Genomic DNA, 133870 nt, shown 5'->3' with positions numbered 1-133870 from the left:
AACATTAATAGACCGTGATTGTAAAAAATTATTCCAAACTTAATTTAATGGTGCAATAAAACCATACGTCTGCATCATCAATTTTCCGACGCGTTTCGTGTAAACCACTCATCAAGGACAGATGCTGGGAAATATCTATAAAGTATAATAATATAGTATTAATGTACAAATATCCAAATATAAACAAGGGAAGGGGCAGGTAAACCTACCCTCTGTACTTACATAGAACCAATACAGGGAAACATGAGACCTATGGAGCCAGGGCCGCAATAGTAGTCCATGCCGGGAGCTGAGGTAGTGGAGGCGTGCCGTGGCGGGGGGCATCCTCAGGAGCCCCCCCACACATATATAACATGATTGGCCAAATTGCCTGGTAGAGAAGGAACTGTCAGAATGGGCTGTCAAGGAGGATCTAAAGTAAAAAGATATATAATCAGTGTATCCCAATATGTTGCTAGGTATATGAAAAGATATATACATTAGGCAGCCAGTAGAATGACACAAGGAGGACAGGAGCAGTACACATTTAAGAATAAGATATGTTAAATAGAAAAATGTGAAAAATCAAGGAGAAAAAAAACAAAACATTTTTTTAAAAGAAATTAGCCGAGTGACCAAGCCCAGTGATGAACAAGGGGGGGAGGACTGGCTAGCGTGGTAATTGGTGAAGTGCGCCTGCAATCACTTACATGTGTCTCCAAAAGGATAAGGCGAGATAGTGGAGGCGTGCCGTGGCGGGGGGCATCCACAGGAGCCCCCCCCCCACACACATGGAACACGATTGGCCAAATTGCCTGGTGGAGAAGGTACTGTGTCGGAACTGGCTGCCAAGGAGGATCTAAAGTAAAAAGATACATAATCAGTGTATCCCAATATGTTGCTAGGTATATGAAAAGATATATATATATATATATATATATACACACAGTGCCTTGCGAAAGTATTCGGCCCCCTTGAATTTTTCAACCTTTTGCCACATTTCAGGCTTCAAACATAAAGATATAAAATTTTAATTTTTTGTGAAGAATCACCAACAAGTGGGACACAATTGTGAAGTGGAACGAAATCTATTGGATAATTTAAACTTTTTTAGCAAATAAAAAACTGAAAAGTGGTGCGTGCAAAATTATTCGGCCCCTTTACTTTCAGTGCAGCAAACTCACTCCAGAAGTTCAGCGAGGATCTCAACAATGTTGTCCTAAATAACTGATGGTGATAAATAGAATCCACCTGTGTGTAATCAAGTCTCTATATAAATGCACCTGCTCTGTGATAGTCTCAGGGTTCTGTTGAAAGCGCAGAGAGCATCATGAAGACCAAGTAACACACCAGGCAGGTCCGTAATACTGCTGTGGAGAAGTTTAAAGCCGGATTTGGATACAAAAAGATTTCCCAAGCTTTAAACATCCCAAGGAGCACTGTGCAAGCGACCATTTTGAAATGGAAAGAGTATCAGACCACTGCAAATCTACCAAGACCTGGCCGTCCCTCTAAACTTTCAGCTCAGACAAGGAGAAGACTGATCAGAGATGCAGCCAAGAGGCCCATGATCACTCTGGATGAACTGCAGAGAACTACAGCTGAGGTGGGAGAGTCTGTCCATAGGACAACAATCAGTCGTACACTGCACAAATCTGGCCTTTATGGAAGAGTGGCAAGAAGAAAGCCATTTCTCAAAGATATCCATAAAAAGTCTCGTCTAAAGTTTGCCACAAGCCACCTGGGAGACACACCAAACATGTGGAAGAAGGTGCTCTGGTCAGATGAAACCAAAATCGAACTTTTTGCCCACAATGCAAAACGATATGTTTGGCGTAAAAGCAACACAGCTCATCACCCTCAACACACCATCCCCACTGTCAAACATGGTGGTGGCAGCATCATGGTTTGGGCCTGCTTTTCTTCAACAGGGACAGGGAAGATGGTTAAAATTGAGGGGAAGATGGATGCAGCCAAATACAGGATCATTCTGGATGAAAACCTGTTGGAGTCTGCAAAAGACCTGAAATTGGGACGGAGATTTATCTTCCAACAAGACAATGATCCCAAACATACAGCAAAATCTACAAAGGAATGGTTCACAAATAAACGTATCCAGGTGTTAGAATGGCCAAGTCAAAGTCCAGACCTCAATCCAATCGAGAATCTGTGGAAAGAGCTGAAAACTGCTGTTCACAAACCCTCTCCATCCAACCTCACTGAGCTCGAGCTGTTTAGCAAGGAAGAATGGGCAAGAATTTCAGTCTCTCGATGTGCAAAACTGATAGAGACATACCCCAAGCGACTTGCAGCTGTAATCTCAGCAAAAGGTGGCTCTACAAAGTATTAACACAATGTTTTGCACGCCCCACTTTTAATTTTTTTATTAGTTAAAAATCCAATAGATTTCATTCCACTTCACAATTGTGTCCCACTTGTTGGTGATTCTTCACAAAAAATAAAAATGTTATATCTTTATGTTTGAAGCCTGAAATGTGGCAAAAGGTTGAAAAGTTCAAGGGGGGCGAATACTTTCGCAAGGCACTGTATATATTAGGCAGCCAGTAGAATGACACAAGGAGGACAGGAGCAGGTCACATCTAAACATAGGGTATATTAAACAGAAAGATTAAAAAAGTCAAGGAGAAAAAAACAAAAAATTAAGAAATTAGCCCAGTTACCAACCCCAGTAATGAACAAGGGGGGACGACTACTACTATTGCGGCCCTGGCTCCATAGGTCTCATGTTTCCCTGTATTGGTTCTATGTAAGTACAGAGGGTGGGTTTACCTGCCCCTTCCCTTGTTTAAATTTGGATATATGTAGATTAATACTATCTTATTATACTTTATAGATATTTCCCAGCATCTGCCCCTGATGAGTGGTTTACACGAAACGCGTCAGAAATTGATGATGCAGACGTATGGTTTTATCGCACCATTAAATTTGGAATAATTTTTTACAATCATGCGCTATTAATGTTCTGTTCTACATATATTATCCTTTGTTATCATGCTGCTATGTTCTGTGTGTATATATATGAAATTACCGTGTGTATTTATTTTATTGTCTGTGACCACTATGAGGCATCGGGCTGACATTTAAATTATGTACCTTTTGATGTCCTGTGTGGGCGCACATATTTAGGTGATGCAAGCATTTAGGGAACAGCATTTATTACAATGTTCTTCCTCTATGTGGTTGTGCAAATGGCAATGTTTTATGCATTTTGATGGTTTCAATAAATATTCAACTTAGAAACTCACACGCTGTCCATTACCTCATTTAAAGTCCAGATTTTCCTGTTCTTTATACAATGAATTCAGGGATGGAGACACATATACCCTGTGCCTCACTCAAAGTCCCAAATCTTTCTATTTTTTTTTTGTATAGATTATAAGGGGTCTCGATCGTGTCCACGATTAAGAATGCCTACCCGATTCCATTGGATTACAGATTTATTTGACTGCCTCAAGGGAGCAACGGTTTTCACAAAGCTTGACTTGAGAGGGGCATACAATCTTGTGCGCATTAAGGAGGGCGATGAGTGGAAAACTGCGTTTAATACCAGAACAGGCCATTATGAGTACCTGGTAATGCCTTTTACCTGGTACCTGGTAATGCCCTCAAGGGAGCAACGGTTTTCACAAAGCTTGACTTGAGAGGGGCATACAATCTTGTGCGCATTAAGGAGGGCGATGAGTGGAAAACTGCGTTTAATACCAGAACAGGCCATTATGAGTACCTGGTAATGCCTTTTGGCCTTTGTAACGCCCTGGCAGTTTTCCAGGAATTTATTAACGATGTTCTCCGAGATTTGTTGCAGTTATGTGTGGTGGTTTATCTCGATGATATCCTCATATTTTCCAAGTCCCTGGAGAGCCACCACACAGATGTCTGTCGTGTGCTTCAGAAACAGAAAAGAGAACAATCTCTATTGCAAACTGGAGAAGTGCGAGTTCAATAATGAACAGGTTACATTCCTGGGCTATGTCATTTCCACTGCTGGTTTTTCAATGGACCCAGAGAAACTTTTGGCAGTCCTACAGTGGCCTCAACCTGTGGGTTTATGTCCTCTGCAGCGTTTCCTGGTCTTTGTCAACTACTATCAGAAGTTTATTCGTAACTTCTCGTCTCTGGTCAAGCCCCTGACTGATATGACCAGAAAGGACGGTAATCCACAGAGTTGGTCTCCGGAGTCCATTAAGGCCTTTGAGACTCTCAAGGCTGCCTTTGTTTCTGCTCCTTTGTTGGCACATCCTGATCCTACGTTGCCTTTCATCCTAGAAATTGATGCTTCTGAGACTGGAGTTTGCGCCCTTCTGTCTCAACGTCCTAACTCTGAGAGCACCATGCATGTGGTTACTTTTCCAAGAAATTGTCACCTGCTGAGTGCAATTATGAGATTGGTGACAGAGAGCTGTTGGCGATCATTTTAGCCGGTTCCGGTGATTCCTCCTGATCATATCTTGGCTATGTAAGGGCTTACCTAGATTGGAGTCCATGTTGCAGAGATGTAGGCTCACCCTTGCAAATAAACACAGCCCACAGTAACAAACAGATAAGCTACCTGGGCTGTGAATCTGTGCACGGGGGCTTGACAGGAATTTGCCAAAGGATTGTCCAGGTAAAGCCGTAGTCAGGGATTCCAGAAGACAGAATAAACGATATACAAGCCAGGGTCGGTAGCCGGGGTCAGTCTAGGAACACAGGAACCTTTGGCAACAAGAGACAATGAACTGACAAAGCCCTCAGAGTGAGGCAGTGTTTTATACCCTAGCTGATTAGGTAACCTGCCACAGCTGATCCAAGAGTGACAGGTACAAACAGAATTGCCCACAGTACTTATGCAAAACTAGACATGGCTGGAAAGCAGGCAGAATAGAACTGAGGTGTGGCTCAGAGGAAAGGTAACGGGAACAACTACTGGCAGTCATGAGTTCAATACCACCCAGAGCCACTTGAGGCGTGACTACACCTGGCTGTCCAAAATACACGGTAGGGACCGTGACAGTTCCCTCCCCTTAGGAATGCCCTCAGAGCATGGAACATCCTATTTCCTTTGGGCTTTCTTAGTTTTAGAAGTTCCAGTTGGGTAGACTTTCATCGCTCGCAAGGCTCTTTCGAAAGTCTTCAGGTCCTGCTTACGGACTATGGTGCCATTTGAGGCATACGTACAGTCAGGAGATAGCGGGATCACCGGCACAGGAACTTCAAGAGGGATCACCGGCACAGGAACTTCAAGCGGGGACACCGGCACTTCAACTGGGGAAACAGGCACCAACACTTCGAGCTGGATAGCAGGCAGAGATTCAGGGACAGCAGGAAGGATCCTAGAAGTACCCACTTGGAGAACCTTTGACCGAGGTGGGCGAATTGGACAGAGAGATATAAGATGCCCTCTCCCCCCACAGTAAAAACAAAGACCACAGTCTCTCCTCCGCTCTCTTTCACCTTGGGATAGCTTGGGCCGGATGGCCCCTATCTCCATGGGTTCTACGTCTCCCAGGGAAGGTGTGCGTGTGACCTTAGGAGCATCTAGGCTTTGTGGGGTAAGGACTTCAGCTTCATGACTTGGAACATACTGTGATGGCATGGAGTCGTATCTGTACCGGGTACTCCTGTCCTTGGATGCCCGCAGGCCACGTGAGCAAAGAGTAGACTTGGGAACTCTGGTCTTAGAAACACGAATGTAAGAGTCCAGAGCAAACATGAATGCCTCCCAGCTATCCAAGACTGGACTCCTTTCCTGTAAAAGCTGATGAGCCCATGTTTTGCATTGTCCAGTGAGCAGGTTGATGGAAGCACGAATCTTAATAAAGTCAGTGGCATAGGTCCTAGGCTTAAGGGCAAACAACAGCTCACAATCCATCTTAAAACAAAAGAAGGATGCACGATTACCATCAAACTTCTCAGGCATCAAAACAAACGGTTCTGGACATGCAGGTTCCAGGGTTGGGTGTACTGTGCCTCTAAACAAACGGACTTCTTGCTGCAGCTCAGCAATGGTCTGGCCCAAGCTGGAGACTTGTAGAGCAAGGGAGGTGAGCATCCTGTACATCTCTGCGGACTCCCTGTTGGTCAGTTCATTATGTAGGGGCTTACCTAGATTGGAGTCCATGTTGCAGAGATGTAGGCTCACCCTTGCAAATAAACACAGCCCACAGTAACAAACAGATAAGATACCTGGGCTGTGAATCTGTGCACGGGGGCTTGACAGGAATTTGCCAAAGGATTGTCCAGGTAAAGCCGTAGTCAGGGATTCCAGAAGACAGAATAAACGATATACAAGCCAGGGTCGGTAGCCGGGGTCAGTCTAGGAACACAGGAACACAGGAACACAGGAACACAGGAACACAGGAACACAGGAACACAGGAACACAGGAACCTTTGGCAACAAGAGACAATGAACTGACAAAGCCCTCAGAGTGAGGCAGTGTTTTATACCCTAGCTGATTAGGTAACCTGCCACAGCTGATCCAAGAGTGACAGGTACAAACAGAATTGCCCACAGTACTTATGCAAAACTAGACATGGCTGGAAAGCAGGCAGAATAGAACTGAGGTGTGGCTCAGAGGAAAGGTAACGGGAACAACTACTGGCAGTCATGAGTTCAATACCACCCAGAGCCACTTGAGGCGTGACTACACCTGGCTGTCCAAAATACACGGTAGGGACCGTGACAGGCTACAGTTCACACCAGTTTTATTTCTCCTTTGGGTGACAAAATTCTTGCTGCTCAGGTCCATGCTCCTCCTGCAAAACCTTGTGACCGCTGCTTTATCCCAGAGAGTCTCCGTACTGCCATGCTCCAGACTTACCATTCTCCCAAGGCAGCTGGCCATCCTGGGAAGAATCAACTCATTTGGGCCATTTCCCAACAATTCTGGTGGCTTAGTCTACGGGCTGATGTTACTGCCTTCGTAGCTGCCTGTTTCGTGTGTGCTCAGAGTAAGACTCCACGACACCTTCCTGTGGGCCTCCTACAACCCATACCCAATGGAGAGAGGCCCTGGACCCACCTGTCAATGGATTTCATTGTGGAGTTGCCCAACTCCCAAGGCAACACTGTTATCCTTATGGTGGTTGACCGGTTCTCAAAGATGTGTCATTGTATTCCACTTAAGAAGTTGCCTAGCTCTAAGGAACTGGCTTCCATTTTTGTTCGGGAGATCTTTCGCTTACATGGCCTACCCAAGGTGATTGTCTCGGACAGGGGCAGTCAGTTTGTCTCCCGGTTCTGGCGAGCTTTTTGTGCACAGTTGGGAATCCAGCTTGCTTTCTCTTCTGCGTATCACCCACAGTCTAATGGGGCCGCAGAGAGAGCCAATCAGTCCTTGGAGCAATTCCTACATTGCTATATTTCTAACCACCATAACAACTGGTCAGACTTATTACCTTGGGCAAAGTTTGCTCACAACAGTGCCCTGAATTCTGCCTCCCGATTGTTCCCATTTATGGCGAATTATGGTTTCCAACCTTCCATGTTGCAAGACTCGTTTGTTCCGCAGAGTATTCCTGCGTTAGAGGAGCATCTCCGTGGCCTTTGTTCCACTTGGGTACAAGTCCAGGAGGTTTTGCGTCATGCTAATGATAGGTACAGACTCCATGCTGACCGCAGATGCCTGCCTGCGTCTTCCTACCAGGTTGGGGACAGGGTTTGGCTGTCATCTCGCAACCTCCGGCTTCGTGTTCACTCACTGAAGTTTGCACCTCGGTTTATTGGGCCTTTCCGTATCCTTCGCATGATTAACCCAGTGGCTTATGCGTTGGACCTTCCTCCTAGTATGCGCATCTCAAATGTGTTTCATGTCTCCTTATTGAAACCATTGGTCTGCAACCGATTTACCACCTCGGTGCCACGTTCTCACCCTATTCAGGTTGAGAACCATGAGGAGTATGAGGTACAATCCATTGTTGTCTCCCGTAGGTTCCGTGGCCGCATACAGTACCTGGTGCATTGGAAAGGGTACGGTCCGGAGGAACGCTCCTGGGTTTCATCCTCAGACGTACATGCCCCTGTCCTCCTCCCTGAGTTCCGTAGACGTTTTCCCCTCAAGCCCAGTGGCCCTCCGAGGGAGAGGGGTCATTGAGGAGGCGGTACTGTCAGGGCTGGCTTAGCCCTTCCTTCTCTGGGCTGGCTGCTCAGCTGTCGGCTAATTGCCAGCTCTCATCTCTCTCCTAGCTGTTCCTAATCTTGCTCGTCTGACCTGTCTACTTAAAGCTGTCCAGCTCACTTCATCTCTGCCTTCGCCTTGGTCACATCACAAGAAACCACCTGCGTTAAGACTGGCTTGCTGACATCCCTTCTGGCTCCTTATCCTGCTTGCTGTTGCTCCACTTGGATCCCTCACTTCTGGCCTGGCTGATTACTCGATCTGGTTATTTTACTCTGGACTGGCTGACTACTCGATCTGGTTACTGGACTCTATGCTTTGACTATGCTTACTCTATTTAACTTTTTATTTTTTCTTAATAAACGAGTGTGATTTAATTGTACTTCTGTCTCGGTCTGATTCATGGTTTATGACATGGCATCAAGTATGGCTGCTGTGGAAGGCCTCACCAAAGGAGCATTGGTAGTAGACTCCTCGGTAGCCATGCCCGTGGCCCAGTCTACGCGGTAGGCCTTCAGCGGCGTAATAGACTGCTCCACTTTCAAGAAGAATTCCCCACAGCCAGGACAGCGAACAAACGGCCGAGGATTTACAATCAGTCCTTCACATTTTGCACAGAGCATCCCCAGTGCCTTGACGTCACCCGATGCATACAGCATGAAACACCCTTGAGGGGCCAGGCGAATTGCTGTATCAGTCAGCAGGGCTCCAGGGAGTCTCACACCCATAGGAACTCCCACAGATGGCATTCAGGGTCCCATGGTGGGCGACATTCCCTGGACTCGAAACATCTCTTGGTTTTTCGTTTTCTCTTTCTCTATCCAGAAAACACAACTGCTTCTTCCTCTCCCGTGCCACACTCACATGGTGCCTCGTGCAGGGAAATTAAACAGGTCGAGACTCCTCCCACTGGATCCTCTGGCTACGCAACTCACTGGCTTTTTCCAGGCTCCTCCCATGCTTACACGCAGACAGTGGATGTCTATAATTTTTCACAAAATGGCGCAGTCCAAAAGGTAACCCTCTAGCCTTATATTTACCACGTGTACAGTTCTTTCATTGCGAGGGGTAACTGCAAATCCCGGACTACGAGACCCCACATGTAGCACTGACTCCCGAGGGAGCGGCTGAATTTATTGGGCTTACCGTTCCCTTCTTCATCTCATATGCATCTAGGGGTTTCCCAAACTAGATGGCCCAAAAACTGCAGAGACTCACGACAGATCCACTTAAAGGGATTTTTATTTGCGAAAGGTAGTTAACAACACAGTCTATCAACATAGGATCAGAGGGTTTAGGTGAAAAGTCCAGGTACTCTTAATATTAAATTCAGTATAAAACAGTCTCTCACTTTGAATAAATCCAGAGATCGCCATTCACAACTGGATCCTCACCCTAATTGGATAGTCCTTCTCTCACCAGGCCTAGCAGCCAACAGGGTATTTGAGTCAGGAATAAGTCTCTGCCACAGACTTTGCTATAGAACACGTGAGGGAAACTTGAAAGCTTGTAGAACACTCGTGTGGTACCAGTATCTTGCAGCCAGTCCGGCGATACCGCACGAGATAGGATTCACTTGGGTCCTTCAACTTGTCCAGGTTCTTGTTGAGAAGCCAACCCTTGCGTGGCCTTCTCCCGAAGAGTCCTCCCCTGGATAACTTCACAGTTGCTGGGCCTCTCCACTAACCGAGACGGCACTAGACCACATCCGAATCCTCCTTTCAGTTTCCTTGCTTTGGGCTAGCCAGCCCCGAGATGTAAAGTCAGGTGGATCCACACCCCAGGCCATGGATGTCCTGGGGGCTAGTCAGGAGGACCAGGACCATGCAGTCAGAACATACTTCTGGACCAGAACCCCGAAACACGTGACATCCACACCTTAAGTACCCCCTCCCAAAAAGCACAGCAAGAACGACACTCCCACTGGGCTGGTTCCAAAGAGAGTAACCTTAATGCACCCAACTAGAATGTGTTTCATGCCTGCCAAAAGTGTCAGTGCCCCCCCAATGGCCAGGCAGAACACCCTGCAGTCCAGTCAGACTGATGCTGAGGTCAAAATTTTGAAAAATTAGACCCAAACTAAACTGCGGTTTTGAGGGTAACATTAAATTGCAAAACATATATAGCGTGTGCTCTTTAGGAGCCGGCGCTACAGTTGCATTGGCATTAGGTGTAAACCGAGTCTGAAGGTTTTTTTTACCTTCATGCATTCTACACATGAAGCTAAGAATCCTAAAGTGTGCAGGTCCCCTAAGACTTAGACCTTGAAGATTCTGAGGCCACATAGAAAAAGGTATTATGGTCAGATGAGACTAAAATTGAATTATTTGGCCTCAACACCAAACAATATGTCTGGCGGAAATCCAAAACAGTTCACCATCCAAATACCACCATTCTTACAGTAAAGCATAGAGGGGGTAAAATCCTGTTATGGGGTGATTCTCTGCAGCATAGACTGGGGCACTTGTCAGGATGGAAGGAAAAATGGATAGGGCAAAATACCATCAAATTCCTGAGGAAAATCTGCTGCCCTCTGCCAGAAAGTTGTCAATGGGAAGAAGGTTTATTTCCCAACATGACAATGACCCAGATCACACAGTGGTTGAAGGAGAAAAATGTGAGTGTTTTTAGATGGCCTAGTCAGAGTCCAGACCTAAACCCCATTGAAAATTTGTGGAATGACGAAGACTGCAGTCCACAAATGATCACCATCAAATTTAACTGAACTTGAACAGTTCTGCAAAGAAGACTGGGCAAATATTGCAAAGTCTGGATATGCAATGTTAGTAAAGACATATCCCAACCGACTAAAGGCTGTAATTAAAGCAAAACGTGGTTCAACAAAATACTGACAACAAGGGGGTGATCCTTTTTCCAACACATTGATTCTATTTTTTTTATTTCTTTTATTTTTCTCTGACATGATGCTATATCTTTCACTTGGATGTTATAAGTTGAACTAGTTAGTAAATACATCTGGATGAAACAAAAACTGTGTCCGTCTTCATTTCAGGCTGCAAAGCAATAAAATGTGATTATTTTAAAGGGGGGGGTTCTTTTCTATACCCACTGTAAATCCTTTGTAATAATAATATGGATGTACACCAGTATGGAAATAATGCAAACTTCATATGAGAAGAGATTAATAATAGTACAAACAGGTATGATCAGCAAAGGGCCCATTTGGAGTCCTGGTGGAATTGTGCACATATACCTGGATATACATTCACCGGCCACTTTATTAGGTACACCTGTTCAATTGCTTGGTAACACAGCTTGCTAATCAGCCAATCACATGGCAGCAACTCAATGCATTTAGGCATCTAGACGTGGTGAAGACTACTTGCTGAAGCAAGTTCAAACAGAGCACCAGAATGGGGAAGGGGGGGGGGGGGTGTTTAGGTGACTTGGTGCCAGACTGGTTTATTTAAAAAATCTGCTGATCTACTGGGATTTTACAGCACAACCATCTCTAGGGTTTACAGAGAATGGTCAGAAGAGAAAATATCCAGTGAGTAGATGCTGTGTGGACAAAAATATCAGAGTAGAATGGGCAAACTGGTGTGAGATGATAGAAAGGCAACAATAACTCAAAACACCATTCCTAAACATCATGAAAGCATTGATCCATCCTGCCTTGTATTAATGGTTCAAGTTGGTGGTGGTGTAATGGTGTGGGGGATATTTTCTAGTACCAATTGAGCATCATTTAAACCCCACGGCCTACCTGAGTATTGTTGCTGACCATATCCATCCCTTTATGCCTACAGTGTACCCATATCCTGATGGCTACTTCCAGCAGGGCAATGCACCATGTGACAAAGATCAAATCATCTCACCACTGGTTTCTTGAAAATGAAAATGAGGTCACGGTACTCCAATGGTCTCCACAGTCGCCAGATCTCAATCCAATAAAGCACCTTTGGGATGTGGTGGAACAGGAGATTTGCATAATGGATGTGCAGCCGACAAATCTGCAGCAACTGTGTGACTCTATCATGTCAATATGGACCAAAATCTGAGGAATGTTTCCCACACTTTATGGGGAAAGTTGGTGTTGCGCTATTCCTACTATGTTGTAGGAGAGGGGCTATTACACCTTCTGCTCTATCTAATAAAAATAACCCTCAAATAGTATATAGGGCAAATATAATATTTGAGTCTGCAATAAACTCTTGAGGATTCTATCTGATTAAAAATTAATTTTAATGCGGATATTTATAAAGGAAATATCATAAAATAAGGTGACAGAAAAATAAGGATAATAAAATCCACTATGAGAATCTGTAAACACACCTACAGAGGTACTAACCCCCAGTATAGTTGGGTGTATACGAATTCCCAAAGGGTGTATTAGTTGTTAGGGTTAATCCTGTGTCTAGGGGGTCCTTTCAACCTCTCAGACCTTAGATCCAATGTATTGTATAAATTCAGAGTACTCTGGAATCAATTCTCAAAGGACAAATAAATTCACACACACACCATGGCGTCCTTCGAGAACTAATTGTATTGAGATTTTACAAAGCAAATGATATAGTGTATTTTACGTCATACAGAATAAGACATGCGCAGTAGACATCAAGACGATTACAGCTGGTCAAGACAAATCGCTATTGTTCTTTGTTCTAAACTAGCTGAATTAATATAAGAAAAGATACATAATTTCTTTTGTAGCAAAAAGATGCTGAGAAACAGTGTGAAGGTTATAGATAAGTGTGTGAGAACACACGGGTTAGAAGAATCTCATGTTGAGACAGTTATCTGAGAAGTTAAAGGGGTGTTAAAACTGTACATATTGTGAAATGGAAGTTTGTGAATATTAAGATGGCTGACAGAAACAAGATGGATGCTTAGCATAACCTTTCAACCCCCTCTTTAAGTCATGAAATGACTTCTACAGATCCGCAGCCTCCTGAAATCTACGGTTCTTGCTACGTTTGTTATATTCTTTTACATAAAGCTGCAGATATTGTGTATATGCGTGAGAAGGTTGGTCTGGTGTAGTACACTTGCTAATACAAAGTAGAATAAGCTTGAAAATCAAGTAGCCTATCAATCCTAACAATAGTACTATGATAATCATAATCACTATGTCCTTTAACCATGAAAACATTCCACCTAAACCCAAACTAGAAAAGGGGTTCCATCCATAATTACCTATGTCCCTTGCTTGTTTCATTAATTCATTTACCTGTGTTCGGTGTTGATTAATAACATCATAGTAGTCTGGGATTTCCAGGCTGGTATTGTGAAACCATGTACAACATTCATAATCTTGGGTCATTTCACATAAACCTGTCAGAGCTGCACTCATGCTTTCAATAGCTAATTTGTGTAACTCTAGTTGTCTTCTAATTGCTTTGAGCTTGACATTGAGTAGTCCTATATCTTGGGAGTTTTTTTCCATAACATCATTTATTAAACTAGTGTAGTTATTTAATTTGTCCATCATGGTTATGCCCCATCCTGTCCAGGATGGAAACCATGTCCATGATTTATCTGAAGTAGAAAACATAGGTGGGGCTTCTCTCTTGTATTTATAAGTTAACCTATGTACTGGACTTGAAGTAACTTGTATGTGATGTTCCTGATTCTGGCCTAGGGCTGACATGACTGGTACCAACTGTGCTAAATAACACCATCCTTTCACTCCTGCGGGGATCCATGGGTAACAAATTTTAGCACAGCATACGTATGTATTGTTTCCCAATGAAAAACTTCTTAGAGAACTACGTTGAGGCTCAGTTCCAGCCTCAAATGCAGCACTAACAAGTTTACTCACAAGTATCCCAGAGGTTGTGTTCCTGTATGTAGTAAGTTCACTAATGGTGTTGTTAAGGGATTGATTTTTGTAACTACACATATGACCTATGATAATGTTACTGGTGTGGAAGGGAATACCCTTTGAAATGTTAAATACAGACTTGGAACACATACCTATTCCGTTGGATGTATTGCCTAACTGAACACACCACTCGGGTTCATGTGTCCTTCCTAAAGTGTAAAACATAATACTCTGATTGCGGTACCCTTCCGAGACATTCTTAATACTTAAGACTAGAGTATTTTCCAATAATGACTTGAGGTTCAGAGGGACAGCTAAGAGTGGGATTTTAGCAGTTTCTGGGTGCAACTTACTACAAATCCAGCATTTTTCATATCCTGACTTTCTAGCGTAAGCATATTTAAATTTTAACAGTAACATTTTTCCAGAAAAACTTGTTTCTTTGATCAATTCATTAGAGACATCTCTTTTACTGCGATTTCTGAGGTGAAAGTCAGTATGGTTGGTGTGTATTTCGCTTTTACCACATATGAGTTTCAAGGCACCTAAGTCTTCAGGATGAAAAATACAGTTAGTTATTATCCACACTGGGACAAAGATCAGAAGTAGAAACATCACCAGAAGGCAAAAGGCCTTCCCAGAAGTCTGTGGTGAAATGAGTGACATCACTGTCCTTTATGTCTGTGCTTGTCTTTTGAGGACTTAAAATACCTGCTTCACCTCTTTTCAGCCTTTCTTGAATTCCTGGGCTTAGATCAACCTTCTTTACTCTGCTGGCATGGATCCAAGTAGGACTTTTCTCTGTAAGGATGGCGGTCCTGGTGACGGCTACCACTTTGGTCACTGGTCCGAATGGAACCTCTTGCGGCTTTCGACCTTTCTGAAGCCTCTGGACCACAACTTGATCACCGACCTGGAACGGGTGGGTTGGTATCTGTGAAGAAGAAGGAGAGGTGCGAGCAACTCTTCTTTCGACAATATCAAGAGTTTCAATCAGTTTTTTTACATATTCCTCCTGTATTTGTTCCAAATCACCTTTCTCTACCATCAAGGGATGATTAGCCCACGGTGTGGGGAATGGCCTACCCATGAGTACCTCAAAGGGGGAATAACCCGTCACACTGTGAGGGGTCATTCTGATTTCAGCTAATACAGCTGGGAGAACTTTTTTCCACTTGCCAAAATTCCCACCCGTAGCTTTCCTTATCCTGTCTTTAATTGTTCTATTCATTCTTTCTACAATTCCTGAACTCTGTGGATGGTAGGGGAGGTGAAATTTCCAGTCTATTTTTAGTACTTTTACAAGATCTTGGCATATTTTAGCTGTGAAAGCTGGGCCATTGTCTGAATTTATTTGCAATGGACACCCCCATCTAGGAATAATTTCCTGTGTGAGGATCTTCACTACAGTTTGTGCGTTTTCATTGTTGGTGACAAAAATTTCGGGCCAGCGTGACATTATGTCCACGATAACCAAAAGATATTGTTGTTTCTTTCCTTCTTTGGGCATATGTGTAAAGTCTATCTGTAAATGGGTAAACGGTGTTGTTGGGTACTCAAGATGTTCATGCTTTGATTTCTTTGGGTTTGTTGGATTGTTCCTAATGCAAGTGACACATCTCCTTACAAAAGCTTTGACTAGATTAGGTAATCCTGCAATGAAAAAATCTGCATCTAGAAGTTCACATGTGGCATGCCATCCCTTGTGACCCAGTCCATGGTATTGTGCAATGAACAGGGGGGCGCTAGCAACAGGAATACACGGCTTCCCCTCTTTGAAGATTAATCCTGTTTTAGGATCCTTTTGTATCATCCCATCACAGTTCCATTGCGCAATATCATCAGGGGTGGCAAAAGCCTGTAGTTCCGTGAGCCAATGTGTCTCTTTCAGGGAACATGGCTGAGGTGTCAGCATGGGCATTTGAATGTTTGCCTTTTGTGTAGATGCAGCTTCTTTAGCTATTCTATCAGCTAGTGCATTACCTTTGGCTATATCAGTCATTTGGCCTGTATGTGCCTTACAGTGCATGATAGCTAGTTTTGAAGGCAACTGAATTGCATCTAGTAATGCTGTGACTAGGTCAGAGTGTGAGATGCTCTTTCCATCTGCTGCCACATATCCTCTGCGAAGCCATATCACACCATGGTCCCAAACCACACCATGAGCATACCTGGAATCAGTGTAAATGTTTACCTCTTTTCCTGCAAACAGCTGGCATGCACGGGTTAATGCTATCAATTCAGCAGCTTGTGCAGACTGATAGGGTATTGGATTGGCCTCGAGGACAGTATCAGGCAGTTGGACAACAGCATATCCTGCATGATAGACATTATCACTCGGTCTGCTGCAAGAGCCATCAACAAAAACTGTTTGTGCAGTAGGAATTGGTACTGAAAGCATATCTGCTCTAGGTGAAGTGTCCTGATGTATTGATTGTGTACAGTCATGAGGTGGTGGTAAGTCATCCTGTTCTCCTTTAAGACCTAATAAGGCATTCAAAATTGGAGCTGGGCCAGAGTTTATGTTTGAACTTTTTATTTTCAGGTTTGGATTGGACAGGAGGATGACTTCATACCCACTCAATCTTTGTGCTGACATATGCTGAGTATGTAAAGTTTTGAGGAGTGTGGTAACGCTGTGTGAGGTGTATAAAGTAGTGTTATGGCCCAAGGTAAATGGTGCTGCCAACTCTGCGACCATAGAACAAGAAGCCAACGCTTTGAGGCAAGCAGGCATGCCTTGCACCTGTACTGGAACCACCTTTGAAAAAAAAGCTACAGGGCGCAGTCTCCCACCATGTTCCTGGGCCAGTACTCCTGCCATGGTTCTGCAATTTTCCCTAGCAAACAAGTGAAACATTTTGCTAAAATCAGGGAGGCCGAGGCTCGGGCTGGTAACCATTGCACTTTTCAACATGGTAAAAGCATTTAACATTTCATCAGACCATTTTACAATATCAGACATTTCAGAGAGGGTTGCTTGTCTCAATATATTGTCATAGAAAGAGCAGTCAGGTATCCATTGGCGGCAGTAACCAATCATTCCAAGAAAGGTTAGCAGGTCTTTCTTGGTAAGTGGGCGGGGCAGACCCACTATAGCAACAATTCTTTTGTGACTGACTTTCCTAACTCCCGGAGACAGCACAAACCCTAGGTACTCAACCTCCTGTTTACACCATTGTAATTTTTTCTTAGACACTTTGTGACCACACGTATGTAACCATTTCAATAAGGATAGGCTATCAGCTCGGCAGTCCTCCTCTGAAGAACTACAAATCAAAAGATCATCAACATATTGCAACAGTACAGAACCATGAGGGGCAGTCCAAGGCCTGAGGGTGGCTTGGAGTACTATAGAATAGACCACAGGTGAGTCTATATATCCCTGGGGCATTCTACACCAGGTAAACTGGCGATTGTGTTGGTCAATCGACACAGTAAAAGCAAAGAGTGGCCTTGTCTCCTTGTCTACAAGGACAGAGAAAAAAGCATTCTTTAAATCAATCACAGTAAAACATTTGGCTGTTGCTGGAATGGAGGACAGCAGAGATGGAACATCAGGTACAATGGGTGCTATTGGGACTATGAGGTCATTTATGGCCCTCAAGTCCTGTACAAATCTGAAGGAGCCATCCGGCTTCTTTACAGGGTTAACAGGTGTGTTGTATGGAGAAATAATTTCCTCCAGGATTCCATCCTGCAGAAACTTTTTCACCATTGGCACTATGCCATCCATCTTTTCTTTAGAGAGTGGATACTGTTTGTGATAGATAGGAAATGCACCTTCTTTGAGAGTGGCCTTGTATGGTGTGCATGAAATAAGTCCTACATCCAGATCTGATGTAGACCAGACCTGGGGGTCTATATCCTCAAAATCTTCTTCACTATTTTGTTGTGACAGCATAACCTGGTTTGCATGCTACTATAGTGATTTTATCTGAGGAAATGTCTAGACCTCCTTCTGAGTTGGTTCTAATTGTGATTCCTAGTGGCCCAAACAAGTCTCTTCCCAACAAATTTACAGGACACCTTGGTATTATCCTGAAAGAATGTGTGCATATGGTGTACCCTTCATCATCTTCTATTGGTAGGGGTGGAGTCCTATATGTTTTTGTCAGTATCCCATTAATTCCCAAAGAGGGTTCCGCTGGTTCCCATTTGCCTCTGAAATGATCTTCACAAACAGTACTCCTAGTGGCCCCGCTATCAACAAGATAGGGGAGGAGTCTCCCATTTATTGAAATAGCAACCATTGGACTGTCAGTGAAATCATCTGAGACAAAAGGAAAAGCTGGGACACTACCCTCCGGGCAACATCATTGTTGTTGATTTCCCCATTTGATTGGAAATGTTGGACCTTGTTGGATGGATGCCTGTGGTTGTTGTGTCTGGTTAGGGACAGAGCTGGAATCGGGAGTCTGAGAAGGGGTGGGGTGAGGACACTGACTCACCCAGTGCTCTTCAGCACCGCAATTGAAACATCCATTGTTTCTAGAGCGACTCATCCCTCTTCCATTTCTGCCTCTAAATCTGCCTCTAAAATTTCCTCTGCCTCTAAAGTTCCCCTTCGTATTCCCTTGGAAATGTTGTGTGGAGACATCTTTCTGTGAAAGAGCTTTGCCAAAGTCAGTTCTAGAAAGTGTTGACCATTCAGTAATCATTTGTTTGACTGGGACCACTAAATGGGGTTTGAGATTACTCAGGAAAGTCTGGATCAATAATGGATCCAAAGTTGTCACAATTAGTGATGGACGAACGTTTCGCCCGGCGGTCGTTTCGCGGCGAATTTCCGACTTTCGCCGTCCGCGGGTTCGAACGCCTTTTTCCGTCGTTCGCCCCGGCGGACTTACGTGTTTAATGTATACAAGAACTTTAACCTTTCGTGACACGTTTATCATGTGTTACAGGACAACCAATTGAGACATGACAGCTCATGGACACTTGGACATTCCCCCTAACCTATAAATACACCCGATCCGGTGGCCATTTTACATTCTTTCTTCTGTCACTGTAGGGAAAGGATCCTGTGTGGAGTAGGGACAGAGAAAACGCTAGCTATTTGGTACACAAAAGTTCTTTTCAGGACTGGTATAGGTGTTAGGTCAGCAGCCTGAGTTTCTTTTGTCAGTTTAGATAAAGGGACAGAGCGCTGTATGCTGCTATTTTAGGGACAGCTCAGCCAGATTAGTCTTTCTTCATCATCATCATCATCATCATCATTAGCTGTTACTATCAGGTCCACAAAAGAGCTGTTCCAGCTAATCGTTCCAGCCTACTCTTTTTTGCCAATTTGTATAGGGACAGGCAGGAAGCAGTGTGTCAGGCAGTGAGGATAATTTTAAAGACTTGCTGTTACTATTAGTTCCACAAAGGTTCTTTTCAGGACTGGTATCAGTGGTACGGTAATAGGCTTGTACACGTATAATATTCTTTCTTCCAAATATAGAAAGAATATTATACTTGACTGCTGCCCTTCTGCTGCAGTCTGCTAATCATTCACAACTCACTTGTTCCACAAAGCTCTTTATCAGGACTGGTAACTTGGTCTGTCTAGGGTGCTACGGTACATAGGCTTGGGTGCGGTACAGTCTGCTGTTCTGTAAGGACCGCTATCGGTCCACAATACATAGGGTTGCCGTGCACTACTGCTGACCGCTGCCCTATACTGCAGCAGTCCTTCAGCGGTATAGGGACTGACGCACAGTCTGCTAAACACTAATACACAACCTGCTTGGTCCACAAAAGTTCTTATAAGGACTGGTAACTTGGTATAGGGTGCTACGGTACATAGGCCTGAGTGCGTTACAGTCTGCTGTTCTGTAAGGACCGCTATCGGTCCACAATACATAGGGTTGACGTGCACTACTGCTGACCGCTGCCCTATACTGCAGCAGTCCTTCAGCGGTATAGGGACTGACGCACAGTCTGCTAAACACTAACACACAACCTGCTTGGTCCACAAAAGTTCTTATAAGGACTGGTAACTTGGTATAGGGTGCTACGGTACATAGGCCTGAGTGCAGTACAGTCTGCTGTTCTGTAAGGACTGCTATCGGTCCACAATACATAGGGTTGCCGTGCACTACTGCTGACCGCTGCCCTATACTGCAGCAGTCCTTCAGCGGTATAGGGACTGACGCACAGTCTGCTAAACACTAATACACAACCTGCTTGGTCCACAAAAGTTCTTATAAGGACTGGTAACTTGGTATAGGGTGCTACGGTACATAGGCCTGAGTGCAGTACAGTCTGCTGTTCTGTAAGGACCGCTATCGGTCCACAATACATAGGGTTGCCGTGCACTACTGCTGACCGCTGCCCTATACTGCAGCAGTCCTTCATTGGTATAGGGACTGACGTACAGTCTGCTAATCACTAACACACAACCTGCTCGGTCCACAAAAGTTCTTATAAGGACTGGTAACTTGGTATAGGGTGCTACGGTACATAGGCCTGAGTGCGTTACAGTCTGCTGTTCTGTAAGGACCGCTATCGGTCCACAATACATAGGGTTGCCGTGCACTACTGCTGACCGCTGCCCTATACTGCAGCAGTCCTTCAGCGGTATAGGGACTGACGCACAGTCTGCTAAACACTAATACACAACCTGCTTGGTCCACAAAAGTTCTTATAAGGACTGGTAACTTGGTATAGGGTGCTACGGTACATAGGCCTGAGTGCAGTACAGTCTGCTGTTCTGTAAGGACCGCTATCGGTCCACAATACATAGGGTTGCCGTGCACTACTGCTGACCGCTGCCCTATACTGCAGCAGTCCTTCATTGGTATAGGGACTGACGTACAGTCTGCTAATCACTAACACACAACCTGCTTGGTCCACAAAAGTTCTTATAAGGACTGGTAACTTGGTATAGGGTGCTACGGTACATAGGCCTGAGTGCGTTACAGTCTGCTGTTCTGTAAGGACCGCTATCGGTCCACAATACATAGGGTTGCCGTGCACTACTGCTGACCGCTGCCCTATACTGCAGCAGTCCTTCAGCGGTATAGGGACTGACGCACAGTCTGCTAAACACTAACACACAACCTGCTTGGTCCACAAAAGTTTTTATAAGGACTGGTAACTTGGTATAGGGTGCTACGGTACATAGGCCTGAGTGCAGTACAGTCTGCTGTTCTGTAAGGACCGCTATCGGTCCACAATACATAGGGTTGACGTGCACTACTGCTGACCGCTGCCCTATACTGCAGCAGTCCTTCAGCGGTATAGGGACTAAGAGTTTTGTCACAGGGTGATTTAAAAAATGACAGGCAGAGGAAGAGGCAGGCCCTTCCGCAGGGGTGGTAGGGGTAGGGCAGGAGCAACAGCCTTGAGCCAAAGTGGGAAGTTGCAGAAGGTGCGTTCAATTACTTTAAAGGACGCACCAGACTTGGTTGAGTGGCTCACTCAGCCTTATTCTTCTGCACCCTCCTCATCCTCTCGATCTGCACCCTCTTCTTCACTCTCTGCTATGTGCACCCCCAAAGACACTACCACCAACAACACCACCACCACCACATACCTTCCGCTTGAGTGCAAATGGGGGCCTTCATGCTCCAGTGTTTTAATAGGGACCCCCGTATAAAAAGCATGAGGGTCAAGGACCAGTACTGGGTGGCAACGTACTTAGATCCCCGGTACAAACACAAAATGGCGGAAATGTTACCGCCGTCGCAGAGGGCTGTCAGAATGCAGCACTTCCAGGCCTTGCTTCGAGAAATGCTGCATTCTGCTTTTGCGTGCGCTGGCAGAGGAGCAATTCCCACTCCCAGAGAAGGATTTGCGGGTACCAATCCAACAGCGCCTGCAAGAAGAGGCCGGTTTGAAGATGTGTTGGTGACTTCGGATATGAGGTCATTCTTTCAGCCGACCCATCGACAGGTGTCATCCGGATCCAGCATCAGGGAACGCCTAGACCGTCAGGTGTCCGACTACATTGGGTTAACGGCCGATGTGGACGCTCTGAGGAGTGATGAACCCCTAGACTACTGGGTGGGCAGGCTTGACCTCTGGCCAGAGCTTGCCCAATTTGCAATCGAACTGTTGGCTTGCCCCTCATCCAGTGTCCTGTCCGAAAGGACGTTCAGCGCAGCAGGGGGGATTGTGACCGATAAGCGTACTCGCCTAGCTCACGACAGTGTTAACTACCTCACATTTCTAAAAATGAATGAGGCATGGATCTCGGAGGAATTCAACACATGTGATCAGTAGACCATGTATATGTCTATAAACAATTTTTGGAATCAAGCACACAGACCTTCTTAATTCATTTGGCTCACTTCCCTGACCCAAAAAAGCACACCGTACTATATGCCCCTACCCTCCTCTTTGAAGAGGTTGAGCGGTGTCATATTTCTACTGGGGCTGCTTATTATGAGGGGTTCCCACCATCCCTGTGCTGTGCTGACTTCCTCCTGGGTGTTCTTATTATGAGGGGCTCCCACCATCCCTGTGCTGTGCTGACTTCCTCCTGGGGGTTCTTATTATGAGGGGATCACACCATCCCTGTGCTGTGCTGACTTCCTCCTGGGGCTGCTTACGGTGCTGCTGTCAGCGCTGTATGTCACGGAGCTGCTGTCAGCGCTGTATGTCACGGAGCTGCTGTCAGCGCTGTATGTCACGGAGCTGCTGTCAGCGCTGTATGTCACGGAGCTGCTGTCAGCGCTGTATGTCACGGAGCTGCTGTCAGCGCTGTATGTCACGGAGCTGCTGTCAGCGCTGTATGTCACGGAGCTGCTGTCAGCGCTGTATGTCACGGAGCTGCTGTCAGCGCTGTATGTCACGGTGCTGCTGTCAGCGCTGTATGTCACGGAGCTGCTGTCAGCGCTGTATGTCACGGAGCTGCTGTCAGTGCTGTATGTCACGGAGCTGCTGTCAGCGCTGTATGTCACGGAGCTGCTGTCAGCGCTGTATGTCACGGAGCTGCTGTCAGCGCTGTATGTCACGGTGCTGCTGTCAGCGCTGTATGTCACGGAGCTGCTGTCAGCGCTGTATGTCACGGAGCTGCTGTCAGTGCTGTATGTCACGGAGCTGCTGTCAGCGCTGTATGTCACGGAGCTGCTGTCAGCGCTGTATGTCACGGAGCTGCTGTCAGCGCTGTATGTCACGGTGCTGCTGTCAGCGCTGTATGTCACGGAGCTGCTGTCAGCGCTGTATGTCACGGAGCTGCTGTCAGCGCTGTATGTCACGGAGCTGCTGTCAGCGCTGTATGTCACGGAGCTGCTGTCAGCGCTGTATGTCACGGAGCTGCTGTCAGCGCTGTATGTCACGGTGCTGATGTCAGTGCTCTGTATTACGGTGCTGCTGTCAGTGCTCTGTATCTCCTGCACCCTCTTGTTTGCCTACCCTGGTCCCTGACCTTCCCTCTCCTCCATTGCCTTCATTAGCTCCATAGTCCTGAATTGTCAGAACAATTTCCCAAATAAAAAAAAAATGCTTGTAGTTATCGATCCCAAATTCACCTCATACATGTATTATGCTATTGTCCAGGTGGTGGGACTACGTGCTACCCCCTAATAATTACCCCGTGGCCGCAAATTCGACCTAAAGGTTTGCGAAATTCGCCTCCCATTGAAGTCAATGGAGCCCGCGGCGAACGGTCGTTTTCGCGAACGTTTGTGTCCGTTCGCGTTTCGCGTTCGCGAAACGTCCCGTCGGAAGTTCGTCCATCACTAGTCACAATACCCAAACTGGCTTTCTGTCCATCCTGCCATATGAACCACTTAAGAGTTAACTAGGCATTGCTCCGTTTCATTTAGTGTTCCTATGAAAACAAAACAATTTGCTTGCTTGACTGCCACCTAGCGGTGCAGACAATCAGACAACGGTGTGAATCAGACAATTAGACAATACCTCAACCTAGATTCCTTTAACAAAAAGAAATCAGTACTGTCCGTGATACTTTTTTTTTTATACTAATACAGCTACAATCACTTCAAGACTGTAACAGAATACATTTGGAACAAGTTCAAGAGTATTTCAGATACAATAAACACACAATCTTGCTCATGGACCTGCTGTTTTGTTTCAGACAAATTTAAACCACAGATGAATTTCACTTTGCAATGTACATGGATCTGTGTACCTTTCACAAAATAGCTTTACCCAACTTGTAACTTTTTAACCTCCAGGAATACTACTCACCAAGTATGCCTTTTGGTTCTGGAAACAAAATAGCAGTCCACATATACACACTCAGCGCAATTCATTCAGCGTGATACTTTTAAAGCAAAGCAGTTATACAATCATACACAAAGTTTACACAATACATTGATCGTCAGTCACCAGTTCTGTGCCGAACAGAACGAAAACTCTAGAGTACTCTGTAAATTTTCCTAGGTCCCCAAAACCTATTCTTTTAAGGTCACCAAAACCTTTTCTTTTAAGGTCACCAAAACCTTTACAAGTGTCCCCAAAACACTATATGACCTCCAAGGTCATGACCGGTCAACTTATGTATACTTATGAGAGGTTCTATAACCCAACAGCAATCTCTGTGGGATGGAAGCCAAGTCACACACCTGACACCTGGACTGCGGCAAGTCAATTTCACTCAATAAGAATAGAATTCACTTACCGAGCCGTTAGTAGCTTTCCAAGTCTATTAAGGGTTAACATCCATCCCGAGACGAGCTCCCAGTTCTGTTAGGGTTAGCCCCCAGTTCTGTTAGGGTTAATCCTGTGTCTAGGGGGGTCCTTTCAACCTCTCAGACCTTAGATCCAATGTATTGTATAAATTCAGAGTACTCTGGAATCAATTCTCAAAGGACAAATAAATTCACACACACACCATGGCGTCCTTCGAGAACTAATTGTATTGAGATTTTACAAAGCAAATGATATAGTGTATTTTACGTCATACAGAATAAGACATGCGCAGTAGACATCAAGACGATTACAGCTGGTCAAGACAAATCGCTATTGTTCTTTGTTCTAAACTAGCTGAATTAATATAAGAAAAGATACATAATTTCTTTTGTAGCAAAAAGATGCTGAGAAACAGTGTGAAGGTTATAGATAAGTGTGTGAGAACACACGGGTTAGAAGAATCTCATGTTGAGACAGTTATCTGAGAAGTTAAAGGGGTGTTAAAACTGTACATATTGTGAAATGGAAGTTTGTGAATATTAAGATGGCTGACAGAAACAAGATGGATGCTTAGCATAACCTTTCATTAGTATTAAATATTAAATATTATCACATTATTACAGATCTTCTGTTGACTGACAGCTGATCACGTGGTAAGTGGCCGGGATCAACCCCTTACTCCGATCTGTGATCACCTGAGTCTCATTGACTCAGTGATCACAGTGCGCGCCGCGCGTGGGGAGTGTGCAAAGGGGAGGACGTCTATCAACGGTCTCCCGGCAAAGTAGATCCGTGCTATAACTATCATTCGGCTATATCGCGGGTCTGAAGGGGTTCATTTAACTGACAATTGCGCAGTCGTGCAACTCTGTACCCAGGTAAGATTAATGTCCTTTTTCCTCACAAATAGTGCTTTCTTTTGGTGGCAATTGATCACCTCTATGGTTTTTATTTTTTGTGCTATAAACAGTGATCAGTGCTAAAAATATATTGTGTGCCTGACCAGTCTTTTAGTGTACTGTGGGAGGTGCTTTTACTAGGTAAAAGCATAGATCCATAACCCTGCTTAGCAGGCACACAGGATCCATGCCTTTCCTACTGACAGAATGGCGATCTGCCTTGTTTACATAGGCAGACCGCCATTCTGCCTCTGTGCTGGATGACCGGCGGGTGCTGGCAGACATTGAGTCTGCGCTACACATAGATCAGCTTCCGCTGTATATTATTGCATTCCCCAGACCTGGAAGTGTCGGATCACGTACTAGGTACGTGATCTGGCCGAGCAATGCCACTGTGCCTCCATATAAGTATGTTATACGGGCGGAAAGTGGTTAATAGAGACTTTTCTAAATAAAAGAAAAAAACACTAAACATTTGGTTGTATTTTGCGGTTATAATTTCTTTTGAGGGTCAATTGTTTTGTTTTTTTTCTATGTTGGTAGATCCTTTTTTTTTGTAGTTTTGTAGTGCAAGAACAGTGTGTACCTAAACCACTTCCCATTATATCATTCACGTTCAACATATCCCCTTTACATAGTAAAGATAAAAGTAGGGATGAGCTCGGTGTATCCCTGTATCTACCATTTATTGCTGGTGTTCTCTAATACAGGCATTTGCAGGAGTTAAAGTGGGTGTTGTGTGCCTCCAGCAAAGTATACACCTGAAGATACCCCTTATTGCTGGTGTTGTCTGTTGCATATCTTGCATATTAGCCTTTAAAATTGGCACTTTTAATTTTGAACGTTTCGAGTCCCATAGACTTTAATAGGATTCTAAAGTTCGTATGAATTTTAGGTCCGTTCGAAGGTTCTGGTGCGAACCAAACCGGGGGGTGTTCGGCTCATCCCTAGATAAAAGACTGGTAAGGACTATTCTCCATTAATAAAACTGTACTTTCTCTGGTTAAGTTTATGCTGCTTTATCAACTGCAGTTCATTAAAGTGTTACTAAACCCACAACAGTAAAATCAGTCTGTATATGCAGTAAAGCATGCTTGTTATGCTCACTGGGGGACCTAAGGAGTTAATCCTCTGCATTGTGTATAAAGGCTGTGTGATCATGTCTTCTCTGATCTTACTCTTCTTTAACTGACTCCTCCAACCCATCTCTTGATAGAACAGAGCATTAGGAGGCAGGCTGCACATGCTCAGTTTGGTGTGTATTGCTAGAGAGTTTTCTTTTTCTTGGGCGAGTGCAAGTGATCAGCACAGGACCAATCAGCGCCAGAGGGTCAGGGGAGAATGAAAGCTCCTCTTACAAGCTTAAGCAAACACTTATACAAGTCACAAGACTGCTATAACTGCTGATGAAAAAAGATATTTAGCAGTTTATATTTACTAAAATGAGTGCATGTCCATGTTCTGTGTATTGTGGGAGACTAGAATATAGTGAATGCAGGGCCCTGGGTTTAGTAACACTTTAACTCTTGTAATAACACACATACTCATGCTTTGTTTCTCTAGAGCAGTTTGTCCTAGTCTTTCTGTTAAAACTGTCCTGCGACTATCCCATTTTACATATCTCATTTCATCATCTGTGGTTTCTTAAACCTTGTAGTTAAACAACTGCTGGGGGCGTGGCCAGATGCATGCGTGAGTGGGCGTTCTGGTGAGAGCCCCAGCTCCCTTACCTGCTTATCCTGCTGAATCCTGCCGTTATCTGGGGAATCCTGATTAGCAAACTTCTACAGGTGGGTCAGGGATTCTCCCTCGTGCCATCTATGCTGGTCCTGGGGAAGAAAACAGCTTCCTCTTAAAGACCCTGATGGCTCACTCAGAAGATGGAGAGAATCGGATCCGCCGAAATAATGGGTAGTGGGGCTCCCGGAGGAAACCAAGGGCTCACATCCTGAAACAGCTGCCTCTGCCCTGTGTCTCTAGTAAATTTTGACCTAGTCTTACCCATAAAAACTTTCCCGCTGCTAACCAATTTTACACTGTTTTTCCATCTGCAGTCTCTTAATTCTTGATTGAAAAAAATTGTCTGTACCCTAGATACAGACAAGGACTATGTTTTTTCCATGCTGCCCTCAAGGCCGCATTAAAGGGACCTTCTTCATGCTGAATGATATTTGAGAAAAAAAAAGCATTGGCACATGTCCCCCATGGCAATGCCTAGTTTCCTGTGACTTTCTTTGACAATTACTCACCTGTTTGCCTCCCATAGACACCAAAGGGACTCACCACTAGTATTTTGATATTATAGATTGCACATAATGTTGCAAAACGTTAAGGAATTGGAATAATGTTTATTTACTGCAAGGTTACTATAAGACCCCTTTCACACTGGGGTGTTTTTCAGGCGCTTTAGCGCTAAAAAAAGTGCCTGTAAAGCGCCTAAAAGAAGCCTCATCTGCAATCCCAATGTGAAAGCCCGAGTGCTTTAAGAGCCCTTTCACACTGGCAGTGCCCAAAAAAGGCTGGTAAAGCGCTGCTTAAACTAGCTTTTATCCCCCTCTAGTGGCCAAATAAAGGGTTAAAAGCGCCCACAAAGCGCCGCTGCCAAGGCGCGTTGCAGGCACTTCCCATTGATTTCAATGGGAAGTGGCGCTTTAGGAGCGGTGTATTGACCACTCCTAAAACACTGCAAAGAAGCTGCTTGCAGGACTTTTTTTGATGCCCTGCCAGCGCAGCGCCTCAGTGTGAAAGCACTCGGGCTTTCACATTGGGATTGCAGATGAGGCTTCTTTCAGGCGCTTTACAGTGTGAAAGGGGTCTGAAAGGTGTAATTTTCAGTCCAAGAACTGTTGATCAGTAAAATGTTTTAAGCCATAAAAGCATAATGACCCACAATCCTGCCATGTGTAAGGTTGTTCCATTTTATATATCTAGGCTACTTTGAAGCTTTGTAGTGATTCCTCATTCAAATGTAGCTCAGTGGTGATCAGGTGCAGCCCGTCCACTAAGGGTGCAACGGTGCCACCTCCCATAGTTACATAGTAGGTGAGGTTAAAAAATGACAAAAGTCCATAAAATCCAACCTATGTGTGTGATAATTTGTCAGTATTATATTGTATATCCCTGTTTGTTGTGGTTGTTTAGGTGCTTATCTAATAGTTGAATCTTGAAACTATCAATGCTCTCCACTGAGACCACCACCTGTGGAAGGGTATTCCACATCCTTGCCACTCTTACAGTAAAGAACCCTCTACGTAGTTTAAGGTTAGACCTCTTTTCTTCTAATTTTAATGAGTGGTCACAAGTCTTGTTAAACTCCCTTCTGCGAAAAAGTTTTATCCCTATTGTGGGGTCACCAGTATGGTATTTGTAAATTGAAATCATATCCCCTCTCAATCGTCTCTTCTCCAGAGAGAATAAGTTCAGTGCGCATAACCTTTCCTTATAACTAATATCTATTTATTAGCTTTGTTGACCTTCTTTGTACTCGCTCCATTTCCAGTACATCCTTCCTGAGGACAGGTGCCCAGAACTGCACAACATACTCCTGGGGCGGCTGGACCAGAGTCTTGTAGAGCGGGAGAATTATCATTTTATCTCTGGAGTTGATCCCCTTTTTAATGCATGCCAATATTCTGTTTGCTTTGTTAGAAGCAGCTTGGCATTGCATGCCATTGCTGAGCCTATCATCTACTAGGATCCCCAGGTCCTTTTCCATCTCCACATTCCATTTCCTACTCCCCTTTCCATCGCCACTGCCACTCCCTATTCATGTATCCGCCCCCTTTCAGGTGGCCAGGCGCATGAATTACAGCGGTGGGGTGTTTTTTTTAAAGCACCTGATTAGAGGCAGAGGCTCTAATAGGCTTCAAAATAGGGTGGGCTCGTGGCGCAGAGCATTGCGCTCAGAGCCCACCCAGGTGTGTTAGAAAAGCAAATAAATATTCACTTTTATAACACTGAATCACCCCTCCGCCAATCAGGAAGTGCGGGTCTGATACTCGTTTCCCGATTGGCTGAAAGGACAGGTGATTTTATTGGACGCCTAGGAGGAGGGAGATGCACGGCAGAAGCCCAGCCGTGACTCACAGGAGGAGGAAGAAATAAAGCTGCCAAACGGGGGGGGGGGATTGCCGTTTGCTGCCCCCCAAAAGAAAAAACACCAGCTGCCAATGGTGGTGATGTGTGCTGAACCAAAACTGTACTGCTGTCACGAAGCAGGGGTCAGGGCTGAGACCCATATACATTCCACTATACACTGTGAGGACAACAATCTGTGTACAAAACCATGTTCATGAAACTGTAGACAAACATTCAAGAAATACTAAGGAAATAGGAAAACTTTATTGTACTACATAAAAAGGTAAAAATTATGAAGCAGTAGCTGAAAAAGCATAATATATTTCCAAAATGCTGATAAGCCATCTGCACATTGTAAAATATGGATAAATCAGATATTATATTTAGAGATGAGAGCTCGTCCAACATGTCGGGATATCCACTCAAAGTAGTGTGCAACCTTTGAGTATACTCCAGGGAAACCTGCCACTCCACAGTTCTCACCCCAACTTACAACTCCCCAAACATAGGCCACATTATTAGCATCATAGCAAACTAGGGGACCTCCTGAGTCACCTTTGCAGGCATCTATGGATCCATCATGTGTCCCTAAAACAAAAAGAAGGAATAACCATCATGGACATTACAATTAAGATAGCAGCAAAAAAATTCCTCGTCTCTGAACATAATAAAATTATTTATTCCTCAAACAAAGTGGGGGGGGGACTGTGAATTAAAAAAAAAAAAACATTCATCTAATGTATCCTAAGATTCAGGAGCAGGATAACAATACTTTAAAAGCAAAAAAAGTTTAAAGTTAAAGTTAAAAGTTTTTTTAAGAAAAACAGTCAGGAAAAAAAAAGACATAACCTGACTTTGGTGACCACCATTTGCATTGTAGGTGCTTGGCTTTCATGCTAACCCCCTGGTTTGACTAGAGGCATGGAGCACGATAAAGCATATCCAAACCAAAACTTTGATATTTTTGCAGCACACCTAGTCCTTATATGTAGAATCTGCATGTATGTATGGATAGCATGGGTTGTTACTGACACGTGGTGACCTTTAGGGTCCTTTCACACGGGCGTTCAGTTTTTTAGTTCAGTTTAGTCACGGATACGGATGTCAATTTTTATATTTCATCCGTTTAAAAAAGAAAAAAAAAAGTGACTGAACTTAGAAACGGAATGCTTCTGTTTTTGGGTGAAAAACAGATGTCAGCGGATCGGATGTAAGCGGATGTCGTTCGCCAACATCCGTTTTTCATCCGTTCCGTTTTTAAATGGAAGAAAAACAGGGTTTCCTTCCGTCTCAAAAAAATGGAACTTAACCACTTGACCACTGGGCACTTAAACCCCCTTCCTAACCAGACCAATTCTCAGCTTTCCGTGCTCTCACACTTTGAATGACAATTACTCAGTCATGCAACACTGTACCTATATGAAATGTTTGTCCTTTTTTCACACAAATAGAGCTTTCTTTTGGTGGTATTTAATCACCGCTGGGTTTTTTATTTTTTGTACTATAAATAAAAAAAGACTGAAAATTCAGTAAAAAAAAAAATTCTTTGTTTCTGTTAAAATTTATTGCAGAGTATTGGCAGAGTATTGGCAGAGTATTGGCAGAGTATTGGCAAAGTATTGGCAGAATATTGCAGAGTATTGGCACAGTATTGCAGAGTATTGGCCGAGTATTCCAGATATTTTTCAGAGTATTGAAGATTATTGGCAGAGTATTGGCAGAATATTGCAGTACTGTAGAGTATGGGCACTGAGCAGCACAGTGGGCATTACAGATCCAGCCCACAGCGCTGCTGCAACTGATCTCTCACCCTCTCCCCTCGCACTGTACAGATTGGTACAGAGAGGGGAAGGATTTGTTTACAAGTGATCACTCCGTCATTTGACGGAGCGATCACGTTATAAATGGCCGCTACCAGAGGCCATTTACCATGATACAGTGTCACAGATTTTTCCAGGAGCGCGCAACAGGAAGCACGCGGGAGCGTCCTCCCAGAATAAGCCGACTGCGCTGTAGCCATTTTTCGGCTATGGCCCAGTCGGCAAGTGGTTAACGGAGGCGGATGTCAGCGGATGATCATCCGCTAACGTGCACTAGCCCATAGACATACTTGTATGTCTGTCTGTTTTTCATCCGCCAATGGATGAAGGAAAAACAGACATATGGAATGCCCGTGTGAAAGGACCCTTAGAAATATATTTACCTAGAAAAATTGTGAAGTGTTCAATACTTATTTTACCTGCTGTATGTTGTATTGCTTAGTGTATGCTGACACTATTGTAAAAATGTATAAAATTCCTACCTGCACATTCCATTCCAGGAAGAAATCGTTCTTTGTAGATTGAAGTACAGTTATTCATCAACTTAATATGTCCCCACTTTAGATGAAATACTTTAGTAAAACCTACAAACAAAAAGAAAGTAAATCAAATTCCTTATCACCATAGCCACCAGGGGCAGCAGCTAGCTGTCCAGTCATTGTCATACTTATAGTTAATAGTGCATCTCCATGTGTAACGCAAAGTTACAGACTGTCACACTGCCTGCCAGTTGTTTTTAAACAAGGCTCTCATTCCTGCTGCCCCTGCATGCCCTGCTTATTGTCATTGGTGGAATAGTGTACTGTATACTTCACCTACTCAGCGCTTATAGAGCTACAAGTAAACTGCCAGCAGAACAGGACAACAATTTGCTCTACACTCCTAAAGGTCAACTTTAGGTATACCAATTCAGAGTGGGCAATTGGTTGCTTTTAGACTCTCCTCTGCAATTCTGGCTTTTTTTTTTTTTAGCTATGCCTTAAGCTGGCCATACACCATACAATTTTCTTATTCAATTTTCTTTAGATTTACCTTCAGCTATGTAGTACAAGAACCTGCCTGATTGCATACAAATTGAAAGTGTTTAGGTTTTACGCGCCTATTATATGATTTTGGTAAATCTAATGCCGCATGCAGACGATCATACTATCCGGCGGAAAAGTCCGGCGGACACAATCCGCCCGTTTGTGGGCTCCGGCGGACTTTTTTTTACCCAAAAGTCCGGCGGACTTAGAAAGTAGTTTTGACTCAAAAACTGTCCGCCGGAGTCGCAGTCCGGCGGACAATACGGTCGTGTGTGTGCTTTTGAAATTAACTGACTTTCCTGCACGGAGAAAAGTCCGTTCATTTTGAACGTGGCTCCAGGTAGCCGGGACTAGCGAAGGAAGTCAATGTCGCCGCCGAGATTGACACGTCGCTGGCCCCGTCACCTGGTATGGACTTAAAGGGGAAGCCCTACGTTGAAAAAACGTCATGGGGGTCCCCCCCCATGGTCCATATCAGACCCTTATCCGAGCACGCTACCCGGCCGGTCAGGAAAGGAGGTGGGGACGAACGAGCGCCCCCCCCCCCTCCTGAGCCGTACCAGGCCGCGTGCCCTCAACATGGGGGGTGCTTTGGGGAAGGAGGGCCGCCCCAAAGCACCTTGTCCCCATATTGATGAGGACAAGGGCCTCTTCCCGACAACCCTGGCTGTTGGTTGTCGGGGTCTGCGGGAGGGGGGCTTATCAGAATCCGGGAGCCCCCTTTAATAAGGGAACCCCAGATCCCGGCCCCTCCACCCTATTTGAATGAGTATGGGGTACAACATACAAGGGTTTAAAATAATTTATTGCACAGCTCCGGGGGTCTTCTTCCTTCTTGGGGGGGTCTTCTCGCCGGACTTCTCCGCTATCTTCTGCTCTTTTACTATCTCTTTTACTAGCAGAGGAGCCTGGCTTTCTTCTTCATCTACGCCACCCTGGCCGCAATGACAGGGACGCGGCGTGCGGAAACTTATATAGGGACATCGCCGGGTAATGTCCCCACCCATTATGATGTCACAGTCCCAGAGGATGCTGGGACTGTGACATAATAATGGGCGGGGACATCACCCGGTGACCCGCCCATTGTCCCTATATAAGTCGCCGCGCAACACGTCCCTGTCATTACGGCCAGAGACAGCGACGAGCCAACATCTCAAGGAAGAAGAACAGAAGGCGGCGAAGAGAGCGGCGACAGAAGACCGGGCAACCACCAGTAAAAGAGCTGGAAGAAGGAGCGGAGGCCCAGCAAGAAGAACCGAAGAAGGGCACAAGACCCCCGAAGTCAGAAGAAGACCTCTGGGCGGCGGTGATGAAGAAGAAAGCCAGGCTCCTCCGCTAGTAAAAGAGCTAGTAAAAGAGCAGAAGATAGCGGAGGAGTCCAGCGAGAAGACCCCCCACCCACCGCCGCACGGCCCCCCTTCCCCAAAGCACCCCCCCATGTTGAGGGCACGCGGCCTGGTATGGCTCAGGAGGGGGGGGGGGGGGCGCTCGTTCATCCCCACCTCCTTTCCTGACCGGCCAGGTAGCGTGCTTGGATAAGGGTCTGATATGGACCTTGGGGGGGACCCCCACGCCATTTTTTCAGCGTAGGGCTTCCCCTTTAAGTCCATACCAGGTGACGGGGCCAGCGACGTGTCAATCTTGCCGCGGAAGGCAGCAACATTGACTTCCTTCGCTAGTCCCGGCTACCTGGAGCCGCGTTCAAAATGAACGGACTTTCCTCCGTGTGTGGGCAAGTCCGTTCATTTCAAAATTATGACGGAAAAGTCCGGTGTGTGGACAGGTCCACTCGTTTGGAAATTTGGCGGACTTTCCGACGGTTTGTCCGCCAGACTAATGCCACGTACAAATGATCGGAATTCCGGCCAGAAAAAGACTGATGAGAGCTTTTCATCGGAAAATGCGACCGTGTGTATGCTCCATCGGAATTTAGCTGTCCGAATTTCCGCCAGCCAAAAATTGATAGCATGTTCTCAATTTTCCCGACGGAAAAAATTTCTATCAGTAATTCCGATCGTGTCTATGCAATTCCGACACACCAAAAATCACGCATGCTCAGATTCAACTACGAGACAGAAGCTATTGGCTACTGGCTATTGAACTTCCTTTTTCTAGTCACGTCGAACGTGTTGTACGTCACCGCGTTATAAATGATTGGAATTTGATGTGACCATGTGTAGGCAAGACAGCTTGAGCCGAATTCCGTCGGAATTCCGTCGGGAAAACCATCAGAGCTTTTTTCGATGATAATTCGGATCGTGTGTACGTGGCATAAGTCCGCCGGATAGTCTGATTGTGTGTACGCGGCATAAAGGAAAGTTGTACAAGAAAATTGTATAATGTATGGCCAGCCTTATCTAGTTAACCACTAGGTATCCACAGTCTGTAGATTACAGTTTCCAGGTATGAAATACAGTTTTTAAAAGGAGGCAAGTGCATTTCTTTTAAATACTGACATTTTTAAATATACATTTTGCTAGCAAAGGTATTAATTAAAACAGTGTATCAAATAAAAGCTTTATATAATATATTCGTAAAGTCATAACAAAGTCTCAGTTTTTTTTCTTTAAAAATAACAAACCTGTTATACTTACCTGCTCTGTGCAAAACCACTGTGCAGATCCTCCTCTTTTTGGGTCCCTCTTTGGCATTTCTGGCCCCTCCCTCCTGCCAAGTGCCCCCCACAGCAAGCAGTTTGCTATGGGGTCACCCAAGCCCAGCCGCTGCTGTGTGTGTCTATTCAGACATGGAGCCTTGGTTTGGCCCTGCCCCCTCTCTCTCCTCATTCATTGGCTCACTGACTTTGATTTACAGCAGAGGGAGCCAATGGTGCCGCACTGCCGTCTCAACCAATGAGGAGGGAGAGTCCTGGGCAGCGGAGACACTTCTGCAACATCACTGGATCGAGATGGGCTCAGGTAAGTATTGGGGGGGGATGCTGCACACAGAATGTTTTTTTTTTATCTTAATGCATATAATGCATTAAAAGTGAAGCATGCTTTTTTTTTTTTTTTTCTTTAGAGTCAAACTTGCCTAGGTGGATGCAGCATCGGTCCAATGCTGCATCTGTCCCTGGGCACCTCTAACACTGAGAACTGAGCGATCATATAATGCCAATCACTCGGTTCACACAGCTCCATCAGCAGAGACCTGGTCATTGTCAGTCACAGCTCTCTGCTCTGCCACCTCCATGCTCACTGGAGCACTGAGCTGTGGATCGGGTGGGAGCGGCTGGCACAGCCTCTCAGCAGATCACTGAGAGGCTGAGCCGGGTGTCCGCCCAGGGATCTGGCAGATCCCAACTCCATGGTCGTGATGACTCCGAGCCTGGACCAACTTTTGTGATGTCAGCTGACAGCGGACTTCAGCCCACTCTCTGCTGAAAACGGGTCACAGGAGTGCAAAACAAACTGCACTCCTGTGATCCATAGGAGAAGTGCAGCCAAACGAGCTTTGGCTGTACTTCTCCTTTAAGATAAAAAAACATTATGACTTTACAACAACTTTAAAACACAATATAAACATTATTTAGGTAGGTAAATATGTCATTGCTTCCCGGTGGCTTAAGCCTAGTTTCAGATTGATGCAAAGCGAGTTAAATCCGTTTTGCAGTGCGATTTCATCAATGCGAGTTGATGTGGTTCAGAGGGGATTTCAATACGTTTTTTCATGCGATTTGGATGCAGCAGCGATTTGTTCTCTCTCTCTTTTCCAGGGAAGGGAAAAAGCAACACAGACTTGTAGAAAATATACTGGAATCTTTGGTCAGATAAGTGTTTTGCATGCAGTTACCATTCAAGTCTATAGCGGTAAAAATCACACTGCACCTCTCCAAACTCGCACTGGACCCTTTTCAAAAATGAATCAGACTGCATGTATGTGAATGGCCTCCACAGAAAGTCATGTTATTTTACTTGTTACGCGATTCCTTACATTCTGGAACTCATCGGAAATCGCATAAGTGGGAACCAGGGCTAAAGGTTGCTGCTATGCTGTGCCCCCATACATTCTTGCTGGACTGGGCTGCCTCACTGGCCAATTACAATGTGCAAAAGGTAGAAAGAGCATGCTTTGGTACTAGCATGAAGTGTTGTAGGTTTGCTTGTCAGAATGGCCCAGTGTTTGGCTATGACAGTAGGGTTTGGGATGCTGTCACAGTCAAGGCTCATTCACACAGAGTGGTGTTGGCTCTGATCAGCTGGGGATTCATGAGCTCAGCACTATGTACTGCATGTCACTTTTTTTTACATTCGGTGTTCTGTCAAAATAGCCAATTCATCGAGATCTCCAATCACGTCACTTCCGGTTACTGTAAACTACTGTAAACTATCAGTAATTGGGGATTTTTTTTTTTTTTATATAAATTCTTTATTTTTACAGAAATCATGTTACAGTTATCAGAAACATATATCTGAGATTTTCTGTTTTGACACAACACCAGCAAGTGTGTATGCTCCAGTACACAAAGATTTAGCATTTTTGTCAGAGCAGCGTGCAAGGAGAAAAAAGTTGTCGCCGTCTCAGAGGCGGCCATTTTGTTGGTTTGCATCGGAGCGGACTAACAATGTCCACTTATAGCGCCATGTACCGGAGTGTACACAGTTTCCCGTATTGTGTCAAAACAGCAATTCATCAAAATCTTCAATTACTGACGGTTTACAGTAATCGGAAGTGATGTAATTGGAGATCTCAATGACTTGGCTATTTTGACAGAACGCCGGTCCTACCTGCTTTTGGACAAATTCACTTTTCAAAACTGATCTATCTATAATATAATTATAGTATTAGAAGATGACCTAAAATTCAATTGCTGTATAGTCACAAATGATCTGACATTGTTCTCACATCTATTTTTATATTACTATGTACACTGAAAAAATAAAAAATAATATGAACTCCATATACCTGTTTCTCTGCCCCATCCTGAAACTACGCAAGTGTCCCCTGCCTTGAACAGATGAGTTGACCAAGGAACACATGCAGGCACTAGATTGTTGTCCACTTGCATGCAAGCTGCCTCCTTGTAAATGTTGACAACCTCCAGCAGAGCAATATCATTTTCATAGGTTCCAGAGTTATAGTTCTCATGCACTTTCACAGTTTTCACAGGGAAAGAATCCACATTCTCAGATACAGACAGACGATCTAGGAGCTCAATGATTACACGATACTTGTGCGGCTGGTCTGCCCTAAAAATGTAGGTGTTATAGGAAGAATATTAGCATTATTCAAATACAATTACGATTAATCAGTAAGGCAAACAGCAATGTGCAAAGTGTAGTACAGTAACCTATATCAGCGCATGAGAATATGGAGCTGAAATTGAGCTTTTGGAATTATAGTGGAAGATCTCACTGTTGGTGTCAGGTCAGACTGCAGGGTGGTGTTTTTGTGTGTGTGTGTGTAGGGGGCTAAAATAATCTGGAATTGGACTTTTAGAAAAATAAACAACTGTAAGATAAGGTTCTACCTGACTGAATATAATTTGGCTAATTTGTTTAGTTGGACCCTCACACTACATGGTGGATCTGGTGTTTATTTTATTTTTTTGGGGGGGGCAGCAAACAACCACCCATCCCCCCCCATCCCGCTGTTTGCCGGTCGGTCCGGAACATACCCCATCACGGCAGGTGTCAGGCAGCGTGGTGCAGTGGCTCGGCTCCGAGTCCTCTCCTCCATGACAGCTTCCAGCTACTCCTCTCCTCCTCCTAGGCCTCCAATAGGATTACCTGTCCTTTCAGCCAATCAGGTGACCGGTGTCAAAACCCGCTTCTTGATTGGCTAGGAAGATGATCAGTGTTGCAACAGCGAATATTGATTCTCTGTTGTAACACATCTCGGTGGGCTCAGAGCACACTCTCTGCATCAGGAGCCCACCTTATATTGAAGCCTATTAGAGCTTCTGGCTCTAACCGGTGCTTAAAAAAAAAACAGCCCCTCTGCATTGGAATTCATGCGCTGGTGTCCTGAAAGGGGCCGCCCCTGGTTGTGGACATGACAAATTGCTAAATTTATGTATAACAAGCATTTCCAACAAAATACTTGTTATCTACCTTGGGAGATGACAACTTAGTTGTATGATTTAATTTCCTAAAAAATACAGAATATTTGTTCATAATATTTCACATTACCTTTTATGCCAGGTTCACACTATTGCGGATAGTTGCAGGTGCAGGAATCGTACCTGTTACCGCACCCGCAACCACCCAGAGCCAACACATGCTGGGCTGCCATTTATTCTTAATGCCACCCTTGCGCATCTAAATTCCCAGGCCACTGGGTTTTGGAAGTGGTGCAGGAATCCTTTTCCTGCATGAAACACAAGCCCAGCAGCCTATTCAAATGAGCCTATGCAAATGCAGTTCACAGAGCCACAATAGTGTGAACCAGGCCTTAACAGCAACTGGTCATTTGCTTAGCGAGGTTGGGAAAATAAGCAAGTCTGCCCAGAATCACATGTGCAATAATATTTATAATTTATAATTCTTATAGTAATAATAATAACGATAATAATGTTTTTTGTTAGAGGATAATGTCAGAACCAACCAGGAGACCTGTTCTGTATCATTTCATAAAAAGGACACCTACTGTGTTTGGGGTGCCTTTCAGAATGAATGGCACCCAAACGTGCCTTGCGCATTTTACTGAGATTTTACCACTACTTGGAATTGCGTGCAAATTTACGGTGATTCTGCACGTGATTGCAAATCGGCAAGTATGAATAGGGCCTTAAGGATAAGATACAGTAATAAAATAAGGTGTCTCTTGCTATGTAACACAGTTACTTCAATAATCTAGAGAACATGTTTATACCTGACACAATGGGCAGCTGTGAGTACCCAACAGCCACCAATGTAAATTCCACCACAGTTAACCTTGGTACCATCTTTAATTGCAACTTGCCAGGGAAACTGATTCTAAAAAAAAAAAAAAAAAAATTAAGCATGAAAGAACATTTCTGGATAATTCAGTTTTACGGAAAAACAGTAAAACAAAATGACTACACCATTAACAATATAACAAATTCCATTTAAAAAGCCTTTGCAGCAGAAAGTGGAAACCTACAGCTCTACTAACAGATAATATTAGAAAAAATAGCCTGAAAAAAGAAAACTATTGCAACCAAAATTATCAAAAATGCTGCTATATGTTAAGTTTTTTTTTATACTTGAACCACTTGCTGACCAGCCATTGCAGATATACTGTGGCAGGGTGGCCCTATTGTATGAATCGCTGTCCCGGTATGGCACTTCGTGTAATAGCTATAGCAGGTGCGCACCCGCAGTGCATCGCCGGAGCCGATGCGCATGGCCAGCAGCCACGATGTCCGCTGGCCACCCGTGATTGCTCCACAGAGAGCCAGAATGGGGATCTGCCAGTGTAAACAAAGCAGATAGCAAATATCAAAAATATTTATCAGAATACATATTGACCTAAATTGATGAATACATTTGTTTTTTTATATATTTTTTTGGATATGTGTTATAGCAAAAAGTAAAAAATAAAAACAGCAGAGGTGATAAAATACCAATAAAAGAAAACTCGATTTACGGGAAAGAAAGGAAATCATTTATTTGGGTACAGCCTCACACGACTGCACAATTGTCGGTTAAAGTAACGCAGTGCTGTATCATAAAAAAAGGCCTGGTGATTAAGGGAGTAAATCCTTCCGGGGGTTAAGTGGTTAAGTTCAAGCCATAGCTGCTGCTAAGAAATCTGGCCACCATTTGGAGCAGCTACATGACACAAGGACAAGGCTTGGCAATTCCACATTCTAAACAAGTAGAAGAAATGTGTCCACGCTTTGTTAAATACTGATTGTAAGATGTATCTGCCTTGCGATTACCAATTAATGTTCCAAAGAGAATGTTTTTTGGCCATACATTTTAAATATGTGTAGAAACTCCTGGATGTGCATGGTAGTGTTTGTGGTCATTTCACACAGACAAAAGTTTTAAAAGTGCTTCCACTTAATCAATGTCTGAATGTATTGCTATTTCTTAACCCATACAATTCCACTTTACCAAAAAATGGACGTCAAACTTTAAACGTTTTAAATGATTGCCTACTTACTAATTTAGATATAAATTATACAAAAAAGTCCCTGGCTACCACTTATTTCTTCTTTGTATAATTTATAATTATAATATATAATTAAATAGTTATTGGGTGCAGGGACCTGCCCTAATTATTGGGATTTCCTTATTTATAAAATGTAGGGGCTCTTTGTTCCACATACTTTATAATTGATGTAACAGTTTAGATATAGTTATGTTTCTTCAACTACTCTACACCCTCTGGCTTGAAAAAATGTGAATGATCTGGACATCTGTAACCCAAGGTGAACATCTGTTAATGTGCTAATAAAACCGAGTTTAGAAAGACTATATTCCCTGAAACACGTTTCTTATATTCCCATCTTTTAAATCCCACCTATTTGGTATAGCGATGAGTCATATGCCGCGTACACATAGTCAAAATTTCCGACAACATATGTTTGATGTGAGCTTGTTGGCGGAAAATCCGACCGTGTGTATGCTCCATCTGAGATTTGCTGTTGGAATTTCTGACAACAAATGTTTTACAGCTGGTTCTCAAATTTTCTGACAACAAAACTTGCTGTTGGAAATTCCGAGCGTGTGTACATAATTCCGACGCACAAAATTCCACACATGCTCGGAATCAAGCAGGAGAGCCGCACTGGCTATTGATCTTAATTTTTCTTGGCTCATCATACGTCTTGTACGTCACCGCGTTCTTGGCGTTCGGAATTTCCGACAACATTTGTGTGACTATGTGTATGCAAGACAAGTTTGAGTCAATATCCGTCGGAAAATTCACGGTTTTGTTGTCGGAATGTTGAATCGACTGTACACGGCAATAGAGTTTGCCGCAACTCCAAAAATGTATTGGTTAGCAGCAGACTCTGTCCAAAATTATGTTCTGCTTTTGTCGATCTGTGACATCTGGCTATAGATCTTAGTAGCCACCCAAAGAGTTGGGCAGTTTTTTTCTGACTTTAGACTGTATTTTCCGTTAACACCATTTTCTACTTGAAAACAACTATTGGATTTGCATTGCGTATACACATGAGCGAACCATCAAAACTTTATTTTAGTTACCTCTTTTGCTTTTGTCCCTCCAACGATTCTCTTGAATCTCTTTATGTCAGGTTGTTTTTTAGGAATACCACAAGACACGCTGCTAATACTTTCTTTTATAAGCTTTATCTCTATGGATGAAAAAAATGAATAATGCATATTTTAATAATGCACGTTACAAATAGCAGAATAAAGTGAAGTTTCTGGAGTGGCCATCTCAGTCTCCCGACATCATTGAGCTACTCTGGGGAGATCTCAAACATGCAGTTCATGCAAGAGAGCCCAAGAATTTACAGAAACTGGAGGCTTTTTGCCAAGAGGAATGGGCAGCTTTACCATCTGAGAAGATAAAGAGCCTCTTCCACAAATACCACAAAAGACTTCAAGCTGTTATTAATGTTAAAGGGGGCAATGCATGGTATTAAGAACTGGGGTATGTAAACTTTTTTGATCAGGGTCATTTGGGTACTTTCTGTTTTCATTATGATTTAAAAAGAGTAAACACAGTTGATTGATAATAAATGGCTTCAGCCAAACACTAACCATGAGTGAAAGAAAAGTTTTTGTGTTCATATTCTCTGAAAAATGGCCAAGAAATCATAATTTCTGCCAGGATATATAAACGTATGGGCACAACTGTATGTATAGATATATCTACATACTGTACATATAAACTCTTATACATCATATACAATTCACTCACCTGCTTCAATGTCAAAATTTACTGCATTAGCAAGACCTGCACAGAAAAAAGAATCAGTTACAATAAGACAAGGATATGAGAAAAAAGAACCCTTCTTTTTGCTTTTCTGCCATTTAGGCCTCTTGCAGGTACCATAATATAATATTCCCTGTGTGCTGCAGTCTATTTGCACATTGCATGTGGCTCCCAATTCCTTTTTTCTACAATTTCAGGTTAATTTTTTTTTTTTTAAACAAGAGAGTTTTTATTAGGAAAAAGTTTACAAAAAGGCAGGCCTAAAATAAAGGCAATAAATAGTAACAATAGAACGAATACAGAGCTGGACAATATTATACTGTATATTTAGATTATGCATACATATGTTTATCCATCTTGTATACAATACAATAGTAATGCTCAACTGCAGGTTCATTTAGCAAAGCATACTTGTTCCCTTCTTCCTATGCCAGAGCCGCATTTACCTACCTGTTTTCTTGGGCTGTGGAACTTGTGGCTCTGAAAACCAGTAAACAATAAAATATGTAAAACAGTTGTTCTCACCTGTAACCTTTCTCTAATCCTTAAGTATATGTAAACCAAATAACTAAAATGTCATATAATGCTAATGGACATTCAAAAGGTATATCAATATTTTTAAATCTGAAGCTTTCATTTAAATAATATCTGCTGAAAATTAGCATTACTTCCGTAAACAATTTTAACAAGAGGAAAGCACTAAAATACATTTTTTAGGTCCACAATTTTAGTTGCAATGGTTTTTAATAATCTATCTGATCTTTCAAGTGATATCAGAATAATGCCAGCTACAGATAGCAACTGCATTTATTGCAATGTTTCTACATTTTTTTTTATTATCACAAGTAAGATTACACTAAACCACCAGTTGTACATATTGCATTATATAATAAAAAATACAGCCAAGTACATATCATTTTTGATGAAAAGTATGTATAATTACCATCATCATTGTTATTGTTATTGTTTTCTGATTGTTCCCCTAATATGAAGAAAAAAAGTCAGAAAAAATATTGCACATAACAGTATAGTAACAATAGAACGAATACAGAGCTGGACAATATTATACTTTATATTATACTGTATATTTAGATTATGCATACATATGTTGATCCATCTTGTATACAATACAATAGTAATGCTCAACTGCAGGTTCATTTAGCAAAGCATACTTGTTCCCTTCTTCCTATGCCAGAGCTGCATTTACCTACCTGTTTTCTTGGGCTGTGGAACTTGTGTCTCTGAAAACCAGTAAAAAATAAAATATGTAAAACAGTTGTTCTCACCTGTAACCTTTCTCTAATCCTTAAGTATATGTAAACCAAATAACTAAAATGTCATATAATGCTAATGAACATTCAAAAGGTATATCAATATTTTTAAATCTGAAGCTTTCATTTAAATAATATCTGCTGAAAATTAGCATTACTTCCGTAAACAATTTTAACAAGAGGAAAGCACTAAAATACATTTTTTAGGCCCACAATTTTAGTTGCAATGGTTTTTAATAACCTATCTGATCTTTCAAGTGATATCAGAATAATGCCAGCTACAGATAGCAACTGCATTTATTGCAATGTGTCTAATTTTTTTTTATTATGACAAGTAAGATTACACTAAACCACCAGTTGTACATATTGCATTATATAAAAAAAAATACAGCCAAGTACATATCATTTTTGATGAAAAGTAAGTATAATTACCATCATCATTGTTATTGTCATTGTTTTCTGATCTTTCCCCTAAGATGAAGAAAAAAAAGTCAGAAAAAATATTGCACATAACATTACCTTTAGGATAATCTAGGATAATCTTGGTACCTAGCACACAGAAAAAAAACATTGCTTTATATTCAAAGTATGATGTAAGGCCCACATTGGAAACACAGGCTGTAATTTTAGCTTCTGAAAAATGAAAAGAAAATAGAGCAGTTACCAATCGAGCTAACCAATCGAGTAAAGGACTTGAGCAGGTGGCCTTTTATAAGGCCAAGGGAGCACTGCTCACATTGGGCTCAGGAGCCGAACAACACATCAGAACATGATATATTTCTATTCAGGATTGAACTTGGAGGGACCACTGCTTGTTGTTGTGTATAATTAACTCTTTAAGCAGATGGGTTGGGTTTGATAAACCCTGTAAGCAAGTAAGACTTTGACAGCCTCTCAAATAAACACCAGCTAAAAGCCAGGGACTCAGCTGGTCGATGTTGGTAACAGTTTCATTCTACTTTATTTGCATTACAGTTTGTAAACCTTCCCCTGAATTTGTTAAATGCTGTATTTAGTATGGAGCAACTGTTTTCTTAACAATATCAACATTATGATAAAACTCAACCTAATTTTTCTTTGTGGCAAAATTAAGATATTATTTTCTATTGGGTTGGTGGTTCTATTGTTACAGTCAAGACTCTACTTTGTACTGAATGTTCTGGTTCCTTTTGCAGATCGGAAATGTATTTTCTATATAGAATCCACAAGAAGGAAAACATCATCAGCATGATGTCACCTAAATGCTAATATATTCCCCATGGGTATAAAAGAAAATTACATGTCTGCAAGAGAGAAAGCTAAGTGATAAGTTCAGGTCAAAGCAGACTTGGTTATCACAGTAGAATCAGAGATAGGAAAAAATCACCCCACTGGGGTTATGTGCAGCAAAGGGCTAGGGTGAGATGAAATTGGCATTACTTTTTATGAGGCAATTGTTTAATTTCATATAAAATGATAATAAAAGATGTAAGACTAAAAGCTAACCTCTGACTTTCCTATGCATTTGATAGAATTCTAAAATTATATAGAAGTACTTACAGCATAGCTAAAATCTTACATTGTAAAGTTAAATAATAGGGAATTGGATATCCTTGGCACTTTCTGGTAAACAGTTGCTTAGGTTTTCTTGATGCACTTTGGAAGATTGATGCAATCAGACTTTCTGTCCCTAATCTATGCAGTGAATCCTAATGCATGGCCTGATTACATCAAGCTCCCAAGAAACCTCTGGATGAACTTACCGTAGTAACTTTTTTCTGCTGCTAGATGTCATCAGTTTCATAACCTCTGAGGCCAGGTCCTCCTGGGCCCAACCTAGCCTAACTGGTCAGTGAGAGAAGCAGTACAATGATGAGCTCCTTTCGCTGTCAGTCTGCTTTCTCTTCCTATCAACATGCTTTTTGCCTGCACTCCCACACTCTATTTGTAGGGACTGCAAGAATCTGATACCAAGTCAAATTCATATGCTTACACTGCATTCATGTGATAAACACATTCAGTGATGTATTAATGCAGGGGTCTCCAAACTTTCTAAACAAAGGGCCAGTTTACTATCCTTCAGACTTTAAGGGGACTAGACTGTGGCCAGTGGGAGTAGAAAATGCCCCAGTTCCAGTGGGAGTAAACAATGTGTCATCATTAGTTTAAGTGGGGGTAATAGTGCCCCTTTGTGGATAACAGTTTGAAGAATAGCACCCCATCATTGGTGTCAGTGGGAGAAGTAGTGCCCCACCATTGGTGTCAGTGTGAGGAATGGTGCCCCATCTTTCGTGTAAGTTGTGGATGGAATAGTGCCCCAAGGGCTGGGTAGAGGCAAAGAAAGGGCCACATCTGGCCCCAGGGCCACAGTTTGGAGACCACTGTATTAATGGACACATAGCTGTGTTAAAGGTCATATTAAACCCTTTCTTTTTTAAAAGCACTTTTAGTAGCCAGTTTAATCACTTACTAAGTATGCATTTTTTTATCTTTTAATCCTTGCCTGTGCTCCTATTTAAATCGATGACATGATAACATTCTATTGCAGCATCATATGGGGCCATCCTTGCATGCAGGGGCTAGCATTGTGTCTCCCTACACTGTGTGCAGCAATAAAAACACAAAGCCCAGTAGCCTAGGATGGCAAGGCACACCCCTGCTACTACCTTCTCCAAGCTAACAGACTGACTGGAGAGGGCACTGTCCACTATTAACTATTTCCTGTAAAGACCAGAATTTCGGAGATGCATTACTCAGAGAGCATAAGTCAGCAGCACTGAAAGTTGTGGGGTAAGAAATTATAAAAAAGTCTACTGGGTAATATTTATTTTATTGTGCATAATGTGTTAAACTAAAACATTCTTAGGGTTTAATACTACTTTAATTTGTGTATTTTATATATGCTCACTATTCATGTAGGTAAAGTAAATAACCAGTTATTGAATCTTCTAAAATGCCACAATCCAATACTCAATAAAAATGTGTAAGTGGTTGTGTGAATCCTCCACAGCTCCTACAGCTAAAATTGTCAGTGTTTTAAAGCTAATTTATGACATATTAATACATTTGTAAATACTTGAATATCCATAGCCTGGTTACAAATACACCTGAAGCTGTCCATGCACCTTACAATTGGATTGTGCTTGAGTATTCTTAATGAGGCCACCTATACAGTCTACCCTAATCAACCTTTATGGTTTAACCCTCGTCTTCCACACTTTTTCACCTTATTTGATACTTTACTCTGGGCAGAGGCTTAAAGTACCTCCACTAGTTATACAATCATGGAGTATTTACAACAGTTACAAAAAGAGTTCCAGGTTCCCCCAGCATGGCATTTTAAATACCTACAGCTCCGCTGTGTGGCAGAGGCCCAGTTGGGACTGCGTGATGTGCAGCCATGCAATACCAAACTGGAACGTGCACTGCTTTCACCTAATCACTCTAAACTTATCTCTACCTATTATGTCCTACTCCCAGATAAACTATCCCCACATTTGGAGAAAGCCCAAGCCAAATGGGCAGTGGATATATCAGACCTCACCTAAGAGGACTGGAAAGCAGTGTGTATCTCATACAATAATTTCCACCAGGGACAAGTTGATACAGTTAAGATACTTACACCACACATATTTTACTCCAAAAATGCTTTTTCTGACGCACAAGAGGACCTTCCGCACATATCAGAAATATGACATAGAACAGGGAGACTTTCTTCATATGGTATGGTCCTGTACTGAGGTCAGACAATAACTGCTTTTATCTTGGAAGTCTTTGAGTTCCCGAACATCTGTAACACTAAATGGTGCCTTCTAGGTGTGTTTGACCCAATACAGTACAAAGTAGTTGTACTGTATTGGGTTAGATCAGAACCCCTCCAAATGTATTTATGGAAATGCCTAATCAATCACAATCTCTTATTATACAGGCTGACTTGGTGTCCAGCAAAGTTTACCAAAGTCGGGGGGTCCTTGGTTGGACACGCAAGATACCAGTGACTCCTTCCATAGTCTGATAACCAATACTCCCTGATACTAATTGATAACTATTGCTGAATGCATGCTACTATAGATGTTTCCACGCCCATGGAACACATATTACTGCTGTATACGTTCTGATTGTCAATATATATTTTAAATGACTGTCAAATGTATATTGTGTATGCATTTAAAATCGGATTGTAAAATCTCTTTTAGATATAGTGTAATGTGAGGGCCTACCTGACTGAATATAAAATAAATGAATAGTTTAGAAAGGCCCCTACACTAAATATAGTTTTAGCAAACCTGAAGGGGATTGTACATTTAGGTTGTACATTTAGGTTTTAATGCGCGCGGCCAACTTTAGGGATCACTGCAACTTTTCTATCAAAATGATGGTGAAGCAATTATTGGTTTGAAGTTGTTTTCCTTTAGCTTTCTTTTGTGATCCAAAGCTGGTTGAAGGTTGTTTTTTTTTTTCATTGTCAGGAAATTGGCAAGCTTTTAGGAAAGTTAACAATCTTGATAATATTAAAACAACATGAAACAATCAGAAAAATTATTATAGACTTAAAACATAGTTTCCAATAATTCACTACTCTACTTTTGCTGATAATGTATGGATAATGCAAGTCGCAGAATAGGACTTTTGGCATAAATTTAGATTTATTTTTTTTAAGTGTCCATTTTTACCAAATGTGTACATACACCATTATTTGAAAATGTACTTATATATTGGTCTGCACTCACAAACACCTGTACATTTACATTTCTAAAGGAAAAGCATAATTACCTATATGAACATGACCTTCGCCTTCATTATTTTCACGGTTTTCTGATCCTTTTCCTTCTGATCCTTTTCCTTCTGATCCTTTTCCTTCTGATCCTTCTCCTTCTGATCCTTCGACTTAAAAAAATATAAACTATTTTATAGTATTTTTCTACATTCAATGTTTATTTTGCTTTAAACAAAGAGAAAAACAAATACGACCCATTTCCAATTGCTCCTGTTTTTCTCTACACCAGTAGCATTAACTTAATCCCACAATTTGAACCCACAAAAAAAAAAAACCCTCTCCTCTTTTAAGTTTTGTATGGCATAAGCCATGTTTGACCCAGGAAAATACTGTATTGTATTTCCCAGGACCCCAAAAATTAGAGCTCTGCTTGATTGATTGGTTGATGACCATGCCCTAGCTTGCATGGTTGCTATTGGCTATTAAAGCTGTCCATCATTGAAAGTTGCAGCATTATTTACAGATATCGTCCATGCCATGGTCTGAAATGGCAGTCTGGGCCAGATTTTGGATGAAACAGGCACACTAATGATGCAGGCGTGTGCTGCTTTCATATTAGAGCCAGAGTTAGAGGTCAGGGCCCCTCACGAGGGGGTCATTGTGTGAAGAAAAAATTCTTTACTTTATATTCAGAAAAAAAAAATACTAGATGCAGAATTACTTTTGTATGTTTTTATCATTTGAAAAAGTGCAAAAATGTATTTTAAATTAAAAAAATAATAAAAATGTTAAACATTTTAACTCCCCCAACCTTTGTCCAACCAAACTCACGCGTAAATGCGAATGCACATGTAGGTCCCACACATTTGTAAACGGTGATTGCACCACACATGTATGGCATCGCCGTGAATGTTTATATTATGTTTATATGTTTATATTAATAATTAATTATATTAATTCTAGTGCCAGAGCACATGTATAACTCTGAATTGGTAACCTGTAAAGGCTTTCAAAGCGTTGCCTATGGAGATTTTTAGGTACCATTGTTTATCGTGATTTCACAGGTGTGCATAATTTTAAGCCTTGACATGTTTGGTATCTATTTACTTGTTACAAGTAAATAGTTTACAATGTTTTGTTTAAAAAATAATGGAAAATACCAAGCCATCTGACTCTTAGTCACACTCAGCCTCAATTTCAGTATCTTTGCTGCAAGGGCCCACCCCTGGCCTTCAAATCTGTTTCTCCAGCCCACCCTGGGTTTGCTCACTCTGAGACTTCCAGACTTCCTTCAGCCTTAGCTTTCTTGGTGTCCCAGACCCTCTCTAGGTCTTCCAGGCAACCTTTTTTTGGCCAGCGGTTTAGACATTAACCACTTACAGACCGGACCATTTTGCTGGTCAAAGACCAGACCACTTTTTGCGATTCGGCACTGCGTCGCTTTAACTGACAATTGCGTGGTCGTGCGACGTGGCTCCCAAACAAAATTGACGTCCTTTTTTTCCCACAAATAGAGCTTTCTTTTGGTGGTATTTGATCACCCCTGCGGTTTTTATTTTTTGCGCTATAAACAAAAATAGAGCGACAATTTTGAAAAAAAAACGCATTCTTTTTTACTTTTTGTTATAATAAATATCCCCCAAAAATATATAAAAAAACATTTTTTTCCCTCAGTTTAGGCCGATACGTAATCTTCTACATATTTTGGGTAAAAAAAATCGCAATAAGCGATTATTGATTGGTTTGCGCAAAAGTTATAGCATTTACAAAATAGGGATAGTTTTATAGCATTTTTATTAATAATTTTTTAATTTTAATTTTTTTTACTAGTAATGGCGGCGATCAGCGATTTTTATTGTGACTGCGATATTGTGGGGGACCCATCGGACATTTTTGACATATTTTTGGGACCATTGTCATTTATACAGTAATCACTGCTATATAAATGCAGTGATTCCTGTGTAAATAACACTGGCAATGAAGGGGTTAACCAGGGGGTGGCAGTGTAGGGGTTAAGTGTTCCTAGGGGTGTGTTACTAACTGTGGGGGGGTTGGGCTTTCATTTAGTGAACACTGATCTCTGCTCCAATCACATGGAGGATGGCATGCTCCCGACGGCAGGGCGGCATTGAAGATTGGACGTACCTGTACGCCAATATGCCTGCCCGTGCCATTCTGTCAACGTACATCGGCGTGCGCTGGTCGGGAACCGGTTAATGGCTGTTTATTGAGTTATTTTGAGGGGACAGCAAATTTACACTGTTATACAAGCTGTACACTCACTACTTTACAATGTAGCAAAGTGTAATTTATTCAGTGTTACATGAGTGTTACATGAAAACACCCATGCAAGCATAGAGAGAGCATGCAAACCCCATGAGGAGTAGTATAGTATCCAGCCAGAAATGCAAACTACTAAGTCACTGCGCCACCCCTACCAAAAACGCTTATGCGGTGTTATTGAACAAACAAGTTAAAAGGAGTTTCTGAAACCCGTTAAAGCCGCGTACACACGGGCGAACTGTATGGCCAACTTAGTCCGTCAGACAATCCGACGGACAGTCCGTCCTACTTTCGAATGAACGGACTTGACCACACACGGATGCACAAACAGTCCGTCGAAAGCTTGCGCGATGACGTGTACAGCACGTACGACGGGACTAGAAATAGGAAGTCCAATACACAGCAATGCAACCTTTCGCCGTGTAAATCCTTTCTGAGCATGCGCCATACTTAGTCCGTCGAACTAGCCTACTCACGAGCGGATTGTCCGCTGAAACCAAAGTATGACGGACAGTATTACGGAAATTCCGAAATACTTAGTCCGCCAGACTGCACGCTGAAAAAGTCAGCTGAAGCCCACACACGAGCGGACTGTCCGCTGAAATGTGTTTCGACTGACTAAGTTGGCCAGACAGTCCGCCGTGTGTACGCGGCTTATGACTTATTTTTTCGGATTACTTTCCACTAAGAAATATAAACTGAAAGTTCCATTGGACTTTAATGATACGATATACCATAAAAGCACAATACTTAAAGCGGTAGTAAATACGCACTTTTTTTTTTTTTTTTAAACAAAAAAACATGCAAGAACGAAGTGCCGGTATCTCATCCGATCAACGCCGAGGGAGCTGACATGTTCCCTTGGCATGTCTTCCGGGTATCGCGGCTCTGGCGCTGTGAGTGGCCGAATCCGCTATATATCAATCCTGCGCATGCACGCAAGAGTCTTTTTCCCGGCAAGGTCTAGCAGCTCTGCTGGACCTTCAGCCGGTCCTTAACAGCGCATGCTTTTCATGACGTCAGCGTCTGCATGAAAAGTAAATAACTTCTAAACCGTACAGGTTTAGGAGATATTAATTTTACCTACAGGTAAGCCTTATTATAGGCTTACCTGTAGGTAAAAGTTCAAATAAAGACTATACAACCAATTTAAATCGGATAATGCAGTCTTAGGAAGTACACCTGTACAAAACAGCTGTCGATTTCCTTGCATTTCTGGTGCCTCCACCCTTAGGCCTCTTTCACATGGGCCTAGAGATACGGAAAAATGAAAAAGGTGGGTTAACTTGGCTATTGTTCAAAGTACGTTAATAAACACTGCCCAGATGCCACTTCTGATTTTCAGTTTTTTTTTCACAAGAGGAAGTAAATGTTTTAAAAAATGGCACTAAACGCTCTGATTTGACTTCGATGGAGGTGGTAGCTTGTGGCGAAGCCTAGAATATGCAACATGCTCTAAAACTCTTGATGCAACGCAATAAGTGATGCCAACGCGCATGTGTGTACTGCCCCACCCACTTGACATTATTTTAATAACCTAGTGCATTAGAAGAAGGTAAGAGAATTAAAAAATTTTGCTGCATCTCTAGGCTCATGTGGAAAAAAAAAAAATCTAGTGGTGGTAACTCATTATGCTCACTATGGATATTTTATTAATTTATGATAGCTGGGACTTTTGACTTTGATTATAACAATAATCTGCTCCACACTTGCATCCTAGAATGATTGATCATTATCTTTACATACATTATAAACATTATTCAAATTACGTTTGTGTTATTTTATACCTTTGCAATTGACTTCGTCCTCTCCTTTGAGACAGTCCATCTGACCGTTGCATACATAATGCTCTGGAATGCAGATGTCTGATGAACAGTGAAAACCTTTTCGACAGCCTGAAACAACATTACACAAAATGTTCAAAATAGATTACTTAATGGGAGAACTAAGGTCCTCTTAGAGTGCTGTATGGTTGTCAACTCAATTAGGGATAGTGGTCACATGCCAAGGAGATAAGCCTCCTCAAATAATCCTACCCAATCATTGTGATGTATACAGTGGTCTAACTTTTAAATATATGGTTTATGGGGCTAAGCAGGACCGGTGCTTTCTCAGGGTTATCCATGCAATAGTTATTCGGCTGTACATCTTGTTTTTATGCAGTTTTTTAAAATTATTGATGATGTGAAATTGAATTCATGTGCTTTTAAAGTTGTGTGTTCCTTTTTTCCCCTTTTTTGTTTCATATTTTGAGTCGGGATGTGGTGCCAATTCTAACAAACTGTGACCTTTATTTGTACATGCTGTATGTACTTACCCTTGCATTTCTGATACTGCAGTCAACAACTTCCAATACCCAGGGCTTGCACCCTAATTAGGTATTGCTGTTTTTTCCATATGCCCCGTATAGGCCATTTTGTTTAAAAGCAGACAAGAGCGCAATTCTAAAAAATGGCTGGGGACATATTAAAGTATAACTGAAGACAAAACTTTTTGTTTTAGATAAAGTGGAGAAGAATTACAACTCCCATAAGGTGTGTATTGGTGCCTGTGTCCCTGTTAGGGAGATTCACCTTCTGTTCATTCCAGCGACTGAATGACTGAAAGTGACTGAATCACTGAAATTAAGAGAAAATTCAAAATTTTCAGTGGTCAACAGAAAAGAAATAGAGGTGACATTTTCCAATGGGAACACTAGTTCGGGTCACCCTGGTGACTACTAGAGATTTCTAGAACTTTGGAGTGATTTCCTTTCACTTCCTGTTGGGGCTAGGAGACAAGAAGTGAAGGGAAATCTCCCCAATGGGATACTGACAGAGGTTATAATCCTACCCTGCTCTATCCAAACTGAAAAAAAAAGTTTTTTCCCAGTTACACTTTAAGCATAATTTACAAACTACATCCACATTCTCTGCTCCACACTTAATATTTTGGATAGCTCCTTATATATAAAATTGTTTGTCTTCTAAATGTATACTTACTTGAACAGCACAGTTCATCACTGAGATCTCCACAGTTATCAGCCCCATTACAGGCATGATCTGCAGGAATGCATTTCCCATTTACACATGTGAATTCATCATCTGTACAATCTGAAATATAATACAATGCATTCTTTATGTCTGCATTTTAATAATGTAAACTTGTAAACATTGCAAAATGTAACTGTGCTTACTCAACTTTCAGCACACTTAAAAAAAAAAAGCAATTGTATTTATAATGTAGAGTGTTGTGATGGGGTGACAGGTTAATATTACTAGAGTAACTAGTAACTAAACAAATTGAATCATCGATGTTTTGTGTGCTTAAGGGCCAAAGTTAGCTATACACAAATGGGTTTTCAAATAACCATTCATATTTAAGTTTTCAATACATTTGATGACTTGACAAATGTAGTACTTCAAAATGAAATTTGTTTTTAACATTTCATTTTGGAGTGAATGGTCTTTCTGGAATAAAAACCACATACACACATTTTTACATCCTGCTTCTTCAAAGTTTCTTTTCACCATGGTCATAAGCAAATGTTATTTTGACCCCATTAACAATTCGTAAATCAAACAAATGTTCAAAAAACAAAAAATTTCAAATGAGATGTTACTAGTGTGTGAAAAGCCTTCTTTAATCAAATATCATATAAATGCCTGTGACGGACTCTGGACACCCTGTTGGTTATTTCTGCCAAGAAGCTGCTTCCCAAGTCCTGGAACATGAGACCAATGGATCTGTCTATAGAAACCCCAAGGACCAGACACATATTTTTGGTTTAAAAAAAAAAATCGCAATAAACGTATATATTGATCGGTTTGCGCAAAAGTTATCGCGTCTACAAAATAGGCAATAGATTTATGGCATTTTTATTATAATTTTTTTTTATTAGTAATGGTGGTGATCTGCGATTTTTATCATGACTGCGACATTGCGGCGGACAGATCGGACACTTTCATTATTGGTTGAAAGAATAGTGCCCCATCATTGGTGTCAGTGGCAGGAATAGTGACCATAATTGATGTCAGTGGGAGGAATAGTGCCCTATCATTGGTGTTAGTGGGAGGAATATTGTAGTGCCCCATCATTGGTGTCAATGGGAGGAATATTGCCTTATTGTTGGTGTTAATGATGTGAATTATGGCCCATTGTTTGTGTCAGTGGGAGGAACAGTGCCCCAAGGGTCAGATAAAGACAAGCAAAGGGCCACATCTGGCTCCCTGGGCCAAAGTTTGGAGACCACTGATTTAGTCCCTTTGTGGCTATTGAAGGACATATTAAATTAAAAAAGATTGTGCTTGGATTTCAACTTTACATTTTCTGCGTGGTTATATAATACTTAGTTTATTTTCTGCAACAACTTAAGTTACCCAGATGAAATGAATGGTAGACATCGACAAAAGTTATGCCTAAATAATTCATTCTACAAAGATACAAACCCCTTTTCTCTTTATAACAATTGACTGCCGCCCACAAGTTTTCACTGGCGGTATCTTTCTTCATTATACATTCAGCCATGGAGGTTTCTACCCCTCTGCAGGTTACATGAAGACATTCAGTATGTTGTCCTTGTTGTACATCTTCTTTGAAGCTGGCCTTAAGTGGTTCTGGCAATGCACCTCTAGGAAAAAATACATTATGGAAAGAGTCGTATTAATATGTTGTCACTTGAGAAAACATTCAAAAAATATCTACTGGTTTACTGTGAGTCATGGATACTTTGAACACTAGATCAGAGATGTCTAGAATTTTGTCAACTTAAAGAACATTTCAAGGCTTTTTTGGATATGATAGCCCATGGAAGGTTTATAACCTCTACTGAGTTGTAATTGCAGAGACAAATACATGAACCAGTCATGCCTGGTACCGATTTTGGAGTGGTCATACTGGACACTCCAACCTCAGTGTACTCACTTCCTCCCAGTCACAGTGGATCAACAATGGGTTGTGGGGGATGAGTCCGTATGCCATTGTGGGTATGACTGTGAAGCCTCTGCACATAGTATCTCTCCAGAAGACACTCCAAAGCTCCTAAATGAATGTTAATGGAAAAAATGAAGCCTCTCTTAAGACTTCTCTAATCCTCAATTCTGGCTTCGGGGTCCATTCCTCCCACACACAACTCAGCAAAGTTCTGGAGCTGCACATCAATTCCAAACAATGAAATCAACTTTATTGTTCAGCACAAACACAGACACTCCACTCTAACATGCTTCTCCCTATGTTTATGCATGTATTTAGGGACTCCTAAGTATGTGCATAAATTGTACAGACTTGCCATATGAAACATTAACCAGTTTATACATTTCCCCATATTTGGCAAAACTACTGTAGCATGCCCCCTTGACCCACAGGAGCATGGTGGAAACCCTCAGAGAGAAAGTGGGCTGACATTTTACCTCAGGGGCAGATCTCTTAGGCATAATGGGACATGTGAACAGATGGGTGCCAGTCACTTTAACCACTTGACCTCTGGGAGATTTACCCCTCTTCATGACCATTGCTTTAAATGACAATTGCGCAGTCAAGTAACGCTGTACCCAAATTAAATGTATTCCCTTTTTCCCACAAATAGAGCTTTCTTTTGGTGGTATGTGTTCACCACTGTGTTTTTTATTTTTTTCCATATAAACAAAACAAAAAAACGATAATAAAAAATAAAAATAAAAAAAATATATATATATATTTTTTTACTTTCTGCTATAAAACATATGCAATAAAAAAACATGTAAAAAAATATAAATGTCTTCATAAAATTAGGCCAATATGTATCCCGCTACATGTTTTTGTTAAAAAAATCCCAATAAGCATATATTGAATGTTATAACATCTACAAACGATGGGATATATTTATGGAATTTTAATTAATTCTTTTTTTACACTATTAATGACAGCGATCAGCGAATTATAGCGGGACTGCGATGTTGCGCCGGACAATTAGACACTGACACTTTTGATGCTTTGCAGGAACCAGTGACACTAATAAAGTGATCGGTGCTAAAAATACTGCCACTGTACTAATGACATTGGCTGGGAAGGGGGTTGAACATCTAGGGCAATCAAAGGGTTAACGTCATGCCTAGCCAGTGTTTGTGTTTACTATGTATGCTGCTTTAACTAGGGGAAGGGATGGATACTAGTCCCTGCTTTGCAGGAACACATAATCAATTTCCCCCCATAGAACAGCAATCTGTTTACATAGGCAGATCACCATTCTGTGTTGTTTACCGATGATCGGTGGGTGCCAGTGGACATTGAGTGCCCGGCACCTGCAGATCAGCTTTTGCTGTGAAGAATCACAGCAGAAGCGGCCCACCAGTGGTGCACGCATGCCCCCTTCAGGCAGAATTGAAGAATTACTTATGTATACATGATCCTGTGCACAGTTGCCGCCCTGCAGCAGTAAAATTGCTATAGAGCAGTCGGCAAGTGGTTAAGGTACAAAACAAAAAGGGAGTATGTTGCTCATACCACAAAAACTCCAGGATAGAGAGAGATAGGGAGTTCTGAACACCCATTACTAGTTTGCAGACTCAACGGCACACAAAAAGAGACAACTCTCTTAAAGAACCTTTAAGCTTAACCCAGCAATCTGTACCTTCTTAGTAACAGTCGTCTCCATTAGCAACCACAACTTTCCAGTAGCAGCAGAGATACTCAGGATGAGCCTATCTTGACACTTTCCCAGGCTCTCCAAAAGTTCCTCACCCATGACCTCATGCGGCAGAGTGGCTTCTGGTATTTTATCACACAGATCATCAGTTTCTTTCCTGTCCTCAGCCAGGCTTCTAGATCACAGAGCCTGAAGCACAGTTATAGGCCTCAGGCTTCAGGCCTTATTACTCAGCTGTTCAGTGTGGCCCTGTATCTTTAAGAAGGGGTGGCTCCCCTTCAGTCCACCTGCTCTCACCTATTCATCAGAATGAATGTGCCTCCACTGTGGGGACACTTATAAGTTAGTGTTAGGTACCACAGATACCAGGGTGCCTTGACGAGGCTCTGTGGCTTACGCATGCATTTGCAAATGTGTGCAGACTAAACCCCTGCTTTTAACGCATAGTGCAAGACAGGTTAACTTGGTTGTATGCGGGCTGGTCAGTAAGTTAAGCTTGGATTTTTTCTTGGATTTATCCATGGCCTTGTTTATATCCACATACATCTCCCCTAGGCCAGAGCCTGGCTGAAAGAGCGATCACTTGGCCCTCCTCAAATATTTAGACTCTCCCTAGCATGCACCAGTGGCTATAAAATTCTTACTGGTTGGCTAGGGAAAGCATGAATATTCATAAGACAGTTTTACTGTAGTTTTTCATACTAATACCAGAGGTACCAGTGACACCTACAGGCAGAAGAGAGAAACTAAAGCTTCACTAAATTTAAGGTAAACCAAAATAAACACATAGACTATAAATCAGATAGGTTGTCTGACTAGTAGCCCCGGCTTAGTACAGGGTGGTTAAACTACCAAATGCATTTTACTGTCCACACATACCTAATATCAGTATACGATGAGAAAGCCGTTTACACATGAAACAGTGAAAAATTATAATGTGGAGGAGAACATAAAACACAAAATAGATAATTAGTCAAATAAAACTGCTGTGACTTACAGGGGAAATCCAAGTTGCTTGCAGGCTACATTGGCTTCTGTGATTGTCCATTTTTCCGGGCACACAAGGATTTCCTTTGTATTTCCAGGTAATTTTATTAACACAGTGCCATTATTCTTCACAATATTGCCATTTCTTTTCTTCACCGATATTTCAAATTTTCCTACATTGTAAAAACAAAAGTAATGGTATGACAACCTGGGGCCAGAACAGTGATTGTCCTTTAATGTGATGTGCAACTGATTTACAGTTAGGTTAAGAAGAAAACCTGCAGGTAGTCTAGAGGTTTAAAACCTGGCCCAATTTGCTTGGAGAAGACAAAATTATTTTCTAATCCCACAAAGGCAATTGAATACTGCTTGGATTGGAAATTTATGAAATCTCCATTAACAAGTTCTTGCAAAAGTTTATACATTTTCAAAGATTTTACAGTAAAGAATCTGTTTTCTTCTGCAGAGATTAAAGGGGTTGTAAACTGTCACTTCTGACAGTGACCACCCCCCTCCAGCCCCCGTTTTTACTCAACTGAGTCCTTCGTTCCCTCAGCGGAGACGCACTGTACCTCTCTACCCGGGGTTCTGGGCTCTTGATTGGATAGATTGATAACAGCGCAGCCATTGGCTCCTGCTGCTGTCAATCAAATGCAATGACGCGGGCGCCGGGAGGTGGGGCCGAGTCCGGCATTCTGTGTCAATAGATGCAAATGCTGGACTCGGGAGCGCACCCACAAGGTAACCCCCCGCGAGAGCGCTTCTCCCAGGGGGTTTACCGATGTCGGGAGGAGCCACGAGATACGCCAGAGGACCTCAGAAGATGGCGATTGGGGTCACACTGTGCAAAATGGAGCACAGTGGAGGTAAGTATGACATGTTTGTTATTTTTAAAAAAACAAAAACGATGGTTTACATACCCTTTAAATTCTATCCATCAGGCCAAAAGGTTCTCCCCATATCTTTTGTGTTGCTCTAAAAAGTGAGTATGTGTGCTGGCCTTGAAAATTAATAGCTGTATAACCCTTGTTGCAAATGTAAAAGCTAGACCTTCGCGGACGGAACTTTTGCATGCTATCTTCTTGTAATCGTAGAGAGTCATAGGTGTCCCGGGAGCTGCACATCAAGTCAAAGTCTGCAGATTGATAGTGAATGGCCGTTTCAGTCTGGACACCCGTGAGGCCACACCCCCTGGGACAAGTCTGCCATTTACTATCACACAGCAGACTTTGATTTGAAGTGTGGCTCCCTGGGACAACTATTACTCTTTACCATTACTTGGAGTATAGACTAACTCCATTCCCAGCTAGTACTCATAGTGGTGGGAACAGGATTTCATTCCTATATAGCCTGAGCAGCTCACACGCATATCTTGGTTCACTAATTCTGGTAATAACCATATAAACATTGGAGGATAGTGCTCCATTATTTGAGAGGGTGGCAAATAAACAATCCCCCCGACAGGTCTGCGCTTACCCCATACAGGTTGCGGCTTCCTTAGCTTCTCCTCCTGGCCCACTCTGGTCCTAAGACCCACTTCCTGTCCTGATTGGCGGAGAAACCAGGAGACTATAGCAAATATTGTTTCGCTAATGTCACAAGTGGATGGTCTCAAGGGGCAGTGCTCTGCAGTCGAAGCCCAACTTTTTTCAAGCCAATATGAGCCTCAGGCTCTAATCATGTGCTTAAAAAAGAAAAAAACACTTGTAGAAATCTAGGAGTCCGGCATCCTGCATGGAGATTAGGGGCCAGCGCATGGAGATTAGGGAAGTGGCACCCCTGCACCCCTTATGGACTGACCACTGCTGCATATAAATACTATTAAAACAGAAAATGAATAGCTGTGCAGACATTGCGACAATGTACACCTTGCCACAACAATTTGTATAGGTGTCAAATGGTTCTTATTCTTGAACCCATACACTTTCCAACCTTTGTAATTAACATGACCAATATAGCTTGTGGATTATCCAAGCTTTTTATTTTTCAAACTATCTGAAACAGGTCTGTTCTATAGCTATACACACAAAAGTAAAGGAGTTGATATTGTTTACTGTTACATAGAAATAAAAAGGTTTCTATGGAAAAATCTCTATCGAGGTGGGAAACCACATTCAAACAGTGATGTCAGGCAACAACTGGTTTCTTTCACGCAGTGGCATAGCTAGCACACCTGGCACCTGGGGCTGGTCATTTTTTTATCACCCCCCCCCCAAAGAAAAATGGTATGTGGCAATTAGGGTTGCACTGATACCAATACTGAGCATTTGTACTTGTGCTTGGGCAAATGCTCCGATACTTGAGCCGATACCTGGGCAGTCAGGGGATGATCAGTGCGGTGGTGGGGGGAGTTACAGGCACTGATCCCCCGAATATAATAAAATAGTAGTGTTGCGCTAAAATCACGTAAGACTAAAGTGCTACGTGCAAAATGTGCAAACCAAGCTAAATGCAACAAGAAAATTAGGGGCAGGGAGTGAGAAATCGCCCAAAAACACCACCCTACCACTTCAAAATATATAAACGTGATTCCAAAAAGTCAAATAAAAGTGAATAGATGCCAATTTGTACCATGTAAGGTAAGTGACAACAATGTGCAATGTGCAGTCCAAAGTAAATAAGAAAATGGTGCATCAATCAATATATAAAAAACATCAAAGGAATCTATAAAAATAGATTTGAGCAGTGCTAATAAATCATTATCGCATTAACATCAATCTCCTTTGTGCAATCAATATTCAATAAAATTCAATACATTCAATAATTCAACATAGTCCATATATCCTATATTAGGAATTTCTGTCAAACACTGTGAGCCCTTGTACACACGGTCGGAGATTCCAACAACCAATCCGACGGATTTTGTCTGAAACTGTTGTATACACACGGCCGGCGAAGTTGTTGGAAAAGCCGATCGTTCAGAACGTGATGACGTTATTTTGTTACGACGGGACTACGTTCAGGCTAGTAGCCAATAGCTTTGGTGTAGGAATTTGATCTGAGCATGCGTGGCACTTTGTCCGATCGGAATTCTCTACACATGATCAGAGTATGTCCGATCGGAGCATTTGGAATATCCGACAAAACGCTCCGATCAGACACATTCCATCGGAATCTCCAATCGTATGTACAAGGGCTAAGACAGAGTCTATTGAAGGTAAAGCAGTTGTGAAATGCTGGCACCGACAGACATCACCTCCACCCGTGCACAGATAAAAGAGGGGGGGGGTGGAAGAAGCTCTTACTGGGAACAACAGGTTCAATCTGGCATATAAATCAACCTTTCAACTGTGGTAACAGCCTTCACTCTTTTATCCACCACTGCGCTTTTATCCCCTCAATATCTCAGTGAAAATAGAAAGAAACAGCGGACATAGCGTAATCCCATTTAAAAATAATTTTTAATACTATTCTTAAAAACCTTCACAATATGCATGCACAAAAGAAGAATCATATCACAGCGTTGGTTCACATTTACAATTGCAGTATCAGATGAATGCAGTCTCTCCTACCACTCACTGTGGCTTGCTATAGCTGTAACTGTAGCTTTCTAAGGATACTGATGTGGTTACACTCTTCGTATGGCTCCACCCTCCGCGAAAAAGTTACGTGACAGTGACGTAACACGTAGGGAAGCGGAGCCTGTGACAGCGCACGATAGAACCTGGCAGTTTCTATGTTGCATAAACAAGCGGTGATATCTGACCATTCTTTTTCTAACAGCACTACTATCATTCATCTAATGTGAGTGGATACAATACTGAATCCAAGTGGTTTAGCATTTGGAGCATTGCGCAATGATATCTATATTTCTCCTTGTTTCCTAAAAGCAAATATCCAACCTTAAGCGGAGCAGCAGGATAATCCCTTTTTAATCATTCCACGTGGACATTCGGATTAAGGTGAAGCTTGTACATTTGGGATATCCACATTATGCTGGAAGCCTAAATGCGCTCAGGAGTGGCTATTTCCTCATTTACTCACTTTTATCTCCTAGACTTGTTTATTCATGATGATATATTGTGACTTATTATTATGGGCTTTATGGTGATATAGTATTTATTATGTATCGCTGAATGTAGCCCACTGGACATTTTGCACATTAATTAATTAATTTATTTATCTATTTTTCTACATTGTATATCAATTTTGTATATGTACATATTGTTTTGGTATTTTACCTTGGTATATATTGATTGATGCACCATTTTTTAGCACCACAGTCTAGGGTGTTGGTGATTTTTTTATGGCTATGGTGCACATTTTGCACGTAGCACTTTAGTACTTATAGATGTAATATTGATTTTAGAGCAACACTACTATTTTATTATTTAATCATCCGGGTGACTGACCATGTTTAAGTGTTTGCAGCTTTTTTCATTTGGGTACATTCCACTTATTGTCCATTTTTGCGCTTTAGTATTTTTGTTTGATCCCCCTGTATAGATTTCAATAAAGCAGTTAACAGCCACTTCTCCCCCTCTCCTTCCCGCAGCTTTCAGCTGCTTTATTCAAATTTTTACAGTAGAATCGTGCTCTTAACTCCCCCCACTGTCACACCGATCACCCCTGACTGTCCCCGTATCCTACTCCAGTCCCCCTGTCAGGATGAAGAGTGGAGGAAGGAGCCGGTAAATCTGTCATGTACCAGCTCCTTCTTTTTCAGAATAAACAGTCAGCGATCACTGCCTCGGTCCATTCATAACTGAGCATTGTAACCTGTGTTTACGATGCTTCAGTTTATGAATGGAGAGGAGCTGCTGTCTCCTGTCCATTTATTTTCAGCGCAACTGAGGCTGCAGAGAAAGGGACTGGGGAATCAGTCCCTTTCCCTGTCTCAAAGGGGAGGTGGCAGGGGCCTGTTAAGACCCCTAATATCTCACCAAAGCCGTACACATAGGAGTATTTCCTGTTTACATGGCAGAAAGTCCTGTCTCCTGCACTGCCATTGGACGACTGTTCTGTCCATAATGGAAGGTGGGACTTTCTATTAAAGAGGATTCCTGGCAATGGAGCTGCTGCATTCCTGGCAATGGGAGGTGTTGCATTCCTGGCAAAGGGGAGTGCTGCATTCCTGGCAATGGGGGTTGCTGCATTCCTGGCAATGGGGGTTGCTGCATTCCTGGCAATGGGGGTCGCTGCATTCCTGGCAATGGGGGTTGCTGCATTCCTAGCAATGGTGGGTGCTGCATTCCTGGAAATGGGGGTGCTGCATGCCTGGAAATGGGGGTGCTGCACTGATGGCAATGGTGGGGCTGCATTCATGGCAATGGTGGGGCTGCATTCATGGCAATGGTGGGTGCTACATTCCTGGCAATGGTGGTGCTGCATTCCTGCTAATGGGAGTGCTGCATTCATGGAAATGGGGTGCTGCACTGATGGCAATGGTGGGGCTGCATTCATGGCAATAGGGTTGCTGCATTCATGGCACTTGTGAGGCTGCAGATGGGCACTGACCCTTATGTGGCTTCAGAGTTCTTTATTTAAAATTTAAGTTTTTTTCCTGAATCTACCCTCTTAGCCCTTGTACACACGGTCGGACATTCTGACAACCAAATCCGTTGGATTTTGTCCGACGGATTTTGTCCGAAACTGTTGCATACACACAGTCGGACAAAGTTGTTGGAAAATCTGATCGTTCAGAACGTGGTGACATTATTTCATTATGACAGGACTACGTTCAGGCTAGTAGCCAATAGATTTGGTCTAGGAATTTGATCTGAGCATGCGTGGCACTTTGTCCGATCGGAATTCTCTACAAACGATCGGAAAAACGATCTAAAACTTTGTTGGTCGGATATTCCTACGGAAACAGTCCGATGGAGCCCACACATGGATTATCCGACAACACGGTCCGATCTGACATTTTCCATCGGAATGTCCGACCGTGTGTACAAGGGCTTAAAATGAAGGTGTGTGTTATAAGACAACAAATATGGTATATCCAAATAACACACCCAAGCTCATCTCTTTACTCACACACAGCCACAAAGGCAAGAGAATTATTGTTGGGCAGTGTATTAGTGCTTGAACGAACACACTTAGACCAAATTTTAATGGTTCAAAGAATGTCAGACAAAATGGGCAGCCCTCACGCATGTTCACTTCATGAAATCTGGTCTTCTTTGAAAAAAGTTTGGACACCCCTGCCCTAAGGGCTCATTCAGACAGGCGCTGAGACAGGTCCTGTATGCTGAGCCACGTCCTGTATGCTGAGCCATTTTTTACTGCATCTGCATCCACCAGAGAGCTTCACCTATAGAAGTGGGTGCACAGATCAGAATGGAGACACTGTACGTTCAAATACATGCATGCCTTACTGTCTGCGTGTCAAATTTTGAAATTCGACTATGTCCATGCAGCTGCTGTGTCCCAATTGACTTTGATTGCATTGCCTGCACAGGTATGCACAGAACACAGAGTATCCTCACGTGGTACACAACCATCACACTGGGTATGGGCGCATATGTTCCATGTGATTGAGGCCTAATTGTTATGTGGGCCAGATAGCAGGAATGAGGAGATGTCGGGTATGGGAATTATTTCTTTTAAACCTACTTACATAGTTGGATGCTGCATCTGTCCCCCTTCCTGCTTTAAGGCTGAGAACCAAGCAATCAAACTTATTACTGGTGACTGTCAGTCTCTGGCTCTCTGCTCTGCCCCCCCCCCCCTTACTGAAACAATGGGCTGTGGAGGGGACGGGAGTGGCCAGCGCAGCGGACTGTTGGCTGCAGGACCGTCTTTAATATTGATTGGACCCTGGGCAAAAATTTTCTTAGGGCCCCCCTCCCCCCATGCAATTTCGCTCTCCACCTTCTCTGAGACATACAATAAATAGCAACTAGACTTAAAATCTGTTTATTGTATCAGGTCAGGCAGCGATTGCGATTGGTTGCCAGAGGTTACAGCATATCATTACTGCTTACTGACTGGTTGCTAGAGGTTACAGCACTCCTTAGGGCTCACTGATTCGTTGCTAGAGGTTACAACACATTTCTGCTTATTGATTGGCAGCTAGAGATTGCTGTACAGTAATACTGCTCACTGGTTGCTATAGGTTACAGCACATCTTCTCCTCAATGCAGGGGGGCATAATATACCTATGAATGCTGCCTTTATTTACATATCAATGCAGTTGGCCTCAGCTATTTACATATGCATGTCACTGCTATTTACATATGAATGCCAGTATTTACATGTAAACGCAGGGTCTGCAGGTGAGTCATCTGTACACAACAATAGGGCAGAGCCGGGCAGCATTAGTAGCAGCACAGGACTAAAACTTCAAGGGACAAGGGAATGTAAACTGGGATAGTTGGCAAGTATGAGGCAGCTGCTTTGGGCCCCACAACAATGACAGGGTGTTGATATCCTGATTCCCTGTAGCTCTCACTGGTCCCTACATGCTGACCTTAAAGTGGAGCTCCACCCAAAAGGGGAAGCTCTGTTTGTCTGCCTCATCCCACCCTCTGCTGCCACATTTGGAACCTATTGAGCAAGTACCTAATTTTGACCCCCCCCCCCCCTCTTTCCCCCTGCAGCCGGCCCATTCACACACTTTGTGCAAACACAGTAGGGAATCAGCAGTGAAGCCGCAAGGTTTCACTGACAGTTTCCCTTAATGGAGATGGTGGCGACAGCACTTGACAGCTGATTGAAAAATCGGCTCGGGTGAAGACATTACTGGGTTCCTGGACAGGTAAGTGTCCTAATATTAAAAGTCAGCAGATACATTATTTGTACCCTGGAGCTCCTGTTTAACTTCATTACAGGAGACAGTAATGATGTGGAGGTCAGCAGAAAGAACCAGAAAGAACCAAAGAAAGCTGCGGAGGACCAGAGGATGTTGTTTTTGTGGTTTTTAGGTAAGGGAAGTGGAGGGATAAGCTAAAGATAAGAACCATGTACCACTTGAGGACTTCAGCAGTCTTCAGCCTAAGTAGTAGTAGTTAGAGTCACAAGAGCAAAGTCCCTTTAAAATAGGATATTATCTGGACAGAGCTCTTCAGGACACCAGCCTGTGTTCCCTTTAACAGACCCACAGCTGACTATAGGGTTAAGAGGGGTAGCTATAGCACAAGGTCTCCAAGATCTCTCAGTGTCTGTACTCACAAGGCCCAAGGATAGATGGTAGCCTCCTTTTAATCTTCCAAGCAATACCCTCCAGTAATACCCGACAAATCTTTGTCAGACAGCCCCCCTCAGTCAGCTTCTTTTAAGCACCTGGGTCTCAGCATTCCTCCTCTCAGATCGCCTACCTGAGTACGCTCGAATAGCAGCTTCTGCCTGGGAGGCTGGACACCTCCACTCTGGAACAAGACCCAGAGCTCTGTGTGCTCCCAGAATATATGCAGTTCCAGCATGCCATCAGAGCTTGTCTCTCTGGGATAGGCTGGTGCTGTATCCATATTCATTCTGCCATCTGCATAACTCCACACCTATCATCCAGAAACTTCTCGAGTTACCTGGATACAGAAGGAGTTATCAGCAGACTGGCAGCAGTAGAGCGCACAGAGCAGACCAAGATAAACAATTTACTGAGTACAGTGAGCCAAACTATGCTTTTACCTTATCCAAAATTACACCCACACTAACTACAGTGTTGTAACTAATTTTTCCTATCAAAAACAGACACTAATACTTACCTAAGCTATCCTAGCACTTACCTTGGAGAGTGCTACACAGGTATACAGTATGCATCTTGCTTTGGCACATATGATAAAGAAGCCCTTCATGTATAATAAAGCAACAAGAGTTGCTGGTCAGGCACCTTGCAATCTGCAATCTGCACATGCAATCTCTTTTAGATCTACCAAAACTATGTAGTAAAAGTCCTACCTAATCTATTTACTCAATGTCTATCTAATAAAGTAGGTTGTCCGCCCCATAATTGTTGGTAGACATAAAGAACATTTTAAAATTAGTTTGCAAGGTGTATGGCCAACTTTGCTGTGACATCTGTTGAAAATACAGCTCAAAAAAATTAAAATTTAATAAAAACATCTTTAAAACTTGTTTGAGATCAAACTTACCTTTACATGGAGAATCGGATGTAAATCTATAGGCAGAATTAGTACATTCAGCACTCTTTAACTGACAGTAAGTGAGGAAGGACCTCTGTAATTCTGTGCACACACCCATGGTTTTATTCTTAGGACATTGGTAAGGAGGCTTACAGATACACTTGCCATCCACACACCTCTTCCAAGGATCACAGAACACTTTTTGACATGAGTTAGATGTGTGCTTTTCAGTCAAACATTCTTTCTGCGTATATGTATCCTGTCAATAAAAATGAATTTTTTTTATACATCAATGATTTGCTGCCTTCCTTTTGCTATGAACATCATTTTCATCCTGAACTTCTGTACCTGGTGGGGCAGCTCCCCTGGTGCTTTACCATGTTAGGTGCAAATAGCACAATTACCAGGTAGATCAATCATCTTAATTAAATTGAAAAGGGTCAGTTGGATCTTTTAGTTCACCTCCTGCATAGTGGGCTGAAAGGGGAGCCTGCATCTATGTTTGGTGGTCATATGGCTTGCCCTATATTAATGATGTAGGCTGCATCCCATTATCATCATATAGATATTCTTATTAGGACTTTACTGAGTCCAAAAAAGGACTTACTACAGTCCACATAATGTAAGCTAAGTCAGGCTAAGTCATGGCGATGTTGCACATAAAGCCCTGCAAGTTGACAAATATAAGTTGCAATTACCTTTTGTTCCATTCACTGGGTGGATGGGGGACACCAAGGATGGGCAGGGAGCCTGCACTCTGAAATGTAATATGGCTTATAAAAGTGGACTGCTAAAAGCTCCAAAGGACCCTTCTACCAGTTAATATAATACTAGCAGTCCATGGTGTAAAAAAAACTGTAGGATCAAGTGTGTTTAGCAAATAAAGCTTAAAAGTTGATTACACAACAAGGCCCCTTTTTATATTACATAATCAGTTTTTATTGTAGAATAAGATCATGAATTACAACACACAATAATTAGAAAAAATACATTGTAAGGAAACATACATTAAGTTAGTAAAAAAAAAAAAAAGGGTAAACACCAGTGGTGGCTAGTGCTCTATTTTTTTTGGGGGGCGGCTCGATCATCAGCCCACCAGCCCTGTACTTACACCATCTAGGTCGCTGACAGTAAAGCTTAAAAGTTGATTACACAACAAGGCCCCTTTTTATATTACATAATCAGTTTTTATTGTAGAATAAGATCATGAATTACAACACACAATAATTAGAAAAAATACATTGTAAGGAAACATACATTAAGTTAGTAAAAAAAAAAAAAAAGGGTAAACACCAGTGGTGGCTAGTGCTCTATTTTTTTTGGGGGGCGGCTCGATCATCAGCCCACCAGCCCTGTACTTACACCATCTAGGTCGCTGACAGCACTTCCTCCTCGTCAGCTTCACCCTGTATCTCCTCCTCCTTGGCATCATGGCGGCCAATATGATCACCTCTCCTCTCGGCCAATTGGGTCTCGTTTCCTGGTTGGCCGGGAGGAGAATCAGGAAGACAATAGGGGATATTAATTTGCTAATGTCACACAACTGGGTGCGCCCCGAGCCAACCCTTTTTTTAAGCCAATTAGAGCCTCTAGCTCTAATCACGTGTTTCTAAAAAACAAAACAAAACAAAAAACTCCATTGGAATCCATGCGTCCGACGCCCTGCATGTAGATTAGGGGCCAGACACATAGATTGGGGGGGTGGTGTCCCTGCGGCCCCTTATGGATGGGCCACCACTAGTAAATACACAAAGATAACAATAGGTATGAACGAGCTAGGAAATATAAAATATATGGCCAGCTTCAGAATTGGGATTAGGACAGGTACACCCACCCATTGGTACTCACGTGCAAGTGGCTCATGTTCTCTGCTATCAGAGCTAACCATAGACTGTGCCAATCTGACTAAAATGAATGCAAAACAACTGAACCAAACTCCAATGGGTCAAATGAGGAAACAAATTAGGAGTCTGTTTCCAAGAGAGTACATTTTTTATTTAAATTTGTTTATATTTTGTATCTTTTTTAAACTTTATTGTAAGCATACAAAGCATACACTCCATTCAAGTCTCCACACAACAGCATGGTGGTTACCTCCAGGCCACCCAGTGTGCTGCAGAAAAATGCAATATGTCTGCATTTTTCTTTAACACGCCTCAATCTAGCATTGTGGTATTAACAAGGCACATAGAAAACTATTGTCTTCTGTGTGCCCTTGCTGTGATTAAAGTGTTTACCCAGTGTGGGAAAAAATGCTAAAAAATCTCTACACAAATGTGAAAGATCCCTAACTGAGTGATCAGGTCATAATAAACAGGAGATAACGTTCACACTTACATAATTTACAAACAGTGGATACATTGTTTGCCTTATTTGCCTGGCTAAGAAATAAGTAGTGAACAGTTGATACTATGTTTACATCTGAGAGAATTTAACAGTTTATTATAGCAAGAGCAGGAATATCCTTAGGCCGCGTACACACGCGCGGACTGTTGGCCCAACTTTGTCCGTCCAACAGTTTGAGCGAACAGTCCGCTCAAACTTAGCATGGACGGACATGGCCACACACGACGGACGAACAGTTTGCTGAAACCGTGCGCGATGACGTGAACGGCACGTACGACGGGACGAAAAATACGACGTCCTATACACTGCAATGCAACCTTCCGACGTGGAAATCCTTTCTGAGCATGCGCGAGACTTAGTTGGCCGAACAAGCCTACACACGAGCGAACAGTCCGCTGAAACCTTGTTTCAGCGGACAGTTTTTCGGAATTTCCGTAAGACCTTGTTCGGCCAACTGTCCGCTGAAACTGTCCGCTGAAGCCCCACACACGAGCGGACTGTCCGCCCAAACACTGTTCAGCGGACAAGGTTGGGCGAACAGTCCGCGCGTGTGTACGCGGCCTTTGTCTTCTAATCTTGGATACTGCTTCCAGAGCTAGCCACCAACAGAGCCAGATTGAAAAAAATGAATGCAAAACAATTGTGCCAAGCTTCCTGGTTCTGCCAATTTACCAAGCATTAAATAGAAATGATTTGCTTAGCAACAGGATGTCATATGGGTCAAATGAGGAAACAGCTTAGGGGGCCTATTTATAAATGTTTTCAGCCAAGACTCACCTGACTATCACCTAGAATTCACACATTTTTCCAATATAATCCAATTAGAGAAATATTTGAATCTTGGATGAAAATTTTTATGCGCTTCTGTAAAAACATTTTTAAATAGGCCCTTTAGTCAGAAAATAAGGGATATTGCTTACACAATAGACTTTACCTTGCGAAAAGGATAGATAACTGTCTGGAATGTTGACATTTCTCTGATTGTTTGATCTGTACTGACCTTGTCCCAGGTCAATGGCTTAAAGCGGAGCTCTACCCAAAAGGGAAAGCTCTGCTTGTTTGCTTCCTGTCCCCCTCCGGTGCCACATTTGGCACCTTTCGGGGGGAGTGGGTACCTGTTTTTGACAGGTACCCATGCCCATTTCCATTTCGCTGTGGCGAGGTCCCCCAGAAGTTTGAGCTTCCGGGAGGGATGGAAAGATTTCTTCACAGTAAGATCTGTGAAAATGTTGAACAGGCTCCCACAGAAGAGCTGGTTCTAGCCAGCTCAGTAAATTGCTTTAAAAAAGGACTGGGTTCTTTCCTAAATGTACATAATATAAATGGATTCTAACATTTATAGTTAAAGTTGATCCAGGGAATATCCGATTGCCTCTCAGGGGATCAGGAAGGATTTTTTCCCCCTGCTGGAGCAAATTAGATCATGCTTTGCTGGGGTTTTTCGCCTTCCTTTGGATCAACTGTGGGTATAGGATTGTAAATGTAAGATTGAATGATTTTTATTTCCCTTTTATTGGTTGAACTAGATGGACTTCTGTCTTTTTTCAACCAGACTAATTATGTAACATTGTTTAAACTGTAAATATTTACATTTGGTGCAACCTACTTCCACTATCGACTAAGACTAGGTTCACATATTATTAATATTTTGCAGGATTTATATAGTGCCAACAGTTTGCACAACGCTTTACAATATAAAGGTAGACAATACAGCAACAGTACAATTCAATACAAGGGTTAGGAGGGCCATACTCCTGGGAGCTTGGAATCTAATAGGGAGGGGCATGGGGAAAAAAGGTAGTTACTGTGAGGGATGAACTGATGGGATAAATAGAAGATTAGCTTAAATTAGATATAAACCCGATTTATGAAATTTGAGCTGGGCACATATATCTGTAGTGTTTACTTATTTCTTTCCAAAGTCCTAAGTCCTGTGTCTTTCTGCTGCTCTGTTCCTCTGTTATCAGCATGATAACTTCTGACAAGCTTTCTGACACATGAGATAAAAGCAGCTGAAAATTTGTGTCAGGGATTTTGCTATAAATAGATTAGCAGAGAGCTGATCTTATCACAGCACAGCTCTGCGTGCTTCTTTCTTCCTCTGCCTATGTGGAGTGGGGGTGTTTGCCTTTCCTCCAATCAGCTGTCACACAGTGTATGCCCAAATTCCCCTCCCACTGCTGAAAGAGGAAGTAAAAATTCTAACACAAAGTGCACTTTCTAAAGTATATAGATAGCTGAAGACAGGAGATATACATGTAAAACTTATGTAGGAGGATTTGTTTCATCTCTGTGTATCATCTGAGGCTGTTCACTTCACTGGGTATATGTGAGGGTTTACATCCACTTTAAGGCAGGATAGGCTTACCTGAAGAGATGAGTTTTCAGGGATCACCTAAAAGTAGACAGAGTAGGAGATAGCCAAACAGATTGGGGTAGAGAGTTCGAGAGGATGGGAGAGGTTCTGGAGAAGTCCTGGAGGAGAGCATAGAAGGAGAAGAGCAGGAGGTCTTGGGAGGAGCGGAGAGGATGGTTTGGGTGACATATGTGCAGGTTGGGACCCATGCATAATCATGCATGTTTATGACCCACAGGCAAAACACACTCTTCTTTAACAGACACGCTAAATGCATCGGAAATGCACCACGTGCGGTTCGATGCGGCACCTTTTAAAAAAAGGGTGGGGTCTTCTTTCTCCGCGTTTCTTGTGCTGTACCAGCGATGTTCACATGCACGTACACAAATGTACAAGTGCGAAAAAAAAGATCCTGTTCCTTTAAAGCATGAACAACAGCACGGTAATTGTCCCCTGTATCACCTGAAATACCTGGCTGATCCTGACTGGTTCGGCCCGCCACCCTGTAAACTGACCACGGTTTATCATGGCTGCTGAGCCCTGACACTGTGGTCAGTTTACGTGCCTCCGTCTTCTGCAGTTCTTCTCTGCTCTCTGTCCTCCTCCCTCCTCCCCTCCCTGCCTATGAGCTCCGACTGCTGCTATAATTTTTAAGTAGCATTTCTACAATCCCCTCTATTACATTAATTGATGTGCCAAGTGTATGTGGTTTTGTAAAAAATAAGCCGTTCTATACTGTATTTCCGAGCTTGGCTCTCATGTGACCGGCCACCTCTCTCCTCCTCTCCGCTGACGTCAGCAGGGGTTTTTCAGCCCCTCCTGCTCAGGGTTGCCAACCATCACTAAATTTACTGACAGTTTGTAAAAATCTGTGTTTTTTTACAACTGTCTATAAACAGGGTCTCGTAATTTGTCAGGCTGTGTGGACTTTTTAAGTGTAAACAATGCAAATTACTTGTTAGGAGTATGGTCGATGTTTCCATATTGTGTTTATACTGTTTAAATACCAGTTTTTTAATAGGAGGTTCTATCATTTTTCAGGTTGTCAGTAAAAAATGTGCTCTGCCAGTAAATTTTACATGTTTTGTCAGCAAAAAATGATGTGGGAGGTTGGCAACACTGCTCCCGCTGCAGCTGTAAGACTGGGAGTGAAGAGAAGTCACGTGAGTGCCGAGAGGCACTTGGAAATACAGTATAGAATGGCTTATTTTTACAAAATCACATACACTGGGCACATCAGTTATTGGGGATTATAGAAAAGACACTCCATGGTTTAACAGCCATTTTAAGCCAGGTACACACGTACAGAAATTTGGCCAGTCCAGCCTATGTAGCCCTTTCTCCGGCTTCTGTTGAATGGTCCTGTTGGAAATCTTAATTCGCTCAGTGCTAATTAGTATATTCTGATGGGGGTCCCTGCTGTCAGAATACAACAGCACAGTGGAGGAGATTCCTCTAATTACATCATTTGAATTGATGCAAGAATCTGAGTTTTTTTCGTTTAACCTGCTGGTTAATGGAAAAAAACTTGATGTGTGCACCCAGGTTAACTCTCTATATACTGTCCTGTTTAGGGATGAGCCGAACACCCCCCGGTTCGGTTCGCACCAGAACTTGCGAACGACCCCCGCGTTCGGTACGAACGTTAGAACCCCATTGAAGTCTATGGGACTCGAACGTTCGAATTGGAAAGTGCTAATTTTAACGGCTAATATGCAAGATAGTGTCCTAAAAAGGGTTTGGGGACCTGCCTCCTGCCTCAGGGGACATGGGTCACTGCAAAAAAAAGTTTTAAAAACTGCCGTTTTGGCGGGAGCACTGATTTTAATGACGATTAAAGTGAAAAAAAAAAGTGAAATATTCCTTTAAATATGGTGCCTGGGGGGTGTCTGTAGTATGCCTGTGAAGTGCCACGTGTTTCCCGTGTTTAGAACAGTCCCTGCACAAAATGACATTAAACGGAAATAACACCATTTAAAACTGCTTGCGGTTTTAATGTTATATCTGGTTCCTGCAATATGGTTGAAAATCATTGAGAAACATGGCATGGGTAGCCCTCCCTGCCCATTACCAGCCTATTTGGGTCTTGTACGCATATTAAGGGGAACCCCGTACCCATATTAAAAAAAGGAAATGCGTGTGGCCCCCAGGCCCTATATACTCAGAACAGCAGTATACAGGCGGTGCAAACAAGACAGGGACTGTGTAGGTTTGTTGTGTTAAGTTGAATCTGTTTGTCATTTTCAACCGGTACATTTTTAAAGTGTAGCTCCAGTCAAAAAAACTATCTTTAAGCTTTTTGGAAAACATAGGGAAGGGTTATCACCCCTGTATAATTTGTTTTGTCGTCCATCTTTTTTCATCTCACTTGCTGCTGTCTCCTTGCGTTTGCAAGTAGGAGATGTTTGTAAGTTGGATGTTTGAAAGTAGGGGCCTGCCCTATATTATAGCGGTATGTACTGGGTACAGAGCACGCAGACAGCACGCACTATCTCCTAACACTACTGACTGCAAGCTCTATTATTAACCACTTGTTAGCCCAATGTTTGCATAAAGTGAAAGATGAAGTTATGCTGAGTAAATAGATATCAAACATGTCACTCTTCAAAATTGCACATGCCCGTGGAATGGCGCCAAACGTCGCTACTTAAAAAATCCCCATAGGCGACGCTTTAATTTTTTTTTTTTTACTGGTTACATGTTTTGAGTTGCAGAGGAGGTCTAGGACTAGAATTATTGCTCTCGCTCTAACATTCTCGGCGATACCTCACATGTGTGGCACATGCGAGCACATGGGGACATGGGCGCTTTAATTTTTATTTTATTTTTTTATTGTTCATTTTACTTTATTTATGTTAGTTTGACATTTTTTTCCCCAAAAATATATTTTTGATCACTTTTATTCCTATTACAAGAAATGTAAACATCCCTTGTAATAGGAATATGGGGTGACAGGTCCTCTTTACAGTGAAATCTGGGGGGTCAATATGACCCCACATCTCACCTCTAGGCTGGGAAGCCTGAAATAAAAAATAAAAAAAAGATTCTGGCTTTGATCGTACTGGCGAGTTGGTAGAAGCACCGGAGGGTGGTGAGGGGTGGGGGGCATCTATGGTTGGGTATTTCAGGGTATCACCGAGTATGGCTGGGTATCTCTGAGTATGGCTGGGTATGGCAATTTATGGCAGGGTATTACAGAGTATTGGCGGGGTATTGGCGGGGTACTACAGAGTAATAGCAGGGTACTACAGAGTATTGGGGGGTACTACAGAGTAATGGCAGGGTACTGCAGAGTATTGGGGGTACTGCAGAGTAATGGCGGGTACTGCAGAGTAATGGCGGGTACTGCAGAGTATTGGGGGGTACTGCAGAGTAATGGGGGTTACTGCAGAGTAATGGGGGGGTACTGCAGAGTAATGGCAGGGTACTGCACTGCAGAGTAATGGCAGGGTACTGCAGAGTATTGGGAGTACTGCAGAGTAATGGCGGGTACTGCAGAGTAATGGCGGGTACTGCAGAGTATTGGGGGGTACTGCAGAGTAATGGGGGTTACTGCAGAGTAATGGGGGGTACTGCAGAGTAATGGCAGGGTACTGCACTGCAGAGTAATGGCAGGGTACTGCACTGCAGAGTAATGGCGGGGTACTGCAGAGTAATGGCAGGGTACTGCAGAGTATGCACTGGTATTGCAGAGTATTGGCAGGGAATTGAGGGGTTAAACTGCACTGCAGATGCAGCCCACATCGCTGCTGACACCGATCTCTTTCCCCTCCGCTGTACCGATCGGTACAGAGAGGGGAGGGAGGAACAGGCGTCATAACATGACGCCGGTTTGTTTCCAAGTGATCACTCCGTCATTTGACGGAGCAATCACGTGGTAAACGGCCGCTATGAGCGGCCGTTTACCGTTATCCGTGATGCGACCCGGCGGTCACGGATGCTCTCGAGTGCGCACACCTCGGGGCACGCGAGAGCAGAATTCTGGGAGGCCGTTAATTAACGGCCTCTCAGAGTTAAACAACCGCCCTGAAGCCGTTAATTGGCAATGGGCAGTTGTTAAGTGGTTAAAGCTAGATCACTAGCATTATAGGTGAGGTGAATATAGTGGTGTATACTGCAGTCAGGGCACAGACAACAACCACTACACAGCAGCAAGATAGGAAATCAGCCAAAAACGATTGGTGTGTACTGTGTTGAAGGTACACAGAACACCCACTGCTTCAGATGCTAAGTAACACACTACACGAAGCCGCCTCAAAGGCGGCCTTATATAGTGTGGGGCGTGCACTACACAGCCTGAGCTATGATTGGCCACAGGCAGGATGCCTGTGGCCAATCATGGCTCTCCTCGCTGCCGACGCTGCGATTGGCCAAGCATGCGGGGTCACAGTGCATGCTTGGCCAATCATGGGGCAGCAATGCACTGCGCCACCGCAGTGCATTGTGGTCCGCGCGCGCGTCACTCGAATTTTGACGCGAACGGCCCAAACGTTCGGAATTCGCCGAACGGCCGAACAGCCAATGTTCGAGTCGAACGTACGTTCGACTCGAACACGAAGCTCATCCCTAGTCCTGTTGAATTTCAGATTATTAGTAATTTATATTGTGCCAAAAGTTTATACTTTCAATATGTTCGAAGGTTAAAAACGTCCTGCAAGCTGCTTAGCAACAAAAAGTCACTGAGCCAAAGACCGATATCATCAGTACAGTTTTTTTTTAACCACTTCCAGCCAAAGGACGTCATATGACGTCATTGACTTTGAGTCAAGATATCTGAATGATACCGGCAGTGTGCACAATTTTAAAGTGTGACATGTCTAGGTATCTATTTAATTAGAATTTCATCATCTTTCACATTATACAAAATAAATTGGCTAAGTTTACTGTTTTTTTTTTTTAATTCATGAAACTGTTTTTTTTTCCAAAAAAAGTGTTTTAATAATTGCTGCGCAAATACCGTATGAAGTAAAAAGTTGCAATGACCGCCATTTTATTCCATAGAGTCTCTGCTAAAAAAAATATATAATGTTTGGTTATTCTGGGTAATTTTCTAGCAAAAAATATACGAATTTAAACTTGTAAACAAAAAGTTCCAGAAAGAGGCCCGGTATGGAAGTGGTTAAAAACAAAAATACATTGGTTGTTTGTGCATTTTTTTTCCTTACATGGACTCTCAAAAGTGCTGTTGCTACATTTTTGATAAGGATAGGTTGTTTTATGGCTTTTACTCTCTGTTCATTGCTGACTGAAGTGTCCTAGTTTAGAAGAAAGTAAAAATCTGTTTATCTGAGATTACAGTAACCTATTATGAAACCCTGACCACTGAATGTGTATATAGCTAAATAAATATTTAACCCAATTTCTCAGGAATTCTGTGTCACATACAGAATATATTCTCATGTTGTTTCTGCAGTTTTTACATAGCAAATTATTTTATCTAAAGTATCCCTAAAGCCAAAACTTTTTTTTCTCAATTGTGAGTAGAGTCAGGAAAAATAATAATTTTTTTTTTGTATTTTTTATTACGTTAAATAAATTTCTATTAGGCCAGGTTTACCCCATTGCATTGAAGTTATATTGCATGTTATATTAAACCTAAAAATATGATACAATATATAATATAAGATTACAGATAATTGTTAGATATGGTAGCTGCATTTTTTAGGCTTTTTTCAGGCTGATCTGGCCAGTAAGGTAAGGTGTATGCCTGGGGACCTTGAAGTAATGTTACTTTGGAGTTAAGTCCATGTCCCCCCCAAAACACACAGACTCTGGGAACCCTGTATATTGCATATTATAAATAAATAATCATAATGTTGGAACATCCAAACCTCCACCTGGATCCAAGGTCCAGATAGCAGTAGAGGAGAGCTACAGATACCAGCCGCCATGGAAGAGGAATTCGGATGGAGGTTGCGAGAGATGCAGATACAGAACAGAGGACCAGTATCAGAGCAGGTCCTGTTGGGATGGTATGATTCTATCCGCTGGGAACTCTGGAAGGAAGCCCTAGCCCATGAGCAGCAACACCAGGGGAAAATTCTCTACTCTTCCCAGGAAAGGTTCTGGTCGCAGTATGAAGTGCGAATGGTGTTTTTGGGGGAAGAACCGCATAAGGAATGGAAAGCTGAGTTAACCAGGCTGATCCAGGTGGAGATGTGGTTGGACAAGAGCTACAGAGCCCTCCGCTGGTATGTAGCCCAAGTGTGCCCGTGGACAGCAGATGACACCCCAACAGAAGACTTTGGCTATGGCAACCTGGGACTGTTATTAGAGAGGCTGTCACAGGACCCTGTCTTTGGGAGCGATTTGGAGTGGCGTTTGGAAGAAATCTTGGAATACAGAGATGGGATGCTGAATGTCTCAGAAATTCCGTGGGCACTGGAAGATTTGGAGTTTCTAGCCAATCAGAAATGGGAGCTGGAGATTGCCTACAGACAGCTGCTAGATTTTGCTCAGCAGCAGGTCTGGGCTCCCTTTGCCTGGGACTATCAGGAAATAACAGCTGACAACAGTGTGGTTTGCCAACCTGCCCTCGCAGTTATAGACGTGGAGGTCTTATGGCAGATGCAGCAAGTGCTGACTGACATTGATGATCCTGTTTCTGCATGGGATGATCTTGGATGGAGGAATGCGTTTGTTCAGCAGCTGGATAAGGGTACGGGAGATGGAGCAGTCGGCTCATCTCTCCAGCCACAGACCACAGAATGTATGGATTTAATTGACCGTTCATCAGAGGATGCTATAGATTGTGAGGCACCTGCCAAAATGTTGGCACTGTGCCCTGCAATTTCAGAAATACCAGAGACTTGTGATTTAATTGACTTTTCTGCTGAGGAAGGACAACTGAGTGAGCCTCCAGCAAAAGAGCTAGCATCAGGGCAGAACATCACAGAGCTCTACCCAGCATAAACAGCAGCATCTGTGGAGTTACAAGGAACTTCCCCAGCTGAGGCACTTGCCACTGGACAGAGGGTCCAAGACCTCTGCCCCAAATCTGTGGCAGTTCTGGAGGCTCAGGGTGAGAAGGTGGAGGTTGAAAAAAGGAAAGGGGTTGATTTACTAAAGGCAAAAAGACTGTGCACTTTGCAAAGTGCAGTTGCACTCTGCAAGTGCAGTTGCTCTAGAGCTTACTAAATGAGGTAAGGCTTCGCTTTGCAAATAATACCCAATCACAAGCAAGGAAAATAAAAAACAACAGCATTTTTGCTTTCACATGATTGGATGATGGAAGTCAGCAGAGCTTCTGCTCATTTACTAAGCTCTGGAGCAACTGCTCTTGCAGAGTGCAACTGCACTTTGCAAAGCGCACAGTCTTTTTGCCTTTAGTAAATCAACCCCGAAGTGACGCTGCTTGTGAGTCATCAGCTGCTAATATAGGTAAAAAAAAATATTTTGACACAATTATACTGGTGAATTTTTCACTTAGAGCTCCCTCTGCTGGATGCCTGTGCGGACTTATCCCTTTGGAGACTATTGATGACCCGGATGTGTTAAGAGTGTTTGCTCCCTCACGCTGACCAACACTGTTTAGCGAGTATCTGTCTGGTAACCGCTCCGCCTGTGGTCTGTCTGCTTGCACTATGGTGGCCATCCTCTACACTGTGGATTACTTCCCCTTGTACACTTCCTGATGGCATGATTGCGGTGATCTGATGGACAGCTGAGCGACATGAGCGGTATGTTACCTGTATATTCAGAGTCTCTGACCATATAGACAGTTGGTGGCTGACGTGTGTGTCTTCTGATAGGACAAGACCTATGGACTTATACCATGCCATATAGATCCCCCACTCTCGATATTGTTTGAGGTGTATTACACTGTTATACTCTGTGGAAGTGTTTTGGAACTGCCTTTTCATTTATGCATCAGCAGACTATAAACTTTCCATTTACTGGACTGCCTTTTTTCTCCATACTTGTTATACCAGCTATAGACTTGCAAAATAAGATTTTTGACAAGTGATTACGTGGGAGCCCGCTATGGTCTAATTTCTCTCTTTTTCTGGTCATCAGCTGCTACCCTGAGCCACTCCCAGCCCAGAATGAAAATAAACAGGCCAGGCAACCAGCTAGGCCTGCCTAAATTTACCTATACTGCCAAAGAAAAACCCCCTTCTAGCACCTTACTACCTAGAGGGTGCTACATTTGTAAACTGATGGAAAGCTGATTAACTTGCTGAGTAGCTCCAGTTTGTGCCTTGGCATTATTATTTTGCACAAGGCCGTCTGCTAGCATTCCTTTGGCTATCTGTACAATTATTTGCCAGAAAATGTAGGCCAGTGTGTTTATTGGTTTAAGCACCACCCATTCTAAGTTTACATTAAGGAAAAACTTCACTAAGCACTATTTAAATTTAAACTGCCTGCATAGGTCAGAATTTTAATGTGATTTCAGTTCCACTCACACCCACTGCAACATCATGTGACAAGGGGATGAAAAAGCCATGTAAGCAGGCTGCTAAATATGGCTGAAAGTTTCAGTTGTATTTTATATAATTTTGAGGGACTTTGATACTATTAGAATACTAAAGGGAACCACATCCAATTAGCATGACATGTAAACCGGCAGCCTTCTCTTTGGAACTAGTTCACATATCTGTGATAGGGATGCCATCTGTATGGGATTGACCTGGGCAGTCTGGGTTTTGACACTTATGCCCCGGTTTGCCTCCACTTGAATCCAGGACACACAGCATACCAACTGTCACAGAAATCTATTCTGGGGATGGAGCCAGTGCCAATCCAGGGAGGGCTTCTTTCAGCTGCACTGCACAGCGCTTGTCTTTACTCTGCCCCCCCCCCCCTCCAAGCCACCATGATGATTGCCTTGAAGTCCATGTCCTAACAACTAAAAAAAAAGCCACTCTAGCGTCACCACCCTAACTCCGGCTCCCAGTGAATTTCTTGCTTGTGGCGGCTGCGGCTTCTGTCCTGGCAGAACACATAACCCTCTCTGCTCACCCTGCAGCTACAACAGAGGAGGGGGAGAAGCAGGGAGTGGGGTAGACACACTCCAGCCTCACGCCTGCAGCATTTCCAAAAAGCCAGCACACTACAAAAAAAAAAGAAAAGAAAATTGCTGTGCGCTGCTAAAGTGTTTAGGTTTGGCTTGACAAAAAGGTGGCAACCCCAATCTGTGGGCCGGCTGCAGTCCAATTTTAAAAAGAATCCTGTGCATTTTTCAATCTGGTTCAGGTATTTTAAATAAAAATGTGCACCTGAATCGAACCTGAACCGGTGAACAAACTGCACCACGCTCCTTTTAAAAAAACACAGGAAAGCTGCAGCCAGACAAATGTTATAAATGTTATAAATATGTTTATAATAGCCTATTAGAGGCAGTTGGTATTAGGGATGGGATTAAATAATATTTACAACCCAAAGTTTAGTGAGTGAAAGGATCATGTAAAAAGCCTCTTGTGTTTTGTAATCTAATATATAAACTGCGCCTTTTGTAACAATATGAATGAACTATCATGATTCCATTTTGTATACCCCCGCTATTTTGTATGAAGTCCCTTATTGTGTAAGTTCAAACTTGTGTAAGAAGTTTTTATTTGTTCATTGTGGTCAAACCTATTCTCGGAATGTATATCTTGTTTAGCCTTAGGCGATCAGCTAAGATATGTGACTAATGACCAGATGTCCTATCTAACCCCTGATAAATATATATCAGGTAACAAACCTCTATAACCCTAGACACGTATGCATTAAACTAACCACTCCTCCTCCTTTGTTCTATACTGAATATAAGCTACTTTCGCACTCAATAAACTCAGACATATGAATGCACAACCTCCCTCTCTTTCATTCGGTGTCTCCAGATATCTGGAGGGCTCTGTTGGTGTACCTATAAGAAGGGTCGTCGTCCAGAATACCTACTATTTGCTTTCAAATGGGGGCTTATCCCAGATAAGACAATCATCCATGGTGGGTAGACCTTTGTCTATTTTGACAAATTCTTTCCTGGCTCTGATAAAGTCTAATGCCCTGTACACACGATCGGACTTTCCAACAACAAAACTGTGAATTTTGTTAGAAGGTTGTTGGCTACAACTTGTCTTGCATACACACGGTCACACAAACGTTGGCTAACAATTACGAATATAGTGACGTACAAGACGTATGGCGAGCCGATAAAAAGGAAGTTCAATAGTTATGTGCCACCCTTTGGGCTCCTTCTGCTAATGTTGTGTTTGGTGAGCATTGATTCCAAGCATGCGTGTTTGTACTTTGGACTTTTTTCCAACGGACTTGTGTACACAGAATCGAAAAATCTGACAACACACATTTGTTGGCGGAAAATTTGAGAGCATGCTAGCCAACATTTGTTGGTGGAAAGTCCGACAACAAATGTCTGATGGAGCATACACACAGTCGGATTTTCCACCAACAAGCTCACATCCAACATTTGTTGTGGAAATTAGCCTTTTAAATTTAAAGAGAAAGGAAGGATGGACCACGCCTTAATAGACACACTCACGGAAGTGTAACATTGTAGGGTCTTTGGGAGACCCGAGTCCGAGTTTGCTGTCCCCTTATATTACGAAGCAGGACACCTGCATGCGGCAAGCCATCACTCCTGAACAGAGGCTAGTCACCACGTTGCGGTACTTGGCGACAGGGAGAAGTTTGCAGGACATCAACAGGCATCACCCCCAGGCTCTGGGGATCATTATTCCAGAGACCTGGTCTGCTATCATTCAGGTCCTGCAGAAGGACTATATTAAGGTAAGATTTCTCCTTTAACATCACATTCTATGTATTTAATGTTTGCTAATGTATTTTATTTATTTCATCATGCCCTTATTACCATTATTGTAATATGCTATGGATGTCCTCTATATCCTCATGCATGCTGGAAGTTTTTAAAGTTCCTTTTTTGTCCTTCATGCATATTTGTCTTCACTAACCTCCCCAGCATGCTATCCTGGGCCCATACACACCTAGCCCAGCCACTTAACAATGTATTTTGGCAGCTCCATAGTAGTGCTTTACCTTAAACACCCCCTAAAATGTGTACAAATGTTATTTGTGTGCTTTTTCTTGGGGTCCCAAAATCATTTGGAACCCTCCCTCCCCCCAACCGCTAAGTCAACCCATACCAATCCTCTATCTGCTGACTTTGCCAAACCCATACACACTATACCTACCTCTTTTGTGGTCATATTTATGGATGAATTCACCAAAGCATGTAGTGAAAGGGCCTGCCTGAATACTTTCAAATGGTACTGTTTAAAGTTTTGTTCTCCTATTATCTTGATAGGTAATTGCAGAATGTAAAAATGTGCTTCAATTTGTACAGTGTGTATTTATATTTTTGTATTATGACACTTCTTACCTGTCCAGTGAGATGCCAATAGTGTAAGTAAGGAGGGGCTGGCCAAAGTAACACACATTATTTATGTATTCAGCTCTCAATGAAGTGGAGACGGTTACCTGTTTAAAACATCTCCCCCCCCTAAAATTTTTACAATGGCATCAGAGGGGGTGAGAAATCTGATAAGTGGACCTTAGATCTTTTTCTTTAAATACTCCTTCAAATAAATGTTATACTGATGTTGGCCAAGAATGTTTGTGTCAAATCTTGCAATGTTATGTGCAAAAGTACTATTTTTTTTTTCTTGTTTCACTCCACAGTTTCCTTTAATGCCACAGGAATGGCAAACTGTGGCTTCCCAATTTGCCCAGCGGTGGGACTTTCCCAACTGCGGAGGGGCAATAGATGGGAAACATGTCCCACCCCCCAACTTAGGGTCATACTATTACAACTATAAGGGGTTTAATAGTATTGTGATGTTGGCAGTGGTGTCGGCGACATATGAGTTTCTCTATGTGGATGTGGGGAAGAATGGCCGGATGTTGGATGGTCGAGTCATCCCCAAGACCAAGTTCTACAGACGGCTCCAGAGTGGTGGCTTGGGATTGCCACCTCTGGAATACAACGTGACTGGTCTGCTGTTCGTCTTTGTCGCTGATGAAGTGTTTGGGCTGGGTGATCACCTGATGCGGCTGTTCCCGATGAGGACTCTCACCCCGGACAAGAGGGCTTTTAACTACCGGCTGGCGAGATACAGAAGAGTGGTGGAGAATGCTTTCGGGATAATGGCCAGCCGGTTCTGCCTATTCCTTAATTAACAAGGGACACCAACACCAACCAACCTCCTTGAGGTTAGAAAATACAAGATCATAATGGTGTTGTGGTAACTTGACACACAAAACAACAAAAAATATTATGGAGATCACTAGAAAAAAAAAACAGAAGATCTTGATTAAAAAAAAAGCAGATCACTATAAACAAAAATTATAATCATTATTCTGGATATCTGGCGAAAAAAATTAAAATGATTATTCATGAGATTACAAGAAATAATAAAGAAATTAGTTTGTGAGAACTCTGTGTGAATATCAGCAGCAAAACAAATTCACAATTCTAGCATTAGAAAGAAGAAGAGAATGCGCTGCATTTAAAGATTTCAAAATGTGCAGCGTGTCGAATGTGCTATCTCCATTACGAATGCTAGTTTTACCAGACTTAGCGCTTCCGTCTTGTACTTGATTCAGAGCATGTGTGGAATTTTGTGCATCGGAGTTGTGTACACACACTTGTAATTTACAAGAACGGCTTTTGTTGTGGGAAAATTTGAGATCCAGCTCTCAAATCTGCGTTGTCGGAAATTCAACACAAAATTCCCGATGGAGCCTACACATGGTTTTTTTCATGCAACCCAGCAGGTGTTATGGAAAAAACTGACTGATTTACTAATCATGCAGAATTAGTACAGCGATCTCCCCCGCTGAGCTGTTTTGACAGGGGAACGCCCGCCAGAACACTCCGATCAGTGCTCCGTGCCATTGGCTGAGAGCGCTGATTGGAAGTTGTCGGCTGCTGGTTTTCCAGGATGCACGTCCGACAGAAGCCAGTCAAACAGAGACTGACATACACAGGTGCTGAATGTCAGACATTTTTTTTTTTATTGGCTGTTGTCTCCCGACATTTGGCCCGTGTGTACGGGGCTTTATGCCCCGTGCACACGGTCGGACATTCCGACGACAAAATCCGTTGGATTTTTTCAGACGGATTTTGGCCCAAATTTGGGCCAAAATTTAAATGAATCCAAAATGTATTTAAATCGGAATTTAAACTCAAACTTTGTGAGTCAGAAAATTCTGCCGGAAAAAGTCCGATGGAGCCCACACACAATTGGATTTTCCGACAACACTATCCGATCGCACATTTTCCATCGGAAAGTCCGACCGTGTGTACAGGAAATTAGGCACTTCTCAAGAAATCCCTAGCAAAGCAAACTTCACATAACAAAGAGTTTTTATCATTTGCAGAATGGCATTGTAACACTTAGCACAAAGGCATCATTATTAAAAGGGAAAAGATAAATACTCAAATCCCGTAAACAAATAAGTGTGTGATGCAATAAAATATCTGTAGAGTTTAATGTACAACAACATCTCTCTTCCCGTCAATCATTTAAAGCTCCTATTTCACAATCCTAGAATGTATTTCTCAACAGCATTTCAGTTCATTGTAAAATATGCCAATTGAGAACAGTCATTTTCAAGAGAAAGATGAGCACCGCTCCAGGTCGGTCTCCTAAAACAGTAATTTTCAGATTGACTTTTCAACTTCTACAACTTCTTCTACAAATATACATATATGTACATAAACTAAAATTAACGCTTCGGGCCCATTGACACCAAAATGAATTGCACTGCAACACACATTTTGTGCATTCAATGTGAATAAGCTAGAACGGACCTCAAAGCACTAAAAAATGGGTGCATTTTGAATTTCTTTCACTGCACAATGCAGTCACAACATCTGTGCATTTTGGAGGTATATTACCATGTGCTCTGGTATTGTGCACATTTACATGTTACCACAATGCGATTGGTATGATGGGATAAGAATAATAAAAGAACTCAATTGGTACCGCAAAAACCTCTTTTAACATTTTAGCTGTTGCAAATTCCTACAAAGTCCTTTGAAATGGTACCTCACATACTCTAGAATCACTATGTACATATCTCAGTATTTACCCCTATATTTCCAAGTGTGTGGTCAGAAGGGTACAAAGCTTCACGTGGTGGACGTGTCCAAAAGCTTTGGATCAGGGTCTTTACTATACATATAATATTAGGCTGTAATCTGCACAAGGACCAGCTAGAGGCTTAACTCAATAAACCCCCAGCTGATGTTCTACATGCCTCGGCAAGATTATTAACTTATTTTAAATGCTACCAAGCAAATGATTGCATGTGCATGGAGTCCTTTCTACTTTCTCCTCCTGACCTGTATGATAATAGGTTATTATAAATTATTATTTAGTTATCTGTTAACTAATTTGACTTGTGTTCTGTGGTATGATAAACCCTGTATTATGGTGCATAACTTTGCTATGTAAGAAAATGTTTTGAGGCCTTTGTATGCTTCCTTTTCTTTTGTATTTGCACCGTAACCACAATAATAAAAATAACCGAACAAGAAAAAAAAAAAGAACGTCATAGAGGGCAGTTATATTTGCTGTGTGCAATGTCACCATACAAAAAGGTAAGCTACTGCCTCCACCTATAACTGGCTGTTAAAAACAGGGGTTTCGTTTGCACACATCTGCAAATACATCCATAAGCTCACGGCCCCACCAAGATACCCTGGTATCTGTAGTCCTCCCACTAACCTTTAAGTGGCTCCACAGTGGAAACACATGCATTCTGATGGATAGATAGAGGGTAGATGGACTGAAGGGTGCCCACCCCTTCTTAAAGGCATAGGGGCACGAGTAATGAGTATTTGCTAAAGCTGTAGAGAATGTTCATACTGCAAACTGAATATTCATGTACTTTAAATAAGGTGAAGCTATGTTCTTTTTAAATATACTCAATCATGTGAAAACGGGAACCTTGCTCATACATGTTTGGCTGATTGAAGTGAACAGATTCAATTCACCTTTAAAGTTCTCTATTCTTTTAGTAATAAATTACAATGAATAGAGCATATCAGCTCTAGATAATATGAAATGCACTGATTGCTAAGACTCTATAAACCTCCTCATTGCATTTTTCTAACCAGTTTAATCACTAGCAGGTATCTCTGGCTCATGAAAATAAGACTGCTGCCTGATTTATTGTCATACATTAGTGCTGATAAATCATAGAACGTGTTTTTGTTTTTTTGTTTTTTTCATGTATAGTATATACCCATAAACAGGCAAATAAATAAACCACCATATTCATCTGATTTTTGTGATCATTTTGTAAAAGTTAAAATGAAATGTCTTACTATATTTATCTGAATTATTGGAATTGATCAATCTTTATTTTATGCCCTCTGAGGGGGCATCAAACAGGCAAACCTTGGCCACGCATCCCCTTGAGCAATCAGATATATGACCATTGTTATGCCCTGCACACATCAGCTATGTGAATAGTTTTAGTCTTGTATTGCATGTTGGTCTTAGATTGATGGGCATGGTGAAAGTTTCTAGCTTACACATATAATAAATATACAAACAGTTGCAATTTAGAGTATGTATATTATGATAAAAAAAATGTTTTCAACGGGTGATTTGTTAGTTGTAAACCAAAGCGTTATTACATAATCAGTTCAATAGAAGCTGTTCTTACCGTTGCAATACAGACACAGGCTAGGCTTACAAGAATCCATAAAAGACTTGATGTATTCATTGTGATGATACCTCCGAGGCTCTGAGCCCTCTCCAGGACGAAACCTCAATTTCTAGAGAATTTAGGCAGAATCAGCTATCAATTTTTAACCACTGATCCAACAAGTTTAAAAAGGTTTGTTTGTAGAACTGCGGTGTATGCACAACCTGGAATCTGAACTCTAAAGCTGTAGAAAGCCAATCCAGTCAGTACTTCTAATGCTAATCCAGTGAACAAAGAACTGGTACAAAGACAATGGTTTACTCTTTAACAGTCATCATGTTTTCCCAATCAACTATTTCCTTCTAAGGGTTTTCAATTTCAAAGCTCAAGGAGTGGCTTTGCCCCATCAAGTGTTAAAAGCATTGTGAATCAACAAATACATTGTACTTGCCAAAATTTGCATGTCTAAAAAAAAGTCCATGTTCGTTTTTAAAAAATGCTCCAAAAAAGTGGATCCAGAGTAAGTGGAAACTGCAGTGTAATATAATACATCCAGAGAAAAAGGATCTCAATAGAGTACATTATTGGCAGTATAGTGATGGCCAGAATGACATAGGAAAGGGATTTTTGGGGTACTTGATTCAGATTATTTCAAGATAAACAGTGTGGCCAGGCAGGAAAAGCACCGTGAAAGTAATTCTAGGGTGTATCACTAGAGTAGGGTTTCTCAATCTCACATCCCTCGGAGGAACCTTTGACAAAAAGATCTTGGGGAACCCCTGAAATAATGTTCACATCTACAGATCATTGATTTAGTAACAATTATTTTTAGAAATAGCAGTAAATAATAGAAGCAGTATTAAAATGTACCTATTTTATGTGAAACTTGTGCTTGCTTTTTTTCTGCACAGATTCTCAATTCTGGGTCCAATTTGCGATAAGCAGTGTACAGGGGGGCTGCAGGGTAGGATACAGAGAGTCAGGAGTGCATAGCACATAGGGGCAGGAGGGCGCATTACATGGGGATCACATTACATAAAATCAGGGCACATTACATGAGAACAAAGCACATTATGTGGGAACAGGGCACATTACATGAAAGCAGAGCACATTACATGGGAACAGGGTACAATATGTGGGAGTACGGCACATTAAGTGGGAGCAGGGTGCATTACATGGAAGAAAGGCATATTACATAAGAGCAGTGAACATTACGAGGAAGCATGGCACATTATGTGGGAACAGTGCACATTACGTGGAGGTAGGGCACATCATGGGGCACAGCAGGGCACTTTACATGGGACACACATTAGTTAGACCTCATTTAGAATCGTATCTCCAGTTCTGGTGGCCTTGCATATAAAAAGATATTTATAGGCTAAAACAAGTCCAGAGATGGGCAACAAAAATGGTGAAAGGTCTGAGGGATAAAATATATCAGGAGAGCCATAATATGTACAGTCTGGAGGAAAAAAGGGAAAAGGGAAGAAATAAGCATGTTGGTTCAGGAGAATAATATTTCCAATATGAAGCTAAGATCAGGACTAATCTTAGAAAGAATAGTTCTTGCTTGGAATAGACCAGTAGAGGCAGTGAGTTATGGTCGTGGTGGATCACATAAACAAGACTCACAACATAAACAGACCTTCGGTGTGGCTTTTGGTTGTCTGGTAGGTATGGCAAGAAAAGGGGCCATACCCAAGATAAGTAATGGATGATTGTGGAGGAGAATGTGCTGAAAAGTGCTGTAAAAAGGGGAATGGGAGGGAGGGTATCGTGCATTGGAACCGACAAAGAGGAAGGGAAATTGGTCAGCTTAAATACCCTCTCCCAAAAAGTCAGGCCACCATACTGGCCTTCTAATTTATTATTCTGTTCTATGGCTGCAACAGGAGGGAACTTCGCGTCATGTCATCTTGCTGAGTGAGGGGATCGGCGAACTGGGAGCTGAGCAACTGTAGTCACCATGGATTTGGATTGAGACCATTGAACGACCGAATCCATGTGACCGTTTGTCGTGTGCTCCTGTTGTACTTAGTACCTGAGAGCTGTCATCCTCATCCCTGTGGAAAAAGCCCTGGCGAGGTTATTAGCGGCAAGCTCTTACCAAGCATGCCTTTGGTAAGCATGCAATCTGTGTGGCGGAGGAACACGAGTCTGTGGTGTTGTCACAAGTTATATAAAGAGCCCATATGTGTATATCTATGGACTGATTTAAAAAAAAAAAATTCTTCTTTTTGGTGTTGGGAGCAATTTCAATACACGTGTGCACCAGTTGCATTTTTTTGTGTGAATTTGTAGCGCAGCTCCATCTTTTAATTCCATTTGCATATATATGTGTATCCCATATTGAGCTGCTGCTGTGTCTTGTTTTTTAGTTTTATTTATTTTCTTGTATGTTTACTTACAAGAAAGTGTGGTATTTTCCACTTCCTTCTTATTTATGGTTGTGGTCCTAAGACCGAGACAAATGTGGATCACATAAACACGCGACAAGACTCACAACATAAATAGACTTGAGGTGTAGCTTTTGTTAGTCTGGTAGGTATGACAAGAAAAGGGGCCATAGCTAACCAGGTAGGGAAGTATCTTTATTGGATCTAACCTCACTGAGCGAGCTTGGAGAAGGCAAGGGCCATCTCAACTTGAGGGTTTGGAATATATCTGGCGAAGCAGACGGACTTCCATCTGCCTAGCTTCTTGGTCACATGGTCTGATACTCCGTGCGCCAATCCAAAGAAATGTCCAGAATACCGCCTGGAGTTTAGGCCTAAGTTGACCAGTAGGACCCTAACATGTTTAATAAACTGACTGCCACTCAGGGGGTTGACCAGAAAAGGCAGTAATGGGCTGGAGACTGGCTGGCTGAGTAGGTGAGAGAGCAGATTGTCAAGGATAGTTGCTGGGCACCAGGTGCTTTGAAAGAAGTTGATATCCACTCTGGGTCCGGTTTGTTGCCTTTTGGAGACTGTAAGATGAAGGACATAGTGGCTTGAAAAGCGAGTCAGGAGGTGTCTGTACAGTATCTGACTGCTGGTACTAACAAAGGTGAACTCTCTAGGCCATAGGAAGCTGTAAAAAGCAAGGTAGATGGCCTCCTGGATGACTGGGCTTGCCAAGACCCCAAAGGCGTAATGTGTGAGGATTTCGGACAAGCCCCTAAAGAAAGTTCTCGTGATGGGTAAGCGTTTTGCCATTGCTTGGGGGCTGCTGCTTCTGTATACCGTGCAGCAGGGTATTCACTGTATGGGCTGTGAGGGCTGATGGCTTCCCAGGATCCTGTAAGGACATGAAATGCTGAATACCAGCCAGGTACAGCCTGATAGTGATATGAGCGAGAGCCAGCTGTGTGTGGCAATAAGATATAAAGGCTAGGATGTGAGTGACGTCATCTGCTGTGGTTGCGGGACAAGCAGCTAGGAACCTACGGTAGGTGTTCCAGGCCATGTGATACGTTTTTAGTGTGTTGCTAGACAGCGAGTGGTTGATGAGCCAGGTTGCGTTGGCATGGTGTGGCTTCAATCCATTGTTAGTTGAGACCAAGGTGGTATAGGAGTGGATAATGGGTCGGCTCCGGGTTCCTGCTGGAAGAATGAGACAAAATTGAAGCGGGACAGTGCTTCGGCTGCGGCATTGCACTTGCCAGGGATATGCTCACAGAAACTGTTAAATTGGTGATGTAGTGATAATTGCAGCAGCCAGCGCAGGAAGGACATGATGGGGAGCGACTTGGATCTACCCTGATTAATGATGTCGGCTGTAGCCTGGTTGTCTGTGGTGAAGAGCTCTGTCTGACCTGTACACATGTGTCCCTAGACTTGGGCTGCTGCCACGATGGGGTACAGCTCTAATAATGAAAAAATTTGAAGGAAACCAGGAATCAGGCAGATTTCTGGGGGCCAGGGTCTGGTGAACCAGTGATGGTCAAAGATTGCAGCAAAGCCTGTGGATGCTGCCACATCTGTGACTACCTGGGGCGACTGAGCTGATACTTAGGGAATAAACATTGATATACCGTTCCAGTTGGTGAGGAACTCGTCACACATAGCTAAGTCCGCTATTGCTGCTGGGTCTAGTCTAAGGACTTGGTCAGGGTCCTGCACCCGGTTGAGAAAGACTAAGAGCCGTGAGATGAACTAACGCCCCTGAGGAATAATGCTCATAGCGAAATTGAGCATCCCTATCAAGGACTGCAGCAGTCTTTTAGTACACTCCTGTGACCAGGTAAACTCGTGAATGACTGACCTAACACAGGTTAATTTGTCAGAAGGCAGGCTAGGCTGCATGGCATGCGTATCCAGGTTGATGCCTAAGAAACTTATGAAATGTGGCAGGCCTTCCACTGTGTGTTCGGCTATAGGCACATTGAGATTGTTGAAAACTACTCTTAGTTTGTCTGGATATACCAGGGGGGTATGTCTGGCTATTCGATGAGCAGACAATCGTCCAGATAATGGATAACCCTCTGACACCGGGCCTGGTGTAACAGGATTCAAGCCAGGGACTGGGCGAAAAACATCAAACAGCCACAGTGTGCTTTTAGACTTCCAAAATTGTGACCTTGGTTTGGATGTCCAAACTGTTGTGGCTAGGGAGGAGACCAAAGAGTGCAGCTGGGAAATGGCCCCGGAGATGGATTTCATGTTTGCTGGGTGTTGGGCCCAGCTGTAGCTGGAAGCAGGAAGGAGCCTGAAAAGCTCATCCTTCCTGGCCATAGCAGGAAAGGGAATATCCCTGCTTCTCAGCACATCTATAAGTCTGGGGATGGTCTGTACCCTGAGGGACTACATGCTGCCGTGCGCAGAGCCCACAGAGGGTGACAGAGGGGCAGGTGTGAAGTCCTGACTGCTGGCCTGCTACATGGCTCTGGCCACAAGACAAAGGGGGGGCAGGGTGCTCATGTTTAAGAGGAGTCATAGCTGTAGAATAGAGAGCGGAGTGGTAAAGATAAAACTCAGAGAGGAGGAAAAAGGGAAAGTACAGATAAAGGAATGATAGGCGTAGACAGGAGCTAACAGAGTTCTGTTGTGCAGAACTTATGTGGAGTGGAAATTTAGAAAACTCAGAAGAGTGCGAGGTGACCGAGGGGGGCCAGGAGGTGACTGGCCAGATAACCGATAGCTCGGGCACAAACCTGAAGACCAGAACCCCAGGGCGTACTGGAGCAAGAAGTAGAAGTCTGGTATGGTCTACGTAGGAATGTTGCTGGCTGTAGTGGGTGATGTATGCTCGGCCTGTAAACACTTACACTGCCAGCAAGCCTACTGTTAAGCGACCTTGTCTGTGATGTGAAGGGTCGCCCTTCGAAAACAGAGTGTCCTGTATAGACATGTATGACAGAACTATCGCCTGGAGATCACATTCCAATGATGTATATGAAGTAACGGTATAGTGAAAGGGTGCTGCAGAATGATGTGATAGAAAAGCCTGTGAACTAGGCCCTGACTGACACTTTAGTAGTCCTGATTAGAATCGAAACTTGGTCGACCGGGAACACCCGCAGTAGGGGTGAAGTGAGTGAAACAAGATTTCTTTTACTCTTTTTCTTTTTTTTTTGGTGTCCCCCTTGTATGCAAATATAGCGTTTTATTTATCTATTTATTTTTACTTGGGAAATAACGTCCAACCTGGTACCCTGAGGGAGAAAAGACAGACGAAAATTATGAGTAGCACTAGCTCGTATGAATGCCACTGGAGACGAGTGACTGATTAAGTGGCACTAAAAAATGAAGTGGGCTGTATGAGCACCACTGAGTGTGCTTGCAGCGATTGCAAGGAGTATATGTTGAGATGCATAATTGCAGCGATTGCAAATGGGTATATGCTGAGATGCGTGTTTTTTGCAGAGATTGCAAGGGGTATATACTGAGATGCATGTTTTGCGGTGATTGCAAAAATGGGTATATACTGAGATGCGTGTTTTGCAGCGATTGCAAGTGGGTAAATGTTAAGATGTGTGTATTTGCCGCAATTGCAAGGAGTTTACAATGAGATCCATGTTTTGCAGAGATTGCAAACAGGTAAATGGTAAGATGCGTGTATTTATAGTAATTGAAAGTGTTTGTAGTGAGATTTAAATTTAACATTAGCTGTTGGCCTCTCACAGGTTGCCATTGGTAGAGCTGGACAGTGCTCCTGTGCCTTTCGCCCACTGAGCATAAGGCCATACTCAGATTCATTGTAATAGCAAATGGTTGAAAAAAATGTAAATCCAATGAATGAAAGTGGCATACCAAAGGCAGTCAGATTGTAAGGGGATAGCTAGATAATGCTAGATTTCCTCTGGCAAGTTAATGAGATGGGCTCTGTCTGACTTGTTGTAGCCTTCAATGAACACTATGGGAAGCTCACAGTGTATAGTGAAATCAAAGTAAGCTATTAACTTGCAGGAAATGATCCTGTGCAATGTTGCAAGAGAAAAGTTAAGCCTGGAGTTTATAGACCTGTTATTTTTAAAGTATCGTAGCAGGTACCTCTCCAGGCTGATTGAATCCACGAGGGAGAGAGCTGCCTGCTAGCAGCTGCATGGGCTTTTTCACCCTCTTCTTCTTACACAGAGACACACATAACTGCTTGCTCTGTACCGAAGTTAGAGGAGCTAGAGCTATGGGACTCAGAACTTCCCTTATGATGGTTATCTACCAGTCAAGCTGACCTTCGATCCCTCCGTAGCTGGGAAAGCTGAGATCTTTGACACTTTGGCAGTGGTCTGTCCTTGCCCACCAGGGGCTAGTAAAAGTTCCCTCATCATATGAACTAATACTGCGTACACACGATCGGAATTCTGGCCAGAAAAAGACAGCTGAGGGCTTTTCATTGGAAAATGCGGCCGTGTGTATGCTCCATCGGAATTTAGCTGTCTGAGTTCCCACCAGCCAAAAATTTATAGCATGTTCACAATTTTCCAGACGGAAAAACTTTTGGAAATTCCGATCGTGTGTATGCAATTCCGACACGCCAAAAATTACACATGCTCAGATTCAACTACAAGATGGAAGCTATTGGCTACTGGCTATTGGACTTCCTTTTTCTAGTCCCGTCGTATGTGTTGTACGTCACCCCACTCTAAACGATCGGAATTTGGTGTGACCGTCTGTAGGCAAGACAGCTTGAGGGGAATTCCTTAGGAATTCCGTCGGGAAAACCATCACAGCTTTTTCCGACGAGAATTGCGATCGTGTGTACGTGCCATAATACTGATCTTGTCAGAAGACTGTTGACACCTCTTGTCCTAGAGCAGGACACTCTGACTACAAGTGTTGAGGCATGTTGAGACATGCCTATCAATGCCTGATACAAGAACAGAAGGCCCCAGGTGAAGGAGTGGGAAAGGACCAGAGTGAGAAGGTATTACAGCCTGGTGAAGTATGGTGATGGCATGGCCATCTGTCAAGCTGAACTGGAAGCAACCAGGCCCTTTCATCGTCTGTCACGTACCTGAAGGGAGACTAAATTGACATGGTCGGTCTCTCTTATCTCCAGCCCACGTCCCGCTGAGGGTGGAACAGAGTGAGCCAAGGGCCAGGAGGAGAGCTGTTGCAGGAAGTCGCAGCTAGTCACAGGACTGTAGTTGCAGAAGTGCTGAGCAGAACAGGACACTGGAGTGAAGACACAAAGGAAGCTGGGTTTGTTAACAGGTAGGCAGCGAGGTACCAGGACATCAGCCTGGATCAGGAGCTAGGGATCAGGTAAACACAGTCCAGAAGCAAGGTCAGTGGAGAGCCGGGGTCAAAAGCAATAGATCAGATAATGTCAGGACCTGGACTTGAACCCGGGACCTCAGCTGTGTCTGGCAATGAATCTTCTCTCTGAGCTATCTGAGATGCTGGACAGTGCCTTGTCAGATCCTTTAGACAACCTTGCCTTGTACCTTGATTTCAGCTGAACCTTGAACTCTTCGCTCCTCCCATGAACTTCCTGATATAAGCCATGTCTCTGCACTTCCCCCTTGCCAGAATATTGTGCTATCTCCAGCCTGTATCTCGCTCCTGTCTTCCCTGCTGCCGCTTATATTTGCTACTTCTCGTTATCGACCCTTGGCTTGTTCCACGACTACGCTCCTGCCTGATCCCAACCTGCAACTACTCATTACCGACCTTTTGGCTTGCTTACTGACCACGCTTCTGTTTGATCCTTACCTGCTCATCCGCTACTGAACCCCGGCTTGCTCACCTCCTGGTGGGGCGATCCTGAGGACCGCGACCTGGTACTAACAAGCAGCTAAATCCATCTTCACCATCCGGAGCTCTGGTGAAAACCGGTTAGTACTTAGACTCCGCACCTCAGGTGAGCCTGTCATCTGCCAGGGTGACTGCCTGTGTTCCCATCCTGCTGGTTAGTGGTAGTCCTGCAACTGCTATAGCAATTGGTCTTCGAGCCTGACCCCTGATCGTGACAGATAAGCAAGGTCAAACAGGAGCCAAGGTCAGCAATGGGTATTCACACAGGAATCACAAGTTCAGGGTATGAAGAACACAGCTGAAAGACCAGTCACTTTCCAAAGGCTCATGGAGAAGACCGTGGGTGACATGAACCTAATAGAGGTGTTGGTGTACTTAGATGACATCATTATCTTTGGGAAGACCTTGGAAGAGTATGAAGAGCATCTGGAGAAGGTTCCGAAAAGACGCTATAATGAGGGGTTGAAGCTGTCCCTGGAGAAGTGCCAGTTTTATCAATCATCGGTCAATCATCGAAGTGGCCACTGACCCCCAGAAGCTGGAAGCCATCACCTCCTAGCCGAAGCCCACTAATGTAACTGAACTTGAGTAATTTCTGGGATTCTGCTCCTATTACAGATTACAGATAATTAATTATTAAAATTTGTTGAGGGCTTCGGTAACATAGCCTGCTCACTCAATGCGCTACTAAAAAATGGTGAGTAAGACGATGACCCAGCAAAGCCGGTCAGACCAGCTGGAGGGCCCAGAAAACCCAGAGAGTCCATTCAGGAACAGTGGACTGCCCAATATGAAGAGGCCTTTAGGCATCTGAAATGGAGCCTGCCCCAGTCCTAGCCTATGCAGATATAACCAAGCCATATGAACTACACGTTGATGCCCGTCGAGATGGGTTAGGCGGGTGCTATATCACGAACACAACGGTCACTTGTGGCCAGTCGCCGATGTGAGAAGAACTACCCCACACAAACTCAAGTTTCTGGCCTTGAAGTGGGCAGTAGTGGATAATCTGAGGGATTATCTATATGGAGCAAAGTTTGTGATTAAGACCGTCAATAATCCTCTCACCTACATCCTCACCACTGCCAAGTTGGATGCCACAGCATACTCCCCTTATCGTCTAATGTTTGGACAGGAGGCCCGGTTGGCAGTAGACTTGGCTTTTGGCACGTCCTTAGATCATACTTCAGCAACCTCCCACAGAGTGTATGTAGACCGCCTGCAGAAAAGTCTGAAGACTGCCTATGACAAGGCCCAAGCTACCTCAGATGCCCGAGGACAAAGTTTGACCTCAGAGTACGAGTGCCGGATTTTCAACCAGGTGATAGGGTGCTGCTGAGGAATCTGGGTGTCCCTGGTTAGCATAAGTTGGCTGACTGCTGGAAGTCACAGTCCTATGTCATTTGCAAGCAGCTGGCAGGTCTCCCAGTGTATCAAATCAGACCAGAAGGGACCACAGGCCCACTGAAGACCTGGCACCACAACCATCTATTGCCGCTATCGGAAGCAGTTCGCTTGCCACCACAGTTAAATTCACAATCCAAACCCCCGGCCTCTCAGAGATCCCGACCTGTCACTAGATCTCAATCTGTACCTCTTGCTGTAGACTATGAGGACAGCAAAGATGAAGAGATGGGGATAGGCTGGTTGTGGCCACCTCAAATGCCAGGGTTTGCCACCTTCCCTTCTTCTCTGCCTAAGGTGACGGATGCTGGGACTCTCAGACCAGAGGCTCCTGAGCTTGTACCTTAAAGTCCACCCTTTATAGAGTTGAAAGACACTTAATCTTCCCAGCTGACAGCAGACCCCAAAGATTTCCAATCATTTAATGAAGAGGGAGCTGAGGCTGATATGCAGGAAGAAGAAGAAGCTGTGGACGAAGCTAAGTCCAGTGTGCCTGCAATGCCAGAGCCCAAAGAACAGAGAGAGCGAACAGCTATTCACCCGCCTAAGAGACTGACTTATAATATTCTGGCTGAAAGCTCTGAGGAAGCTGTTTTTACCTCAAAAGGACTCTTGAGGTGCCTGGTCCTTCCACCACACATTTAGTGGAGGACAACCCCAACTCACTCCCTGGCACATCTAGCTGGGCCACCCCAATTCAGGTGGCCTGTAGGCAGAACAACCTCCCCTCTCATGACAATTGGTGGGAGGTTCATCTGTCAACTCTGTGTCATATGAGCTGTTTGAGTTTGGGCTCTTCTTATGAAAATGCAAACTGTCTGATTTCCTGTGTACCCTAACTTGCTTTCTCCGCTTGTATATAAAAAGCATGTAATAGGTCACAGACTTTTTACTCCCTTTGGGGACCAAAGGTTCTTTAGTGGGGGGAGTGTATAGTGGGTACCTCTTCAGGCTGATTGAATCCATGAGGGAAAGAGCAGCCTGCTAGCAGCTGCATGGGCTTTTTCACCCCCTTCCTCTTTTCACACACACAGAGACACACAGAACTGCTTGCTCTGTAGCCTCCCTAGTGGGGAATATGAAGTCTAAACACAGGGCAGCCTGATTGACTGTGTTAAGGGGACAGAACTGCAAATCCCAGACTGCACTGCTCAGAGTCAGGAGGGTTGTGGGAGAGACTATAAAAGATACTGAGGGATTAGGCCAGAAAGCCTTGTTCCTGGATCCCGTCAGAAGAGCAACCCCTCTGTTGCTATGTGTGAGGGGGATTGTGGCCTACCAAGGGGCACACAGTCTACAGCCCAGCCCAGAGGAACAGAACCTGCATGCTCCAGCAGGACGCCCTGCAGCCGTGTGGAACGTTCACGGAAGAGGCCGTTTCAACAGCTCAGAGACAGAACGCCATTGCGACATACTTGCAGCCAGGAGAATCAGTTGATCGATCTGTGGAGGACTGCTGATTGTGTATAAGATTGGTGAGAGGGCTTTGCCCAAGAACCTTATTGTACTCCATAAGATACCACACCTGAATACTGTGTACAGACACCAATTATCTGGATCATGTAGAGGGACCTTTATCCACAGAGCTCCTACATGCCGTTGAAGACAATAAACGCAAAGATTTTCTCATAGAACATTACTGTGGTGGCTCTTAAAGGGGACATGCCACTGGTGTTCAAATCACTTCATTGTGTGTTTTGAAAGTATTATAGGCTGGCCTGGGATTCCCCTTTAGCCATAGCATTCAACATGTATCAATAATGGGCTTGGGGGAGCCTATTTAATCTGTGTACATTGTTATTTACCCTTTATTTCTTGCATAGTGTTACTGACTGTTTTTATTTTTAAAACTGTTTCAACCAAGTCCTGGCTACTTACATAGGCCTTGACTGACTAATGTTAATCTAAACTTTATTCTTTTCCAAGTAAACTTGAAGAACAGAATTGTGTTGTGTATTATTATGAGGTTATTCCATTAACCATCTTGCTAGGTGTGCCAGAGTTCTTTGGGGTTGAGAGGCAGAATAACGGACTGAACCAATAAAAGCAGCTACTTCTGGGGTGTTGCTACAGTATGAAAACATTGTTTTTGCTCCTGTTTAACTCTGCTATGCAATTTTTCAGTAAGAGCAATATACATACGTTTTGATTCTGCCAAAAATCTTCCCGTGCACTTTGCCTCTGCTGAATGATTTTATTCATCATTTTTCCTAGTACTCTCTGTGGACTACAGAACACCCCTCTCTATGTTATGGCGAAGAATAGAGGAGAAGGTGTTTTGTAGTTTCAACCCTTCTTGTGACAACTCTGCTCCTCCTCACATACAGTATGATGAATGAGTTTGGTCGACTTAAGACAGGAATTGCGTTACTGATAAAAGGAACAGGTGAAAAGCAAGAAAAAAGCTCCCCCCAAAATTGAATCTAAGGCCGCGTACACACGCGGGGACTGTTCGCCCAACTTTGTTCGTCAAACAGTTTGAGCGGACAGTCCGCTCAAAATTAGCATGGACGGACTTGGCCACACACGACGAACGAACAGTCCGCTGAAACTTGCGCGATGACGTGAACAGCACGTACGACGGGACTAGAAATACGACGTCCTATACACTGCAATGCAACCTTCGCCGTGTAAATCCTTTCTGAGCATGCGCGGAACTTAGTTTGACGAACAAGCCTACACACGGGCGGACTGTCCGCTCAAACCAAGTTTCAGCGGACAGTTTTACGGAATTTCCGAAAAACTTTGTTCGTCAGACTGTGCGCTGAAACTGTCCGCTGAAGCCCACACACGAGCGGACTGTCCGCCGAAACACTGTTCAGCGGACAAAGTTGGGCGAACAGTCCCCGCGTGTGTACGCGGCCTGAGGCAGACACTACATATAAAGACTGGTAAGCTGCAATGTTAAATTTTGCTTTAGTTTGAAATTGCTTCAGCTGAGCACCAGCTCTATTTATCAGTGTAGTCTGCTGGGCTGAGCTGTCAGTTTGACAGCTTGTTCATGCACAGTAAACACCTAGTTGATGCAGAGCCAGGAGAAGTTCACATTTAAGGAGCTCAGAACCCATTGCAGGACCCTCATCTGCTTCATGCTTGCCATGCTTTTTGTCTCCATTAAGACCTTTTCGAGAATATGTCTGGGTTTTTATAACCAGTCACTGTTGTTGGTGGTTGTACCAACCCAATATTTGCCATGGGGCCAATCAGACTATTACCCTTTAGAAATAATACTTAGTTAAGGCCACAGCAATGAAAAATAACTGTTTTAGATAAAGTGCCAAACTGAAAAGACACCCTAATATACATCAGGAAATTTCAACCTTGATTAAAGAGTATCAGAAGTAAAATGAAAATACAACTTCCCCAGAAGTAATTTGGGGTGCCTTTAAAGCTAATATATGAGGAAAATACATTTTCATAAAAATAATAACTTTTCAGCCACAAAATACGGCCATACGATAAAAAATAAAATATGATTTAGCAAGCATATTCTATTTCTCCCACCATTGACAAATATACTTCTTTGCTGGGAACTGGGTACAGTTGTATCTAGGGTAGGTCAATGAACATGAGTTGTTAAAACAAAACACCTTTTTTGTAGCCAAGCTATAAAATGATAGGTTGTTGCCAATGTTAGCTCATGATTGCTGTCCTATTATGTCAATTCCAATAATATTTACTTACAATAGGGGCGAAGTATCCAACAGAGAAAAAAGTGTTGAAAGTCTTTGCAGACCACAGTACAAATGTATTTGCAACTGTTGCATGCACACAACATGACTTATTCATAGCCGTAAACTTCCTGGACACTGTAGCATTAACATAGGTGTGCAGAGACAATTTCTTTAGGGTGTGCATCCCATAGCTCAAACACACATGCCTGTATATATATATATACATATATATATATATATATATATAGGTTGCTGCACTTCAAAATGTATTGCTTCATTCCATCAAATCTTTGGGAAAAGATTACAAAGCAAGTAGAGCAGCCTTTCTCAACCTTTTCAACACAGAGGAACCCTTAAAATAGTTCTCTGGTCTCAGGGAACCCCTGCTAAAAATTAGAAATCTACAACTCATGATACATAAGTGTGATGGTCAGTGGGACGAATGGTCCTTACACTTGTGGTCATTGGGAAGAATTACCTCCTTACAGATAGTTAGAAAGATCAATGGTGTCAGTGGGAACTTATCTGAGAGGCTGAAATTACCCAGTACTGAAGGAACCCCTAGCAACCTCTGGAGGAACCCTGGGGTTCCACGGAACCCTGGTTGAGAATCACTGAAGTAGAGTAATTCCAGACAAAATCGTTACAATCATCTGTTCAGACAAAGATTAAGTTTCGGGCTGATATGTTCGCACCCTCGCTTAGATCAGTCAGAACACATCTAAAGGTTTTAACCACAATCATCTACTTTATATATGTTTCACAAGCATCATCACACATGGAATCAATATCAATATGGTTAATCATTCTCAGTTTCTATCCAATCAATGTTACTGAATAATCTTATACCATAGACACAGAAAATAGCTAATCACACGGCCAATAATCTCAATATATCTTCAATAAATAGATGTAAAAATCTGTTCAGTCACAACATAGAACCAATAACCTATTAAATAAACAAATAAAGATCTAGATCCACGTTTAAACAGCATGGGGCAATTGTACTAAAAAAATTGATCCAGTGTACCTCTCTTTTTCTGAGGGTTAATTCACGAACCCCCTCTTCTGTTTCTTTCAAGCAATTCAATCCCCAATAAAAGCCGCGAGATTGACTTCCTTTTATAGTCCCTTCGTAACTCATCACGTTCAAAATGAACGGACTTTAGTCCATGTGTGGGCAAGTCCATTCATTTGGAAGTCCGCTGGGAAGTCCAGCGGACCTAGTCTGCCGGAAAGTCCTGTCATGTGTGGGCAAGTCCGATCGTTCGGAAAGTCTGTCGGAACTCTGTCAGAATTCCGTCGGGAAGTCTGTCGGACCCTAGTCTGCTGGAAAGTCCGGTTGTGTGTACAAGGCATCAGAGATTCGGGTGGGATAAAAACCCCAGTCCTGGATGTGGATTTTGAGACTCACCAGCAGGGGCATTGCTAGATCTGCAAAAGATCTGGGGACAGAGCCCATCTCCTGCCAACAAATGCAGCGTGTCACTTGCCACCCTCGCCAGTCACCAGATGCAGCATGTTACTTGCCACTTATACCTGGCAGCAGATGTGGATTGTCACTTGCCACGTCACCTGCCACCATTTGCAGATTGTCACTTGCAGATTTGCAGATTGTCACTTGCCACATCTCCTGGCACCATTTGCACATTGCCACATCTCCTGCCACCATTTGCAGATTGTCACTTGCCACATCACTGGCCACCAGATGTGGGTTGTCACTTGCCAACTGATGTGGATTGTCACTTGCCATGCCAGTCAGTGCCACCAAATGACGCTGCATTGGTGGCAGGCTGACAGCACTGGTCCATTTAGTGAGAGCAGGAGAGCAGTGATGCGGGGCGAGCAGTGAGAGAGGATGTCATCTCGCTGCTCCCTGCCGCACCTCTGACATTGAAGTAAGGGGGTCTGGCTGCAAAGTGGAGCTCTACGATGACAGGAAGCACATGACCTCAACAACTCCACCATGCTGTGAGGGTGGAAGAGTGCTGATGTCTGGCGGGCAGTGAGAGATGATGTCATCTCTCTGCTGCTTGCTGCACCTCGCTCCCAAATTGAAGAGGCCCGGCTGTGAAGAGCGCTGATGTGGAGCGGGTGAAGACAAATGTCATCTCTGCTCGTCTGCCTGCTCGCTTCTCTCCTCTCCTCCACCTCTCTCATGTAGCCAGCCCACACACCACAGCAGCCCCAACCCGTGGTTAGGCAGGGACCCTGCGGCAAGAGACTCTGGGCTTTGGGCCCCAGATTCGGGGCTACAGCCCCAAAAGCCATCCCCTAGCAACGCCCCTGCTCACCAGCACACTGACTGGTCAGGTGTGTGCTGGCCTATTTGTAGACACCTGACCATGGTTCTGGGCTCCACCCTCCTGAGGAGTCCAGGCTTGCAAGGCAGAACCCAGAGAGTGCAGGTGTGCACAGGAGTAGCCAGAGCGTGCAGGCTGCACTGTGAAAGCCAGAGACCCAAGTCTGAGGTCGCTGACAGGAGTCAGGAGGGCTCCATGTAGGGGCCTGAGCAGTGGTGCTGCTGCTGAAGAGAGTCAGACGGCTTGGTATTTTTGTTTGCAATGTTGCATGTTTGAGCCAGGAGGCTGAACATACTGTCGTTTAATGCTGATGCTGACGGTGAAAACCCCCCTGCAAGGGAAACCTTTTTGTTTGTTTGATCTTCTTTAATAAAAGTGGGCCAACAAGCCCTGAAAAAGAAACATTTGTATGGACTGTTCTCACTAGCGGATGCTACACTTGAGCTAAACAACCCCCAACATTACAAGTGGTGGAGAATGCAGGCAGAACTGGAGTTCCCTGCAAAAAGTAAGTTCATCTGTTATATGAACTGTGTTTGTATGCATGAGACAACACAATCTGTGTGTGCAGCTGAAGAAAGCTTCCATGAAAAGAAAAGCAACTTGCTTTAAAAAGACAGTGCTTCGTTTGCTGGATGGCGCAAAAGTGTTGTAGAGTGACTGCAAAGATGAAGCAAGGGTTTGAGCCTGCCGATGAGTATCGCAAACTGTTTTTTGCTACACCAACTCCAGTTAAAGGGGAAGTGCATGCTGTTGCCCCTGGCAACGCTGGTGCAAGCAGGCCAGCTATTAATGTGAAAAGTCCTAAGCTTGCAAGAGAATGCAATTGGGGAAGACCTATTAAGGCTCTGAATCAAGAGCGCTGTTTGCGGTGCAGAGAGGCATGTTGTCTCCAAGTGCCCATTGCCTTAGTCACCAATACAAGGTGACATGGGCAGACAAATGTTTTGGAAGCCTGATTTGAGTGCCAGGAGTGATCAACAGGCTGACCGGAAGTTGGAGAATTATATGGTTGCCCATAGCAACAGTGGGGATGTCAAGGTAGCGGACCAACACATGAGAAAAATATTGCCTGTGAAGGACCGTGGCAAGTTAAAAGCAACAATTCTTCAAGGAGAACAAAGTCATTGTGTTTGGGAGAGTCAGCAGAGTACAGCTGGGAGAGTGCCATCTGCCTTAGCAACGAGAGATCGAGTGTGTCAGGGCTGGGCTCAGCCCTTCCTTCTCGGAGCTGGCCGCTCAACTGTCGGCTAATTGCCAGCTCCCATCTCTCTCCACAGTTACTCAACAGTTACTCAACTGTTGATGATATCCTGCTCGTCAGTCCTGCCTACTTAAGTCATCCAGTCCAGAGAATCTCTGCCTTCGTCTTGGTCAATATCACAGAGGCGATCGCCTGCGTTGCTGTTTACAGACTTGCTTTTCTGACATCCCTTCAGGCTCCAGATCCTGCTTGCTGTTTCACTACGTTGATCCCTGACTTCTGGCTTGGATGACAATCCGTTCCTGTTACTGAACTTTGGCTATGTTTTGACTGCGTTTGTTCTTTTTACTTTTATTATTAAACAAGTGTGATTTAACTGTACTTCTGTCTTGGCCTGATTTCATGGTTTCTGACAGTAGGTGAAGGCCATGAATTCAGAAGATGCAGTCAATCCACTTGTTACTATTTTTTCCAGATTGGATAAACTGGGGTTACAGATGCTCCTGAGCCACGCGGCTCACCTGGAATCTCCCACTGTGGCCGCCCCCGGTACAACCTATGTTGTAGGCTGACCCTGCTGCTGCTCCAGTCTCTGTGCAGGCACCCGCCTCGGGTATTACCTTATTATAAGAGGTATGTCTGGTCCCGCTCCACTTCCCCAGTGATTTGGGGGCAATCCAGTCCAATGCAGAGGGTTTCTCAATCAGGTTGAGATATACTTTGAGATGCTGCCCCAGGCATTTTCCACGGACAAAAGCAAAGTTGGTTTCATGATATCTTTGCTTTCTGTGAGAACCTTGGCCTGGGTAAACTCTCTATGGGAGACGCAAAAACCTGTTGTCTTGAGCTACCCTGAGTTCAGGGCTTCGTTTAAAAGGGTATTTGACGTTCCCGCATGCTCCACTTTTGCTGCCAAGTGCCTCGTGTCCATCGAACAGAGTATGAGAACTGTTGCCAACTACGCCAATGAATTCCGTGCTCTGGCAGCAGAGGTTGCTTGGAACAACGAGGCCCTCATGGCTGCTTTTTCTCATGGTCTCTCGGATTCCATCAAGGATGAGATAGCAGCCCGAGATATACCCACTGAGCTGGAGAGCTTGATCTCGTTTGCCATCCTCATTGACTCCAGACTCAGAGAAAGACTTTCTCTTAAGGAGCACTTGTGGAAGCCTCCTGTACGTTTGCCTCCGAGCTTTGTAGCCCCACCCATGCCTCCCTCACCTCCCATGCCTCCTGATACCGAATTGGTCAGTGAAGATGAACCCATGCACCTGGGCTTCACGCATCTCTCGTTTCATGGTTTCTGACAATTTCATTGTGGAGTTACCCAACTTCCAGGGCAACACAGTTATCCTTATGGTGGTTGACTGCCTTTGCCTTGGTCCACATCGCCTGAGTTCCTGTTTAAAGACTTGCTTTGCTGACATCCCTTCTGGTTCCAGATCCTGCTTGCCGTTTCACTACGTTGATCCCTGACTTCTGGCTTGGCTGACTATCCATTCTGGTTGCTGAACTTTGGCTATGTTTTGACTACGTTTGTTCTTTTTACTTTTATTATTAAACAAGTGTGATTTAATTGTACTTCTGCCTCGGTCTGATTTCATGGTTTCTGACAGTGTGCCAACTGGAAGGAGGGGCTACAGTAGAGATGTGGAGCAGCGTCCCCCTAAAGATATGTACAGAAATTTACAATACCTGGAATGTGGTCAACTGGGGCATGGCATCTTTTCTTGTCCCAGGTTATGGAACATGGAGGGGGGTGTATATATAGTGTATGGGGGGGGTGTATGTATAGTGTATATTGGGGGGAGGGAGGTGTATATATAGTGTATGGGGGGATGTATGTATAGTGGGGGGAGGGGGTGTATAGTGTATGGTGGGGGGAGGGGGGTTTATAGTGTATGGTGGTGGTAGGGGGTGTATGTATGGTGAGGGGAGGGGGGTGTATGTATAGTGTATGGTGGGGGGAGGGGGTGTATATATATAGTGTATGGTGGGGAGAGGGGGTGTATAGTGTATGGTGGGGGGAGGGGTGTGTGTATAGTGTATGGTGGGGGGAGGGGGGTATATGTATAGTGTATGGTGGGGGGAGGGGTGTGTGTATAGTTTATGGTAGGGGAGGGGGTGTATGTTTAGTGTATAGTGGGGGGAGGGGGGTGTATGTATAGTGTATGGTGCGGGGAGGGGGGTGTATATATAGTGAATGGCGGGGGGAGGGGGTGTATATATAGTGTATGGTGGGGGAGGAGGGTGTATATTTAGTGTATGGTGGGGGGAGGGGGGTGTATAGTGTATGGTGGGGGGAGGGGGTGTGTGTATGGTGGGGGAAAGGTGTGTATATATAGTGTATGGGGGGTGAGTATAGTGGGGGGAGGGGGGTGTATGTATAGTATATGGTGGGGGGAGAGGTGTGTGTATAGTGTATGGTGGGCGATCTCTGCATATATTCCAGAGCAGCAGGGAATGGGGAGGCTCCACCCACCTCCTTGTCCCTTCTGCAGCCAGCCAGAGGATTCGTGGAGAGCACCATGGAGGCTCCGCCTCTGCATCCCGACTCCTGTCCCACACTCAGACAGCTGAGCACTAGCAGAAATCAAGCAGTGCTGTGCCCGAGCGGACCCGAAATCGAGGAGACATGGCCGCCACCGCACTAATGACACAGGGGGCCACTGGCGGGTCTGAAATGAATAATGTGCCCGGGTCTCAGGTGGTCAGAGACCCGACACATGTTTCAAAACCCGTACTGTCCTGGTGAATCCCGGACAGGTGGCAACCCTACTTTGTCCCCAGTCACCCACTCCAGATTATTTTGTAAAGGGCCTACATGCTCAGACTTGACCTTTTTACTATTAATATATTTGAAGAATTTGTTGGGGTTTGTCCTACTATCTTTTGCAATCTGTCTTTGATTTTGCATTTTTGCATCCTTGATTTCCTTTTTACATATTCTGTTATATTCTTTGTAACATTTAAATGACACTAGCGTTCCTTCCTTTTTATATTTTTTTAAAGCTCTTTTTTATAATTTATAGCTTTTTTTTACTTTGGCCGTGAATCATGTTATGGTCACTGCTACCCAGGTGTTCCTTTATCTGAACATTTGTAATATGTTCTGCATGGTTTGAGATTACCAGGTCCAACAGAGCATCATTCCTAGTTGGGGCCTCTATAAACTGGACCATAAAATTGTCCTGTAATAGGTTTATAAATTTTTGCCCTTTAACTGTCCCAGCAGTGCCATTACCCCAGTCAATTTCTGGGTAGTTAAAATCCCCCATTATTATCACTGTCCCAGCCCTTGCAGCCCTTTCTATCTGTGCAAGGAGCTGAGTCTCCACCTTCTCATTAACATTGGGTGGTCTATAACAAACTCCAATGATTAACTTTGAACTACGCACATCTGTATGCAGTTCCACCCATAATGCTTCAGACTCATCACACTCTCCGTTCATCAGGTCCTCTTTCTCACTCGCTTTGAGATCACTTCTCACATACAGACAGACCCCACCACCTTTCCCTTTTACTCTGTCTTTCTGAAAGAGTGCATAGCCAGGAATATTAATAGCCCAGTCATGTGAGGAATGAAGCCAAGTTTCAGCAATCCCAATTACATCATAGCTCTCCTGATGCACCAGATCTTCCAACTCACCTATTTTGCTTGGCAGACTTCTGGCATTGGTGAACAAACATTTTAATGCATTAATATATTTTGACAGGTCACATACTATCCTCTTGGGTGTTCCAAGATTACAACTAGGACTTGCTACTATATTTACTATTTACCTTGGGTTTATGTGCTTTGGTTACCCTACCACTAATGCCCCTAATATTACCCTCTGGAATATGCTCCACGCTGACTATCTCTATCTCTGGACCCTCCCCTCCATCGCCTAGTTTAAAAACCCCTTTTCCTCAATTTAGCTCCCAAGTCCCTAAAATCATTCTTTAGGACACTCCATCTGTCTCTGACTTTGTCATTGGTGCCAATGTGCACCATGACAGCTGGGTCTTCCCCAGCCCCTCCCTGTAATCTGTCCACCAGATCCGTGATGTGCCAAACACGAGCGCCCGGCAGACAACATACATTTCGGCACTTCAGGTTGTTATTACAGATTGGCCTCTCTGTCCTCCTAAGAATTGAGTTCCCTACCACCAGAATCTGTCTTTCCTTTCCCTTTCCCCCCCCCCCCCACTCTCACTGGAGGAGTTCTTCCCCTGGCAGCTAGGAGAATCCCTCAGCTCCAGCAGTGCTGGTCCCTGACTGGGATCACCAAAGTCACTCAATGGAGCCTACATATTGGGATGCTCTAGCCCTGGATCGGCCTCCCTGGCACTTGCCCCTCTACCCTTCCTGACTGTCATCCATTCAGTTCTAATGCCTCTCACAGGTGCGAACTCCAACTATGACCAGGCAGAACCTTAATACAGCCCAGACAAACTGATGCCAAAGCATAATTTAGAACAATTAACCCCAAAGCTCAACTACAGTTTTGGGCAAAAACTAGATTTACAGACATAGCGCATACTCATTTGGAGTACCGGCACTACACAAGAAAACAATTAAATCCATTAAAGTGATACTAAAAGTTCATTTTTTTATTTTCTAAATAGGTTCCTTTAAGCTAGTGCATTGTTGGTTCACTTACCTTTTCCTTTCGATTTCCCTTCTAAATTTTTTTTTCTTCGTGTGAATTTCTAACTTCTTGTTCCTCCTGTGTAAGCTTGCCTCCATAATCCGAGCCTTTCTGGCTGGGGGTTAGAATGCATGCTCGCCCCCTCCCTTGGGACTAGATCCCTGGGGGGAGACGATGTGTAGGTTCACAGGCACGGGAGGCAGGGGAGCCATGGGTGTGTCTAAGATGCTGTAGCTCCACCTCCCGTGCCTTGTTATTGTATTGAATGACAATCTCAACAGCACAGCCCGCCTCAACTCTTATTTGCTGCATTAAAAAGTTAGAATAAATAATTAAATATATTAATTATTTTTTGGAATATTAACTAGTATTTGTTTATACTATGGGCATGCTGGGGAGGCGAGAATGAGTGTGTTAACTGGGCGGCGTGTGTTCAACCAAGGCAGAACTAAAAACGAGAACTAAGCTTGTTCTCGTTCTGTCACATGGCGAAAAAGTGGCAGTGTGCATGCGCGATGCCGCTAAGCCTCAAGGGAACTGTAGTTCCTTTAGAGCCGTGACGTAGTTGACGCGAATGCGTTCGAAAACCAGGAAGTTTAGGATACAGTACACAGAGGAAAGGAGAAAGTGGAGAAAAATCATACTTCTCTAAAGGGTAATTAAATCATTTTGCCTCAAACAACATCTATATTCACAATATATATATCACATAGATCACATATCCCCCCCAAAAAATTTACATTTACAACCCCTTTAAATCCACAAGGGTTTTTTTTTTTTTTTTACCACTACTATTCCATTATATTGGCTTTTAAAATGTACAAATGCAGCAACTTAGAATTTTGAAGAAAGGTTTAGCACTGGGAAACACTTTTTGAAAGATAAAAAGTGCATTTTATATACAGCTATATGGATCAGACCAAAATGAGGGACCATTGAGGAAGAAAGAGGGACAGAGGAACATTGCTCCAAATCAGGGACAGTCCCTCCAAATCAGGGACAGCTGGGAGCTATGCAACTAAAAAAGGGATAGTTTACTAGCGCTTTAACCCCTTCCCGACTGGCGCACGCCGATGTACGTCGGCAGGATGGTACGGGCAGGCATATTGGCGTACAGGTACGTCCAGTTTTAAATGCCGCCCTGCCATCGCGAGCACGCCGCCGTGCCGGTTGGGACCCCCGTGAGTCCGGTCGCAGGTCCCGTGGACTTGATCGCTGCTGGCATACCCACGATCGTCTCACGGGACGGCTGAACGAGAAGATGCCGTTGTAAACCGCATCTCCCCGTTCTGTCTAGCAACAAGTGACGCTGATCTCTGCTCCATGTGATTGGAGCAGAGATCAGTGTTCACTAAAACAAAGCCCAGCCCCCCACAGTTAGTAACACACCCCTAGGAACACTTAACCCCTACACTGCCACTCACTGGTTAACCCCTTCACTTCCAGTGTCATTTACACAGGAATCACTGCATTTGTATAGCAGTGATTGCTGTATAAATGACAATGGTCCCAAAAATGTGTCAAAAATGTCCAATGTGTCCGCCATAATGTCGCAGTCACAATAAAAATCGCTGATTGCCGCCATTACTAGTAAAAAAAAAATATTAATAAAAATGCCATAAAACTATCCCCTATTTTGTAAACGCTATAAATTTTGCGCAAACCAATCAATAATCGCTTATTGCGTTTTTTTTTTACCAAAAATATGTAGAAGAATATGTATCGGCCTAAACTGAGGGAAAAAAATGTTTTTTTATATATATATTTTTTTAAATTGTCGCTCTATTTTTGTTTATAGCGCAAAAAATAAAAAATGCAGGGGTGATCAAATACCACCAAAAGAAAGGTCTATTTGTGGGAAAAAAAAGGATGTCAATTTTGTTTGTGAACCACGCCGCACGACCGCGCAATTGTCAGTTAAAGCGACAAAGTGCTGAATCACAAAAAGTGGTCTGGTCTTAAGCCAGCAAAATGGTCCTAGTCTGAAAGTGGTTAAGGATGGAGGTAGGGTTCACAGCTACCCAAAACCAGAACAAACTTTATTATTATTATTTTTTGTCTTGCTGAAATTGTCCTTTATTAAAGAAGTTAGCAGTGTCATATGCTGCAGAAAGTTAACCAATCCTGTAAGAACGCATTTTATTCATGCTTGGCGAGAACGCAGTTTCAATAAAGTTTTGTGATACCTTTTTTCCCCCCCTCTCTGGTGACGCAATCAGAGTGTGCCGGATGTGTGATTTCAGAGCCCCCACGTGTCTGCTGAGGGAGCGTGATTGCGGACCGGGACCGGAGTAGTCAGGTATGTTCAGAAATGTATTATGTGTCGGTTGCATAAACGTTAGCGTAGCATATAGCGGTGAGCTACAGATACAAGCCTGCCTAGCGGCTTCATCTTAGTTTAGTTTCCGCCTCTCTAAAACTTCTGAACGGGCGAGGTTTTTTATTTTTTTTGTCTTATTGAATACTAACAAAAAGCAAAGTGCACAGTCGGTATAGTAATATGTGCCTGGTTATTCTAATCGTAAAAATGTATGCCCTGGGTGTGCAGGACACCACTCTCTGGGGAGGAGACAATAAAAGCCAAATATTGTAACTGAAAAATATTTTTGACCTGTGTGCTGGCTAAATAAAAAAAAAAAAAAAAACTCAATTAAAACAAGGGCCAGATCACACCTCCTTGAGGTGCAGGAAACACACTGCTCTGTACAGATGTGTGTGGGCGCCATTAACTCTATTGGTACCCACACACAGTGTGTTCCTGGCCAGCAAAACACATTGTGCTGCAGTACCATGCAGTTTGGTACAGCACAATTTTTAAAAATCATGCCAGCCATACTTTTTTGTGCATTCCTTTGTGTTCAGCAGACCTTTGAATGAAATTGGCTGTCAAAAATGCACATGCTCAAGCACACCTATTATGGTGTGAGTCGGCCCTCAGAGAGAATGATAACTTCTGTCTTTTTTTTTTTTGCCATCTGTGTCCCATGAGGGAGACTTATTTTCCTGTCCCATAGCCAAAATAGGAAGTGATAATGTAAACTCTCTGAAGTGAGGGCACCAAAACTAGTGTGAGGGGGTGGGGTGTGTGTAAAACCCTGTTGAGCATCACCTAAACACAGAAATGCAGCTGCTCAGGGCTATACCTATGCTGCAGCAAAAATGTTGCATTTGGCAGGTGCTAATCCAAAAGAATGGGGCTGTGCTGCAACTGCATGCAATGCACATGGTTGCAGTGCGACGGTTTGCCATTTTGAGTTAAAGCAGGAGGTGAAGGGGTGATATATTGCCTCTTCACCACTTGTCAAATGACCTCTGAAAAGTGATCCACTGCAAATTACTTTTCAGAGGGGCAGCGGCATAGCTACACGTATGGACAAGCCCTAATGGCCAGCACAGACAGCATTTAAAGACCTGACAGATGTTCTAATACCAAGCGAACAAAAAAAATCAAATGCCTGCACCCCCACAAACAATGCAGTTTGGCTTTATTCAGAAAATCAATAACAACATCACAGGACGAGCACACAGGCCTGCCTGTGTGCTCATCCTGTAATGCTTTTATTGATTTTTGGCATAAAGCCAAATTGCACTGTTTGTGGGAGTGCAGCCATCCGATTATTATTTTTTTTAATTTTTTTTTTAAATGTTCGTTTCAATCTCTGCAGCAGTGACAGGGCATGCATCCTGCCTTGCGGATCATACCACTTGGATTACAGCCTTGCTGACTCACCTGTGAGCAGCGGGACTTTGCTTCATGTTTTAATGCTAAAATTACATATATATATACAATCAGTGCCACCTGTGAATGGATGCTTTTGTGAACAAACCTGCTCAAATCTTCAAAAACGATACAATGATAGTCCAAAACATATAAAGTTAAAGAGGAGGTCTGCCCACCGCTGCAAAAATTAAAAGCCAGCAGCTACACATACTGCAGCTGCTGACTTTTAATAATAGGACACTTGCTTGTCCTGGAGTCCAGCGATGTCGGCACCGCAGCTGATGTTCCCATCAGCTGTCGGGTGCTGCCACCGCCATTGGCGATAAGAAAACCCAGTAGTGAAGCATTGTGGCTTCTTGCCAGGTCCCTACTGCGCATATGAGAGGCAGTGATCAAGGCTGTGTGCCGAAATGTGCCTGCTTTTGTATTGTTTTTTTTTTTTTTTTTAACATGTGCCAATAAAAGTATATACATTTTATATTGGCATGGAGTTGCCGGCCCTTCTCTCTTCTACTATTGTCTAACAGTTTTTTGGATGACAACGGCAGCCAGAGCACCCTATCGTGGATTTTGCTTTACATCCAGGAGGCTTCTTTTGTGAGAGCGCTGCAATGTCTACATTGTGCTCTCTTAGTGGCCCGCCGACGGAGGGAAAGAGGTGCCACAGCCGGGACTCCCGGAAGTGGGGATAGGGTACCTGTCAAAGATGGATATCTGCCCCCCCCCCAAAAAAAAGGTGCCAAATGTGGCACCAGAGGGGGCAGGAGACAAATGAGGGGACGTTCCACTTTTGGGTGGAACTCCACTTTAGGTAAACAAATGACTAAATCTTCTGTAGTGACAATTCTTCAGTTGCCGCACAACACCTTTTAGTGATTCCACCGCACTAAAGTGATAAACAATGCTAATAAAATGGTGCAGCGCTACTGAACAATTACACACTGAAATATTGTGTTAAATACCTCCCTGTCCATGTGAATAAACAGAGAATATATATCTCTTTGTTTATTCACATGGACACAGAAGTATTAAAACAATATTTTAGTGTAATGGTTCCGTAGCGCTGCACCATATTATTAGCAATGTTCTAATACTTAACTGTATCCAGAACTAAAACATTGAAGAAGGGCAGCACAGTGTTTTATGAGCCATGTGTTGACCTCATGGTTCCTAGAGGGATCCACATACACCTAAGAATGACTTCCTTACTGTATATGTACAGTAAGTTCTGATTTCATCAAGGGAAAAACAACCCTATCTCCCGATGACTTTCTGTTAGGCTCCATTCACCTCGGTGTTTTGGGACCATGGTAGAATCACTGCAATTCTGCCTGCGATCTCAGAATACACTACAATGGCAAAACATAGGTTCGGGTGCCATTATTTTGAATAATGCACCTAAAATTTGGTGCAGTTTTGCTGTGTTTGTCCTGTAGTTTGTTGCATATCATGTGAAGCTTGTAGCCCAAAAGGAGCAGGAGCTTCTTTTGGGCAACAGACCTCATGCGATGCAAGTTGCCATGCGATATATATCGCACCAAAACCGAACCATAGTTTAGGTGCTATTGATTGTAAAGGGTTGTTTGTTATTTAAAAAACAAACAAAAAAAAAACTTGTTATGCTTGTTCTGTGCAAGACTTTACAACCCCTTTATTATTAGTAGGGGTGCAACAGATCGTGACTCATCCGTGATCCGAACGGGTCAACCTCTTTGGATCAGCACACCACGCGATCCGCGGAGTGTTCCGCGGATCGCGTGGCTTTGGAATGGCTAGGAGCGGCGGCCATCTTGGTACACCTGGTGGCGGCCACTGTCTAGTCAGGAAGTGACGTTTTGTCACTGCCATCTTGCTACACCACACGCTCCTGCACAGTTAGTGATAGAGTGAGAAGGGGGCAAGCGGACATCGTTACACCCATCAGAGTTTTAGATTTCAGTTGTTTTCAACACAAAACAGAGCTTATATGCTTAAATACAGTATTTGTAAATCCAGCGGACTGTTTAGGTGTTACATTTTAAAAGCAGCAGCAAACCTGCTGATCTTACATGGTTGCTAATGTGACAGACCCTCTGATTTTCACATTTAACATTTAGTTAGTTTTTTCAGTTTTTTGCTGATCCGAAAAATTATCCAATCCGTGACTCTGATCTGAGGAACAATCCGATCTGTGAGTTTTTTTTTGATCCGTTGCACCCCTACTTATAAGGGTTAACAATAGACTACCAGCACTATGAAAAAAACACCTTGGCATACCGGAGTGCTCAGTCTAATAGCTTGAATTGCACCAAATTGCTGCTAAATCAGCAATATTGTACTGTAATATGTTGTCTGATGCATAAAATGTAGCTTTCCGTATAGAGGTAAACTACAGCTACCAGCCTGCCAAGCATCTCCACGTTACTTGGCTTTCTGCTCAGATTTGTGTCTCTCAAAAATGACCCCCATAACAACGTAAAGCAAAGTGCCCCTGACTGAGGTTATAACCTTTCCCTACTTTAATTAAAACGTAAAAAAAAAACAATTTTGGCTAATAAAATGCAGATTGGATGCAGCATTTTCCATTTCATAGTGTTTACTCATTGAATTCACTGTTTTTCTGTTCAGGATGTCCCAAGGACGAGGAGGCTTTAATCGCGGAGGAGGTGGCAGTTGGGGTGGAAGAGGGGGAGGAGGAGGAGGGCGAGGTGGAGGTGGCAGAGGGGGATTTGGAAGAGGCGGAGGTTTCGGTGGAGGACGTGGAGGTTTCGGTGGAGGACGTGGAGGTTTCGGTGGAGGACGTGGAGGTTTTAACAGAGGCTATGACCAAGGACCACCAGAGAGTGTTGTCGGTATGTTGTATTTTAAGTACAATAAACAAGATGTTCTCCAGACAGAACTTATCTGAAATATTGCTGGTAAAATATGAGCCTTTTTAAATGTCTGTGAAAGGAGATCTTTTTACTGGCTGAATATTCTCTTTCCATTTGTGTGCATTTACTATGCCACTAATCATTTTCTTGTTGCAGAGGTTGGAGAGTTCGTGCATCCTTGTGAAGACGATGTTGTGTGTAAATGTACAACAGAGGAAAACAAAGTGCCTTATTTTAATGCCCCCATTTACCTTCAAAACAAAGAACAGATAGGAAAAGTGGATGAAATATTTGGGCAGCTAAGAGACTTTGTATCCTTTTTACAGTTGTTTTAATATGAGAATAGAGAGAGGAAAAAAGTATGTAGATCTCTATAAAATGTGAGAAATGTTTTGTAAAGCAGAAGAATATTTTTATATTTGTATCCATGATCAGTCCAGGCTGTATTTGAAGAAATATATTGTCTCATTGCCTATGCCTTTTGTAAAGCCCCCCCCCCAAACCTATTATTCTCATCGAGCTGGGGTTCCCTTTCTACTGTTGCCCTCGTCACAGCTCTCCCTAAAAACCTGGCTCCTCCAGCCATGGAGGGTCATGTGACTGTCCTTGGGACTAGCAGTGATTTGCTGCTGTGAAGCAATGCTGACAAAGGGAGTATCTCTCTCCTTTGGATCTACCAACAAGTATGTAGCACAAGGGCCTGCCTTATTGGATACAAGTTGGATAAATTAATAGGTCTTCATATTATAGTTGTGGTAGATCCAGGATTGATTGTATGGTCAGATTATAACCTGTATATGTACCCTTACAAAGACGCCCTCCTTAGCCCTGTATGTTCAATGTGACAATGCTTCTCTGAGGGATTATCATTAGTCACCCCCACAGCTGTCTGATTTGATGGCCTAGATATGAGTATAAATACAGTGTTAACAATATGAATGCCATCAACAGTGTTTTCCCACGTTTTTAATGTAAACATCACGATACCTACGTATCACTTCTGAAGTAGAAGTGATGTTTTTATACTGTTTTTTTTTTTTTTATTGTGCTGAAAGCCGAACTCCAGGGAAAAGATATGCCCTTACAGTAGGGGTCTCCCTACGCTGCAAGTGTTACCTGCTTATTTATGCTTGGGGTACCCATGACAAGCACTTTTTCTTTCCTCATTTGCCAGCTGGCACACAAATCTTTTCACTAATGTTCCAACTTGCGGGCAGTCCCTGAGCTTCTTATTGTACAGTGCAGGGTTGTTGGCCATCTATTGTATTTGACGACGTCACAGTGCCTGACGCTCATGAGAAGGCTGCAGGACCCTATCTTGCAGTTTGGTGGGAGCTTGCGGGATTGGTGAAACCGGTAAGTAAACATATTTGTTATGGATACCCTAGGCATATGAGTATCTAATCCTTGCAGTGTGTGTGTGTGGGGGGGGGGGGGGGGGGTTTCACTGTAAGGGGATTTTTTTTTTCTTTTCCCCGGAGTTCAGCTTTAAATTTGCTTCAAATTCACATTTCTGTGTTCCTTAATGTTTTATTTCAGTATTTTTCTGTAAAGTTATCTGAAAACATGAAAGCATCATCATTTAAGAAACTGCAAAAGGTAATTTATTCTTAGCTTTAAAATATTTGACCTCAGGAAGATTTTACCCCCTTCATGACTAGGCACTTTGGCACGGCTCTAATTTAACTGGCAACACTGGCACGGTCATGTAACACTCTATGCAAATTACCTTTTTAACCTTTTTTTTTTCCACACAAATAGAGCTTTCCTTTTGGTATTTGATCACCACTGTTTTTATTTATTTTTATTTTTTTTTTTTTTTTTTTTTTGTTTTGCCATCTAAACAAGAATTAAGGAGAATATTTTCTGCTTTAAAACATCCCAATAAATCAAATGCCTTCATGAATTTAGGCCAAAATGTATTCTGCTACATGTCTTTGGTTAAAAAAATAAATAAACCCCAGTAGGTATGTATATTTGTTTTGCGTGAAAGTTATTGCACCTCTTATAGCTTTTGGAGTTTATTTTTATACTAGTAATGACGCTGGTGATTGTAAATCTTGTTGGTTTATATTTTTATTTTTTCATTAAAATAACAAACATACTTTTCTCTTTGTACATCATGGGACGCAGAGCAGGCTTAATCGTGACCACCTGGGTTATGAGCCACCTTCAGGTGAATGGACACTGGCAATCAATGATAAGAAGTAATCCTCTATATCAGGGGTTGACAATTTTTCTTTGAATTTAGGAGCCGGTTAAAAAAAGTTAGGAGCCAGTTTTTTTTGTTTTGTTAGAGTGGTATGGATTGTCAGCTCCTGGGGTAAGGCCACTCATTTTCACCCCCTATCCCTAACTAATAATGGAGCACCCAGTCAATAACTCCAATGAAACGCTGTTTCAGAGTAAGGCTGGCAACAGATGGAACTGGCAGGTGGCACTGTCTGGAACGTGGAACTGCCAGATGGCACTGGCAGGTGACACTGGTTTGGCACTGGCAGGTGCCACTGGTTGGCGGTGGCACTGATTGGCGGCAGATGGCACTGGCAGGTGGCACGGATTGACGGTGACACTCGGCACTGGCAGGTGGCACTGGTTGGCACTGGCAGGTGGCACTGGGTGGTTGCAGGTGGTATTACTTGGCGGTGGCAGTGGTTGGCGGTAGCAGGTGGCACTGATTGGTGGCAGGTGGCACTGATTGGCGGTGGCAGGTGGCACTGGCAGGTTTCACACGGAGCACTCTGTTACTGAAAAGTAACAGAGGAGCTGTCAGAATTGAGCTTAATGTCGGAATGGGCGGGACCCAGCCGGGGTGGGCGGGACCCGGCCAGGGTGGGTGGGACTCAGCAGCTATCAAACACCAGCCAACGATTGGGCTGCTTAAGAAAAGGGGCGGGGCCACATACACATAGTGGCCTGCCCAGATCCCATTGGTGTTTGATAGCTGCTGGGTCCCGCCCCCACCCTGGCCGGGTCCCGCCCACCCCGACATCAGGCTGAAATCTGACAGATCCTCCTCTCAATTGCTTGTCAGTTTCACACACTTAGCGCGGCGCCACTGAGTGTGGAGGAGGACGGAGGAGGACGGCAGTCAGTGTTATGCTGCTACATGTCTGGGGCATCAATAGTGAGTGGGCTGGTGGCAGCTTAGGTGCCAGGTTGTAATTTCTGGTCGCATTGGCGACCTGGCGCCTGGGGTTTGTCGAGCTCTGCTCTATATAATTCTATCCCCTTAGCGAATCCTTTCTTTTTTTTTTTTTTTTTTTTTTTTACTGTTGTTAAAGGTAATGGTCACTGATGTGCAGCTCTTTGCACAGTTTGCCAGATTCTCAAAGTTCCCTGTTGGGATCAAGAGTGGTGTTCCAGATCCAGTCGGGTAGCTGTCTTGTGAAGATGATGCCCAGCCCTTGCTACAGCAAGGTTTGCCTGTAATGCAACTTTTTGGCACTTAACCCTGCAGATATGGAACCCTGTGCCATGATACTGACCAAGGTTCTTCTGGCCGGATGCTTTACAGGTCCAGGGTGGTGGACCCCCAGGTTGGGGAATAGCGTACCCTAAACGTCGATTAGACACTGCTTGCTGTGATGGGTGAAGTTTGGATCCGATTCTGTTATCGGATCTTGCAGCCAGAATGGTGAGTCTCTGATTAGCCTTGCTCCTGTACATTTCCCCTTTGTTAGTGTTGCCTGTCCTTATTCTGTTTTCACTGTAGAGGGAGCTGTTTTCTTTGCTGTGCAGATTAAAGAGGAAGTAAACCCTGATGAGTTTACTTCCTCTTTCATTCCCTGTAAAGGCAAAGCATAATGGACTACTACAGGGCTCGACAAACCCCGGGCGCCTGGTCGCATTTGCGCCTAGAATTCGTGTCCTGGCGACTGGGGCAACGCTGCTGGGGTATCCCGTCTCCATTTGGACCCCGAACTCCGCCGCGCAATTGCATTGGGCCGCGCCGGCCAGTAATTGAGGCCGCGGCTTTGCGACCTTCTAAAATCTTTCGGTAGTCTGGCGCCATCTTGTGGTGGATGTAGAAATTACACCCTATTCCAATAATGCTAATTCCTAATGGAGTGAAGCTCCCCTGCCTGTTTTTCACTGCCCGCCCATTTCCTTCCCAAAGTGAAGAGAAGGAAGTGATTGCGGGCGTCATCTGGCGCCTTTTGCCCAACGGTGAGTGTGGTGGCTGGTAAATGGCTTCTCATTATATATATATATATATATATATATATATATATATATATATATATATATATATATATATATATATATATATATATATATATATATATATAATATATTTTTGTAAAAAGTAAAAAAAAAAAAAAAAAAAATTTATTTTAATTAAGGAAAAAAAAGGGGGGGGGGGCTGCGGCGCTATCTTCCCCTCACTCGTCTCCATGTCAGGCCAGGGACAGGTCCGGATCGCCGTTACCGACCTGGCTCTTAACTTTTTAAGCTGGCTCCTAGATTCGAAAGCAAATTTGTCAAGCCCTGGACTACTATGCATCGCATAGTCTATTATGTGTCACTTACCTGACACAGGAGCCAGCGAAGTCACCGCTGTCTCCTGTAGTTCCGAGTGTCCATCTTCTTGGTGGGTCTCGCTGCTCCGGCGCTGTGATTCACGGGAGCAGCGATGACGTCGCTCCCACGCATGTGCACGGGAGCCGAGACTCGCGGCATTGCCGTCATCGACGATGCCCCGCTCAGTGCGCCTGCGCGCAGCTGTCTACGGCGCATGCACCGTAGATAGCGGTGCCCGTCTTCGGGCAAATATCTCCTAAACCGTATAGGTTTGGGAGATATTTCTTGGACCTACAGGTAAGCCTTAATCTAGGCTTACCTGTAGGTCAAAGTGGTTTGTAAGGGTTTACAACCACTTTAATGTTGGTTTGGGCTGTTTTTCTCTTGTTGGTTCAGGCTTCCGGTATGAGACTTCCTGTGGGCAGGGAATCTTCCATTTTCTCCTGGTACAACATGGATGTTTTTAGGCCTTCAGGGATGTTTTTTCACTATTTTTGCGAATCTTGCCGGCAATTTATCGGGCAATAGCTGGTGTTTGGCTGTTGGTACTTCAGTCATCCCGGCACCATGGTTGGTATGGTGTCAGAATGATTGAAGCGCATTATTTCTTATATTACATTGTAATATAAATGAAATAGTTCAACTCACCATAATGCAGAATCGGTGGGAGCCCTGAGTGTGTCACTTTCCAAGTCGCCTGCCACCAGTTGAGGAATGCCACTTGCCATGCTGCCTGCCACCAGTTGAGGAATGCCATTTGCCACATCACCTGCCTGTGCGACCAGATGAGGAATGCCACTTGCCACGTCACTTGCCTGTGCCATCGGATGAGGAATGCCACTTGCCACGTCGCTTGCCTGCCACCAGATGAGGAATGCCACTTGCCACGTCGCTTGCCTGCCACCAGATGAGGAATGCCACTTGCCACGTCGCTTGCCTGCCACCAGATGAGGAATGCCACTTGCCACGTCGCTTGCCTGCCACCAGATGAGGAATGCCACTTGCCACGCTGCCTGCCACCAGTTGAGGAATGCCACTTGCCACGCTGCCTGCCACCAGTTGAGGAATGCCACTTGCCACGCTGCCTGCCACCAGTTGAGGAATGCCACTTGCCACATCACCTGCCTGTCACCAGTTGAGGAATGCCACTTGCCACATCACCTGCCTGCCACCAGTTGAGGAATGCCACTTGCCACATCACCTGCCTGTCACCAGTTGAGGAATGCCACTTGCCACATCACCTGCCTGTCACCAGTTGAGGAATGCCACTTGCCACATCACCTGCCTGTCACCAGTTGAGGAATGCCACTTGCCACATCACCTGCCTGTCACCAGTTGAGGAATGCCACTTGCCACATCACCTGCCTGTCACCAGTTGAGGAATGCCACTTGCCACATCACCTGCCTGTCACCAGTTGAGGAATGCCACTTGCCACATCACCTGCCTGTCACCAGTTGAGGAATGCCACTTGCCACATCACCTGCCTGTCACCAGTTGAGGAATGCCACTTGCCACATCACCTGCCTGCCACCAGTTGAGGAATGCCACTTGCCACATCACCTGCCTGTCACCAGTTGAGGAATGCCACTTGCCACATCACCTGCCTGTCACCAGTTGAGGAATGCCACTTGCCACATCACCTGCCTGTCACCAGTTGAGGAATGCCACTTGCCACATCACCTGCCTGTCACCAGTTGAGGAATGCCACTTGCCACATCACCTGCCTGTCACCAGTTGAGGAATGCCACTTGCCACATCACCTGCCTGTCACCAGTTGAGGAATGCCACTTGCCACATCACCTGCCTGTCACCAGTTGAGGAATGCCACTTGCCACATCACCTGCCTGTCACCAGTTGAGGAATGCCACTTGCCACATCACCTGCCTGTCACCAGTTGAGGAATGCCACTTGCCACATCACCTGCCTGTCACCAGTTGAGGAATGCCACTTGCCACATCACCTGCCTGTCACCAGTTGAGGAATGCCACTTGCCACATCACCTGCCTGTCACCAGTTGAGGAATGCCACTTGCCACATCACCTGCCTGTCACCAGTTGAGGAATGCCACTTGCCACATCACCTGCCTGTCACCAGTTGAGGAATGCCACTTGCCACATCACCTGCCTGTCACCAGTTGAGGAATGCCACTTGCCACATCACCTGCCTGTCACCAGTTGAGGAATGCCACTTGCCACATCACCCGCCTGTCACCAGTTGAGGAATGCCACTTGCCACATCACCCGCCAGTGCCACCAGATGAGGATTGTCACTGCACTGGTTCAGTGGTCTTTGTTATATGAGGGCAGGAGAGCAGAGATGCGGGGGGAGCAGTGAGAGATGTCATCTCTCTGCTCCCCACCGCACCTCCGACATTCTATATGCTGTGAGGGCGGAAGACCGGTGATGCTAGGCGGGCAGGGAGAGATGATGTCATCTCTCTGCTCCCCGCCATCATTCCGCGCGTTGTGAGGGCGGGGATGCTAGGCGGGCGGAGAGAGATGTCATCTACTCGCCAGCCCACTGCTCTTATTCACCTGCCCGCTTTCCTCTCAATCCACTGGTGTCTTAGAGTCTGCCGCGGCCCAGCTGTAAAGACGCTACGGCCCGGTAGTGGGCCGTGGACCGGGGGTTGATGACCCCTGCTCTATCGGTGTCCGGCTGAACACTGGTTAAAGCTTGTAGGATGCGTTTTTTTATTCTCCTCTGACTATTCTATGAGGCTGCATGACCCCGACTTTCTGTTTGGACAATACTGATTGACCCTGTTCTGATCACATGCAAACCCCCCCACCAAAAAACAAAACAAAAAACTCAACAATACACACCAAACTGAGCATATGCAGCTTATCCCCGAGGTTCTGTACTATTGTGAGATGGATTGGGAACCTTTTTACAAAATGCAGAATATATGGGAGTATAACAAGCATGCTTTACTACATATACAGATTGATTCTACTGTTTAGTAACATTTTAGGACCTTTATGGGGAAGGACCCTGGCTCCTAGGGGAAGCTGGGGCCAGGCATATTTGAGCTCGTTTGGTCTCCAAGCTTACTCCTAAGCTGGTTGAGACTGTTCTCTGGGCACAGGTCACAGTATTTGTCAGCAGGCTTCTCATGTCCAACAGAAAGTGAAGTGGTGGGAGCATGGCTGGGAGGGGTGTTTGGCCGCCTCCCTCGGGTCTAAAGGACACTGGACGGACTCCTGACTGGTTTCCTCTGAGGAGCAGGTATGGCAGGTGGTTCAGAGCCCCTGCATTTATGTGGTCTGTGGCTGCTGAAGGAATGTCTTATTGACCAACAGGACTTGGCGTCTGCATTGGAAGGCTTGGAGAACAAGCTGGTGGATAGGTTTGCTTCCTTGACGCAGGGAGGAAAGTCGAGGAAGAGGCGGAGGAGGTAGAGCCCGAAGAGGGTCAGGTGCAGGACTCCACATCTGACGAGTCAGAGCCTGAGGAAGTTCAGAGCCAGACTCTGTTGTAGGTCCAGAAGACCCATGTGGGTACATGGCGGTCATGGTGCATTGATTTGATTTGCCTCTAGCGGAGTCTGCAGCTCCAAAGTGTCCTCTAGGCTCCAACCTTCGCAGGGTGCCCAGTCATTTCCATTACACCACTACTTAGAAGAGGTAGTGGTGGCTTACGCCCTCTATGAATGCTGCTGTATCTTGTCTTGTCTCAAGTGAGTATTTATCTTGATCTTTGCTTTGCAGTTGATGCTTTGAAAGAGTCTATTCATTAGATCTCGTGCATGGGGCTGTGGAATTGTCCTGAAAAAAATGTTGACAGGCTTTCCATTCCACGGAGAATGTCTGGGGAAGAATTACTCTTCTATTCAAAGATTTCAGGTGGAAAGAGTTCCATTGAGGAAAAAGGGCAGTGATGACTCGTCAGAAGCTTCTTTTTGCGTAGGGATTTCTTTGGTCACAGGGTTCATCCGCTAAGAGCCTCAGGGCCAATTTCACAGGAAAAAAGTCCTCCAAGTACCCCCAACAGGCCATGTTTTGGGAATTTCTCAGATAAAATAGCTGTACAAAATACCAAGCCATTGACTCTGAATGAAAGGTAACCTGCAAACATGGCCTGTTGGGGGTACTTGAGGACAGGGTTGAGAACCACTGCCCTAAACCAACAGTCAGATTCCAAGTCTGCCCCCTTATCAGGGTGTACCCCTGCTCATTTGGGTAGGGGATGTTTGCTGGAGTTTGCAGCAGCATGGTCAAGGGAAATACTGGACTTTTGGGTGTCAGAGGTAGTTCTTCTCCTTCTCCTCCCTCCTCCTCCACTCCCCCCCCCCCCCCCCCCGGATGGTATTGCTCCCCCGTGGTTTCTGTGTGTGGGGCTGTGAGATAGTGACTGGAAGGACTGAAAAAAGTGAAAACGACACTCTTCTAAAAGCTAATGAGTGAAACAATCAAGATTCAAAACAAAAAGTGAGCTATGTAATATGTATTAAAATTTAAGGTGAATTGTTGAGTATATGAGAATGGTGAAGAGTGAATAGGTGTATGCTGCAGTGTGTGCTGGGGTGGAGAAGAGAGGAAAAAAGGGGTGCAAACACTAGTGTAAGACAAAGGGTGTGCAAAAATGCACAGTGAATATGTATAAAACAATAGACATGCAAATAGAGGGGAAGTGAAAGAAAATGTATGTGTGCCAAGAGAGTGAGAGGGGAAAAGAAATGGCAGGACAGGAACACCCACACCGCAAAACACACAAGGGCTGGTAAGAAAGGAAAGTATTACCTGGATATATTATGTAGGACCCCGGTAGGAGTAAGTCAAGACCCCACCGGGGATAGGTCTTAAATACAGTCACTCCCTAACACTCAAGAGTCCAAAAAGGCAAATCACCCAATCTATAGACAAATCAAATCATATGAAAAGTTTATATAGCAAGCCTTCAAAGAAATGTCCCAGCTAGATAAAGCTGGGATAATACCCAGCCAAAATAGCAAAGAATGCATACCATCAGAGGGCTGGGTGTTTGTATGGTCTTCCTCGTGTGGGAGTAGAGATAAGTGACGCCTCCCCGTATAGGAGGCATTTATAACACCAATGAGGCATCTGCACACCTGCAGGAGATCGACAGCAGGCGTGACCCGCCCACATGCCGACCTATCCCTACCTGATGGTGCGTGGCCGCCAACCATGCTGGCCTCCCCGGCATCCCAGAAGGACGCGGGCAGCCCCAAAATTACGTCATTCCCGTCATAATAAAATGATAAAATAAGCAATACCAAACCCAGTACCCAGGTGCTATGGTAAGGCTTTACTTTTGGACAGTGAAAAAAGGCAACATCTGTCGTGGTTTTTATTGCTTTCCGTGTACATCTTATGTCCCTGGTATAGCATGTGTTTGTGGGGCAGGAGGTAGAGCAAAAGGGACACGAACAATATTGGACATAACGAGGACTTATCCTCCACCACTCCGTCCAAAAAAAGAAAACATTATTGGCTTTAGTTGGGTTTTATAGGGCTGAAAACTCAATTGATAGTATAATAGGTATAACATTTTACAACGTATATTTCATTTGTTTTTAATACCCTGGATTGCAGTATACTCTGGTTGTTCAAACTGCATTTTTTTTCTGCTTGTATGCTTTAAAAAAAACTATTTGTTCTTCTCCCCCCAGTTTTATATAGACCCAGCAAAGCTACTGCCACTACAGAGGTTCCTTCCTAGGCCACCTGGTGAAAAGGGTCCTCCACGTGGTCGTGGAGGAGGAAGAGGCGGTGGACGTGGCAGGGGTGGTTTCAGAGGAGGTGGAGGAGGAAGAGGAGGTTTGTATTAAAAAAAATAGTGTATTTCTAAAAGCCTACACTGTGCAAAGGGTATAGTGAATCACATATTCATATTGTATAGTATTCAGCCATCAGATGGAATGCTAGTTGCCATTATACACACAAAGCAGTATCACTCAAGTCAGCGGACTCCAAACTGGAGGCCCAGGAGACAGATTTTTAACATTTTTGTACACCTGTTAAAATCTTATATATTTTTTTTTTTCTGAAAGTTGCTTAGAACCCACAAACATTATACAATTTTAAAAGCAGATGCCCTGGAGTATAAAATGGTAGCTGTTGCTATTTTTGGTCAAACGCTATTTGTGCAGCTGTATATCAAATGTAGCTCTATTTGTTTAGATGAATTATGAGCAGTTAGTGGGGTTCCCAGCTGAATGTAGGGAAAAAAATGGTGTGGGGTTTCCCCCTAGGTACATACCAGGCCTTTTCAGGTCTAGTATGAAATCCATACCAGACCCTTATCCGAGCATGCCGGCAGGTCAGGAAAGAGCAAGCTCCATACCAGCCTCCAAAGCACCTTGTCCCCATGTTGACGAGGACAAGGGCATCTTCTCGACAACCCTAGCCGGTGGTTGTCTGGGTCTGCGGGTGGGGGGTGGCTTAACGGAATCTGGAAGCCACCCTTGATGAAGGGGGGGGGCCATATCTCCACCCCCCCCCCCCCCCCCATGTGAATCATCGTGGCCCTTCACCAAAAAACAGTGAATGTATTAAAAACACAAGCGCTGGTTTTTGACAATTCCTTTATTAATAGCTGTCTTCTCTAGCCGCCTCGTCCCACTGCTGTCTTCCTTGTTGCCGGTTACCCGCAAAAAAAAGCCGCTCTTGTTCTGTTGTCTTCATCTGTTTTGTTGTCGCCGTCTCTTATATAGCCGTGGGGCGTGACCATCCTGTAACATCACCTGCTATTTAAGAGTCAGCTGAGAGTGGGTGATCACAAAATAGATGAAGACATCAACCGAACAAATTTTCTTTAGTGAGTAACCGGCGGCGAGGAAAAGGACCGCATCGAGAAGATGGCGGTAAGAGACAGCTAGAGAAGACGGAGCTATTAAACTAAATATCAAAAACCAAATTGTCAAAATGTTGGCGTGGGGGGAGGGGGGCGTTTCCTTCCAAATCCACACTAGACCTGAGGAAGCCTGCTGACGACTGATCGGTTGTTAAGGACGCAGCCGCTGGCTTCCCGACCTCCTTAGCAACCGGCCATATACAGTGGTAAAATAAGAACTGTAAAACGCATCAAAAATGCACCACTTGCATTTCTGGTGCAGCTCTCTTGTTGTCTATTACATGCAATACGCAAACTGCAGTGGTGAAAGTCCCCGACCCATTCCAAAAAAATGAAACTCTGTAAAACGCACAGATGTGAACTAGTACCATAGGAAACCATGTTAAATGGACTGTAGTGCGTTTCTGCAAACAGAAAAACGCACTAAAAACGCATAGGTCTGAACGTAGGCTAAATCCTCATTGCTTTCAGGAACTTTAGCCACAGAGGAAATCGGGGAATGTTTTTTTGTTTTTTTTTGTTTTCCTCTCCATCTCTTCTATGGGCAGTCATCCTGATCACTAACCGCAGTCCTGGAGGAGCAGGAGTACACAAGAACCACCGCAGGAGGAGGGGACCTACTGAGCACTGTAAAAATGATCAGGCGGCTGTTTTTTTTTTTTTTTTTTCCTGCTTTGTTGCCCCACAACCTGGAATTAACATGGATGGTTTGATTTGCATCATTTAATTAACAGAACATGCCCACAACTTTGAAGATTGTTTTTTTTATTTTTTTTATTTTTGTTTTTGCTGTGAAGCAAACTAATGGGACAAAATAACAGAAAAAGTAAATGTGCATAACTATTCACCCCTAAAGTCAATACTTTTTAGAGCCACCTTTTGTGACTATCACAGCTCCATGTCGCTTTGAATAAGTCTCTGAGCTTGCCACATCTTACCGCTAGGATTTTTGCCCATTCCTCCTTGCAAAACTGCTCCAACTCCTTCAAGTTGGATGGTTTGCGCTTGTGAACAGCAATCTTTAAGTCTGACCACATTTTCTATTGGAATCAGGTCTGGGCTTTGACTAGGCCATGTAACACATTTACATGTTTCCCACTAAACCACTCAAGTGTTGCTTTAGCAGTGTGTTTTGAGGTCATTGTCCTGCTGGAAGGTGAACCTCCGTCCTAGCCTCAAATCAGAGTGGTACAACTTTTGCTCAAGAATAGCCCTGTGTTTAGCACCACCTGTCTTTCCCTCAACTCTGACCAGTTTCCCAGTCCCGACTACTGAAAAACATCCCCACAGCATGATGCTGCCAATATATATTATATTACTGTCCGTCCTGCTATATTGGCCTATAGGGGCAGCATTGTCCATGTATCATGTCTATGTATCCTTGGGTCAATCTTCGATGCCTGTTGATCCTTTGATCTTTGTAACCCACCTTCATCAATCATCCTTGCCACCATGGCCCTCTTTGCAAGCAATCTTCATAGCATTATCACAACATACGGTTAGGAGCCAAGCTTTTGTTCAGCCTTGCTTCTTTCAGGTGAATAATCTGATAATTCTACAAAGCTTTGATGTGCAACTTGTTACATTCCAGACAGCCACCCAGAATGCATAGGATTGTCATAGCCATAGTTCATATTTCAAGCACCTCTTGTATTATGAGAGCTAATGTTGCCTCCCAACACTTCCTCCATACCTTTTGGGAGTCTCCCACATGCCTTTTCGCAAACTCAAAACGTGCCTTTTTTTTTTTTTTTTTTTTTCCCCTTTTGCTGAAAGTAATGGCTTTCTTCTGGCCACTTTGCCATAAAGCCTAACTCTATGGCGAATACTTTTGTAACGCACTGTATATACCTACATCGGATGAAAAGTAGTTAATGATTCATCACAACAGTCCCTCACATGTTTTTATAGGGATGGTTCAATCTGAGGTTTTAGTCAAATAGAACAGTGTTTTGATTTGATGTCTGTTAATCCATAGTGCCCTAGAAATCCTTTGTCGTGTTGTTGTAAATATTTTGTTTGTAAACACAGTGTGTAATAGAAAATATGTAAAATGCAAACATGAAAGTGGAACTAGAGTTAGGGAAATGTATTCCTAAAACAGAATAAACAACTCTGTTGTGACCAAGCACCTAGTAAACCTTTTGTAGCTGTGACATTGCCTAGGCCTTTTTTTATATCATCTAAGGTGGTGATGCAGATGCTATATCAATGGAGGTGCAAGCTAACAGTTCTTTCCGTTCCTTGACCCAACTGATAATTGTAATCCAGCAATAAGGAGGAGGAATGCCTGCAATGACAAAACTCTGGATAGAGTCCTGTGGTTCTAGAATACCTGATTGTACCATGACACTGTCAGTTTGCTAGCTGCTATCAGGACACCAAAATTACATTTTTTAACCAAAGGCCCCCCTTAAAAATAGAACTAAGCTAAAATTCTTTGTTTCCTTGTTTTAGGGAATGGAGATTTTCCATTTCCAAGAAAAAAAAGTTAGATTTTTTTTAAAATGAGCCTATCGCTTTTTTAAGCAATTGTGCATTCACTGGTATGTGCTTGCCATAGAATTTTTACCGCCCTTCCCAGCTGTTTTGCTAAAGTACAAAATATGCGCCCCCCCTCTTTTTATCTTTTTTAACATAAGATTTAAGGGGAAGGGGGGTTCTGTAGTTCACTGAGAGAACTGAGAGGGCAAATTTAGACTCTGAGATAATGCAGAGCGCACAGGAAAGCAATGTATTTGTGGCAGGAGCGACAGGTATTTTTACATATGTCCATTATATAAAAAAAAAAAAAATGCTTTTAATGATATCGGGCCAAAAGGGAGCAAATTAAAGACTAATGGTATAATGTTTTCTTTAAGGAGGATTCCGAGGTGGACGAGGATTTGGTGGAGGTGGTGGTGGAGGCTTCAGGGGAAGAGGAGGAGGAGGACGTGGCTTCAGAGGTAATTAAGTGTGGTCATATAAACCAAATTTTTTTTCTTGTATTAATGGGAAATCTGGGTCTGTTAAAAAATACAAAAGTAATAAAAAAGAAAAACCTTATTTACTCTGCCTTTTTCCAAGCAAGCTGTGGTGTGTGTGTGTGTGTGTGTGTGTGTGTGTGTGTGTGTGTGTGTGTGTGTGTGTGTGTGTGTGTGTGTGTTTTTGTTTTAAAAAAAGAAAAATGTATTTAAAGTACAGCCCAAAAGTTTTTGACCATACTTCTCATGTGGGTCATAGGCGTGCACTTACAATATGATGCCAAAAGCATTGGGACACCTGCCTTTACACACACACATGAACTTTAATTGCATCCCAGTCTTAGTCTGTAGGGTTCAATATTGAATTGGCTCACCCTTTGTAGTTATAACCGCTTTAACTCGTCTGGAAAGGCTGTCCACAATTTTTAGCAGTGTGTCTATAGGACTGTTTGACCATTCATCCAGAAGCGTGTTTGTGAGGTCAGGTGCTGATGTTGGACGAGAAGGTCTGGCTCGCAGTCTCCATTCTAATTTATCGCAAATAGTTTCTATCGGGTTAAGGTCAGGGCCCAGGCTAGTCAAGTTCCTCCATCCCAAACTCACTCATTCATGTCTTTATGGATCTTTCTTTTGTGCACTGGTCCAAATCATTTGGTGGAGGGGGGATTATGACGGGTTGACAAATTTGCTTTGAATTTAGGAGCCAGTTGAAAAAGTTAGGAGCCAGTTTTTTTAATTTTTTTTTTTTTTTTTAAGAGTGGTATGGATTGTCAGCTCCTGGGATAAGGCCAGTCATTTTCACGCCCTATCCCTAACTCACAACCGAGCACCCAGTCAATAACTCCAATGTAACGCTGTTACATCAGGGTTATGGGATGACCAGAAAGAGTAAGGCTGGCAACAGATGGAACTGGTTGACTTAGTCAGGTGGCACTGGTTTGGGACTGACAGATGGTACTGGTTGCCACTGGCAGGCACGTGGAACTGCCAGATGGCACTGGCAGGTGACACTGGTTGGCATTGACAGGTGGCACTATTAGCACTGGCAGGTGCCACTGATTGGCGGTGGCACTGATTGGCGGTGGCACTGATTGGCAGTGGCACTGGCAGGAGATTGGCAGGTGGCACTGGTTGGTGATGGCAGGTGGCCCTGGTTGGCGGTGGCGCTAGTTGTCACTGGCGAGTGGCACTGGTTGGCGGTGGCAGTAGTTGGGACTGGTGGCACTGACTGGCAGGTGGCACTGGTGGTGGCACTCAGCACTGGCAGGTGGCACTGATTGGCGGTGGCACTGGTTGGTGACAGGTGGCACTGATTGGTAGTGGCAGGTGGAACTGATTGGCGGTGGCATTTATTGCCACTGGTAGGTGGCACTGGTTGGCTGCAGGTGGCATTGACTGGCAGATGGCACTGGTTGGCACTGGCAGGTGGCACTGGTTGGCGGTGGCACTAATTGGTAGTGGCAGGTGGCACTGGTTGGCGGTGGCACTGGCAGGTGGCACACTGAGCACTGAAAAGTAAAAGAGGAGCTGTCAGAATTGAGCTTAATGTCGGGTAGCCGGGACCCGGCCGGAGTGTGAAACTGACAAGTGACAGTGAGGCAGATCTGTCAGATTTGACCTTGATGTCGGGGTGGGCGGGACTCAGCAGCTATCAAACATCAGCCAACGATTGGGCTGCTTAAGAAAAGGGGCGGGCCACATACAAGTAGCGGCCCGCCCAGATCCCATTGGCTGGTGTTTGATAGCTGCTGGGTCCTGCCCACCCCCGTCATCAAGCTGAAATCTGACAGATCCTCCTCTCTCCTCTGTTTCACACACGTAGCACGGTGCTTGTTGCTTGCCAGAGCCGCTAAGTGTGGAGGAGGGAGGAGGACGGCAGTCAGTGTTATGATCTGCATGTCTGGGGCATCAATAGTGGGTGGGCTGGTGGCAGCTTAGGCACCAGGTTGCGATTTCTGGTCGCATTGCCGACCTGGCGCCTGGGGTTTGTCGAGCCCTGGATTATGGTGTGGGTTTGTTTTTCAGGGGTTGGGCTTGGCCCCTTAGTTACAGTGAAGAGAACTCTTAAGGCGTCAGCATACAAGACCTTTTGGACAATTTCATGCTCCCAACTTTGTGGCAACAGTTTGGGGATGGCCCCTTCCTGTTCCAACATGACTGTGCACCAGTGCTGGTGAAGTGAGCATTGAAACGGTGGCAGATAGTGGGGTTTTGTGCATCGCTGCAGTGATGAGTGGTATTGTGTGCAGTCGTCATGTTGTTAGGTAAGGCATGTAGATGGGGTTTGATGTGGTTTTGAGAGCAGGGGTAAAGGCTTACAGTCACAGTAATAAAGACATTACTCCTATCCCCCCCCCCCCCCCCCGGGAACTAAGGGGGAACCTCCCCTCCAAAGACCATTTTCTTCCTGTATTGCTCCTTTACTGCTACGTGCCACAATGCAAGTTTGAGGCAACCACCTGGTTGAAAACGGCAATGCACTGACCTTATCTCAATAGTTGGTGTATGTATAACCAAAACTTTTTTGGGTGTTTTTATGTTTGATATTAAAGGGTAGGGTTAACACCCGTTAGGTTATTGTTCCCTGTCCGTGTCACACTGGGGCAATTTCCCCTCACTTCCTGGCCTAGTGATACAATAGGAAATAAGGGGAAATCTCCCTAAATTCACATTTCCAGCCTTGGCAAGTGGCAAAACCTAACTAACACTAAACCTACTCTCTGCCACGTTCTAAGCTTAATCTATCTAACCCCGTGTAAAAAAATAAAAAAAAAAATAAAGCGCTATATGTACCTGTTCTGCAGCCGATCCGGACTCCAGCGGCGGATGCTGTGTGCAGGAGAGAACCGACAACGGCTGTGAATTGCATTGGGAAGTGATGTCACCCATAGACTTATTATGGGGCTTCCGTGGTCCACTGCCTCTCCTGCACACTGCCACACACTGAAGCCACAGCTGATGCTTTGACCAAAATTGAGTGGCTGCGGATAAGTACTGCGACTATGGCTAGATAGAATAAGCTTAGAATGTAGCTGAGAGTAGGTTTGGCGTTCGTTTCGAATTCCATTTTAAGACTTTCACTTTAAGGCCTCACACTGGGCGTTTTTACAGCTGCTGTTTGTCTTCAGACTTTTATTTTTTTATTTTTTTTCTTCTACAGTCAATGAACTCTTAAGCATGTTATTCTATGTGTCCGTGCACACACAGGCTGTTATCAATTGTTTTTGGCTGTAAAAAAACAAACTAGTAGTATCTGAGAGGAGTTTTTCAGCTGTAAAAACACTCTAACGTCCATAAACGCTCAAAAACATGGCTCACCGGCATTTTTATACGTTTTTGATCCCATTTAAAAAAAATTAACGCTAAACGCTATTGCAAAAAAACGCTAAACTCACTGCAAAGCTAATGCCGTTTTTATAACATCCAGCGTGCATAAGGCCTAAGAGTGGTCTTAAAACAACTGACTGGATGTTTTCTAAATGGAATCTAAACATGAGTACATGTATATGATTATCTAATTTTAGATTTCTCACAGTAAATTTTCTTTATTTTTTTGTTAGGAGGTCGGTAGAATGTGCTTTGAAATCCGGAGATGGTTCGTGCCTTTTTGGAAGACTCCTTATTTGTGAAAATATCTTTGGAAATATAGCCGCTTCTTTCCAATTTCTTCTTTTATTTTTATTTTTTTTAACATATATTCATGGTAAAATCTTAACCACACATTGTAACGATGAGAACCATGGTGTAGTTTATCTCAGTGACTGTGTTATTTCAGTGTATGTACATACAGGGACATTGTGGAACTAAATCAGTAATGTCATTCTTAAACCCAGGGGTCATTCGTGAATTGATGACGTTTCTGCTAAAGAGTTTTTTTTTGGGGGTTTTTATAGAACTGATTTTATCAATATTCATGTTTTTGCCGTATGCTAAACAGTATATGTAAATATGGGAACATTGTATTGCTCAAAGGTGCTACGCCAATAAAATGTTTCTGCTACTTATTGCACTTGCTTTGTATTACATAAGTGGTTTTAATAAGGGCAATCGGTTATTTTTCCCCTCTAACACCATGCACGTTGTAATTGCCATTCCTCTTTTTGTGAGTGTATTGGGCAATATTCAAAAATGGGCACTACAGTGCTCTGCAGCTCTTGTTACTATGCAGTGCATGTTCATGACATATATACACTTTTAATGCAAAATATTTAAAGCACCCCCCAGGCATATGTTATGTTTTGGTGCTGGAAAGTCAGCATTATGGCATTTCTGCGTTGTGTTATAAGTAATAATAAA

At 43.6% G+C, this 133870-nt stretch overlaps 2 protein-coding genes across 6 annotated transcripts; one reads left to right on the top strand and one right to left on the bottom strand.

Annotated features, from left to right (window-relative positions):
• Positions 1-29689: 29689 nt before the first annotated feature.
• On the bottom strand, positions 29690-87559 carry CFI (complement factor I). Of its 3 annotated transcripts, XM_077476725.1 has the most exons (18): positions 87317-87559; positions 66982-67231; positions 57957-58119; positions 54786-54967; positions 53340-53450; positions 52146-52253; positions 48228-48245; positions 48132-48197; positions 43812-43850; positions 43320-43349; positions 43052-43090; positions 42559-42588; positions 42094-42129; positions 41412-41521; positions 39103-39206; positions 37195-37478; positions 31747-31848; positions 29690-30032 (listed from the first exon to the last, which is right to left on the bottom strand). In XM_077476725.1, exons 1-18 carry the CDS (start codon positions 87374-87376, stop codon positions 29815-29817), a joined length of 1950 nt encoding a protein of 649 aa, XP_077332851.1. In that variant the 5' UTR covers positions 87377-87559; the 3' UTR covers positions 29690-29814. The 3 variants fall into 3 exon arrangements, with proteins under 3 accessions (XP_077332851.1, XP_077332850.1, XP_077332853.1); XM_077476724.1 differs by having other exon boundaries at positions 48132-48245; positions 87317-87558; XM_077476727.1 differs by lacking the exon at positions 43320-43349 and having other exon boundaries at positions 43052-43070; positions 43837-43850; positions 48132-48245.
• Positions 87560-110910: 23351 nt separating this feature from the next.
• On the top strand, positions 110911-133578 carry GAR1 (GAR1 ribonucleoprotein). 3 transcript variants are annotated; one of them, XM_077476723.1, is made up of 7 exons: positions 110911-110996; positions 115026-115249; positions 115427-115581; positions 116810-116869; positions 125428-125575; positions 129476-129556; positions 133135-133578. In XM_077476723.1, exons 2-7 carry the CDS (start codon positions 115027-115029, stop codon positions 133143-133145), a joined length of 678 nt encoding a protein of 225 aa, XP_077332849.1. In that variant the 5' UTR covers positions 110911-110996; position 115026; the 3' UTR covers positions 133146-133578. The 3 variants fall into 3 exon arrangements, with proteins under 3 accessions (XP_077332849.1, XP_077332847.1, XP_077332848.1); XM_077476721.1 differs by having other exon boundaries at positions 129473-129556; XM_077476722.1 differs by lacking the exon at positions 133135-133578 and having other exon boundaries at positions 129473-129564.
• The last annotated feature ends 292 nt before the right edge of the window (positions 133579-133870 follow it).

The sequence above is a fragment of the Lithobates pipiens genome, unplaced genomic scaffold, assembly GCF_037356315.1.
Source record: "Lithobates pipiens isolate NorthernLeopardFrog02 unplaced genomic scaffold, aLitPip1_a1.2 Scaffold_13, whole genome shotgun sequence".
Classification (NCBI taxonomy): domain Eukaryota; kingdom Metazoa; phylum Chordata; class Amphibia; order Anura; family Ranidae; genus Lithobates; species Lithobates pipiens.
The sequence above is the reverse complement of the archived record's forward strand: the minus strand, read 5'-3'. Positions and strand labels throughout refer to the sequence as shown.

Bases quoted from the DNA above. Each gene is read 5' to 3' on its own strand.
- CFI (XM_077476724.1), bottom strand. From the start codon at position 87,376: ATGAATACATCAAGTCTTTTATGGATTCTTGTAAGCCTAGCCTGTGTC. The intron at 41,522-42,093 runs GTGAGTGAATTG...TTTCATCCATAG, and splicing joins AAATTTTGACATTGAAGCAG to AGATAAAGCTTATAAAAGAA. The intron at 30,033-31,746 runs GTAGGAATTTTA...TTTTTGTTTTAG, and splicing joins TCCTGGAATGGAATGTGCAG to GGACACATGATGGATCCATA.
- GAR1 (XM_077476721.1), top strand. From the start codon at position 115,027: ATGTCCCAAGGACGAGGAGGCTTTAATCGCGGAGGAGGTGGCAGTTGG. The intron at 115,250-115,426 runs GTATGTTGTATT...TTCTTGTTGCAG, and splicing joins ACCACCAGAGAGTGTTGTCG to AGGTTGGAGAGTTCGTGCAT. The intron at 125,576-129,472 runs GTTTGTATTAAA...GTTTTCTTTAAG, and splicing joins AGGTGGAGGAGGAAGAGGAG to GAGGATTCCGAGGTGGACGA.